The sequence below is a fragment of the Labeo rohita genome, chromosome 10 (assembly GCF_022985175.1).
Source record: "Labeo rohita strain BAU-BD-2019 chromosome 10, IGBB_LRoh.1.0, whole genome shotgun sequence".
Classification (NCBI taxonomy): Eukaryota; Metazoa; Chordata; class Actinopteri; order Cypriniformes; family Cyprinidae; genus Labeo; species Labeo rohita.
Window position 1 is genome coordinate 14,219,981 of NC_066878.1, and position 144,179 is coordinate 14,364,159.

General features: G+C 34.9%; 5 protein-coding genes across 6 annotated transcripts in view; 3 read left to right on the top strand and 2 right to left on the bottom strand.

The window, feature by feature from the left end:
• Nucleotides 1–3,353: 3,353 nt before the first annotated feature.
• sfrp1b (secreted frizzled-related protein 1b) lies at nucleotides 3,354–8,682 on the top strand. Its single transcript, XM_051120226.1, has 3 exons — nucleotides 3,354–4,062; nucleotides 4,744–4,824; nucleotides 7,875–8,682. Exons 1-3 carry the CDS (start codon nucleotides 3,555–3,557, stop codon nucleotides 8,195–8,197), a joined length of 912 nt encoding a protein of 303 aa, XP_050976183.1. The 5' UTR covers nucleotides 3,354–3,554; the 3' UTR covers nucleotides 8,198–8,682.
• Nucleotides 8,683–22,718: 14,036 nt separating this feature from the next.
• Nucleotides 22,719–68,864, top strand: LOC127172507 (zinc finger matrin-type protein 4). Its single transcript, XM_051121804.1, has 7 exons — nucleotides 22,719–22,876; nucleotides 27,572–27,673; nucleotides 38,812–38,901; nucleotides 44,542–44,698; nucleotides 54,802–55,026; nucleotides 61,208–61,304; nucleotides 67,677–68,864. The coding sequence occupies exons 1-7, from the start codon at nucleotides 22,745–22,747 to the stop codon at nucleotides 67,690–67,692; spliced, it is 819 nt and encodes a 272-aa protein (XP_050977761.1). The 5' UTR covers nucleotides 22,719–22,744; the 3' UTR covers nucleotides 67,693–68,864.
• A 9,737-nt stretch (nucleotides 68,865–78,601) lies between these two features.
• LOC127171642 (transcriptional and immune response regulator-like) lies at nucleotides 78,602–79,395 on the bottom strand. Its single transcript, XM_051120408.1, has one exon. It carries the CDS (start codon nucleotides 79,253–79,255, stop codon nucleotides 78,953–78,955), a length of 303 nt encoding a protein of 100 aa, XP_050976365.1. The 5' UTR covers nucleotides 79,256–79,395; the 3' UTR covers nucleotides 78,602–78,952.
• A 14,557-nt stretch (nucleotides 79,396–93,952) lies between these two features.
• Nucleotides 93,953–135,123, bottom strand: ppp3ccb (protein phosphatase 3, catalytic subunit, gamma isozyme, b). Of its 2 annotated transcripts, XM_051120667.1 has the most exons (14): nucleotides 134,726–135,122; nucleotides 125,685–125,882; nucleotides 124,580–124,704; nucleotides 113,733–113,844; nucleotides 111,290–111,435; nucleotides 109,062–109,201; nucleotides 108,834–108,911; nucleotides 108,632–108,726; nucleotides 107,886–108,011; nucleotides 107,343–107,426; nucleotides 104,917–104,995; nucleotides 102,774–102,871; nucleotides 98,990–99,016; nucleotides 93,953–96,174 (listed from the first exon to the last, which is right to left on the bottom strand). In XM_051120667.1, the coding sequence occupies exons 1-14, from the start codon at nucleotides 134,775–134,777 to the stop codon at nucleotides 95,999–96,001; spliced, it is 1,536 nt and encodes a 511-aa protein (XP_050976624.1). In that variant the 5' UTR covers nucleotides 134,778–135,122; the 3' UTR covers nucleotides 93,953–95,998. The 2 variants fall into 2 exon arrangements, with proteins under 2 accessions (XP_050976624.1, XP_050976625.1); XM_051120668.1 differs by lacking the exon at nucleotides 98,990–99,016 and having other exon boundaries at nucleotides 134,726–135,123.
• Nucleotides 135,124–141,512: 6,389 nt separating this feature from the next.
• The window catches only part of LOC127171644 (5-hydroxytryptamine receptor 7), a 12,056-nt gene continuing 9,389 nt past the window's right edge, over nucleotides 141,513–144,179 (top strand). Inside the window, exon 1 of the mRNA XM_051120410.1 lies at nucleotides 141,513–142,134. Coding sequence (XP_050976367.1) covers nucleotides 141,671–142,134 — 464 coding nt within the window. The 5' untranslated portion in view covers nucleotides 141,513–141,670. The remainder of the gene's footprint in view (nucleotides 142,135–144,179) is intronic.

Here is a 144,179-nt window from a genome sequence, read left to right on the forward strand (position 1 = left end):
TGGAAATTTTGACCTAAAATCAGCCATTATATTAAATCTGAGTGTCAAAAAAAAAAAAAAAAAAAAAAAAAAATGCTAATACAGAAGGTCAGTTTTTCTGACTTAACTAGGTGGACACTAACAGGGTGGACATTTTGACCTAAAATCAGCCATTACACTAAGTGGACAGGGTGGACATTTTGACCTAAAATCAGCCATTACACTAAGTCTGAGCAAAAAATGCTAATACAGAAGGTCAGGTTTTCAAAAATGCTAATACAGAAGGTCAGGTTTTCTGACCTAACAGGGTGGACCCTAACAGAGTGGACATTTTGACCTAAAATCAGCCATTACACTAAGGCCCAATCCCAATTCTGTTTTCTACCCCTTTGCCTACCCCTCGCCCCTTCCCCTTGCCCCTTGAAACGAAGTGGAAAGGGGAAGGGTTAAAAATTTTCCCCTAAGAAATGGGACACCACTACTACACTGTCATACGTCATCATATGTTGTCGCTAGCTCCTAACGTTACGTCAGAGGGCATGTCCCTATACAAAATATAAGTTACAAAAATGTTGTCATGTTGCAAAAAGTACAAATAGTGTAAGCACCGTTTATTTACATGTACACATATGGCCCTAAGCAAAACAAAACAATGCGTTACCACATGCGTGGTTAAAGCAAATTGCCTTGCCACTGGACTTTCATATTTGTTTCTAACATGCAGTCAAGTCACCGGGTATATGACATAAAAACATATTTTCTAATATCGTGCTAATCAGTGCTATCCGCTAGCAAACTTTAGCGATTTTTTTTTTGCAAACGTTTTTTTACAGAACATCACCGTAAATACAAACACAAGATTTAAGGTAATATAAATATAATGAAAATTTGTCATAAAAATCCTTATTAATGGCAAAAATTACTTACATTTATGGGTCTGCTTGCTCGAGTGAGCAGCCATGTTGGAAATTTCTCTTAGCCCTTCGTTTAAAGTGAGGTCCCGAAAAATCTTCGTTTGGAGGGCTATCTAGCCCTTCCCCTTCCCTTTAACCCTCCAACCAAAAGAGAATTGAAACAGGGGTAAGGGGTGGAATTGTCTGAGCAAAATTGTCTGGAATTGTCTGTGTTAGCATTTTTTGTCTGAGCAAAAAATGCTAACAAAGAAGGTCACATTTTGTGACTTAACAGGGTGGACATTAACAGAGTAGACATTTTGACCTAAAATATAGACATTATACCAAGGCTGAGCAAAAAACAAAAACAAAACAACTAATACAGAAGGTCAGGTTTTCTGACTTAACAGGGTGGACCCTAACAAAGTGGAAATTCTGACTTAAAATCAACCATTACACTAAGTCTGAGCAAAAATTGCTAACACAGAAGTTCAGATTTTCTGACTTAACAGGGTGGACACTAAGAGGGTGGAAATTTTAACCTAAAATCAGCCATTACACTAAGTCTATGCAAATGCTAACACAGAAGGTCAGGTTTCCTGACTTAACAGGGTGGACACTAACAGGGTGGACATTTTGACCTAAAACCAGCCAGTACACTAAGTTTGAGCAAAAAATGCTGATGCAGAAGGTCAGTTTTTCTGATTTAACAGTGTGGACACTAACAGAGTGGACATTTTGACCTAAAGTCAGCCATTACACTAAGTCTGAGCAAAAATGCGAACACAGAAGACCAGGTTTTCTGACTTAACAGGGTGGATGCAAACAAAGTGGACTTTTTGACGTAAAACCAGCCATTACACTAAGGCTGAACAAAAAAATACTAACACAGAAGGTCTGTCAAATAAAGAATTGATTTTTTTTTTTTAATGCAGAATTTCTATTTACTTTTTAACAAGGTAGACATGTTGAAGTTGACCACATTAGATTGGAAAGATAAAATAAGTAAAAACAGGCAAGTAACAAAACGGAGACTCTCACTCACCTTCCCCAGTTGTTTTCCCTCCAAGAAATTGATGTCAGCTGTATGATGTAATTTCCTTTTTCCATCTTTCATTTAAAGGGCCAGTAGTCAAATATAACAGGGTGGACAATATTTTGAGGGACAAGCTAAAAAACGTTATTTATTTATTTATTTGTTTGTTTGTTTGTAATGAATTTAATACTTGAAACCTATATATATACATTAGAGAAAACAAACTATTACTGATATAATACTGATACTGATAACACCAAACAAGGTGAAAAGAATATAAAATATATATATATATATATATATATATATTTTTTTTTTTTTTAAAAAGCACTCATAGTATTGTATTGTATTGTATTGTACAAGTATTGTATTCATCATCAAAATGGCAGATACAGGCCTGGACATAGAAAAAATTGTGATATTTGGTGGTTTAAAATGCTGTAAAATGTTTAGAATTATTAAAAAAAACAAAAAAACAAAACCTAAATATGCTTAAAGTTCAAAAGGTGTAATTTACATCAAAGACACTTTAAAATCGAGGTTGTTGAAAATTATCATGATCTTTATTTGGCACACAATGTGGCACCGAATCCCAGCAATGTTCATTGAAATGAACTGTTCTTCTGCAAAAGTTATATTTTGCTAATTTATAGGCTACTTAAATATAATCATAGTGCATATTAGTGCCAAATGTGTATCCTTTTTTACTAACTAATTGACAGATAGGACATATATTGTCAACTTAGATGGGTGAGTCTCAGGACACTAAAATAAATACATGCATTTTATTTTTCTTCTTTATTGTTATGAACAAAAATATTAAATATTATGAACAAATATATAAGATATAAAACAAAGATTTGGTTGATGTAACCGATCCAGAGATCTCAGCATTTTCATTTTAGACAGAACTATATTTTTATTAATTTTTTTATTACTTTATTTTAGTTAAACGGATTTACTCAGAATTTATAAAGAAACAGAAATGATTTCAATTAAGTCATAAAATAATTTCATAGTGTGTTTTGAGTGTGACGCTTTATTTATTTATGTATTTAGTTGCTTGTGAACCATTTTAACTTGTTCATTAAAAAGATCCGATTCAAAAGAATGATTCATTTGCGAAATGGGCATCACTACAAAGATTTTATTTTCTTTATATCTGATACTAGTATTAAGAGGGTGATCTATGCATTCATAGTTATAGTTTATTACCAATAATATATTGCATTAAAACGTAATTGTTGTAAAATTCAGTTTATTATTATTATTTTTTTAATCTAAACTTGATATTATCTAAAGATTCAGTCAATTAGTAGGCACAAGGGGTTAATGAATTATTGTAGCTCCCTTGCATAAAGAAGAAAGAGGAAAAAACATGACACGCACATTGAGCAATCTTCGCGTTATGCCAAGCCGGTTGCATTACTATTGGTTGTTTCACCTTTCAAGCGCGTTCATTTACTCTGGCGCTGAGCAACCGAACGGCAGCGCGCAACACTCTCATATCAGGACTGTGGAAAACGAGGACGTCAAAGAAACCTAGTTAGTGCAGTACTAATGCAAAGACATACTTTTGAAGCCTCAACAGTGCCACGCAGCTGGATATAGCAGTTATCGATACAGCATTTTTCCCCCTTCGTGCCATGAAGAACCTTCTCCCCAAGCTGTGGATCTTCATCGCTCCAGTTGTCTTCCTCTCTTCGCTCAGCGCTGCCGAGTATGAGTACATCACCTGGAAACCGGAGACTTGGGGGCCCAATTACGGCAAAACCCCACAGTGCATGGTAATTCCCGAGGACCTGAGGTTGTGTTTTGGCGTGGGCTACAAAGAGATGATGCTTCCCAATTTGCTGGACCATGAAACTATAGCGGAGGTGAAGCAGCAAGCAGGCAGCTGGGTTCCTCTGGTGCACAAAGCCTGTCACCCCGGCACGCAAGTGTTCCTCTGCTCGCTCTTCGCCCCCGTGTGCCTCGAAAGACCCATATATCCGTGCCGCTGGTTGTGCGAGGCTGTCCGGGACAGTTGTACCCCTATTATGCAGGCTTTTGGGTTTCCTTGGCCTGAAATGCTAAGGTGTGACAAGTTTCCCCTGAGCGACGTATGCATTGCTATGAACGCCACCAGCAGCGATGATACGGACAAATCCCCAGGTGTGTATTATAGCTGAGTGAAATCCCATTAGCTTATTTCTATTTTATCTTCATTTTTAGGTTGCACATGAATATAAATTGTGCGCATCTCTAGCTTATCTAAAATATAATATAGTTTTTATGTGGTTTCTTCAGTCTTCAGAAGTGTCCGTTTTCTATTTACTATATTTATTCTATTAAAGTAAAAACAAGTAAGTTGTCTGAAGTTTTGACTTGTAGCATATTATGGTTTGGTAAGGCTGATCGTTTCTTAAGACGATAAGTGTAAGTTTATGATGTTATAAACAAATAAACAAGGGTTACTGATATGTATTTACTTCTTATTTAACATTACAGTGTTAAAATAGATTTTTTTAAATGGTGTCAAAGTCATCTCACCATTGAATATGAAACTACATTTTTATTTTGAAAAAACAGAAAATTATTTTGGATTGTCAAATGGATGGAAAAGCTGCTGCTTGAGGAACATAAAAACTAAACACACATACAAATAAATACAGAATCAAAAATAATACATTGACGATGATTATGATGATGTTGATGAATATTATTATTGAATGTTCTAGGTTTTTGGTTTATTGAAACATTTACACTTAGATCAATCTTACAATTGCGTACATTTATTAAATACATATGGCAGAACATTTGGATTAAATCTTTTTTGTTGTTGTTTTTCTTTAGGTGCCTCTTCTGTCTGTCCGCCATGTGACAATGACATGAACACAGATGCAATTCTGGAACACATGTGCGCCAGTGAATTCGGTAATTTAATGCAATATTGTAGTTTTATATTTTTAAAAAAATCAGTTTAGACTGCATCTAAGCAGTTAGTTGGAATTTGGTCTACAAAATCAGTTGTAAGAGTCAATATTTTGAAATTTAGATTTATACATAGTTTTCCATTGATGTATGGTTAATATTTGGCTGACATCTAAAATCTGAGGGTGCAAAAAAATCTAAATATTGAGAAAATCACCTTTAAGGTTGTCCAAATTAAGTTCTTAGCAATGGATATTACTAATCAAGAATTAAGGTTTAATATATTTATGGTAGGAAATTTATAAAATATCTTTATTGAACATGATCTTTACTTAATATCCTAATGATTTTTGGCATAAAAGAAAAATCGATTTTGACCCATACAATGTATTTTCGGCTATTGCTACAAATATACCCATGCGACTTAAGACGTGGTCCAGGGTCACAGATATGTAGCCAAATTTAAGATAAGTAAAGAATTCATAAATGTATTCTCATTTATTAGATTTTCCAGTTTAGTTGCTAAATCAGATTAAAATTTATTGTGTTAGACTATTAAAAACACCACATTTTATTTGTACCGACATGCGGAAAATGCAAAACTGGCTGATTTTTTTCCTGATCATACTCTCAACATGCTGATTTTACGGTATAAAGTTGAAACAGGCTACAAAGTCAAACCCTACTGAGCTCTTACATACACTATAATGGAAATCTGTCTAAAACATATTGAAACACACCTCAGATGAAGGATTCTGGAATAGATCTTTTCTGAACATAAGCACAGAACAGCTAATCTTGTTCCAAACACTTTTCGGCATGCTGCTACTAACGCAAGTGATTTCAGAACACTTCATTTATTGGCCAGCCCTTAATGACTTCAAGAGCACAAAATCCGATCGTCTGATTCCCGTCATTGTGATTCCGCTCAGGCCCAGTTTTTTTGCCCACACATTTGTTTTCAATAATATCGTTGCCCGAAAAAAATATTTCTAGTATTGCTTTCCGGATTTGCACTCTTTAAATCTATTTCTCTCTTGAGACAGTAAGAATGGTGTAGTGCTGCTTAAACATAACAACATGTGTGACCACAGTACAGATAAACACTTGAGTATTGTGTATCCAGTATTGTTTACCACTCAATACGTCTTTTTTGTTGTTCCATTTCCATTGTTTTGTTTTTAAAAGCAACTCAGAGTGATCAGACATTATTATTAGATTTCAACCGCAAATGGAGATATTTGGATTTATAAAAAGCAGAGCTTTTTTTTTTTAGCATCTGAGATGTTGTCAAAGACAGGAAGCTTGCCGTTGGCAAGAATTTCATGGAACCTTTTATTTTTATGGCAAGCTATCAAGCACCAAACCAACAAAGGCTTTTTCTAGTCATTACAGCATGACTGTCTCAAGCTACACTACCAGTCAAACATTTTTGAACAGTAAGGTTTTTAATGTTTTTTTTTTTTAAAGTCTCTTCACCAAGCCTGCATTTATTTAATCCAAAAAACAGCAAAAACAGTAAAATTTTGAAATATTTTTACTATTTAAAATAACTCTTTTCTATCTGAATATATGTCACATAATCCTTCAAGAAACCTTTTATTATTATTAATATTATCAATATTTAAAACAGCTGAGTACATTGTTTTCAGGATTCTTTGATGAATAGAAAGATTCAAAAATCTGAAATAAAAAGCTTTTGTAGCGAGAATGCTGAGTGATCAAAAGACATTTATAATGTTACAAAGATTTCTGTTTCAGATTAATGGTGTTCTTCTGAACTTTCTATTCATCAAAGAAACCTGAAACAATTCTACTCAGCTGTTTTAAACATAATAATAATAATAAATGTCTTTTGAGGAGCAAATCAGAAACTTAGAATGATTTCTAAAGGATGTTGTGACTGGAGTAATCGAAATAACAGAAAAATATTACATTTTAAATTATATTCAAATAGAAGTTATTTTAAATTGTAAAAATAATTAAAAATTGTACTGCTTTTGCTGTAATTTGGATAAAAAAATCTTACTGTTCAAAAACTTTTGACTGGTAGTGGATGTTCTTCATTCAATCTTATTTATTAAAACAAATATTTTTTGATTAATAAAACATAAAACATAACCTGTAACCACATTTCTAGGTTACCTGCTTTTTTCTATAATGTGCAAAAATGCTTATAATTAAAATTATTTTTAACATCGAAGGCATAAATGCAGTACATGAATAACTTGGAAAGGATTTTAATGGAAAACCTGATGTAGTTTGTGTTTCTTGGCTTTCTTTTTGACCATTTTTCTTCTATTGCACTAGGCAAATACATCATATGATAGATGTTTTGTCAAAACGAAGCTCGTGGGAATAAGAAAATTGTGCAGCTCAGAGATTTTAAAGCCAGTGTTTTGAAAGGATACTGTAATGTGTTTGATTATGTATTGTAGTTGTTCTTTGTTGTTGGTAATGCTAAACATTGTTATCCACAATACACATGGGGAATAACCAATTTAAATAGCTTAAATTCTTTCATAATGCAATGCTTGAATAACCAGAGATTTATGGAGTGCCTCAGGGCTCGGTAATAGGACCCTTTCTGTTTTACCGTTACTAATAGAGTAAGTTTAGGAGAAACTGTGCAGTCTCTTTATTGATCTTGGTTGGATTTAGAATTTGATTCATACCCAAGAATCGTATCCTCACACACCCTGGATGATATTGCGATACAGCGCATTGCACCATCCAGCTTTGCACAATTAGCACAGAATAGCATCTGAAAGACATAAACTAGAATGAGTTCTTGGCTAAAATGTGACAACAGATGATGAAAAACAGCCAAGTGTTCAGCATTTCCATGGCAAAGAAATACAACAATGACCTTAAGCAAAAAATACTTCAAATATTTGCATTTTCCATCCGTACTTGAAGGATTTTTTTGTAAATGAAGGTTTTAACTTACATAAATGTTTTAGATGGTACATAACTCTTTTAGATATTGCAACGCAATGTAAACTTTCATGAACGTTAATGACTTCTCAAACCTTTTTTTTTTCTTCTTGTAGCAATCAAGACGAAGATTAAGGAGGTCAAAATAGAAAACTCGGATCGAAAAGTCATTCTGGCGAAAAAGAGGAAGGCGGTGAAGCAGGGAAGTCTGACAAAGCAGGATCTAAAGAAGCTTGTTCTTTACCTGAAAAACGGAGCAGGCTGTCCATGCCAACAACTGGAAAACTTACGGAGTAACTACTTAATCATGGGCCGCATTGTGGGGAAACAGTATATACTGATAGGCATTCATAAGTGGGACAGATCTAAAGAATTTAAGAAGGCCCTTAAACAACTTGAAAGCCACAAATGTCCAAATTTTGAATCAGTGTTCAAGTGATTTTTGATCAGGTGGTTACTAATCTTTGTGAACTTTCCATTATAGCATTATATTGCATTTTGCATTACAGAACAGTAGAGAAAGGAACCACAGATGCCACAATCCAATTGGTTCCAATAAATGTCTGAACTACATGCAAACAAGTGCCATTTAGTTCAATGTTCTTGAGTATTTCTAACCAATCCCAGTTATGTACATTCCATTATGCTAGAAAGTCAGATGAGCGAGTTCTGCTTTTGCAAACACTGCCTTTTGATATATCTTGTGTTTTCATGGTTAAATAATATGTTTATGTTTTATAATACTCATCACAGTTATCAGGTATTCAGTAAAATACACAATACATGCACCTTTTTTGACAGTTTGTTGTTGCATAGGATGCAAATCACAGTTAATCATGCCGTGGAAGGTGTCCTATAGCATGCCTGAGGACTTGCACAATGCACTGTAATCGTTCAACATTAAAACAGACAATATTTTTAATATATTTGACTGCACTCTTTATTACATGCTGTGTATTAGTGAGTGCTTTAAGTATAAAGACGAGTAGCAGTGGTGACCTGCCAAGAAGTCCAGTTATAACAATCACATGCTGTGAACTCACTGCGAAATAATCACTACGAATCAGATCAGATTAGAGAAATTTCAGGCTCTGCATGTGCCCTGTGTAAGCAAACAGCCAGACAAAGTGTTTGTCTTGTATAGACAGATCAGAGATGTTTGTTTTGGATTGAGAGACAGATTTGGACATATTTCTCTCCCAGCTTTCCTAATGAAAGGCTGTTTGAGTTTTCGCCCTCTCTTATTTTTTTTTCTCTTCGAGGAGAGGTAATAATATATTTTGTGTCAAAGCCAAAAGATTATTTGATAAATTATAATTTATAGTAAACGATCCCAGAGAGAGAAATAAATAAATAAATAGCAACTTTTTAGCACTTACTCCCAAATAATGACTTGAAAAGAAAAGAAAAAATGCAATTAAATTAATAATGAAATAAAAAATCAAGAGTTTTAGTCCATGGTTGATTAAAAATGTGTAGAAACAAAATTTACTAGTAAATTAAGTATAATTAATTATAAAGAAACAGCTAACATATCAAATTAAACTGAATTTTGAAGTATAAAAGTAAAACAGCATGTTATTTCTAACTTTTTACAGTATATTTGCTTTGATATCATGCTATTTAGATGCTAAATTAGAATTATGAGATAAAAGATTTACAGTAAAGTATGAGATACTAAGTCATAATAATTATAAAAAATCTACTTTTATCTCATAATTTGACTTCATCATTTTAAATTTTTGTCGTATTAGCTTAAACATAATTTCTAATTTTTATCAAAACTTCAACTGTCAAAATTTCAGTTTTTTATATTAACTCTTTATAATTATGACATTTCATCTCATAATTGTGACTTTGTCAATTTCAACTTTTTAATCTCATAATTATGACTTTTAAATGATTTTAACATTTTTAGCTCATAGTTATGATCTTTTGTCAAAACATGATTATTTTAACGATTATGAAAGCCCAGTTGCACCACATTTTAAAATGACTAAATTATATAAAAAATATAATAATGAGATACTACATCATAATTATGATGAAAATTCTACTTTTTAGTCTCATAACTGGACATAATTTAACATTTTTATGTCATAATTTTAATTTAAAAGATTTTTACGTTTTCATTTTATCTTAATTTCAGATGTCATAATTTCAGCTTTTTATTTTAAATCACAACTTTGAAAATCATTATGACATTTTATCTCATAATTGTGACACATTAAAAAAATAATGCTTTAGTAAATTATAATTATGTCATAATAAGCCATAATTATGATATAGAAATTATGAGATACTAAGTCATAATTATGAGATAAAAGGTTTAAAGTATGAGAAACTAATTAATTATAATAAAAATTCTTTTATCTCATATTTTGACTTGATTATAATTTTTTTTATGTTCTAATTTCATCTTCAAGATAATTTCTACTTTTTTATTTCATAATTTCAGTTTTTTATTTTAAATCTTGATTTTGAAAGTCATAATTATGACACTTTATCTCATAATTGTGACTTTGTCAATTTCAACTAATTATGACTGAGCATGTTGTATTTTTTTTTTTTTTTTATTTTAGTTATGATTTTTGTCATAATTATGATTTTAGAAATACTATTATTTTAAAATTAAGATTATGAAAGCATAGTTGCACCACATTAGAAAAAAATATAATAAATTATGCTTTAGTAAATCATAATTATGGCATAAAAATATAATTATGATATAAAAATAATGAGATACTAAGTCATAATTATGATAAAAAATTCTACTTTTATATCATATTTTGAATTTATTATTATAATTTTACATTTGTATGTTATAATTTTATCTTTAACATAATTTCTACTTTTTTATCTTGATTTCAACTGTCATAATTTCAGTTTTCAATTTTTTTTATTTTAAGTTTAAAAGTCATAATTATGACATTTTATCTCATAATTGTGACTTTGTCAATTTCAACTTTTTAATCTCATAATTATGACTTAATATGTCATATACATATATATTTTTTACTTTTTAGCTCATAGTTATGACTTTTTGTCATAATTATGATTTAAAAAATAGTATTTTTTAAAACGATTATGAAAGCCCAGTTACCACATTAAAAATGGCTTTGGTAAATCATAACTATGGCATAATTAGAACATAATTAGGTTATGAGACAGTAAGTCATAATTATGAGATAAAGTTTTTAAGTACGAGATACAAGTCACAATTATGATGAAGATCTAGATTATCTCATAATTATATATTTTTGTCATGATTTCAATTTCAGCATAATTTCTACTTTTTATCTCTGTCATAATTTCAGCTGTATATATTAAATCCTAATTTTAAAAGTCGAAATTATGACATTTTATCTTATAATTGTGACATTGTCCATTTCAACGTTTTAATCTTATAATCATGGCTTAATGTGTCATTTTTTTTTTTCTTTTTAGCTCATAGTTATGACTTTGTGTCATAATTATAATTTAAAAAACATGAAAGAACAGGTGCACCACATTAGAAAAAAATAATGCTTTAGTAAATCAGAATGATGACATAAAAAGCCATATTTAGGACAAATATGAGATACTAAGATACAAGGTTTAAAGTATGAGATACTAAGTCATAATTATGACAAAAAATGATACTTTTATCTAATAATTTGTACAGTATATGTGTTCCAAAACTTTGAAAAGTCTTTCTCTTTGTCAAAAACTGACCAAAATGTTGATGACTCATCCTGTACAGATTTTTGTCCAGTTAAAAACTCTTTTGAGTAAGAATGTCCCTGATGACTAGCATGTCTCCAACTAGCAAGTAGCAAATGTTGGTTAAAGGCTGTGACGCAACCCACGGTTATACAAACAAGCTTTGTGAAATACGTCACCTCAAGAAAAACAAACTGCAAGGATTTTGACTGAGGGCATTTTCCTAAGAAAACATCTGTGTTGTAATGTCCGCCAATCAGTAATCACCTTGATATGGTTTAAGTGCCCTTATTTATGGCTGATGAGCTGTGAAACAGTAAGATCTGTTATCGACTATCATGCTCCAGCAGGCCAGGTCTTCAAATTACCTGACTTTGCAGTAATGATGCATACTGCTCCCGAAAAGTATCAACATGCTCGCTTTCATCCATCTGATTTAGATGGAACAAATTTCAAACTGCATCTATTATCAGAGTCATGCAGAAGTCGAAGAGATTTAATGTCAGCACATCAGAACAGTTGAAAGATGTTGAGCAGATAGCTCCGCATAAGTTGCAGTGATGCCATTGTGTGTGAATGTGTGTGTCTCATATTGCCGTTGGCACTACACCTGTTTATATTCTCGGCATCATAAAGTGTGCAACAGCGATAACATCAGATTCAGATAGCGCTTGTGTTAACAATATGCCTTCGCGAATGAATCTGCCATGAAACCATTCTAGTCTGAACACACAGGTGCTGTTTTTAAAAAGCATAACGTGGCCACGTTTATGTGTGGAAAAACAAAGGGTGACCATTCACATTGTGCATTTCACAATGTATAATGATTTCAATCTTAAACTATAAAAACCATCATAAAACGATGATTATGAAAGCCAAGTTCTACCACATAAGAAAAACATAATGTTTTGGTGAATCATAATTATGGCATAAAGAGGCATAATTAAAAGCCAGGCTGACTGTGAACTGTAAACTGTGGAACAGCCTTTCAATCTCTATTAGTACAGTTGCAACAGAATCACTTTTTAAAGCGGTCATCGGATGCAAAGTTATCTTTCTCATGTTGTTTGAACATTAATGTGTATTGGCAGTGTATGTACAAATCTCCCCTATAATGATAAAAATCCATGCAGTTGTTTTTAATTAATCTGTAAAAATAATATCCCCTTTTTCAAATCAAGCCACTCGCAGATGCCTGTCGTTGTGGCGTCACACTCACAGAGGCCACTCCCACCATAGTTGATCGACATGAGCGTCTTACCTCAGACTCGCCTTAAATCAGCTGTAACAGTCCGACCTCCATTGTTTCAATGTCGGAGCAGGGATGTAAATTAGACAAGAATATCTCAGATTGAGGTGTTGTGGTGTTGTGTTGAGGTGTTGTGTTGCTGGGTGTAATAATGAACATAGTGGTCGTCATTTACTCCCGACATTTAAACCGCTGAAGATGCAGTGGATTACGTTTGTTTGTGAAGGGAATGCGCCTCCCAATCTACATAAATGTGTCTATGTTCGTGCAAATCATTCATGATCCAGCTTCACTTACAGCAGAAGTGAGTATAAGAGTTTTTTTTTATGAATCTCTGCAATCACCTTTCCTAATAACATGCTAGTTCGAAAGTTTCACGGCTAAATGCGCTAAATGCGGCTAAAGTAAACAATCTCTCAGAGCAGCAGAGAGAAGAGAGGGGTGGGGCGAGCACAGCTCATTTGCATTTAAAGGAACAATCCCCCAGAATGGTATGATTTTTGCAGAGCTCATTTTGGCAAGGTAAAAAGGGTGTTGTTTTACACAACCATTGAGAATTTTTAACCAAAGTATATTATAGACTTTTCATTAAGACCCTAAAGAACCATATCAACTTGTGGAAAATGGGCATCCAATGACTCCTTTAATATAACTGATGATACCCTTATACCACTTGGCACAGTTTCTCTGAAACCCTCCACCTTCCCCAGCTCCACATGTATAGATCTGCTACAGGTAATTTTTATGCTTTTGTGCAGCAGCAGTATGTCTTAAAGGGGTCATCGGATGCCCATTTTCCACAAGTTGACATGATTCTCTAGGGTCTTACTGAAAAGTTTATAATATACTTTGGTTAAAAATTCTCAACACTCTTTTTACCTTGCCAAAATCAGCTCTGCAAAAATCATCTCATTCTAAGGGGTTGTTCCTTTAAATGCAAATGAGCTCTACTCGCCCCGCCCCTCTCTTCTCTCTGTGGAGTGACGAGCCTGTTTACTTTAGCCACATTTAGCCGCTAAACTTCCTAACTACCACGTTATAAAGAAAGGCGATCGCAAAGATTCATAAAAAAAACCTTATACCACTTCTGCTGTAGGTGACGCTGGATCACGAATGATTTGCACGAACATAGATGGATATATGTAGATCGGGAGCTGCTTTCCCTTCACAAACAAACGTAATCTACTGCATCTTCAGCGGCTCAGATGTCGGGAGTAAATGACGACCACTATGTTCATTATTACGTCCAGCAACACAACACCTCAGTCGCTCAATCGAAGATATTCTTGTCTAACTTGCATCCCTGCTCCGGCATCGAAACAATGGAGGTTACTGGACTGTGACAGCTGGTCAATCAACTATCGTGGGAGTGGCCTCTGTCGGTGTGACGCCACACTGACAGGCATCTGAGAATGGCTCGATTTGAAAAAGGGGATATTATTTTTACAGATTAATTAAAAACCACTGCATGGATTTTTATCATTATAGTGTAGATGTGCACATACACTGCCAACACACATTAATGTTCAAACAACATGAAAAAGTGAACTTTGCATCTGATGACCCCTTTAAATACTCACAGCACCGTATCGCCATATGCTTTGGCAGTAGCAAGTTCCTGTATTTGCTTGCAGCAGCAGCAATAATCTACAACTACACTCATAAAAATAAAGGTGCTTCATGATGCCATAGAAGAACCTTTTTTAGTCTAAATGGTTCCATAAAGAACCTTTAACATCTGAAGAACCTTTTTGTTTCACAAAAGGTTCTTTGTGGCAAAAGAAGGTTCTTTAGATTATAAAAAGGTAAGAAAGAGATGGTTCTTTTGGAACTTTTGGCTGTATGGTTCTTTGTGGAACCAAACATGGTTCTTTTATGGCATCGCTTTGAAGAACCTTTTAAAGCACCTTTATTTTTAAGAGTGTACAGCAATAACCAACAGCAGCAGCAATTCAGCAGCAGCGTAGCAGATCTATTCTGCCAAGACCAAATACATTAACATTGTCATATCCATTACCATGCTAAACACATGTTCAGCACAGTGGTTAACCATTTTTGTTTTATTGTGCTTTATAAATAAAATGAACTGAAATGAACTGAATAATTAGAAAAATAATGAGATACAAAGTATCTTCTACTTTTTATCTCATAATTTGACTTTTTCATTTCGTCTTTTTGATCATTTTGAATCTTTTTTAACTTCAATATAACTTCTTTTTATCTTAATTTCAACTGTCATTATTTTAGCTGTTATTGTCATTATATTATCTTAATTGTAAAAGACATTATGACAGTTTACCTCATAATTGTGACTGTCAATTTTAACTTTTAATTAATACTTATAATGTCATATTTTTTTTAAAAAAAAAACTTTTTAGCTCAAAGGTACCATTTTTTGGTCATAATTATGATTTAAAAAATATTATTTTAAAATGATGAGCATTCAAAAACCCAGTTGCACCACATAAAAAATGCTTTAGTAAATCATAATTATGGCATGAAAAAGCCATTAATAGGATATAAAAATAATGAGATCATAATTGTGATAGTAATCATTATTATGAAATAAAAGGTTTAAAGTATGAGATACAAAGTCATAAATTACTTTATAAATATATAATCTCAATATCTCATAATTTGACTTCACATTGTAATCATTTTGTCATATTTCTACTTAAATTATTACTTAAATTAAATAATTATTTGGTCATAATTTTAACGTCAACATAACTTCTATTTTTCTACTTAATATCATAATTTCAACTTTTTATATTTAATCTTAATTTTGAAAGTCATAATTATGACATTTTATCTCATAATTGTGGTATTTCATCTGTCATAATTTCATTTTTTAATCTCACATCTTAATTTCAAAAGTCATAATTATTACATTTTAACTCATAATTGTGACTGTCAATTTAAACTTTTTAATCTCATAATTATGACTTTTTGTCATAATTATGATTAAAAAAATAATGCTTTAGTAAACCCTTATTATGGCATAAAAAGCCATAATGAGAATATAAAAAATAATGAAAAAATACATCATAATTATGAGACAAAAGGTATGAAGTATGAGATACTAAGTCAATATTATGATGAAAAATGTATCTCATAATTTGACTTCATCATAATTTAACATTTTTTTGTCATAATTTCAACATCAACATTTTACTTCCATTTATTTTAATTTTTGCAGTCATAATTTGAAAGTCATTTTATCTCATAATTGTGACTTTGTCAATCTCAAGTTTTAATCTCATAATTATTACTTATGTCATATTTTTAACTTTTTAGTGCATAGTTATGAACATTTAAAGTATGAGATACTAAGTCATAATTATGATAGAAAAACTGTAATTTTATGTCATAATTTGACTTCACTATAATTTTGAATTTTTGTCAGTTTCTAAATTGTACTATTTATTTCAGATGTCATAATTTCATTTTTTAATCTCACATCTTAATTTCAAAAGTCATAATTATGACATTTTATCTCATAATTGTGACTGTCAATTTCAACTTTTTAATCTCAAAATTATGACTTTGTCATATATTTAATTTCTTCAGCTCAGTTATGACTTACTGTAATAATTATGATTAAAAAACATGATTAATTTTCTTTTGAATCTTAGGAATAAAATTAACTACTACTATATATATTGTATAAATAATAATAATAATAATAATAAAAATGTAATGTCCAATCAAGCTCTTTATTCAAATTATTGCATTTTTTTTAGCAAATTATGCAAAAAAGGATTTAACACAAAAAAAAATGTTTCAAATGTAATTTCTGGCAGCATCATTTGCCTCACAAAATGCTTCTAACACAATACATTATTTGAAATGGGTTGGAAGTTTTCATGACTTTCAAAAAAATTATATGTATGCACTTTTAAACCCTCCATAATGTCATATCTCACAGATTTCGAAGTGCATTTTTGTGTGTTTTTCAAACTGAGGGACGAGTTGAAATTGTCTGTGGTAATTGCCAACATGCCACAGATGTTGTCCATAGAGCTTAACTTGTAGTGAACTCAGAGCATTCCTTTAAAACTGTTTAGTTACTTTTGAAGACCCCCCAACCTTTTGTTTTGACGTCCTTTCGGGGTGATTCAAGCCGAAATTAAAAGAATCTGCAGCGAACATGTTTCCAAAGGAAGCCATACATGGCAAATGGCGAAAGCCCCGAGTGCGTGTAACCCCCAGGAGAAGGCGAGCGATCCCAGCTCATGCAAAAGCGTAGTGATGGTTTATCCAGGTTAAGCAAATAGCTGTGTTTTGTGCTCTGGGATGACATTGACTGCCAGACTCTATGGGATGATCATTAGAAGCAGCTGTTGGCTTTGCTGCTGCATATTTCCCAGCTTTATTGAATGAAAAAGACTTGCTTTTTTGTCTCCAGCCTTGAGGGGAAGAAAGCCTATTAAAAGCCATAAATAATATGATGCTCTCACAGGATAGCATCTGAGGTAAGATGGGCTCTGTGGTAAACATCCTTCCACATGGGGTTTGGACTCAACTTCTCACACATGCCAAATGCCAATCCTGCCAGATGCGTAGACTCTGAATATGGTGCCGTCACTGTTCCCAGTTCCACGGTGAGGGTTCTGTCCGCCAGTCTTATTAGGAGTGAACAAGCTAGCATGTTAGCACGAAATTATCCCAACTGAGGTCTGCTTGCGCAATCCTTCTGATCTAGATAATGACTAAATAAATCTGACTTTGTTGGTTTGTTCAACATCTCACAGTTTTATCAAACAAATGGCCTTCTTGACTGTGGGTGGGTGGGTGGGTGGGAGTGAAGGAATGCTGTCTGGTAAAGTACTTCTCGAAAATTTGGGTCCAAGAAATGTCCTTTGTAATCGAAGTGAATGACACGAGAATGGTGTATTTAGACACATGCAAGAACATGATGTATCGATATCTGGTACCTTGAAGTGTTAGTTCACCCAAAAATAAAAATTCTGTCATTACTCAGCCCTCAAGTTGTTCTAAACCCGTTTGACCTACAGTACGTACTCTCTTCTAGGAAAAACAAAAGGAGAAGTGAGAGCAGAATGAGAACACTTTTCCATCAAGTGAAAGTGACCAGGAGATATCAAGCTTCAAAAAATTACTAAATCGCCCTAAAATGGTCCATATGACTTTGCTATAGTTCTCCAAAGTATCCTGAAGTCATTTAACATCTTTATGTGATGAACAAACCAAGTTTAGGCTGTAACATCAGTCTTAAAATCTTATTTGCATTTGTGTATATTCTAATACTGCTTAATTTTTTTTCAAAATAAACTTAGATTTAGCTACTCTATGAAAATACGATAATAGCTGATTGACCACCCCTTTAATTAATGTTTATTGCATCATTTTAGTGTCATGTGTGTTACCATGATGGAGTTTCATATTTGAGTGTATGACACTGTGCATCTTCAATATATTGCCATTTTCCACATTCATAACGTGGCTTTTTTCTTTACCACTTGTAATGTTAAAGAGATAGTTCAACCAAAAATGAAAATTCCGTCATTGATTACTCACCGTCATGTCGTTCCAAACCCATAAGACCTTCATTCATATGTGAAACACAAATTAAGACTTCTTTTAAGAAATCAGAGAGCTTTCTTATCTGCATAGACAGCAATGCAACTGTTCAAGGCCCAGAAAGGTAGTAAAGACATCCTTAAAATAGTCCATGTGACATCGGTGGTTCAACCGTAATGTTATGAAACTACAAAAAATAATTTTTGTGTGCAAAGAAAATGACTTTAAGCACCTTGTTTACAAGCCGAGGAATGCACATGTATGTGTCTTGATATTTTTGTGAACTCGCATCGAAAACTGACACAGAATAGAAGAAATTGTTGAATAAAGTTGTTATTTTAGTTTTTCTTTACGTTTAAAAAGTACTCTCATAGCTTCATAATATTACAGTTGAACCACTGATGTCACATGGACTATTTTAACTATGTCCTTACTACCTTTCTGGGCCTTGAACCTGTCAGGTGCGTTGCTGTCTATGCAGGGTCAAAAAGCTTTTGGATTTCATCAAAAATATTTTAATATGTGTCCCGAAGATGAACAAAGGTCTTAATGGGTTTGGAACGACATGATATAACGTTTTTGGATGAACTATCCTTGTAAGGTGGCTGTTAGCAGGATTGCCAGGTCTTTGCAAAAAAACCCCACCCAATTTGCTACTCAAAATGATCCCAGTCGTGTTTCGAGGGGCGTCCCCCAGTATAAAAATACATGTTTTTTTGGCAGGGCTCCCCTGGTAGAATACACATTCCAGGGGCTAAATATCACATTATTGGGGTTGCTTCAACCCGCAGCAACAGTGTTAAAGTAGCCCAATTCTGTGGGAAAACTGAGGACTTGGCAGTCGTTAGTATATTATAAAAGTAAAAACTGGTTTTAGTTTTGTATATTAACATTATTTCAGTTAATTATTATTTTTTTATTATTGTAAATTTAAGTTAAATCTGTAAAATCTGTATTTTTTTACGGTAAAATTCTAGCAACTACAGATTTTTTTTCTTTTCTCTTTTCATTTTGGAACTTATAGGAAAAATTCACTTCCAGAACAAAAATTTACAGATAATTTATTCACCCCCTTGTCATCCAAGATGTTCATGTCTTTCTTTCTTCAGTTGTAAAGAAATTATGTTTTTTGAGGAAAGCATTTCAGGATTTATCTCCATATAGTGGACTTCTATGGTGCCCCGAGTTTGAACTTCCAAAATGCAGTTTAAATGCAGCTTCAAAGGGCTCTAAACGATCCAGTGACCCAGTGTTTACAAAGTGAACGTGCAAAGAAGATCAAATACCTTTTACAAAAAAAAGGTAAAACAGCGATTTTGAAGTTGGAAAAGAAAATGAGATGGGAGTTGTCAACGTACCCTAACTGTCAAGAACCGGAATACACAAAGAGCTAGACAAGATGAGGGTTTGAGGTTAAAAAGTATATAAATTGTAATTTTTTTGGGATCGTTTAGAACCCTTTGAAGCTGCATTTTGGAAGTTCAAACTCGGGGGCACCATAGAAGTCCACTACATGGAGAGAAATCCTGAAATGGTTTCCTCAAAAAACATAATTTTATTACGACTGAAGAAAGAAAGACATGAACATCTTGGATGACAAGGGGGTGAGTAAATTATCTGTAAATTTTTGTTCTGGAAGTGAACTTCTCCTTTAATAGTCATGGTCACCATTCGCGTTCCTTACATGGAAAAGAGCAGCTTAAACATTTTGTAAAACATCTCCCTTATGCACGTTTGAAATAGAGTAAAGAATAACATTTGTGTGTGTGTGAACTGATCCATTAAGCAGGCCACTTGCCACTCTTTTTTGGCCCAAATTCAATGCTGAATCAGATGCGTTTAAATCAGGACAGCATGCAATTCAGTTTCAACATAACCAGGACAGATGATAACTGGCTTGGGTGTCGTGGATCATAGATTTGGCAGGGACGGGATTTGTAGACACACACTGGACTTGATTTGCTCTTGCAAGTCTTGAGATACAGACCTGACCCCTACTGTGAGGTGAGAGCAGATTTTGGCAGAAGAGTAGGATTTCATAAATCAGCTGATGGCCTCTTATACCTCTGGGATATAAACACATCTTTCTCCTATGTTTCGTTTATGACTTTGACAAATTGAAAATGGGCAAAGCTGTGGAGTTGTATTACATTTCGCCACTAACAAGAGAAGTAAATATTTTCAGTTGAATAATCTACTTCATCTATTATTGTATTTTTTTGTATTATTACATTTGGTTTGGAGACTCTGTTTGAGGAGAACTTTCTTCCAGGAATTTTTTTCTCTCTCAGTCTACCCATACTACAGTTTTGGCACTGCAAACTCCCTGATGATTGAGAGAAAAAATCCAGCTCTAAATCTCAAGCCCGTTCTTTCACCATGCGAAAAATATGTAAAATAAAAACTGTTTGTCCAAATTTATGACTGCTCTGTTTTTTTCTGTCATTCTATAAGCCGATATATTGGCTCAAGGGATAGTCAATCTCTTATTTCTATAATCGGGGCCTGACCTTTATACTGAGACAGTCAGTCACTGTGATGCCTGTAGAAAGTGGTATAAACATCTCAATGTCCAAAATGCATCATATGACCTCTGTCAGTGACATGTTTATATCCAATGAGAGGTATATGTAAAGTAAACAAATGATTTATGAAATACTCCAGAGCAGCATGCACTATCTCCATCCATGCAATTGCACTAAATGCCCAATAGAGAGCAGCACCTACTTTACCTGATGGGCATTCCTGTTATGCAGTACCTGTTGACTTGTGTTACTTTACACAAAGAATATTTTTATGAAAGAATTTACAATATGGAAATATGCTCTGGTCAGGCTTATGCACTTCAAGTTTACTATTAATAAAATCTGATTATTGTAACCTAAACAACATTCAAATAAAGAGATAAAATTTACCTGTCCATAGAAAAGTAAGTTAAATCCAATATATTTCACATGAAGATGTAATGAGTAGTAATAGACCCTCCCAGTTAATAGTAGTCAACAGCAATGGCCTACAACACAAAAGAAAAGAACATATGTCTGCCAGGTGATCTGTCTAATGAATCATTACTAAATAAAAACAGAAATTTAAAATGTCTGTATCCACCGTATTTTTCCACTAAGAGTGGGTGCAAGCATTTCTAAATTTTTTATGGGTCTGGCTTCCAGTCTCATCCATGTCCAGCTGTTTTTAGCAGAACAAAACAGCTCATTTTGCTGCTTCATATACCAAATTGGTGTGACTCACCGTATTATTTTAACGTTTTATCTTAATTATGAACACAGTTTCACATAACACAATTTCACAATTTACTGCACGTTCTTATTATTTCCCGATAGCGGCTAATCAACCAGAAATCTCGCCCATAGACTTACTTCCACCTTGAAGAATACTGAATACTGAAGTTGTGAATCTTTCGGGTTTTTTTTTCTTCTTTTTTAGTTTGTCTTCATCTTACCACATACACTTACATATAATGAACATTCTTGGATTCAATGGTCAAAATGATCAGTTATTGTCATGTTTTGAGCTGTACTAATTGCCCGGACCAGGAAAAACATTTGGACTACTATAGACTGCCAAAAGTTATATCAAATCAAGGAGAAGAGTGCTAAAAATTGAGGATCAAAGGGAAACTGAACTAGGATTCCGGGGCAAGAATACTGACAGCATTCGTGTTTGTTCTTATCATTTCCAGTCACGTAGGTGAAATATTAGGCTAACATCTTAATTAATACTACTCATACATATCTTTACCACCTATTAACTTTAGTTTGTCAAAATATTGTGTCCTTCTCTATATGATTTAGCAGCTTCCACGCATTTCTTTCGTGGTTTAGACAGCATAAATTAGCAGAACAATGTATTCAGTAGTACATACGGTGCAAGCCATGCTGTTGTTTACATCCGAGTATTGCCGATATGGACGAGCATCCGGGTAACTGACCAAATCGTGACATAAGTGCAAACCCTCTATTTAGTGTTAATTTATTTTTGACTACTAACTTGATATTAATGAGCAAAAATAATCTTTAATTACTTACAGTGTTGTGAAACGTTCACACGGGTCGCTTTCTTGCATTCAGAAGCTGCGTAACGAATTGTAACAGCGTACTCTCCAGTTTTTTAACGTTAAATCATTTGAATGGAAGGAAGGCTTGTATACATCTATAAACAAGAACGCGTGTTCCTAGAAATAAAAATGTTTTTCTATAAAAGTTTTAAGAACATTTTGTATCGCATACTTTTGGTACACATCACCAAAATGAGAAACATGCCAACACTTACCTCAAGAAAGAGTTGTCTTTCACAATCAAATTAAGCAGAAGAGTTTTTTATTAATTTTTAAATCACTTCACGTTTTCAAATCCTTAACAGCTCAAAGATTAGCTAAACGAGAATGAATTTTCGATTTTTGATTTTCACGTTGCTGAGGTGTGAGGGTAGCAGCCAATGAGCGCGGCGCGGGGCGGAGAGCAGCCGCTGAACATGGAGCTCACTGAGGACACTGATGCAGGCACATACAGCATCACTCACACACACTCTATGGACTGTACGATCAACAATCATCTGCCTGTTTGTCCCGAACACCTGCACCAGGGATACAGTTTGAAAATACAAGTAAGCTTTTGTTTTCACTTTTACGCGATTGTCGAGCGTTTCTCATTCATCATAATGTACGAAGTTAAACAGTGAAAGAGCAACTTCGTTTTCTTCTTTTTGAGTTTGAGTTTATTATTGTACTTTTAATACTATTATATATTAATTTCTAGTGTTCCTGTAATCTCATCCGAATGCCATCATAAAAGCTGAGCATTTGTGACTTTTTATAAACATATATAAAGGGATAGTTCACCTAAAAAATACAATTTTCTCAAAAATCATTTACTCACCCTAAGCCTGTACCAAACCTGTATGAGTTTCTTTCTTTCTGCTGTACATAAACCAAACAGTTGCTGATCTCCACTGATTTACATAGAATGAAAAATAATACTATTCACTATTTCAACAGTGGGGTCCAGAAACTGTTTAGTTAACCACATTATTCAAAAAACTTTCTTTTGTATTCATCAAAATTTTTAAAATCAGATATGGAAAACTGTGGGGTGAGTAAATAATGCCATCATTGACATTTTTGGGTCAAGAATTCAATAACTGATCTTAATGTAATGGATCTTAAGTGTAAAATTATTAAGCAAATATGGATACATAAATGTTTTGGGTATACAATATCATACTGCTGAGTGAGTTCATACATACATAAGACTTTCGCATGACCAAAAATTCTGAACAACAGAGGCATATATGCTGTTGAGACTTCTACAGACTGGAATATTTGGTTATGAAACAAGTGTTCATTCCACACACAGTACATAATCAGAATATGACCATATATATTTGTCTTCAACAGCTGTGTTATGGTGCTGGTAGTTTTGTAGACACATCAGCTGTGTATAGTCTTCTCCTCATCTCAGAAATGGTAGGTTTTGTAGGAATAAAGAGAAAACACCTGCTCTCCTGTGCCTCCTTTCACTGCTATATTTTTCTCCTCACTTCATTCTCCACTATAACATTCATTGAAATAATGGAAATTGCATTTTTTTTCTAACTTAGGGGAAATCAATATGTGGTTCTGGGGCTTACGCGAGGCAAGCAATCACTTTTCCACACATGAAAGAAGAGCGCTATGCTCATCTGCTCAGGCCTTTGTTAGCCTGAGCTTTTATTGACGTGATTAACTTTGACAGGAGAGACTCTGATAAGATCCATCTTTTCAGAAAACTATTTCTGCCCAATTCTTTCCTTCCAATTTCTTTCCTCTCTGATATTTTTATGTAGGATTAGAGCTATTTCAGGGTAATTTGTAAGAGATCTTTCATGTTGGATTTCAGATATTTGGATTTCTCCACTTCCTTTGGAGTTACAAGTGACATCTGATGGAAATCATATGCATTGAGCAAGTCATTCACAGCTTTAATTAAAGTCTCCAATACAGTGTCTGATCAATCATGATATAATTCCCATTTGGTTTCTCAAGCTGCACGTCTCAATTAAAGGTTGCATAAATTGGCAGGGGCAATTGCTATTCTGATCTCCATTTGACCCATTGATTATCATTTAGAGGGGCGTTTGGAGTGGCATTTACTTCAATTCAACCCATAATCCAGTTATTTACTTTTGAGGAGGCTCTATACAAATCTTTACCACAAAAGTGCAACGCAAAAGTGAGAATGCATTTGTTTGCTTTTAAGAGAGGATTTTGGATTATTGAGTTTAAAATCAGGATGCTGCAGGGTGTTATTTTATTTTTGGGGGGCATCAGAGGGTCACAGACATTCTGAAACATAATTTCAGCTTGCAAACAACTTGTCTGAAATAGTTATGGGAAATATAGATGGTTTGAATATACCTCAAGGGTGAGAAGAAAGGGTTTGAAAACAACCTTAATTTTTTTTTTTTTATATAAAACTCTTTTATCATTATTCAAATTTCAGTTGGCAATGTCCTTGAATTGCGAATGAGCCCTAAGCAGTTGTTTCCTCAGATCTGGTCCTCCGAAGTAAAATCTAGAGCACCATAATATCTCCCATGACAATCTCAAAATGGTTGCGAATGACTAAAGCTTCATCAAAGCAAGTGAAAACAGGACAATTATACTTATATTATATATTTTTAAAGAAAATATGCTGATTTGTGTGTGTTCGTACTTTTTCTTTAAAAATTATTATAAGTTCTGATTTAATTATGCTTGTTGAATTTGTTAAATCATCCTAAAAATGTAAATTTTGATCATTTACTCTTCCTCCAAACCCTACACTGTAAAAAATGCTGGGTTAAAAACAACCCAACTTGGGTTATTTGGCAACCCAGTGTTGGGAGATTTTGGACAAAACACATGATGGGTTATTTTAACCCAGCTGGTTGGGTTACATGTTTTTACCAAACATGCTGGGTTATTTTATTTAAGTCAACTATTATTTAAAAATGATTATATTGCTGGTTTAAAATGGTATGGAACTTAAAAAAGACACACAAAATTACTAGAAGCAACAGCAATAATCAAAACATAGATATTTATTATTAAACAAGAACACATGGACAAAATACAAGAAAAACTGAATTTATTTTGGTGAATACAGCATAGTTTACAATATTATATGCATTTAAACTCGTTTAACAAGCACTTCAGACAAAAAACTTAACATTTAAAAGTAGCATTTTAATTTTAGTGTATACAACCATTCTCTAATCGCTTTTTACAGAAATAGTGCTAATGACTGTGCCGGTGTGTCGCTGAAATCTGAGCCAGTGAAGGGCTGCTGTTCGCCGGGTTAACTGCGAACTTCAGACCGTGGCCTCGAGTTTCACTCGTAGCTGAAAGATACTGACTGACTCCAAAACCTGCCCATAAACAAACAGTACTGACATTAGAGAACATCAAATTAAGTTAAACTCAGTACTATAATGAATAAAATCTATTTATTTTATGCAAGGCAAAAGGCGTTTCCATCATGCGAGGTGACTGCTGCTGACGCAGCTGACTGACATCTTGTCCTTATGTTGCGTTGCATAAAAAATGCAATTTACAGCACAGTAAAGACGTTATAAATTAAATAAAATGTGTACAAATCTTTATTTAGCTGAAGACAGGCACCAAATCGGCGGCGCTGACAACGGCTCTCTCCTGTAGAGGACTCAAAAAGCCCACTCTCTGACTGTAACTCAGCAGCTGGGTTGTTTCGTCAGAGACGGGCTTAATCCAGCAATTGGGTAGAAAAAATAACCCAGCGTTAAAAATGACCCAGCAACTTTACACGTTACAGAAAAACTACCCAGCACCTGGGTAAAAATATAAAAAAACAACCCAATAAAATGACCCAACAGGCTGAAACCAGCATTTGGTTAAAAAAATAACCCAGCATTTTTTTAGAGTGTATGAACACAAAAGATATCCGAAACATATCCTTACAATGAAAATCAATTTCAAAACCATTGACTTTCATTGTATGTGCAAAATCTGTAAAAACATTCTTCAGAATCTTTTTTGGTGTTCCACAGAAGAATTAGGTTTTGTAAATGATGTGTGAATTTTAATTTTAAAAAGGAACATTTTCTGAAGTTGTACACACCCCTCAGGCCATCCAAGATGAGATGAGTTTCATCATCTGAACAGATTTGGAGAAATTCAGCGTTACATCACTTGCTCATCAATGAATATTCTGCAGCGAATGGGTATCGTCAGACTGAGAGTCCAAACAGCTGATAAAAACATCACAATAATCTACAAGTAATCAACACCACCCCAGTCCATCAGTTAACATCTTGTGAAGCAAAAAACTTTGAATTTGTAATAAACAAATCCATCATTAAGATGTTCAAAGCATTGTTTCTGGCTAAAATATGAGTACTCTATTCATCAGAGAAATATGCATGACATGTAAAAATAAAATGCCCTAATAAAGGCCTAATACATCTTGCAAACACACATTAATTGATGGACTGATGTGGATTATTGTGATGTTTTTATCAGTCGTTTGGACTCTCATTCTGACGACACCCATTCACTACAGAGGATCCATACTTGAGCAAGTGATCTAATGCTAAATTTCTCCAATTCTGTGCTGATGAAGAAACAAATTCACCTACATCTTGGATGACCTGAGGGTGAGTAAAATTTCAGGACATGTTCATTTTTGGGTGAACTATTCCTTTAAGATCCCTGTCAGGTGCTAGGAGCTTTCCAAATGAGCGTATGGCTCAAATGGATGACCTCACCTCCTTCTGTCATTAAAAATCTCTCTATGACCCACAGTCGTTTTGCAGTGTCTAGATGATTAAAGGTCACTATAAGGTTAACATCAGATGGTCCCAGATCAGCATTAAAAAGTATCCGCTGCTTTTCTCCTCCAGGCGCAGCAGCAAGTTGGTGCCTCTTTTGACACGGAGCGGTGCCAGATTTATCTCTCCTCTTGTCTGTCTCATTATACCCCCTCCTCTCCAACATCCCTCTCCTTTTGCCAAATCCAAATGTCACAGATTTCATCAGTTTGCGCAAAGAATGTCACTGTATGATAAACTCAAAATGTCACAGCGATGAAATCTTACATGATTGATGTTGCCGAGGTTATGACTCCACAAATACACTGCAAATGGTTTGATTAGCCAATCAAGCTGTGTTTGGATTATTTATACTATTGAAAAGTGTGAGTTGAGGATATTAGCTAAACCTCTCTAGTGTGAGGCATTGCTAATGAATGTGTGACCAATCATGTTATGTGCTTAAAAATGAGTAATTGTCATAATACTCCTCTTCAGATGAAATCTACAGAAGTGGATCCGGGGTTATTCACTGACAGCTACTGCAAAGTGTGCAGCGCTCAGCTTATCTCTGAGTCACAGAGAGTCGCCCACTATGAGGTGAGTAACGCGCACACACACGTTCACATAAAGCATAAACATTTGCTTATACACGTTAATTTGATCCGCTGTCAATAATGTTCTACGGTCTGCTGCGCACTTTCTTAAATGAGGGCAGATAAGTAGGTTAATTAGATTTTTGCTGCTAATATTCATATGCAATTAAAAAGGGGGATGAATTTCACCCACCATCAATCACGCTAAGTAAATAAATTTATTTCTGATAATATCAAGCTAGATATGTGAGTAGGTGGATACACAACCTACGTAGATATCCCACTATCTCACCCATAGGAAAGAAATCATCAGTGAGATCAGAAATGAAAATTATAGGGATAGTTCACCCAAAAATGAAAATTCTGTCATTAATTACTCACCTTCATTTTGTTCCAAACCCGTAAGACCTTCGTTCATCTTTGGAACACAAATGAAGATATTTTTGATGAAATCCAAGAGCTTTCTGACCCTGCATAGACAGCAACACAACTGACACATTCAAGACCCAGAAAGGTAGTAAGGACAACAATAAAATAGTCCATGTGACATCAGTGGTTCAACCGTAATGTTATGAAGCTACGAGAATACTTCTTGTATGCAAAGAAAACAAAAATAAAGACTTTATTTAACAGTTTCTTCTTTTACCTATTAGTCTTCGATGCGCGTTCACAAGAGTATCACAACGCATATGTGTGATGCTGCAGGCACAAGAAACCGATGTTCTGATCGGTTTCATAAACTTATGTTTGAAGCACAGATGTCACATGGGCTAATTTAGCAATGTCCTTACTACCTTTCTGGGCCTTGAAAGTGTCAGTTGTGTTGCTGTCTATGCAGGGTCAGAAAGCTCTCAAATATTATCAAAAATATTTTAATTTGTGTTCCCAAGATGAATGAAAGTTGACATGAGGGAGAGTAATTAATGACAGAATTTTCATTTTCAGAATTTTCAATTTACTCATCCCTATGTCATTCAAGACGCTCATGTCTTACTTTCTTTAGTTGGAAAGATATGAAGGTTTTTGAGGAAAAGATTCCAGGATTGTTCTTCATATAGTGGACTTCAATGGGAGCCAATGGGTTGAAGGTCCAAATTGCAGTTTCAATGCAGCTTCAAAGAGCTCTACACAAAAGTTGCCTAGGAAAATAAAGTTCTTATCTAGGGAAACGATCGGTCATTTCCTAAAAAAAATAAAAATAAAAAAATTATATACTTTTTAGCCACAAATGCTCGTCTTGCACTAGCTCTACTTCAAGCATTATGTAATCTCACTGGACATAGGGCCCTATGATTTCCACGATGTGGAAAACGTGGACGGAATCGCAGAATCCAGTCAAAAAAATGGAATGTACAGTTTAGCGCAGAATGTCATGGAATTTGTCAAAGTTTGGATTAATTAATCAAAAGTAGGTCACCACTTAAATCAAATCGCGATATGGACTAGTATTTGTAAATATTAAGCCGCAAAACAACTTCCAAACAACAATTTACAAATAATTTACTCACCCCCTTGTCATCCAAGATGTTCATGACTTTCTTTCTTCAGTCGTAAAGAAATTATGTTTTTTGAGGAAAACATTTCAGCATTTTTCTCCATATAATGGACTGATATGGTGCCCTGATTTTGAACTTCCAAAATGCAGTTTAAATGCAGCTTTAAACAATCCCAAATGTGGTTGTAAATGATCCCAGCCGAGAAAGAAGGGTCTAATCTAACGAAACGATTGGTTATTTTAATAAAAATAATACAATTTATATACTTTTAACGCCAAAAGCTCATCTTGTCTTACTCTGCCTGGACTGTTTTTGTTCTGATTCATGACAGTTAGTGTATGTCGAAAAGCTCCCATCTCATGTCCTCCCTCAACTCCGAAATCGTCCTATATCGCTGTTTTACCTTTTTTGTTAAGGGTGTTTGATCTTCTTTGCATGTTCACTTTGCAAAGACTGGGTCGGAACTTCTGCAGTGATGTAGGATGATTTTGAAATGATTTTTGAAGTTGAGGGAGAAAATACGATTGGAGTTATACCCTAACTGTCTTGAGTCGGAATACACAGAGAAGACCCTTCTTCCTCGGCTGCAACGTTATCGTTTACAACCACATTTGAGATTGTTTGAAGCTGCATGGAAACTGCATTTTGGAAGTTCAAAATTGGGGCACCAATCCATTATATGAAGAAAAATGCAGAAATGTTTTCCTCAAAAAACATAATTTCTTTACGACTGAAGAAAGACAGACATGAACATCTTGGATGACAAGGGGGTGAGTACATTATATGTGAATCTTTGTTTTGGAAGTGGACTTCTCCTTTAAATATGAATTCTGCATGTTTTTGTGTTAATGAATGGCGCAGATGGGCGGTTTTGTCTACTACTAGTACTGAAGCGTGCATGACACTTGCGGTGATATTAGCGTCTGCTGTCTCACTAAATGAGGACATAAATACAAGAACAACATCTCCAGAACTGCTCTGAGAGTCGCTTCATGAGCATTTTACTATTTCATTCAAGTAAAACTTACAGAAATTTAAAGGTATTCTCAGCAAACCGGCAAAATAAAAGTTTAACGTGAAGACATTGTGGCAGGAATACATTACAATTGTTCAGCAGAATGTATGTAATACTACTACTACTAAAATTATTAAAACCTTATTTATAAGTAATAATCATATATTTCTTCAATGTTTTAATTGCAATTAATAGTAAATCCCCTTTATTTGCCAAAAATAAAATTTGTTTAATTTTTATTAATTAGAAGATAAATTAAATTAATGTTTCATGCCTTCATTTTATAACCAGAAAAATGCAAATACACAATTTCTGAGAAAAATAAACATTTCACAAGGCTATTGTAAGAATAAATGAAACTTGTTTTACTGCATTCAAATAATTAGACATGCTAGAACACAGAATTTGGTAACAATAAAACATAAGGTGGGCAAAAGTAAAACATTTCATGTAATTTTTGTTAAAACTTTTAATAAACTGATGTTAAATTGTTGAGGTTTTGTGATTTTAATTAATTAGGCATGCTTTTTGATTAATAACATTTTATTTAACCATTAAAAAGGAGTCCAGAAAAATTAAAATGGAAAAAAACAGAATCAAGAGAAATTAAAACGGAATTTGGAAAAAAATAAAATGGAATTTGGGAAAAAATAAAACCGATTTCATAGGGCCCTAATGATGTAGGCGGAAGTACCGACCCAGTGTTTACAAAGCGAACGTGCAAAGAAAGTCAAACGCAACAAAAAAAAGAAAAACAAAGATGTCTGAAGATTTTGAAGTTGGAGGAGAAAATGAGAGTTTTTCACCCTATCCAGCCTTTTTGCACCGAAGTACACAAAGAAGTAAACGTGTGTGATTTTTCAACCTGATTACGCAATGTGTGAAGTTGTGGGCGCGCATCACAGAGCTAGTGCAAGATGCGCACTTGATGTTAAAAAGTATATCATTTTTACTTTTTTTACAAAACGACAGATCATTTTGCTAGATAAGACTCTTATTTCTCAGTTGGAATTGTGTAGAGCCCTTTTAAGCTGCACTGAAATTGCAATTTGGACCTTCAACTGGCTCAGCCCCATTGAAATTCACTATATGGAGAAAAATCCTGGAAAAATTTCTTTTCTACTGAAGAAAGAAAGACATGAACATCTTGGATGACATGAAGGTAAAGTAAATTATCAGGAAATTTCTTCATATTAATCATTCATATTAATATATTAGTTAATATAATAATATAATAGTTATTAATATTTTTGTGGAAACCATTATATATTTCTTTCATGATTCTTTAAAGAATAGAAAGGTCAAAAGAACAGCATTTATTTGAAATAAAAATATGAATTTCTTTCAAAAAATCGATACTGACCTCAACTTTTTTTTTAACAGTAGCATTAATACTGAGAATTTTATTTATACCGTGGTTATTATTTGCTTGGTTATGTCTGTCTTGGTTAAGCGCATTTATATTTGTTCTAAAACAACAGTCTCTTAGGAGCCCAAATAAACACATTTGAACCATCACAGATGCAAGTCACATGACTAATTTCGATTAATACACTAACGGTGCATGAGGGGGTACACAAATAACCCTCTTTGTGTAAGCATTTTAGTACATTTAAAAAAAAAGTAATTGCTTTTGTTTATTTGCATCAGTTAACGGTTCGCCGATGCATAAACCCCAGCGGGATACGCCATTAGCGGGGCACATATGGATCACTAGCAGCGCATTGTCAGCTTTGTCTTTTTAAAACTCTCAATTTTCGCAGCAGCTTGCTATAGGAGCCACATTGTTCCTGGCAATTTCCGAGCTGTTTTCGAAGGCAGGATCCAAGTCAGATAATCACATAGCATTGGATATCTGCGTTTGTGATTTGCCAGGCCAAGTTCAAAATCTCAGCAGTTCAAAAAGTCACTGCTTCTCAGAAACAACCAGCTGTTCTTCATTCGCTCTAAACGACCTGAGGAATTAGATGTGCTGGTCTTCATATTGCAGACCAATCATCCAGGGTTCCAGACCAGCTGAGGCTCCCTAATCATGATATCAGATATGATATGGCTGTTTGTCCAAAATAGGACTTTTTGGCTTGAATAGCCCAGTGGTTTTTGTCTGCTTTTTGCAGTTCGTTCTGATGCATCGACTAAGACAGTGGTTGATTCATATGACAGCTTCTTGCATCATATGTCATTATCTCAGCCACAAACGGAGATGTCTTAATTATTGCCTCTTAAATTTGCCTGTCGTTCTCCTTCTCCTGAGGGAACGGAGCCATGTGGTCGACACTTGCGCTGGCTAAGAACCAGCTGTTAGCTTGTTAACCCAATCTACAGTCTGGTCTCGTCTGCAATATCATGTCTCTCATGTTTAAATGATGAGGCTTTCAACATGAGAAGTTCAGATTTGATCTGACCTTCTTGTCGCTTGGCATGGCCATGCAGGATAGCTGTTGATACATGGATTGGATGCGTTCTTGACAGTGTTTCCAAATGAAAAATCATATTTAGAGATCTGTAGGTCACAATCGGGTTAAATATATTTCTCCAAACAAACAGTTTGGGATGATAACTTATCATTAACATGATTAACAGGAGGTGACATTTACAACAGGAGGTGTAATTTTCCATTTATTTTCTCTATAGACGTTTCGGTAAAGAGTTGGAAGCCTTGAACTGAACCAAACAGCTTCAAGATGAATCATTTAAACATCTGAATCAAAGAATTATTGCAAAGAAAGACAACAAGTTACAAAACCATATTGAGAAATTGCTTTTCTATCAACTCTCAGAAGGTTTTAGCATGAAAATGATTATGAAAATGTTATGTATTTGGTCTTGGTGGAATAGATCTGCTGCGCTGCTGAATTGCTGCTACTGTTATTGCTGTAGTTGTAAAGTACAGAAACTTGCTACTGCCAATGCATACACTGTAAAACAATCGAACAAAAAAAAAAAACAATTTGTTGAGTCAACTTAAAATAATTTGTTACCCTGCAGACTTAAAATTTTAAGTTCAGTCAACTCAAATGAGTTTAGTCAACTTGAAATGTTAAGTTGTACTAAGTGAAAACTTTTAAGTTGACAAAACAAACAAATTTGGTTTGTTAAACTTAAAAGCTGTGCTTGTTACCCAGCTGACTTAAAATTTTAAGTTGAATGAACTTGAATATCTAAGTTGTCACTCACAACATTTCAAGTTGACTAAACTTTTTTGAGTTGACTGAACTTAAAATTGTAAGGCAGCTGGGTAACAAATTATTTTAAGTTGACTCAACAAATTGTTTTTTACAGTGTACGCCAATACGGTGCTTTGTGTATTTAAGACATACTGCTTCTGTCGACGCCAACAGCCTTGTGGTTAGTGCGTTGATATGCTGCGCAACTGGCATAAAAAACATAAAAATATCTTTAAAAAAGACATACAGTACTGCTGCTGCACAAACAGCACATCTAATAACTCTAGCAGATCTATACAGGTGGAGCTGGGGAGGTGGAGGGTTTCAGAGGAACTTTGAAAGCGCACTGCGAACTGCTCCGGTGAATGCTAACCAGCCGTTTAAATGTCATTGGCTGTGTATGCAACATGAACCAATGAGCTTGTGCCAGCTTTGTGTTGAGGATCCATTAGCCTGCACCATGTAGAGTTTCATGACAGAACTTGGCATTAAGTTTTGCAAATGACGTTATTAAGTCCGAAATTATTTGAAAACATTTTCTCAGTTATTACTTATAAGTATAAAATGGCATATATTTGACATTAATTGCAGAGTGTTGCAAGTTTAACAGGAAAGAAAATGTTAAAAATATATTCTATACACTACCAGTCAAAAGTTTTAGAACTGTAAGATTTTTAATGTTTTTTTAAAGAAGTCTCTTCTGCTCACTAAGCCTGCGTTTATTTGATCCAAAATATAGCAAAAACAGTAACATTTTGAAATATTTTTACTTTTTAAAATAACAGCTTTCTATTTGAAAATATTTTAAAATGTAATTTATTCCTGTGATCAAAGATGAATTTTCAGCATCATTACTTCAGTCTTCAGTGTTATATGATCAACATTCTGATTTGCTGTCCAAGAAACATTTATTATTTATTTAATTTAAAACAGTTGAGTACATTTTTTCAGGATTCTTTTATGAATAGAAAAATACAAAGATCACCTTTTGTATCAGTATACACTATACAATTCAAAAGCTTGGGGAAAGTTTTTTGAGCAGCAAATCAGAATATTAGAATGATTTCTGAAGGATCATGTGACTGGAGTAATGTTGCTAAAAATTCAGCTATAAAATCACAGGAATAAATTGCATTTTAAAATATAATCAGTTAGAAAACTGTTATTTTAAATAGTAAAAATATTTCAAAATGTTACTATTTTTGCTGTACTTTGGATCAAATAAATGCAGGCTTGGTGAGCACAAGTGTCTTTAAAAAACATTAAAAATCTAACAGTTCAAAAACTTTGACTAGTAGGGTATAAGAATGTTTATTTGTGTATATGTGTATTATATTAATATATATTGTGTATATGTGTATTATATTATATTACATTATATTATATTATATAACTGTAACAGTAAAAATATCAAATATTTAGGAAAAAATATATTATTTATATTACGATTTTATTTATGTATAATGTAAAAAAAAGTAACAGTAAAATGTATCAACTATTTATGGAAAAAAAAAAATATATATATATATATTCAAGAAGGTGATATGCATATTTTTGGTAAAATACTGTTAAAATTATAACAATATGAAGCAGGAAAAAGTATGAATAACTTCTAGGGTATTGATTAAGACTTCAAATAGGTTGATATATTAACTTTATAGAATTTAATGGAATAAACAATTAGGTACTGTAAAATATGCAGTCACCAAAGTGTAAAATCTGTAACATCATCACTGTTTTTTTATCTTAAATGTACAATTTTACACTACATATTTTTAGGGTGTAAAGACGCTCAATTATGTTGTTAGTAATGGTTTTTGTGAGCGCACAGTCACTGCAGAGATTTGTTTTATCTTATTTCTTGTTAACAGCGACTTTTCTGATAGGTGGATCTTTCTTTATGCTTATAGTGTAGTGCAGTTTTTCAATTCAACACTTTCTACAAAAGCTGTAACAACAACATGTAAGGTCTGTATTGAAAGGTTTATATTTTTATTGCTAAAAATAATAAAAATGAACGTGAGTTGCATTTACAGAGCCCTACAGTTGTGCTCTGTAGCCATCAAATGCATCGTAAAGCGTACTGCAGTTTCCCCATTACAACCCGGTGACACATCTGCTTTTAGTTTTCTTCCTTTTTCCTCACAGAATTCAGAAAACAAAGCCCTGAGGTGCAAGCTTGTTATTGTCAGCTGGTTGGTGCTATAATGAGGATGGTAGAAGTTTGCTGGAGAGAGAGCGATGAGGCTGTGTGGTCATGCATTTAATGAGACCGATCTGTGTGCCACCACCCCGCTGTGAAGAGTCTAGCTTACTAGAAAGAACAAACTCAACGCCTATCTGGGGATGTTGTGGCGTCTTTATAAACTATGGGTAAATGCAGCCACAATTCAAGTGATTCAGTTGACCTGTTCAGGGTCAGATACTTTAAATTAGAGGCCTGATATTGCATCAGTGGGTTGAAATGATCAGACGAACAAGACGAGAGAGAACAGGTGAGGGATTGCACAGGGCTGACTGAACACAACTTGATGGGATCAAGAGTGTCCCGGGTCAATTAGCACCTCACTGCTCTATTTCAAAGCTCCTCGTAGAGGTGAAAATTTACTCTAGTGAATGAGAACACAGGTGCAGGTGGAATATCAATGGATCAGATTGGCCTGACACAAGGTCTGCTTGACTAAATACACACAGCTTTAGTAATAGTGTTTGCAAAGTGATTGGAACAGTTAGTTTGAGTTGTAAAAGGAGCAGTGTAGCCTTACTCTCCCTCATGTCGTCCCAAACCCAAATTTCTGTAGCAAACAAATGAAGAAGATATCTTGAAGAACATCTTGAAGAACTACTCATCCCATGAAGAACTGCAATGACATGTGACCCTGGACACAAAACTAGTCTTAAGTAGCATGGGTATATTTGTAGCAATAGCCAACAATACATTGTATGGGTCAAAATTATTGATTTTTCTTTTATGCCAAAAATCATTAGGATATTAAGGATCATGGTCCATGAAGATATTTTGTAAATTTCCTACTGTAACTATATTAAAACTTCATTTTTGATCAGTAAAATGCATTGCCAAGAACTTAATTTGGACAACTGTAAGGGCAATTTTCTCAATATTTTGATTTTTTTGCACCTCAGATTCCAAATTTTGAAACAGTTGTATCTCTGCCAGCAAACCATACATCAATGGAAAGCTTATTTAGCTTTCAAATGAAGTATAAATCTCAGTTTCAAAAAACTGACCCTTATGACTGGTTTTGTGGTCCAGGGTCAGATATAATTTCTCTTAAAATAAGCAAAATTATAGTAAAATAGAAAATGTTACTAAATTAGTCATTGATTGTAAGTGTAAAATACCATATAGAATAATATTTAATCATTTAATTCAAACATATACTGTTATAAACTTGATATTACAAGGTATAAGTTTATAAAGTTATAAAAATGAAAAGAAAATGTTTGGCAGAATGTTCATGCTGCTGTTTTCTAGGGCTGGGTTACAAATATTGATTTCTGGATTTTAATTGATTCTCATTTTTACAAGACGATATTAATTCAAAAATCCACAGAATCTATTAGCTTTTCAGTTAAAGGAGAAGTCCACTTCCAGAACAAAAATTTACAGATAATGTACTCACCCCCTTGTCATCCGAGATGTTCATGTCTTTCTTTCTTCAGTCGTAAAAAAGTGTTTTTTGAGGAAAACATTTCAGGATTTTGATATAGTGCCCCGAGTTTGAACTTCCAAAATGCAGTTTCAAACGATCCCAAATGCGGTTGTAAACCGGAAAGAAGAAAGAAGGGTCTTATCTAGTGAAGTGATCGGTTATTTTCATAAAAATAATACAATTTATATACTTTTTAATGAGTTTTTCGACATACCCTAACTGTCTTGAGCCAGAATACACAAATTTCAGGGAGAGAAAGGCAAGACGAGCATTTGAGATTAAAAAGTATTTAAATTGTATTTTTTAAATGAAAATAACAGATCGTTTTGCTAGATAAGACCCTTCTTCCTCGGCTGGGATTGTTGCATTTTGGAAGTTCATACTCAGGGCACCATAGCAGTCAACTATGTGGAGAAAAATCCTGAAATGTTTTCCTCAAAAAACACAATTTCTTTACGACTGAAGAAAGAAAGACATGAACATCTTGGATGATCAGGGGGTGAGTACATTATCTGTAAATTGTTGTTCTGGAAGTGGACTTCTCCTTTAATGTAGGGCTGGCCTCTACTAAAGATTTTTTTGGTCGACTAGTAGTCGTTCATTTTAAGCATTAGTCAACTATTAGTCGCACATTTGTTAATAAACCATATGAATCATAATAATGAGCCTTTAATTGCCTGCATAGCCTAAAAAGCGCTCAGGCGCACGCAAAAAAGCTTGCCACAGCACACCAGCAGATAATATAATAATGAATGTTTCAGGGAAAAACAACAAGGAGACTGCATTAACCGTTTAATAATCTATTGACAAACTAGCACTTTCTTTGTTGTCGCTTCAAGAGATGAAGTCGTCTCCGACTCGTCATCGCCACAGAAGCGTTACGCCTGTATGCACGTTTTCATGGTTCATTTGAAAGTAGACATTTCACTCAATAGATATATTTTTTCATGTCTGTAACTGTAAGGCAAGTATACATAGTTTCGAAGTTTCGCTCTCAAGTTCACAGAGACCTAGACGGCAGAAAGCGCATCCTGTTTGCGTTCATTATTTTACAAAAGCGCAACGTTTTGTTGTTATTGTGAGTGCACACACATAAACGTAGAGTCTTTACAGATTCGAAAGATGTGTTATTTTTATCTGTATGACCAAAAATGGAGTCTTTTAAGAGCAAGTGACCGCACCAGCGCCGCCGTCTGTCATGCAGTGAGCGTGCTACTCTTCAGCTTCCACACTCCTCACAGACACTTCAATAGTGCACATTTTTAGTCGACTATTAGGGGGCAGTCCTACTTTAATGTCTGATGATTCATCTTTCTGCCTTTTAGATTTCCAAAATCCTTTGTCTTCCAGGCATCATATTTTACATTTTACAGTGGCTTAAAGGGGGATATAACTCCACATCATTTTTATGCAGATTTACTGTTTTGGGGGCAGATATCTCTCTGGTGGTTGATAATGGATTGGAGGACCCTTGGTGAGAATTACTCTTCTGGTGCCTTTTCACTGTTCATATGCCTGGGCATTCATCTGCTGCACAACAATCAATATGGACCTTTATCCACCCACCAGAGCGATCATTCGGAGCCTAGACTGGGGCATATCAAGCTTTAAAAAATGAAAGCAGTGGCCTATAATCTTGTTCCTGTAGCTCTGATGAGAATTGTTCGGGGCCTGACATCGCTTAGTTTGATAATCAATGGCGAGTTGTTTTTCTGTCAACACTGGAATGAAATGGGCTGGTTGCGAAACCACCTCTCATATATTGTCCCGTCTCTCTTATTTTCTTGCAGAGTCGAAAGCATGCGAACAAGGTTCGTCTGTATTATATGTTACACCCAGTGGATGGTGGCTGTCCTGCAAAGAAGCTTCGAACAGACGATGTAAGTGAAGGTATACACATATTTCGCATTGATAGTGGTACATTACAGAAAAAATAGTAGCACCGATTCCAAGCCACTTTCCTTCTGAACAATTGAAGCTGGCAGTTTCATTACTCCTTCGAGGAGCCCAGATGTAGCTACCACAGGAAAACCGTTTTATGTCCACAATGTATTGATTGACATGGATGACCTGCTCGTCTAAGCTTATTACTTCTGCTCAGTCCCACATCTCTCACATTTCAGGCTGTCATTGGGATGTAGTGATGAAGCGGATCTTTTAAAAGTAGGAAGAATGACCCAATCCATTTTGTTACATCTTTCACATGACACGCTGTCACTTCAAGTCTAGAGGGTCACACAAGACTGGGTGTGAATGGATATAGTTAGAATATTTTTGCGAACTATGCCTGCAGTTTTGTTCTTAGGGGTCTGTTTCCTACCAAAGCAACTTACAAACAAAAAAAAAAAATATATATATATATAAAAATAATATAATATAATATAATATATTATAATAATTTAATATAATATAATATTGCATATTATTATAATATATAATGATGCAAATATTTAAAATTGGATTGATTTTTATATATTTTTTAACGTTATATATTGTTAAAATAAAAATAATCATATGAATATTTACATTTTCAAATGATTTATTTTTATACATGTTTTTATATTATATATATTGATAAGTAATAATACAATAAAATATGTAAATAATACAATACGATATAATATAATAATGCAAAAATTTAAATTTAAAATTTAAATAATTTTTATATATTTTTTATTTTATATATTGTTAAAATATATAATATAATATAATATAATATAATATAATATAATATAATATAATGGTGCAAATATTTAACAAGATTTATTTTTATACATATTTTTTTATAAATTATAATGTTTTATACATATTTTGTATATTATATATTATTGAAATATATAATATAATATAATAATGTAATAATGCAAATATTTAAAATGTAATTTTTTTAAATATATTTTTATATTATATATTGTTAAATATTAAATATATTATATTATATTATATTATATTATAATGGTGCAAATAGTTAACAAGATTTTTTAACATATTTTATATATATATATATATATATATATATATATATATATATATATATATAATAATTTTTAAACCATTTTTTATAGATTTTTATTTTATATATTGTTTAAAGATTTTATATAATATAATATAATATAATATAATATAATAATGGTGCAAATATTTAACAACATTTATCTTTATAGATATTTTTATAAATGATTTATTTTTATACATATTTTGTATATTATATATAAATGAAATATTTGCATTATTATATTATATTATATTATATTATATATTTAAAATGTAAAAAATGTATATACTTTTATATTATATATTGTGAAAATATAATATAAATATAAATATAATATAATATAATATAATATAATATAATAATGGCGTAAATATTTAAGAAGATTTATTTTTATGCATGTTTTTTTTTATAAATGATTTATTTGTATACATATTTTGTATATTATATATCAAAATATATAATATAATATAATATAATATGATATGATGATGCAAATTTTTACAATGAAATGAATTTTCATACATTTTTTGTATTATATATTTTAATATTTTTTATATTTAAAATATAAGTGATTTATTTTTGTATATATTATATTATATCTGTATTGTCAATTTATGGCTGAATATTTTTATATGATTGTCATACAATTAGTAATGATGGGAATGAATGGAGGAGCACCATTATCAAACCTCTTTTATAGTATTTGGACTGTTCATACAGTAAAAAGAGGACTTACAGGACAGTGGGATATATGCAAGAGACACAGTTGTCCTGGAGTTCAGAAAATTTTAGACCTGATCCACGAATTTAATAATTCAAGCATTTTGAGGGAATGTCAGAAGCTGTTCCACAGGGAACAAGGGGTGTTGTGGGGTGCAGATGGCAATACAGACTGTTGTTTTTTATTCAGTTAAATGTAATCGTTGCCTGCACCTGTGTTTTACCCTAGTTCTTTCCCCTCTTTCATGAAAGAAAAGTCCTGTGATGGCACTGTGTGGTTGTCTCAAGCCCAGCTGCAGACCTCTTGAAAACATTTGTGTTGACCTTTCCTTCTGAAATGAATTTAGGTTTCTAATGAGTGTTAGATAACACTTGACTTTTTAAATAAAAAAAAACAGACCAACCCCCACATAAAGCATCTGAAAACATTTGAGCCTCTGCTCCTCGTGTATTTATATGGTTTATCTCATAATATAAACTTGTGTCAGTTTAGGACGCCATGTTTGTTGTTTGTCGAGGCAGTCAGCAATATTAAAAATTCCCCTGAAATTAAAAGGGATGTCGTGATGTGTTGACTATTTCCAGCCAAAGTCAATGTCTAAATGGACGTTCACGGTTTAGCTGGATGTTGGTGAGGTCTTTCCCCTCGGGAGAGTAAATAAAGACATTATGGTGTGTCAGGAGAGGAATAACAAGAAGCAGAATGAGTGGACACAGATCGATGCCTGCGGCATTTCTCATGTGGAGAGAAGACAGACCTCAGTCCAAGCGCAAGGCTTCCAAAACAATTAAAGCTCAGAAAGTCAATTAAGATCTCATTATTTAATGCATAATCAAACATTTCATGCAAAAAAACAATAAAATGAAGACCTTTTGATTTCTTACCATAAAATGAGAGTGTTTGATGAGAGTGATCGATTGTATTATGATACTTTTGGGTATTTTTGGGGGGGTTATATTCCTGACTCATCTGTGAAGACAACTAACCTGCTCTAGCTCTGCATGTTTATTGAATGACATTGACCTTGCAATGCCACTTTCGTAGCACTCAGGATATTGACCATTGATTTATATATCGAACCGCAGAACTGATGTACCTGTAAAGAGTAAATGAAGCAATAGCACAGTGGTAATGCTGGAGAGTAGCTAATTGGACTTATCATGATATTATTAGCTTTTACAGTAACACGCAACTTTAATTAATAAATATTTACTTATTTCATTATAAATTATATGCATTTGCTTGTATTCTGGTGTTTTGTAGTGTATTTATGCCCAAAAATATTTTACATACTTTAAATATATATCAATATATTTAAATAAAATGACCAAAAATACACTGACCAAAATTATAAAAGCAACACTTTTGTTTTTGCCCCCATTTTTAAAGAGCTGAACTCAAAGACTTTTTCTATGTACACAAAAGCCTATTTCTCTCAAATATTGTTCACAAATCTGTCTAAATCTGTGTTAGTGAGCACTTCTCCTTTGCCGAGATCATCCATCCACCTCACAGGTGTGGCACATCAAGATGCTGATTAGATGCATGATTATTGCACAGGTGTGCCTTAGGCTGGCCACAATAAAAGGCCACTCTAAAATGTGCAAAAAATGTTTTATCACACAGCACCAATGCCACAGATGTCACAAGTTTTGAGGGAGCGTGTAATTGGCATGCTGACTGCAGAAATGTCCGCCAGATCTGTTGCTCTTGAATTGAATGTTAATTTCTCTACCATAAACCGTCTCCAAAGGCGTTTCAGAGAATTTGGCAGTACATCCAACCGGCCTCACAACCGCAGACCACGTTTAACCACACCAGCCCAGGACCTCCACATCCAGCATCTTCACCTCCAAGATCGTCTGAGACCAGCCACCCGGACAGCTGCTGCAACAATCGGTTTGCATAACCAAAGAATTTCTGCACAAACTGTCAGAAGTCGTCTCAGGGAAGCTCATCTGCATGCTCGTCGTCCTCATCGGGGTCTCGACCTGACTGCAGCTCGTCGACGTAACCGACTTGAGTGGTTGAGGTGTTCTCTTCATGGATGAATCCCGGTTTTCACTGTACAGGGCAGATGGCAGACAGCGTGTATGTGGGAGAGCGGTTTGCTGATGTCAACGTTGTGGATCGAGTGGCGAAGGTGGGGTTATGGGCAGGTGTATGTTATGGACAACGAACACGGGTGCATTTTATTGACGAGATCCTGAAGCCCATTGTTGTTCCATTCATCCGCGACCATCACCTCATGTTGCAGCATGATAATGCATGGCCCCATGTTGCAAGGATCTGTACACAATTCCTAGAAGCTAAAAACATCCCAGTTCTTGCATGGCCAGCACACTCACTGGACATGTCACCCATTGAGCATGTTTGGGATGCTCTGGATCGGCGTATACGACAGCGTGTTCCAGTTCCTGCCAATATCCAGCAACTTCGCACAGCCATTGAAGAGGAGTGGACCAACATTCCACAAGCCACAATCAACAACCTGATCATGCGAAGGAGATGTGTTGCACTGCGTGAGGCAAATGGTGGTCAAACCAGATACTGGTTTTCGGACCCCCCCCCCCCCAATATAGTAAAACTGCACATTCCAAAACTCCACAAGTGGCTTTTTATTGTGGACAACCTAAGGCACACCTGTGCAATAATCATGCATCTAATCAGCATCTTGATGTGCCACACCTGTGAGGTGGATGGATGATCTCGGCAAAGGAGAAGTGCTCACTAACACAGATTTAGACAGATTTGTGAACAATATTTGAGAGAAATAGGCCTTTTTCTGTACATAGAAAAAGTCTTAGATCTTTGAGTTCAGCTCATGAAAAACGGGGGCAAAAACAGAAGTGTTGCATTTATAATTTTGGTCAGTGTATATTACTAATATACATGTTGAAAAATATATATTTTTTAGTTTTAATTACTGATTTTCAGTCCAAATTTCTATTGTTTAAAATGTATATAAAAATACATTTAAAATAAAAATTAATTTTATTGCCTATTATTATGGCAAAAGATGTAATTTTAGCAAGAACATTTTAAAATGATGTTTTAACAACATAACATCTTGTTATTAAGAAACATTTTTATTTTAACAACATTGTTTATACGAGAAAATATGTCATTTTAAAGAGAAAAAGATGTCACTTTAACAACATTATATCTTGTTATTACAAGAAAAGATGTTGTTAACGACATAACATCTCTTTATTATGAGGAAAGATCATTTTAACAAGAAAATATGTCATTTTAATTCGCAAAAGATGATGTTTTAACGACAACATCTTTTTCTCTTTAAAATGACATTCTCATAATATACGAGAATGTAGTTTTAAAGAGAAAAAGATGTCTTTTAACAACAAAACATTTCATTATTACAAGAAAGGATGCCGTTTTAATGACATAACATCTTGTTATTATGAAAAAAATATTATTTTTCACAAGGACAAGGACTGCTATATATACACTGACAAGCTGAGCTAGTAACTAGTAGCTAGTTCGAAGTAACTTCCCCAACACTGCTCAGAGCCAATATCAGTCAATATGACAAATTCAGAGCGGTTACATCAGTGCAGGAAGTAGAATAGACGCTACACTGTTTTTAGAAGTTTGTAAATTACTTCTCCACAGCGCGACCCACATCTGCCAATTTGACGGCCAAATTTCATATCTTCCTCTTAAAGTTATAATAACACATTTGCTTCATAAATCATCCTGTTCTCCTGTATTATTAGCTGAAGGTGATAAATGGTCCTGTTAAAAAGGATATCAGAGTATGTGTCTGTCTCTGTGTCGTCCCAGGGCAGTGCAGAGGGAGACGTGGACAAGAACAAGTGCTGCACGCTGTGCAATATGTCGTTCACTTCGGCGGTGGTGGCCCAGTCACACTACCAGGGTAAGATCCACGCCAAGAGACTAAGGCTACTGCTGGGGGAGCCACCTGCCATCACATCTAAAGGTAGGAGGTGCTGGTCTAAAATCAGGTTCACACTCTCTAGATCACCATATTTAAAGGCTGTGCTGTTCCTGGATCAGTATTTATACTTAAATGAGTTTTACGTGTATATGACGTCCTAAGCAGCCAGTGGGGAAGTGACCTGTTCAATCATGGATGGACTCAGAATATGAGATAATGAGGCAATTATTCTTGAGAATGAGTTCATCGTTATTAATGCTCAAGTTATTATTTATTATTGATGTTTGATGAGGTATCATATGAGATATGATATGACTACTGCTCACAGTCAGAGTAAGGGCCTTCTTTAATATCTCTAAACCTACATTTTAAACAAACACTCACCAGACACTTTATTAGATACACCAGTTCAACGGCATGTTAATGCAAATATCTAATCAGCCAATCACATGGCAGCAAATCTGCATCTGCAGAAGTTCAAAATGACCATCAGAATGGGGAAGAAAAGTGATTTAAAGGGATAGTTCACCCATTAGTTACCCTCATGTCGTTTCAAAGCCATAAGATCATTGTTCATCTTCGGGACACACATTGATTTATTTTTGTTGTTTTTGTGTTGTTTGTGTTTTTTTTTAATGTTATTAATGAGATGACATCTTGTTTTTAGGAGAAACGATGTAGTTTTAAGTCTCTTAACAATGCAACATCTCGTTATTATGAGAAAATGTTTTGAAGAGAATGTCATTTTTACGACATCTCATAATTGCAAGAAAATGTCATTTTAACAAGAAAATATGCAGTTTTACAGAGAAAATGTTTTAAGCCGTTTTAACAACATAACATCTCGTTATTACGAGAAAATATGTTGTTTTAAAAAGAAAAAGATGTAATTTTTTACAACACATCTCGTTATTACGAGAAAAGATATAGTTTTAACAAGAAACTATGTAGTTTTACAGAGAAAAAGATGTCATTTTAATGACAACATCTCATTATTATGAGAAAATATGTCGTTTTAACGACATATCTCGTTATTACAAGAAAATATGTCATTTTAAGTTGTTTTTTACAACATAACATCTCATTCTGAGAAAATGTTGTTTCAGTGACATAACTTATTACGAGACCATCTGTTTTAAAGAGAAAAAGATGTCATTTTTTAGAACATAACATCTCATTATTATGAGAAAAGATGAAGTTTTAACGACATAACATATATTATATGTCGTTTTACAGAGAAAAAGATGTCATTTTAATTACATAAAATCTTGTTTTCATAAGAAAAGATGTTGTTTTAACGACATGACATCTAATAATGAGATGTTATGCTGTAAAAAATGCCATTTTTTTCTTTAAATATATTTTTTGTCACTGAAACGAGTTAAAACAACATTTTTTCTCGTAATAACAAGATGTCGTCATTAAAACAACAGCTTACGAGAAAAAATGTTGTTTTAACTCGTTTCAGTGACAAAAAATATATTTAAAGAAAAAAATGGCATTTTTTACAGCATAACATCTCGTTATTACGAGAAAGGATGTTTTAATGACATCTTATTATGAGAAAATATGTTGCTTTAAGTCATTTTAACAACTATTATTATGAAAAAATGTTGTTTTGAAGAGAATGTGATTTTTTACGACGTCTCGTTATTACGAGAAAAGATGTTTTAATGACATAACATCTAGTTATTATGAGAAAAGATGTTGTTTAAGTCATTTCAACGATATGGTTATTACGAGAAAATGTTGTTTTCAAGAGAAAAAGATGTCATTTTTTACAACATTATTATTATCGTTTTTATAAGAAAAGATATCGTTTTAATGACATTACATCTTATTATGAGAACATTTTTACGTCGTTTTAAAAACAGCATCTAGATGTTATGAGAAAAGATGTCGTTTTAAGTCGTTTTAACGACATATCTCGTTATTACGAGAAAATGTTTTAAAGAGAAAAATATGTCATTTTTTAGGACATAACATCTTGTTATTATGAGAAAAGATGAAGTTTTAACAACATAACATCTCATTACGAGAAAATGTCGTTTTACAGAGAAAAAGATGTCATTTTAATGACAAACTCTTGTTATTATGAGAAAAGATGTCGTTTTAATGACATGACATCTTGTTATTAGGAGAAAAGGTGTTGTTTTAAGTCGTTTCAACGACATCGTTATTACGAAAAAAATATTTTAAAGAAAAAAATGCATTTTTACAACATAACATCTTGTTATTACAAGAAAAGATGAAGTTTTAACGACATAACATCTCATTATTACTAGAAAATATGTTGTTTTACAGAGAAAAAGATCATTTTAATGACAAAATCTTGTTATTACAAGAAAAGATGTTGTTTTACAAAAAAATATTTTAAAGAAAAAAAAGCAATTTTTTATAGCATCTCGTCATTACGAGAAAAGATGTCATTTTAATGACATTACATCTCGTAATTATGAGAAAATATGTTGTTTTAAAGAGAAAAGGATTTTTTTATAATGCAACCTCGTTATTATGAGAAAAGCTGTTGTTTTAATGACGACATCTTGTTATTACGAGAAAATATGTTGCTTTAAGTCATTTTAACATATCTCGTTATTATGAGAAAATGTTGTTTTGAAGAGAATGTTATTTTTTACGACATACCGTTATTACGAGAAAAGATGTCCTTTTAATGACATAACATCGTTATTATGAGAAAAGATGTTGTTTTAAGTCATTTCAACGACAAATATAATTATTATGAGAAAATGATGTAATTTTTTACAACACAACCTCTCGTTTTTATAAGAAAAGATGTCATTTTAATGACATTACATCTTATTACGAGAAAATATGTAGTTTTAAGTTATTTTTTTAAAACAGCATCTAGATGTTATGAGAAAAGATGTTGTTTTAAGTCGTTTCAACGACATATCTTGTTATTATGAGAAAATGTTTTAAAGAGAAAAAGATGTCGTTTTAATGACGTTACCTTATTATTACAAGAAAATATGTCGTTTTAACAAGAAAATATGTAGTTCTGTCATAACAACTCTTGGAGGGATTGGCATGGTAAAGTACATGACAGTGTAAATGTATTTGGTCTTGGCCGAATAGATCTGCTACACTGCTGATGTGGCAGAGACAATACATCCACAACATGCTGCTGTGAGCATATAACATATATGAATAACCTCCGTAGCAGACATGAATCACCTCATAGCAGATCTATACAGGTGGAGCTGGGGAAGATGGAGGATTTCTGAAGCATGCTGCAAAACTGCTTACATCTAGCACTAGTCATATGTTTGAGCTCATTGGCTACTGATACAGGAGAGAACCGGTCAGCTGTGCCATGTGATGATGTCATTAGGTCAGATTGAGTTATACCTACACTGTAAAAAACAATTTGTTGAGTCAACTTAAAATAATTTGTAACCTGGCTGCCTTAAAATTTTAAGTTCAGTCAACTCAAAAAATGTTTATTCAACTTGAAATGACAACTTAGATATTTGAGTTGAATCAACTTAAAATTTGAAGGCAGCTGGGTTACTTACCCCTCTGTTAAGTTTAGCAAACACAAATATCTAAGTTGTTACTTAGTACAACTTAACATTTCAAGTTGAATAAACTTATTTTAGTTGACTGAACTTAAAATTTTAAGGCAGCAGGGTAACAAATTATTTTAAGCTGACTCAACAAATTGTGTTGTTTATTTTTTACAGAGTATCGGGATTGCGCCGTCTAGAGTTTCATGCCAGAACTCTGTATTTTTACAGAGAAAAGGATGTCATTTTAATGACATAACATCGTTATTATGACAAAGAAGTCGTTTTAACGACATGACATCTTATTACAAGAAAATATGTTGTTTTTTAACAACATATCTCGTTATTAGGAGAAAAGATGTCATTTTAAGTCATTTCAACAACTTGTTATTACGAGAAATATGTTGTTTTAAAGGGAAAAAGATGTAGTTTCATGACATAATATCTTGTTATTACGAGAAAATGTCACTTTAAGTTGTTTTAAAGGTGTTTTAAAGGGATAGTTCAACCAAAAATGAAAATTCTGTCTAGAATTACTCAACCTCATGTTGTTTCAAACCTGTAAGACCTTTGTTCATCTTCACAACACAAATTAAGATATTTTTGATGAAATCTGACAGCTTTCTTACCCTTCATAGACAGCAACGCAACTACCACATTCAAGGCCCAGAAAGGTAAATGTATGAAGCTACGAGATTACTTTTGTATGCAAAGAAAACAAAAATAATGACTTTATTCAACAATCCTTCATTTTATATATTCAGATGTGAGCGCATAGGCATATTAGAGGTTTCCATTCTCAAGACTGTCGCTTGTAGCGTGTTTATGATAAGACCAGGGCCTGTAGCAGGAACAACAAATCACTGACTCACTTAGTGTGCATAATTGCGCATGGCCAAGACACCTGAGGGTGCGAAATGACCCAATAAAGACAAAACAGAACGAGCACAGAAAACAATCCAGAATGACTGCACATATATGCTGAAACAGATCTAATAAGATAGAACTGCCTTTTTCAGCTTGTTAATCTGATTGACCAAAGACAGGTACTTTAAGTGGAGATATTGTGTTTTATCCATCACATGACACAACATTTTCTACAAAAAGCGAGTTTAGCCTGTTTTATCATCCACCAGGCGGCAATTGTATATCCAGTCGCTTAGAAAATACAACAACAAGCCGTATGATTTAATGTGCCTTAATGTCCACAGCACAAATGGAGCGGGACGAGTTACGCGCTGACTTTTTAAAGTGTTTGTCTAAATAGCAAGCATCACTAAGAAACGCCATTAAAACTATTAGTAACCATAATAGGGTTCAAGAAACTGTCCTTTTGTTGTTTGTTCAGCAGTCATAGTAGTAGCTCAGCATTATTCGGTTACAGTCGGATAGTCACTATGTGGCTGCTTCCGCCTTCAAAAAGTGGTTACGTGATGGTGATTTTTCATGTTAAGTGAACAGATGTTTCTAGTGAGACCTTATGTAGCTCTTGAATATTTATGATAATAATGATAAGGTGTAAAAGACCTAGACAAAATGGTCTGAGAGGCTGGAATACAGATGAGGATATAATTTGATTCAATTATCCTTGAGTGTCATTGATATTACCAAGCAATTGACCAAACCGCTGCACTGCGGATCTACACAATTACTGTAAAGCTAGTTTAAACAAGATAACACATGGATTTATGGATTTATGTTGATCTGTAGCATCCGCACCCCTTTCCACTAAACGAAGTTGGTAAGATTTTTTCATGTTTTTGAAAGAAGTCTCGCTCATCAAAATTTAATCGAAGTGTAGCGAAAACTGAAATATTGTGAAATAGTATTACAATTTTAAATAAGTGTTTTCTATGTGAATATATTTTAAAATATAATTTATTCCTGTGATGCAAAGCTGAATTTTCAACAGCATTACTTCAGTGCCACGTGATCCTTCAAATCATTTTAATATGCTGATTTGCTGCTCAAGAAACTTTATTAAAAATGTGTTATTGTTATCAATGTTGAAAACAAATTGATGAATAGAAATTTGTTTCTCTAACATTTGGTCAATTTAAAGCATCTTTACTGAATAAAAATGTAAGCCCATTTCTGCCACTGAATATAAAAAAATAAAAAAGGAAATTGCAACTTTTTATTTCACATTTCTGACTTTTTTTTCTCAGAATTGTGAGATATAAACTCCAAATTGCAAGTTATAAAATCATTTTTTTTCACAATTGCGACTTTAAATCTCGCAATTCTGACTTCTTCGACGCATTTCTGACTTTGTTTCTCACAAGTGCGAGTTTGTATCTCCCAATTCTGACTTTTTTCTTGCAAATGCAAGTTATGAAGTCAGAATAGTGCAATATAAACTTACAATTCTAACTTTTTTCTTGCAAATGCACGATTTTGACTTTTTTTCCGCAATTGTTAGTTTATATCTCTTAATTCTGACTTTTTCCACACAATTCAGACTTTTTTTCTCAGAATTGTGAGATATATACTCCAAATGGCAAGCTATAAAATCAGAATAGCAGGTTATAAACTCACAATTCTAACTTTTTTCTGCCAAATGCAAGTTTGTATTTTAATTTTGACTTCTTTCACTAATGTTAGCTTATATCTCTTAATTCTGACTTTTTTTCTCAGAATTGTGAGATATATACTCCCAATTGCAAGTTATAACATATAATAATATATATAATATAGTGCTGACTTTTTTTCTCACAAGTGCGAGTTTGTATCTCCCAATTCTGACTTTTTTTCTTTATATCTTGCAATTCCTACTTTTTACACGCATTTCTGACTTTTTTTCTCAGAATTGTTAGATATAAACTCCCAATTGGAAGTTATAAAATAGCAGGATATAAACTCACAATTCTGACTTTTTTTCTCGCAAGTTTGTATCTAAATTCTGACCTTTTTTGCAGTTCTGACTTCTTTCAAGCATTTCTGACTTTTTTCTCACAAGTCTCACAAGTTTGTATTTCCCAATTCTGACTTTTCTTCTTGCAATTGCAAGTTTATATCTTGCAATTACTTTATTCTACACAATTCTGACTTTTTTCTCAGAATTGTGAGATATGAACTCGCAATCAGAAGATATTAAGTCAGAATAGTGGGATATAAACTCACAATTCTGACTGACTTTCTCACAAATGTGAGTTTGTGTCTCCCAATACTGACTTTTTCTATGCAATTCTGACTTTTTTTTCTCAGAATTGTGAGATATAAACTCGCAATTGCAAGGTAATAAGTCAGAACAGCGGAATATAAACTTGCAATCCTGACTTTTTGTTTTGCAAGTTTGTATCCCAATTATGACTTTTTTATCTAGCAATTCACACTTTTTTTCCACGCAGTTCTGACTTTATTTTAATTCTGAGATATAAGTTTGCAATTGCAAGTTATTAAGTCAGAATAGTGGGATATAAACTCAAATTCAGACTTTTTTTTTTTTGCAAATGTGACTTTGTATTTCAATTCTGACTTTGTTTTGCAATGATAAGTTTATATCTCTCAATTCTGACTTTTTTCCAGTCATTTCAGACTTTTGTGAGATATTAGTGATGTGAGTTACATAGTCAGAATTTCAAAAAAGTCAGAAATATGAGTTTACATCATAATATCTCACAGTTCTGAGTTTTTTCTTGCAGTTGTGAGTTTATATGATGCTATTCTCAGAAAAAACTGTTAATGAAATTCGCAGTTACCTTCCATAAAAATATGACTTTATTAAAAAAAAAAAAAAAAATACTAACCTCAAACATTTGAACAGTACATCCAGAAAGCATTTTAGAAGAAATGATGAAATACCAAGAAGTTCAAAACTTCTCAATTCTCGATTTGTTACGCTGAAAACATAATTTGCAATGAAAACATTTGTATATTAAATTCTGAAAAAATGCAGAACATTTTTACTTGTGGTCTCAGACTCTGAGCCCACTGTATTTGTCACTGTAGTGTTTCATATCACACTCTGATTATGTGTTATAATGAAAACAACCTTCCATTCAAACACCTCCGGGAATTGGATGAAAATTGAGACAGAAGGAAGAAGGAAAAAAGGGAAAAGAATGCTTCACATTATCTAGTTATTTTGATACCTTCTATAAATACACTTGTAGAGCTGCCAGTGTCATCTACCCAGATATCCTCCACTTGAAAACCCACAGAAGAGCCAAGAGACGCCCCATTTGTGCCATTCACCGTTCCTATTTTATAAGTTATGACGTGGGATCGCTGTCAGTGTAGTCTCTTGTTTGTCATTTACTATAGCAGAGTATAATTAGATGAGTGAAAATGTCCCTTGTTCTCGCCTTTGTGATAAAAATTCACTTCTCAAAAACAGATAAGGAAAACACAAACTTATACCTGCTAGTGCGAGACAAATTACCTCTCGTCTGTTTATGAGGCATTCATCATATTAGTGTCATGAGATTCAGAATGCATCTTATTAAGCTGCAGCCACAGGGGACATCCCATGTTCCTAATTTGCGTTCTTTACCCATGAAATACTTCAAATTGACATGAGCCTGTGCCGTGTACTTTGACAGGTGAGACAGACTGCAAGCAAAATATGTCAAATGAATCACGTACACATGCCTTGGAAATTCTAATATGTGTTATTAATGCTGTCACACAGCTGCTGTTGTGGACTGGATATTGGTAAATATAATGAGAAATGGAAATGCCATTTTAACTTTAACTTGTGTTGGTATGTTGCACTATGAATATTTCTTCTGCATGTTTTCTTTTAAATTTTCTTCCTTTAAAAAGTAGAAAAATAATGGCCATAAAGGGAGGGCGAGATCATATGATGCATGTTGGATTCAAACCTGCATCTTCTTTAGGAATGCCAAACCTCAGTTTCTCAGAAGCATATGTTGCCAAAAAAGGAGTTTTCACATACAGTCATGGCCAAAAATATTGGCACACTTGCAATTCTGTCAGAAAATGCAACCCTTCTCTCAGGAAATTATTGCAGTTGCAAATGTTTTGGTACTCACATGTTTATTTTTTGTTTGTTTGCATTGGAACAACACAAAAAACAGACCAGAATAGTCAAATCTGATGCAATTCTACACAGATCCCCAAAAATGCACTGGACAAAATTATTGGCACGCTTAACTTCATATTTGGTAGCACCCCCTTTGCAAAAAATGACTGAAATCAATCACTTCCTGTAACCATGAATGAGTTTCTTACACCTCTCTACTGGAATTTTGGACCACTCTTCTTTTGCTCCAGGTCATTCAGATTTGAAGGATGCCTTCTCCCAACTGCTGTTTTGAGATCTCTCCACAGGTGTTCTGTGGGATTCAGATCTGGACTCATTGCTGGCCATTTCTGAACTTTCCAGCACTTTGTTTGTAACCATTTCTGAGTGCTTTTTAAAGTGTGTTTCAGGTCATTGTCCTGCTTAAAGACCCATGACCTCTGGTGGAGACGCAGCTTTCTGATACTGGCCACTACATTGCCCCCCCAAAATTATTTGGAAATCATCAGATTTCATGATACTGTTCACACAGTCAAGGCATCCGGTGCAAAAAGCAGCAGAGCAACCCCAAAACATCTTTGAACCTTCACCATGTTTGACTGTAGGGACTGTGTTCTTTTCTTTGAAGGCCTCATTTATTTTTCTGTAAACAGTGCCATGATGTCCTTTACCAAAAAGCTCTCCTTTTGTCTCATCTGTCCACAGTACGTTCTCCTAGAAGGATTGTGGTTTTGTCACATATGTTTTGGTACTCCAGTCTTGCTTTTTTATGCCATTGTGTCAGCAGTGGTGTCCTCCTGGGTCTCCTACCATAGTGTCCCTTTTTCATTCAGATGATGACGGATAGTGCGAGCTGACACTGTTGTACCCTGTGTCTGCAGATCAGCTTGAATTTGTTTGGAAGTTAATCAGGGTTCTTTATCCACCGTTCGAACAATCCTTTGTTGTAATTTTTCATTAATTTTGCTCTTCTGTCCACGTCCAGGGAGGTTAGCCACAGTGCCATAGGCTGTAAACCTCTTGATGATATTGCACACAGTGGACACAAAAACATTAAGATCTCTGGAGATGGACTTGTAGCCTTAAGATTGTCCATGTTTTTCCATAATTATTTCTCTCAAATCCACAGACAACTCTTTACACTTCTTTCTTTTCTCTATGCTCAGTGTGACACACAACATAAAGGTTGAGTCAACTTTTCTCCATTTTAACTGGTTGCAAGTGTGATTACTATATTGCCCACACCTGTTACTTGCCACAGGTGTGTCTAAATCCAAATTACAGGAGCATCACATGCTTGAAAAGCAATTATTTCTTACAATTTTGACAAGGTGCCAATAATTTTGTCCAGTCCATTTTTGAGTTCTGTATGAAATTTTATCAAGTTTGACTTTTCTTCCTTGTTTTTTGTTTTTGTGTTGTTGCAGTGCAAACAGAAACAATACGCATGTGAATACCAAACATTTGCAACTGGAACAATTTTCTGAGAGAAGTGTTGCGTTTTCTGACAGAATTGCAAGCGTGCTGATATTTTTTGCCATGACTGTAAATAGCTTTTACCTGTAGCCTGTTTGGTAATTTATGTACAGTACACTAAGTATACTAAGTCTGTTATGCCCTCTTTACAGAGGTGACAGCCAATTCCGAGCATATGGTGACTGAAGACACCCCAGGAAGTCCTTCCATACATGGCAGGCTCTCACACCGCTACTGCCAAATGTGTAAGGCCTGGTTCAACAACCCCGGCATGGCCAGACAGCACTACGACGGCAAGAAGCACAAAAAAAACGCAGCCCAGGCTCACCTTCTCACACAGCTGGGTAAAAGTCTGGAGGACGGAGATGATCTAAACGGTATGTTTTGAGAGGAACAGACAAAACATAGATTTATATTTACACTTACATTTATTCATTTGGCAGATGCTTTTATCCAAAGCAACTTGAAGTTGAGGAAAACAACAACCGATTCATTGCAATGGCAATAAACACAAGAAGGGCCTGTTATACAATTTTTTAGCCATCGTTCAAAACAATAAAAGTTAGGACAGGAAGATATTATGGAATAATAAGAACATAGAAAAAGTGAAAGAAATAGATTCTTTTTAGGAGGAGGCAGATGCTCATGGAAGAGATGAGTTTTCAGTTGTTTCTTGAAACTTGGATGGAGTTAAAAGTAATTCTGTCATCATTTACTCATGCTTATGTCGTTTCTAACACATACAGTGTTCACTTCCAGAATAAAAAATTCCTGGTCATTTACTCACCCTCATGTCATCCAAGATGTTCATGTCTTTCTTTCTTTAGTTGCAAAGATATTACATTTTTTGAGGATAACATTCCAGGATTTTTCTCCAGTGGACTTCAATGGTGGCTAATGGGTTGAAGGTCCACAGTGCAGTCTCAATGCTGCTTCAAATGGCTCTAAACGATCCCAGCTGAGGAGTAATGGTCTTATATAGAAAAAACAATGGGTCATTTTGTTAAAAAATAATAATATTTATAAACTTTGTAACCACAAATGCTCATCTTGCACTAGCTCTGCGATGCACATGCTTGTCTTCACACATTATGTAGTCAAGTTGGAAAGGTCACGGATTGTCACACACTTTGTCTGTGTACTTTGGGTTCAAAAAGGTAGGGTAGGGCAAAAATCTCCATCTCATTTTCTTCTCCAACTTCAAAATGGTCCAACATCGTTGTTTTTTGTAAAAGGGCGTTTAACTTTCTTTGCATGTTTGCTTTGTAACCGCTGGGTTGGTACTTCTGCTTACGTCATGCATGACTTTTGCAACTTGACAAAGTAATGCGTGAAGTTGAGCTAGTGCAAGACGAGCATTTGTGGTTAAAAAGTATATAAATTTAGATTGTTTTAAGAAAATGACTGATCGTTTTGTTAGATAAGACTTATTCCTCAGCTGGGATTGTGTGGAGCCCTTTAAAGATGCATTGAAACCTCAGTTTGGACCTTCAACCTGTTGACCGCCATTGAAGTCTACTATATGGACTATACTATATCTAGTCTACTATATGTTTTCCTCAAAAACTTTAATTTCTTTGCAACTAAAGAAAGAAAGACATGAACATCTTGAATGACATGGGGGTGAGTTATCAGGAAATGTGTTTATTCTAGAAGTGAAGGTTAAAAATAATGCAAAAATACCATAAAAGTATAAAAAAGTGACCCATTTGCACTATTTTCCAAGACTTCTGAAGGCAAAGCTTTGTGTGATGAACCAATCAAAATAAAGTAATAAAACATAATGCAAAGAAGTCATTATTTAAAAAAATCCAGACTTAGAGAAGATTTTTTTTTTTTTGAGTTGGATCACATAACCAGTATAAATGATTCTTTAACTGGCTAGGACAAGTTAATTACCGTAGGGCCCAAAGCCTTTAGGGGCGAAGGGCCTTATTGTTTTTCCTTAGGATTTTTCATCTTAATTATTATTACGGCCCAGCCCATAGGGGCGAAGGGCCCTACTGTTCTCCTTAAGGCTGCGACACTCCATGCCGACTTCAAAGAACTAACGGCAATGAAAGCTGACGGTGTTGTCGCCTCGCGACGGCAGCATCTGGACAAAAAGCTGTGCACAGACTACAAACGACTGCAAACTAACATGTGCGTTCTGCACCTGCATGAGAACATTTACATGTCTGTATCACCAGCATTTAATAGTATATATTCTTCATTCAAATAGAGAAACCAAAGCAAAGATATATGAGATAAACGCAGATAAACGAAACGTAAACAAAGCAGCGCCTACTTACTATTTTGAATATCAGTTATGTTTGTAACTTAATTCATTTAAGCAGCTCATGTTGTTATGATAATATTCGCATATTGGAATGCTTGGGTAAGATCACACTACGTTAGAACAGCCTTCTGTCTGTGCCACCTTCATTTACTTTTCTTCAAAGTTTTCTTCACTTTCCCTTTAATTCTCCGCCACTGACTCGTTCACGAAACTAGGGATCCACTCAGAGCTTTAGCCATTTTTGGCTAAAGGTTGCAAGCTTGTCTTCTATTGGCTTTGGTACAACTGGCCGCGGGCGGAAAATGCTAATATGGGCTAATAGGGCGGGGCCTAAGCAATATGACATCATACTGCTCAGAAAATCAAAACGGCTTGATAATTGAGACCGTTTAGGTTTTGGGGGGAATAAAAAAGGAGTTGTAACATTGTATGGTGGTTGTGTCCACACACTGCTAAGACACATTTTTATATCCAAACACCATGTAAAAGTAAATTTTGCATCCGATGTCCCCTTTAATTGTATTTCACGTACAAGAATGACTGTTTTGTGTCGAAAAGAAAGAAAGCTTAAAAAAGCTAACTTAAAAGAGCTTAAAAAGCAGAAGAATGAAGCTTTTGGAAAGACATGAGGGTGAGCAAATAATAACAGAATTTTTATTTTTTTTAACTGTTCTTTTAAAACAGCACATTTAATTGTAACAGTGTTTGTTTTCATCCATTTGTGGCAATGGCTCATGAATAACCCCACCGTAAATGCCACCGTTTAAGCACAGATATCATTTTACTATTGACCTTCCTGTTTTACAGGCCTCAGTAGAGGCATTTTAATGGTCTTAGAGTCTTTTCGCCAAGCATTTCATTAAAGTTTTGCATTATTCAGCAGCTCGTTAAAGAGCTTTCATTCGAGGCAGTTATCAATAGGTAATTAATGGTGCGACAAAGCGCAAGATCTTTGCTCACCAAACAAACCGACAACGGTGGAGGTTGCAGACAACAAAGCCACCTCGCTGGTGAGTTTTGACGCATGCAGGGACGAGAAACCACTTCGTGGGAGGTGTTTACCAGCTGCTGTTTGGACAAATGTTGAATTTAGATTCAGATTGAAAAGTGTCCCGTCCCTCACATCACGCTCGTGACTCACAAATATGACTCATTGCTGCAGTTTTCATTAAGGCTTCCTAGTACTTCTCTCGCCAGTAATAGTACAAGCACTCTCTAAACTGAGCACGCTCTATTTTTGTTGTATGCTTGTGAGATTATAATATACATTTTTTATGACTATGAGATGCTATTTCTGTTCATTAGCAATTGTCTGTTTGTGGTGCCAACAGCAGGGCACTGAATCAATGTTCACCAGTAATCGAATCCCATTTTAGAGCGTTTTCATCAGACTTCCCACCTCACAGGAAGCCAGAGACTGATTTTCCAGGCTTATAATTTACTGATCTGTCCTAGTTTGTGGCGGAGAGCAGATTTGGTGTAGGAAGACAGAGCTGTGGGAGGATACGACTTATCAGCGTGTTTCACGGCCCCTTCTGTTATGTGTTTTTAATCATTGAACGTGCACAATGGCACAGAAAAGCCGAGGCGCTGTGGTTGCAAAGATGAGGCCGACGTAATCTACGGCTTTGATTGAATATAGATCCGTGGTAAATGTTATTGATGAGGCTTCTAGATGAGCCTCCATTCATTATGTGGCCTGATTGACCAGATACTGGGATAACAGAGGATTCTCCTTGTTTAAATTGAGGAGGTGCTTGCTTTGTGGCATATGTAAGGGTCGTGTGTTGCGTATGTAAGGGTCATTTATTACAACCCATCTCCCTGTGGTAATCACATCACACATTAGATGGTTACACAAACAGACGTGCTCTTTGAATGTATGAGTCATTTGTGGACATAAGCTTATGTTTATGTGTGAAGGAGGCATATATATTTGGTTTCGTGCATAATCTGTTTACTGGAGCAGGGACAACTGCGTTTCAGGACGTTATATATGAATGACACGAAAACTAGTCCAAGTCATATCTTACTCTTAAAATCTGTTTATATCTAATTCTAATTATATATATATATATATATATATATATTGCACAAAGAAAATCATAAAGAAAATTACTTCTGCATTATTTCTTTGATAATTATGCATGTTTTCTTATTAATACCAAATGTCTCAGTAGTATGTGCACATTTAAGGATCATTTCAAACTAAATAAAAGGGGAAAAAAGAGAGAAAAATTAATAGCAATTTACTAAACAAATGTCCAACTGATTAGGGTTTTTTTTTTTTTTGGCTAAATGGTGATTCTCATTGCTATGTACGCATTTTAAGGATCATTTTAGAGAAAAAAGGGAGCTCAGTGGTGATTCTCATTGTTATGTACACATTTATAAGGATCGGTTTTGACAAAACAAGAAAGAAAAAAAAGAGTAAATTGTATATTAATAGAATTCAAATATGTCCAATTGATTAGGTTTTTTTTTTTGGCTAAATGGTGATTCTCATTGCTATGTACGGAATAAAAATAGTAAATAAGGAATAAAAAAAGTAAAATATATAATAATATAATAAAAAAATCCAATTAATTTGCTTTTTTTGGTAATTCTTCAGTTCAAAAATTTAATTAAATTGTATTAATTTAAAAATGTCCAATTGATTAGCTTTTTTTTTTTTTTGGTAATTCATCAGCTGAATGGTGATTCTCATTGCTATGTACGCATTTTAAGGATAATTTTAGACCAAAAAAAAAAAAAAAAAGAGTAAAACCTTTATTAATATAATAAAAAAAAATGTCCAATTGATTTGCTTGTTTGGTAATTCTTCAGCTCATAAATTCAATAAAATTATTTTAATTGAATTAAAAAATGTCCAATTGACCAATTGATTGGCTTTTTTTGTAATTCTTCAGCTCAAAAATTCAGTTAAATTATATTAATTTAAATAAAAAAAATGTCCAATTGATTAGTTTTTTGTTTTTTTTTTAGGTAAATTTTCAGCTCAAAAATTCAATTAAATTATTTTAATTCAAAAAATGTCCAATTGATTAGCTTTTTTGGGGTCATTTTTCAGCTCAAATATTCAATTAAATTATTTTTAAAAAATGTCCAATTGATTAGCTTTTTTGGGGTCATTTTTCAGCTCAAAAATTCAATTAAATTATTTTAATTTAAAAAATGTCCAATTGATTAGCTTTTTTGGGGTCATTTTTCACCTCAAAAATTCAATTAAATTATTTTTAAAAAATCTCCAATTGATTAGCTTTTTTTTGGTAATTCTTCAGCTCAGTGTTAATTCTCATTATGTACACATTTTACGGATCATTTAAGACAAAATTAAAAAAAAGGAAAAACAAAGAGTAAAATTTATATTAATATAATAAAAAAATTTCAGTTGATTAGCTTTTTTTGTTCATTCTTCAGCTCAAAAATGTAATTAAATTATATTAATTTAATTAAAAATGTCCAATTGATTATCTTTTTTGTGATTCTTTGGCTCAATGGTGATTGTCACTGCTATGCACACATTTTATAAATCATTTTAGACAATCAATAAATAAATAAATAAATAAATAAAAATAAAAGTAAAAATGCATATTATATATTATATTTATTTCTATTTTTGGTAATTCTTCAAGTCAGTGGTGATTCCCACTGCTATGTACTCATTTTAAAGATAATTTTAGACAAAAAAATTATATAAAATGTATGTATATGTAATTCTCTGTAGTGGTGATCTAATTACCGCAATATATTATGTAAAGATATTATGAATATATATATATATATATATATATATATACACACACACAAACATACATATATGTTGTATCTGTAAGGCAGCACTACAAAATACTGAATATTTGTAAGTATACATATATATGTATATTATGTAAATAGAAATAATAAACAAAATATTCAGACAGCTCTAACATTTTTTTTTGCCTGTAAATTGACCCTTTTTTCTTTAAGCACAGTCAAATTTAATGAAAAATTACTTTTTTGACATGTTCACCAATTCATGATTATGTTATTTATTTACTTATCTTGAGAAAGAACAGCAGTGCGCTGTGTTCAGGCTATATGCTAATATATCCATGTAATTCATATACATTGAAGAGATGTTCAGATGCTCAGGGTTTTAACTGTCTGTAGGTGTTTGTCTAAACAGGGCATTATATCTACCCTCAGATAAGATTTGAGGGCATTTACTGTTAGAATATATCAAGCAGCTTACTTAGTTTAAGTCTAATAGATGTGTTTACATTTATGTATGCTCATAGGCCTGAAGCGGAGTCACACATGTGAGGTCTGCAGTGTTACGCTCAACTCCGTGGCACAATACCACGCACATCTGCAGGGCTCCAAACACCAGAACAAGTGAGTATCATCCACTGCATCTAATTCCAATCCAAAAAATACTAAATCAAATATAAACCTGCAGTGAATCACATAATGATAATGTGGGAGAGAGTACATCTCTACCGAAATTACTCATAATACTCAATAAGACAGTTCAGAAAGGGTTACGGAACGAAACTGCAAAAGCAGCACTCATAACAGCAAGCACGAGGTGTTAACTTGCATTCATGCGAGTTAATGGAGTGTTGTATATGCAATCAATATCTGCTCCGAATCAATATTCCGCCTGACTGGACCATGTCCTCACGGTACCGTACGGGCCACAGTTTCCATGCGGAGGCTGCAGCGGAGCAGCCAAGGTCACAGCGTAGCGTGTTGGGCTGCATGGAATGTTAATTAAGTAGAGATGAAGGAGAAAGAACGTGACAAGCATGATGGGAACCGCCAGGCGTGTCCAAGCTGTCACAGAGTGGCGTGCAGTGGCTTTATTCCACCCTCTCATCATGAGACGTGTTCATATGCATGCACAAGAAGAGGCTGCATTGAACGCACACAAGGACGACCCTCAACGCACAGGACCCTGAGGCTCACACGTGATGTTTTAAAAAAATAGTTCACCCAAAAATGACAATTTGCTGAAAATTTACTCACCCACAGCTCATCCAAGATGTAGATGAGTTTGTTTCTTCGTCAGACCAGATTTGGAGAAATTTAGCATTACTGTACATCAGTGCAGTTGCAGTGAATGGGTGCCGTCAGAATGAGAGTCCAGACAGCTGATAAAAACATAATAATAATCCACAAGTAATCCAAACATCAGTTAACATCTTGTCAAGCGAAAAGCTGCATGTTAATAAGAAACAAGGAGTCAATAAGTTATAATTAGTTTTAATTTTTAATCTAGTTAATTACTCTAATTAATCGCAAAAATAAATTTGACTGAAAATACCCACAAAAGATTATTTAAAGCTGTTTTTGTGTTAAATGAGAAAGTACCAAGTTGACATTACAAATTGTAGCTTTAGAAAGACTAAAATATTTTGTTTGATTCAACATTAAAAATGTATTAGACATAAACATTTAGGCAACAACAGCCTAATGTAAACTATGGAACATAAAAGAAGATAATTTGAGAAACATCTCAGTATTTATGTTCATGCAATGAAAGTCATTGGTAACTAAACAGCTTTCGATCAGTCTTCATAATACTTTCTTTTATGTTCCACAAAAGAAAGGTTTGCAACGATATGAGGCTGAGTAAATGATGACAGAATTTACATTTTTGTGTGAACTATCCTATTTTTTATTATTATTTTAATGAAATTATACTCTGAGTAAGAAACTAAAAATGGCATCAGGTGGAAGTAAATGTCTTTATGAGTCATTCATTCATTCGAACGGCTGATTCATTCAGGAGTGATGTAAACGACTCACTTTATGAATGGGCCTTTGAGTCATTGGTTCACATGATTCATTCAAAACGCGGATTTATTCAGAAACTAAACACTGCTGTGTTGCTCAGAGATGCATAACAATTCTGCTATGACATTAAAAGGTAATATGTTTAATAACATAATATTGTGTTTAAAATACCTGTATAACACAATACCAACTTCTTATTTACTGAAATGTTGTATAAATTCAAATTTGAACGTGTGATATTCGAGACAAAATCAGCACTGTATTATATTTTGTGCTGCTCTCGCTGCTGGCGTGATATCATGTGATATAAATATGAGACAAAAACAGCCTACGGGGCATTTTTGCACCAATATCTTGAATTTTAGGGCATAACTGCATTAATGGAGTTGCTGCCCTGCGTTATATTTGTCAACAGTCAACTGTATTAAATGTAAGAAGATGTACAGGTCTGGGCGCGGGGCCAGTGCATTAACTGTGTTAAAATATTTTAATCATGTTAATTTTTATAACTAATTAAAGGGGTCATCGGATGCAAACTTCACCTTTACATATTGTTTGAACATTAATGTGTGTTGGCAGTGTATGTACAAATCTACCCTATAATGATAAAAATCCATGAGGTGGTTTTTAATTAATCTGTAAAAATAATCATTTACTCCCGACATCTGAGCCGCTGAAGATGCAGTGGATTACGTTTATTTGTGAAGGGAATGTGCCTCCTGATCTACATAAATACGTCTATGTTTGCGCAAATCATTCATGATCCAGCTTTACCAGGTTTTTTTATGAATCTCTGCAATCACCTTTCCTAATAAGGTGCTAGTTAGCAAGTTTCGTGGCTAAATGCGCTAAATGCGGCTAAAGTAAACAATCTCTCAGAGCAGCAGAGAGTAGAGAGGGGCGGGGCGAGCAGAGCTCATTTGCATTTAAAGGAACAATCCCTCAGAATGGGATGATTTTTGCAGAGCTGATTTTGACATGGTAAAAAGGGTGTTGTTTTACACAACCAGAATTTTTAACCAAAGTATGTTATAGATTTTTCATGAAGACCCTAAAGAATCATATCAACTTGTGGAAAATGGGCATCCGATGACCCCTTTGAGTAAGTTAACGTGTTAAACTGACAGCCCTAATAATAATGCTTCCTCCAGTGAAAAAGTCCATCTCCTGTTGTCTTCTCACTTCAAAATCCACCGATATTATTTGTTTAGAACTGTTTTGGCTTGTAAATGCTGTTTGACCTGTGCATATTTCTCTCCTGATGCAGGAAAGATTACTTTTTCACTGGCAGAAACAACATTATAGGTAAAGGACTTTGGATTTGTATTTGTATTTGTTTCTTATAAACACAAAACTTTTTTTTCTTCACAAGAAGTTTATTTGATAGACTGGAGTCATGTGGATTAGTTGTGATTTTATTAGCTGTTTGGACTCTCATGACGGCGCCCATTCACTGCAGAGGATGCACTGGTAATGTCCACACACGGATATTTCTTCCTAACCTTATTTAGGATACTCACATGCCAAACTGAACAAATATGCCCAATTCAAGCTTCATAAAATTACGGCTGAACCACTGATGTCACATGGACTATTTTAATGTTGTCCTTACTATCTTTCTGGGCCTTGAATGAGTCAGTTGCGTTGCTGTCTATGCAGGGTCAGAAAGCTCTCAGATTTTATTCAGAATATCTTAATTTGTGTTCTGAAGATGAACAAAGGTCGAAGGTTGAAACGACATGAGGGTTAGTCATTAATGACAGAATGTTGACTCTTGGGTCAAGTCAAGTCAAGTCAAGTCAACATTTATTTCTAAAGCACATTTAAAGGCAACAGTGTTGCACCAAAGTGCTGTACAACAAAATATAGATTTGACAACAAAAAAAAAGGAAAACAAATTGGGTGAACTATCCCTTTAAGTTATCATTATCTCTTACACTTATGTGAGTAGTGCCAGAAAAGCAAGCACTTAGACTGCTTTCATGACATGAAACGAGAGCTTTTACATACGTTCAGTAAGCCTGTTTAGTCATGGTTGCTTAGACGCTCCCTTTGAACTCCTCACCTACGCGATTGTTGCCAGACAGAGCTGGGGATTTGGTCATCAGCCACCTACATTTCATGCTTTTTGTTTTGTTCCAGTTTGTTCATCTTTGAGTCCCCCACGGCATTAACCTGAAAAACACACTGAAACTAATCATTTGACAGAGTGCAAAGAGTCACAAATCTGTCTGGATGTCCAGTGTTCGAATCTCTGGGACTCGGCTCAATTGAGCGTTTGCTGCCAGTTTTGTGCCGAACACCGGAATTGGAAAGTCAATGGTGGATCAATAAGAGAGCGATGAGTGTCATTGTCGGAGTTCTGTTCAGGTCACTCATCACACACACTTCCACTCAGTGGTAATGAAATTACTAATGAAAATGATCAATGACAAAGTGTTTTTTTGACCTGCGGAAATGAAAAAGCGCATAAAGCATTAAAAAAAAAAACATAAAAAGATGTTAACAATGTACAAAGAATGTTTCTAAGAAAAAAATCCAACCTGATCTCATTAGAAAATGCAGGTGTTAACCATTGCTTCTAGCCAAAATATGAGTCCATAATCTATAAGAACACTTCCTCTAATGAAAAAGTCCATCTCCTGTTGTCTTCTCATATCAAAATACACATCCTTTGTCTCACCCAGTGTGGGCAGCTGCAAGCTGTTGGTTTAATTTGGGAATTATTTTTTTTTGGATAGTAGAAATTGTAAATGGCCGGTACCTTAAAGGAGAAGTCCACTTCCAAAATAAAGATTCACATATAATGTACTCACCCCCTTGTCATCCAAGGGGTTCATTTCTTTCTTTCTTTAGTCGTAATGAAATTATGTATTTTGAGGAAAACATTTCAGGATTGTATCCATATAATGGACTGATATGGTTGTCCGATTTTGAACTTCCAAAAGGCAGTTTAAATGCGGCTTTAAACGACAAGTCAGGTGAAAAGAGTAAGACAAGACAAGACAAGCATTTGGTATTAAAAAGTATATAAATTTTATTATTTTTATAAAAATTACCAATCGTTACGCTAGATAAGTCCCTTCTTTCTCAGCTGGGATCATTTACAACCGCATTTGGGATCGTTTGAAGCCGCATTTAAATTTTTTTTCTTTACGACTGAAGAAAGAAAGACATGAACATCTTGGATGACAAGGGGGTGAGTACATTATTTGTAAATTGTTGTTCTGGAAGTGGACTTTCCTTTAAAAATTTAGTAGCCAAATTGGCTGGAGAATGAAAAAGCTACATTTAAACCCTGATTACTTACTAGTCAGATTGTGTCATTGTAAATGTGGTCAATCCATAACAATGCATTAAAACATTTAAACTGAATAATTAAGTGTAAGGTTTCACAATATAATATTGCAACAGAGTACTGACTGTATTTGATCCAATGATACATATTTAATTTGGTACTTTCTTGTACACTATTTGGCGTTTTTGTTTGCCAAAATTGGGTGCCATTTTATGGAAGCCTGTTTCCGCCACTGAATAAAAAATTAAAAAGGTTATTGCAACTTTTTATCTCACAATTCTGACTTTTTTTCTCAGAATCGCATGATACAAACTCGCAGTTGCAAGTCATAAAGTCAGAATTGCGAGATATAAACTCAAAATTGAGACTTTTTTTTTCTCTGAACTGCAAGATATAAACCCACAATTCTGACTTTTTTCTCATAATTGTGATACAAACTTGCAGTTGCAAGTCATAAAGTCAGAATTGCGAGATACAAATGAAAAATTCTGACTTGATTTCTCAGAATTGCAAGATATAAACTCACAATTCTGACTTTTTTCTCAGAATTTCATTATATAAACTCTCAATTCTGACATTTTTCAGAATTGCATGATGTAAACTCAAAATTCTGACTTTTTTTTCAGAACTGCGAGATATAACCTCAAAATTCTGACTTTGTTTTCAGAATTGCGAGATATAAACTCAAAATTCTGACATTTTTCTCTGAATTGCGAGATAAATTCAGAATTCTGACTTTTGTTCAGAATTTTGAGATATAAACAAAAAATTCTGACATTATTTCTCAGAATTGCGAGATATAAACCCACAATTCTGATATTTTTCTCATTATTGTCGGATATAAACTCAAAATTCTGACTTTTTTTCTCGTAATTGTGAGATATAAACACAATTCTGACTTGTTTTCAGAATTGCGTGATATAACCTCACAGTTCTGACTTTTTTCTCATATTTGCGTGATATAAACTTAAAATGCTGACTTTTGTTCAGAATTGCGAGATATAAACTAAAAATTCTGACATTTTTTCCTCAAAACTGCAAGATATAAACTAAAAATTCGGACTTTTTTTATATACTACGAGATTATACTACGAGATATAAATTCACTTTTTTTTCAGAATTGCACTATATACTCTTTTTTTTTTTTTTTTTTTTTCTTTTTTCTGAAAATTGCATGATATAAACTCACAATTCTGACTTTTTTTTCCCTCAGAATTGTGATATAAACTCAAAATTCTGACTTCTGTTCTTAAAATTGCATGATATAAACTTAATTGCAATAAAATAAAGTGAGAATTGTGTGATATAAACTCAAAATTCTGACTTTTGTTCTCAAAATTGCATGATATAAACTCACAATTGTGAGAAATTATAATGAGATAATTTATCTTGGAATTTTGACTTTATAACTTACAAACACAAGTTTATAATTGCAATTCGGAGAAAAAAAAGTCACCATTGTGAGATAAAAAGCCGCAATTACCTTTTTTATTCAGTGGCGGAAATTGGCTTCCATACATAGCCAGAGAAAAAAGGGACTAAAAGTAATGAATATAACACTGACTACACTTAAATGCTATTTTAATAATAACACAAAAGTGTGGTTAACTTTTTCACTTTTCACTTTAGTAATGTCATGACATAAATCTCTGTTTTTCTTTCTCTCTCAGCTTGAAGAACAAATAAAGTTTGATGGCGCTCCTCTATTTCATCTCTACTCCTGAAACTATTTGCGGATCTGTCTGTGGAAATCAAGGCTGCCTTTGAGACACCACATGACAGCGATATCAGTTCATAGTCCCTTGATCCATTGTGTTATGACAGCCATATGGACACTACCAGTGCAGAGACCTGGATCATGATAGTGGATAATGGACCAGTGCATTTTGCTAAATTTGTATATAAAAAGAAAACAAAAAAAGGATCACATCTTGAACACTTTATGTATATATTTAAGGCATGTCAAATGGACACAATTATGGCTTTCTTATTTAAATGTGGTGTGATTAAAAAAATATGTTGATTGTAATTGTATTCATATTTTAATTTAAATGCATTTATGTGTTTTAGAGTGAAAATGTCATTCAAATGTTGTAGTTCTCAGTCTACTATTGCATTTTCTTGATTTATTTTGTCTGAAGGAACTGAAAATGAGACTTTGTCAACATTTAAAAGCTGAATTTAATCAGCATACTAGCAAAACTAATGGACTGAAGTACAATGATTGTTTTAAATCCATCTTTTTTTGAAATATTCATTACTTCAACACTTTCAAGAGACTTGTGTCATTCTAAATGTTCAGCAAACACTTTTCAAACATCAGCTGCTGTATGAATAGATAGAAAACGAACTGTTTACTATCTTGTGCAATGACTGTAGAAGAAAGAAACCCAAGAGATTACTATAAGAGAGCATTACTGAGATGAAAAAGTTAATAGTCTGTTATCATGCTGTACTTTGCTGAGATGGGGTCATTTTAGTGCTTTTCACAAAGGACTGAATGCTGATTTCCATTTGTGCACCATTCCATTAAAAAAAAGGCAAAATAAGCAAATTATCCGCAAACGATAATGACTTTTATCAAATGAAGCTAAGATATTAGTATTGTTTATTACTGAAATATTGTTTTGACTCTTACAAATGACATCCTAGAGAATAAAACAATTCTGACACCAATACGATTAGTAGTTGTTTTTTTGTGTTACAGTATCATGAAGCTTGAAATGCTATCAAAATGAATTCTCGACTTGCAGTGTTACGATGCTAATTCACACTTATTTTGCAAGTGCCACTGTTGTTTTTGTACTGGAATGAGAAGCAAACAAAAAACAAAGCTATCCTAATAAATCACGTCTGTGTCTCCCAAAGGCCTTTTTCTTACAGTGTTTTTCATTCTGCTGGAATGATGTGCGTGGTAAGAAGACCCATAGGGGTTTAAAGATAAAAGGAACGTCATAAGACAGTCTTTAAAACTGAAAAGTATTGCAAGTGATTCCCAACAGACAGTAGCTGGATCTCTGAAGGGCCCGGAGGGGTTTCTTTTGTACTACAGATGTGATGACTGTTCCCTGATGTACTGAAAAAGTTGCTCCAAATCTCCATTTTTTTAGGTTTCGTCATGCTATGAGAAAGTCATACAGTTTCTGAAATAGTAAAGGAGACACTGGATGCCCTATTCCACAAGTTGGTATGATTATTTAGGGTTTTCATGAAATGTCCGCAACATACTTTGGTTACAATTCCTCATTGGTCATGTAAAAAGCAGCTCTGTTCACTGCAATCTGTTTTAGCGCATGTCTGTTATCTAAATGATAATGAGCTACCACTCACTCCGCCCCTCTCTTCCGTTTTATGCTAATACAGGACAGTCTGTCAGCGGTCATGGGCGGAGCCTGGAGCAGTATGTCATAGTGCTCAGAAAAAAAAATGGCTTGATAATTGAGACTGTTTGGGATTTTTAATCACTCTAGGATGGTTGTGTCCACACACTGCTAAGACACATTTATAGTTATTAAATTTAGTGAATTTTGCATCCGGTGTCTCCTATTAAGGTAGCGTAATATTTAAATGCTACTTTAGTTAAAACAACCCGGTTTAAACACTGCAGTTTAGTTAAGTTGTTCTGTTGCAAATATATATAGTGCAACTGCAGCTGTGAGTTTGTATTTCTGTGGGTTCAGCTCATTATGCATCTCTGCACTATCATGATTGATTATTCAGATTTATGCAAATAACACAGCAAGGGTCAGTGATAATGTATTCAGCACATTTACCTTTAAAAAATAGCATATTGATGAGAAAATGTCACTCGGATTTTCATAAAATATATGTAATCTCTATTAACTAATAAAGTAATTTGCTCTGGCAGTGATGTAAATTGTTCATTCAGTATGGTGCGTAAGTGAATTTCATGGAAATAAAAACTGAAAAAAGGTAATTGCGATTTTTTAATCTCACAATTCTGACTTTTTTCTCAAAGTTGTGAGATATAAATTCACAATTGCAAGTTATAAAATCAGAATAGTGCGATATAAACTCACAATTATGACTTTTTCTCACAAATATGAGTTTGTATCTCTTTGTAGGCTATCTTGCAATTCTAAGAAAAAAAGTTTAGATTTATATGAAAAGATTTTTAAAAAATCACAATTACCTTTTTTTCATTTTTTATTTTTAGCGGCAGAAACAAGCTTAAATGTGAATTGCATGATATAAACTCACAATACTGACTTTATTAAGTCAGATTTTTGAGATATAAACTCACAATTGCGTAATATAAACTCAAAATTCTGACTTATAAAGTTATAAAAATTTCTGAGTTATAAAGTCAGAATTGCAATAACACGCTATTGAGTGAGATATAAACTTGCAATTCTGAGCCTATCTGTATTTTTCCCCCTTCAAAATTGGACTTTATAACTCACAATTGTGAGTTCTTATCTCACAGTTGAGAAAAAGTAAGAACTGCAAGAAAAAAGTCAGGATTCTGAGATATAAACTCGCATTTTTGAAAAAAGTTTATCTAGCAATTCTGACTTTATTTCTCTCAATTATAAGTTTATGTCATGCAGTTCTAACTTGATAACTCGCAATCGAGAGTTTATATCTTAGGTCAGAGAAAAAAGTCTGAATTGTGAGTTTGTATATCAAGCAATTCTGAGAAAAAAAAGTCTGAATTGTGAGATATATAGTGACTTTTTATGTTACAATTCAGACTTATATATATATATATATTTTTTTTTTTTTTCTTCTTTTTTTTTTTTTTTTTTTTTTAATCAAGTGGCGGAAACAGGTTTCCAGAGGGTTTCCACACAAATGCATTTTTTAAAAAAAAAAAAAAAAAAAAAAAAACAAAACATATATATATATATATATATATATATATTACAATAAAATTATAATTTATATTAAATTATATATATATTTTTTGGTTTTGCCCATATATAGATGGGGCAGAACCCCATCCCAATTTTTTTATATTTTATCAATAAGAACATGCTCTTTCAAAAAAACAAGTTTTATGTTCACACCTAGTGTCATTCATGGGAAATGTTGCTCTGAAAATTGGTGTAAATGAGTTTTTTTCAATTTTTGGACCTTAATATCTCAACATCCATAAGACTCTATTGTCTGATGTCAAAGGATGTGAAAGACATGGTACATATCAGACCATTTACCAAGTTTGATGCTTATACATTGAAAATTGAGGTTTCTATGGACATCTGAAAACCCTTAAAGTAATAGTTTCAAAGAAAAGTAGAGGGCCAGCATTCAGGTGTAAATTCAGTAACAATGCTGTGAGTTGTAATTCATGCAGTTCTGGACTAAGACTCTTAGCCCAGAAAATTTCATGGACCTGGCACAAATAGTTCTGGAGATATTTTAGTCTGAACATGGTCACTCAGACAGTGATGCCAAAAACGGGGTGAAAAACAAACTTTTTTTTACAGATTTTTTGTAAAAAAAAGTATGCACAGTAGAGATCTGAAATTTTGTATATGATCTATTGGGCATATTACCCATCACATAGATTTTTTTCAGACAAATCTGAGGGGGTCAGGTGGGGACCATTTGATGATTCCAGCTGGAATGACCCTATATCTACCTCAGGGGTGCTCAACCCTGGTCCTGGAGATCGACTTTCCTGCACAGTTCAGCTCCAACCCTTACCAAACACACCTGAACCAGCTAATTAGGATCTGAAAGAGCACTTGATAATTACAGACAGGTGTATTTGATTGGGGTTGGAACTAAACTCTGCTGGAAGGTCGATCTCCAGGAACAGGGTTGGGCACCCTTGATCTACCTGATAAAACCGGACGATTCGTGTTGTGTGATTCTGCCTCTTTCAGTGTGACCACTGCAAATTGCACTGGTAAAAACGGGCCGCTAAATAGACCGTGATAGTCATCAAGTATCATTTGTTAACAAGATCCGCTTGTTAACTTGTTTGTTTTTACTCATTCGCAGAGAATCCCAGTGTTCTTTGAGGGTAAAATTCTTCCATATGTTGGCAGGCATAAGCTGGAGCGTTTCATCGGTTTGAGGGCTGTGGTTACTTTGTGTTCATTGGCTTCGAGTCAATTGAAAAGCTCAACTCACAGAGGACTGGACTGAAACAATTTGCTCATTAGGACTGACGGACAGGCGGACGGATAAATCAATTGATTTTTCTGCATAGTTTAAAGGATAGTTCACACAAAATGACCCGTAAGTTGTTGCAAATTTATATCGTTTTCTTTCTTCTGTGCAACATAAAAGTATTCATTCTCAGTGGTTTTTCAATCCATACAACTTAAGTCAATGTATTTTCTTTTGTATTCTGTAATCGACAATATTTTTTAACAACTATATCTAGTAATAAGGTTTTCTCACTGAAAACAGTGGAGGAAAAAAACTCCAATAGAGTCTGCAAATCCTTTACTGTCCAGAAGGTGGAAGCATATGCATAATTTTGAGCTTGATATAGTCAACCCTGCTGGAAGAATCAATTTTATGTCCTAATCATTACTGACTACCAAACTAATCCATTACAAATGAGTCTAATCAAACCAAATATACTAAAATGCTTCAAGATGACCGAACATCGTCAAACCTCAACTGCATTCGACTAAAAGAAAATACTGGAAGGCAACTGGAATGCTTTTTTCACTGACTAAAACCAAGATGTTTAATGTGGATTTGATTTATTTTCTGACTTTAAAACACTGTTTTTCTTCTGTTTTGTCTCTAGGAATGATTTCATATTGCATTTATTGTGATTTTGACCTTTTTTGAAATGTGCTGCCACAAGTATGCATGGCTTTAAATGATCAAAAATACTGAAGGACAATTATAATAGGCAAAAACACATATGACACCGAATAACCTCAGGAGGACAGCACTCCAGCTACCGGTTAAATGAGCTTGCATGAAATATCTTGAGACTGCACTTTAATCAGCAGAATGCATGACACAGTTTTCACTGTTTATCACGGCCTGACCTACTGTGACCTATAGAGATCCACGCTTAGAGTAAACACCAGGGAGGGACACTTTTACCACAAGACGCCTGGTTTAAGAAGCTTTAATTCTACTGCCATGTAAAAAGAACTGCTAATTACACAGTTTGAAAAAGATAAATAGGTTGTGTATTTTTTTAAAGAATATCAGGTAATGCCAAAAAGCTTGCTAAACAGTCATCATGAATTGGCTAAATATATATTTTTTTTCCATAAAGCAGAACTCCAGTCAGACAGGACCATGAATAATATTCCTGCAAAGTCTATCTTTGAGACATTTTTCCATCTGCATTATTCATCTTCATGCAGTCCTGATTTGGTCAGTTGTGAGGTTATCGTTTAATAAGAATCTGTCAGTCTAATAAAACTGCAATTAACCATGACAAATAGTTACTTTGAATCTGATAGTTCAGGGAGCTGTGGGGGGCTTGATTCACTGGAAGGGTCACTGCTCAGGGTGACTCACACTGACATGCAGTACTGCCCACAGACTGATAAAAAGATGAAGTATGACACAACTCTTAGTTGGACTTTAAGTTCCCTTTTCTCATCAATCCACAACTGGTTTAATCTGGAATCCGTGGGTATCCGTGGCATTGTTTCGAGCATGAAACAAGGAGACAAATACCCAGCAAAACAACAATATAATAATAATAATAATAATAATAACAACAACAACAACAACAACAAATATTACAATGTAATTTACTTAAGAAATCATTATTAAACGTGTAGGCCTATATATAACATATATACATTTTAATGCGATAATATTGTTAGGTAATAAACAAGATTGTTAATAAAAGAATAATAAATGTTATTACATTATTAAATATATTATACGTAATTTATTTAATAAATTATATATGTACTTTAAAAATATTTTTTAAATCCATTTTATATGTATATAACATATAATAGTAATAATAATAATACATTTTATTATACTATTGAATATATTATATGTTTATAACAATAATAACTGATGTTGCTACTATTATTAAATATTTGTAATTTATTTAATAAATGATTATTAAATATAAACATATTAAATGCATACATTTATGTACAATGATACTGTTTTCTATAAACAAGTTTAATTATAAATAATAATAATAATAATAATAATAATAATAATAAACAGATGGTGTTACTATATGTTAATATTTGTATTTAATAAATATTTTTTAACTATAAACATATTAAATATACAGATTTGAGAATATACACTACCAGTCAGAAGTTTTTTAACAGTAAGATTTTAAATGTTCTTCTGCTCCCCAAGCCTGCATTTTATTTGATCCAAAGTACAGCAAAACAGTAAAACTGTTAGATATTTTTACTATTTAAAATGACTGTTTTTTATTTGAATATATTTCAAAATGTAATTTGAAATGTAGGTGAAATTTTAGCATCATTACTCCAGTCGCATTTTTTCAGGTTTCTTTAATGAATAGAAATCAAACTATTTTAATGCATCCTGGCTAAATAAAAAAAAAAAAAAAAAATACAAATATGAACCCCCCACCACAACCACCACTAAATAATTAAAATAATAAAATAAAATAATACAAAAATACTGACTCCAAAATGGTATAGTGTATAATGTTCTAAAAGCTTTTTATTTCAGATAAATGCAGATCTTTGGAAAAATCCTGAAAATAATAATAATAATAATAATAACAATAATGTCAGGGTTTGTAACCTGTTTTGGTGTATTTCTGCCCCTGTTTCTGTTCGTATATATCCTTATATGGTTATATTCCTGTTCTTGTTTAGTCTGATTCTGTGCACCTGTGTTCTCACTCATTAGCATGTGTATTTAAGTTCCTGTGTGTGTGTGTTTTTCCCTTGTCGGGTCTACCAGTTATGTGCGTGTGTTTGTTCCTGTGCCTATTGTGGATTTACCCCTGTGTTCCATGGATTGAAGACTGTTTACATTTATTCATGCCTCCTGTGTACTGCATTAACAGCATACTGTGACTAATAATAATAATAATAATATTTTTTCTTGAACAGCAAATCAGCATACTAGAATGATTTCTGAAGGATCATGTGACACTGAAGACTGGAGTAATGATGCTGAAAATGTAGCTTTGTTCACAGGAAAAAATTACATTTATGAAATATAATTAAATAGAAAGCAATTATTTTTAAATGCTAAAAATATTTCACAATATTACAGCTTTTTCTGTATTTTGGATCAAATAAATGCAGGTTCGATGAGCAGAAGTGAATTCTTTAAAAAAAAAAAAACATTAGAAACCTTACTGTTCAAAAACTTTTGACCGGTAGTGTGCATATATCTGCAATGTCTACTTTCAGCTTTCTTAGCTTCAAAACACTTTAATGTGGTTAGGTCTGTAAAAAAACTATGTAATTTGAGAGTATTTTGAGTTAAATGACTAAATGAGTGTAGACAGATGGATTAGATTCAAGGTACTGTGATCCTATGTTTGACTATAAATGAGCTGCCATTGTAGTAATAATACCTCTAGAAACAGAAAATCTGAGCTTTTAACTTTATTATAGTGTCAGTCCAACAGTAAACAATAGTTCTGGTTCTTAAACTTACTTTTGGTAAAACTGTTTTGCTTTTGTGTCATAAAATAAAGCATGTGAAAAGGGCAACACTACTAACAATCTTCTTGAAACTAGGCTAAAACTGGTAATATAAGTCATTTGATATTTATTTCTTTGTGAAAACTGCTTCATACAGTATTTCTGACCTATATTGACATCAAGACCTTTGAGAGCATGTAAAAACTGGATTAAACTAGAAATAACCGACTGTTGCTGATGGATAACAGCAATGGGTGGCATAGACTGTCAACATCAGAAAACACTCTTATCTCAGAGGACAGACATGATTAGCTCCATGACATCTGCTGGGACTTTGCTGATTTAGTGTGAATGATTGGCTGAAAAGATTTCCCACATCAAACAGTTTACTCACCATACTCACCATAAAACAATACTAGCTGTCAGACCTACAAGAATATTGTTAATATTTAAACTGCTTTTAAGCCTTTTAGTCAGTGGTTCAGAATCATACTTTCTGTTGTCTACAGTGTATAAAGTTTTGAAAAGTATATTTTAATGGTGGTTTAAAGAAAATTGTATGTGTTATTATAACTGAGTGCAAATATCCAACTTGTCTTATTGTCTAATTTACAAGCTACTTGAAAAATATCTATTACAAGGAGGTATAAAGGAAAATGATTCCCTCTCTGGAATATATTTACTATGTTTACACTAAAGGTTCAGACTACATGATTTAAGACCGATTTTGGCACGATGTGCTTGACTTAGGAATTCGTAAACGACATTCTGGAAGCAAGATTCAATCGTTTCATCTCGTGTACTGTGTCATAACGAACGACAACCGATGCAAGGTCTGCGACGCTTCACTACGTCGCCACAGAAAGACTAGCATGTTTAATTGTTTTCCGTCCATGACGACTTCCGTCATACAGTATATGCTTTCAAACCAGCCGAAACTAAAGGTACCGGTCCTGCTAGGTGGAATGTTAAAATGAAGGAAATGTTCGTGGAGCTACTCTTATGAAATTTCCTCGAGGGACTACAGCGACAAAGTAAAAAAAAAAAAAAAAAAAAAAGGGTAAATAAACACTATTTTACTTCAGTTATCTTTGACAGTTCCTCTTCACGCAATCCGGATGTCCACTGTCCTGGTTTCTCTTTTTTGGGCTTTTCTGACGACAAGGCAAAACACGTTTGTTAGCCATTGCTTGTTTACGCTCATGGCAGATTTCTAGTCCCGCAGAATCGATGAACAGCACGCATGTCGTTAAAGTCCCCATGAAATCAAAATGTAATTTTTTGGCTTTTAGTATGAATATGTTATCCTTAAGGTTATCTATAAGCTAGTGTTTCAAAACAATGACCAAATTCGCATTTACAAGATACAAGCATTCGAAACTTACAGTCCGCCACTTCCGCCAATATAAATCAATGATTTTGATGACATCAGCCTGCACTTCAGCGTCTCACCAAACTCTATGTCCAATCAAATGCTCGATAGAATCCGAAGCGTCCCGCCCCCTACACTACAAATGTGACCCTGGACCACAAAACCAGTCATGTCAATTTTTCGAAACGGAGCTTTATATATCATCTGAAAGCTGAATAAATAAGCTTTCCATCCATGTATGGTTTGTTAGGATAGGACAATATTTGGCCGAGATACATCTATTTCAGTATATGAAATCTGAGGGTGCAAAAAAATCTAAATATTGAGAAAATCGCCTTTAAAGTTTTCCAAATTAAGTTCTTTGCAATGCATATTACTAATCAAAAATGTATTATTCTAATTAAAAATTTACTAAATATCTTCATGGAACATGATCTTTACTTAATTTCCTAATGATTTTTGGCATAAAAGAAAAATCTATAATTTTGACCCATACAATGTATTTTTGACTATTGCTACAAATATACCCCAGCGACTCAAGACTGGTTTTGTGGTCCAGGGTCACAAATGGACAGTCACTTGTTTACAGAATTAGTCATTTTCTGTACAGTAAATGGCACATAGTGCATATGGGGGATAGGGAATGATTATATGCTTTTCATTGGTGCAAAAGAAGTATGGTTTCATGCTGTTTCTCATGAACCACCACAGCACACACACAGCCTCTTCCGGTCCAGAGACACGATTGCACAGAACGATCATATTGGCGATGACCACAAAATGTATCTGACCCATTTGGATTCTACACAGAATGCTATTTATAGCGATATGGATGAGATTGTGGCTGTCATACGCTGTCATACAGCTTTAGTGAGCTCGAGCTCAATCTGTGATATATATAAAATGCCCACGAAATTTTGCAGAGAAATGGTAAATGTGAGCGCACCTTAAATCATAAAATCTTAAATTATAAATTACTTAATTTAGATTAAAATATATCCACCTTTTTTCAAGTAGAAGTGAGCGGCATTTGTAAATTTTATGGGTCTGGCTTCCGATCTCATCTGTGTCCAGCTATTTTAGCTGTACAAAACAGCTTGTTTTGCTGATATTGCAAATTGGTGCATCTTGCCAGATTATTTTAATGTATTATCTTAATTATGAACACATTGGTTTGTAGTGCAAACAGTTTTACCTTTTACTGCAAGTTGTTATTCTTCTCGTTTTTTCCCGATAGCAGCTAAGAACCGGGAGTCTCACCCATAAGCTTACTTCTGCGTTGAAGAATATGCTATTTATGAACACATTTAAAAATTAAGTAACAGTCTTCATCCTAAAGATATAATTAATATGATTTTTTTTTTTCTAATAAGCAAATGTCTATATTTAATTCTAATTTGAAGTTGGTACATGAACAACACCATTAAAAAACAAACATTTGAAGCATGTGCCTATACAAAATATGGCTGTTTAGTCAACTTCTAATATAACAGATGGAAATGAAAACTATTTAGAAACCACCCTGCAGACATTCATTCATTAAATGCTAGTTTTGGCAATATTTATAATGTAAATATTTTACACATTTGTTTATCTGACAGTGTTGACACATGAGTGACTGGCATTGAAAACACATTTTAAGAAAGAAGAATCATAATAATGAGATGATCAAAACAGCTTTATTCAAAATATATTTTTTTCAAGCATACTGTAACATGACAGCACAGCTGATACAGAACTACTTAATAAGCAAATTTCACCCGTGGCATCAGTCCATATTTCAAACGTTCTCCATGTGGTGTCAATGCGCAAGTGTCTTCAAGCTCTTTTCTTGCGCTGGATCAGTTTAGTCTTCTCTCTCTCTGTATTTTCTCAGCAAACCAGCATGATTCCGAAAGGACACCATCACGAGTTCAGCACAAAGCCTTGAGGAACACCAGCCTCCAGCATACGTGATCACGGTTTCTCTTTCTGTGCGCATATCGGCACGGTTTCCCAACGAAAACTTCCCTCAACGAAACTTTAGTGTCTGGCGCGTCAGTCCGGTAATAAAAATACATTTGTCCTTCTTGTCCTGCTGAAGAGCCATGAGCGCTTTGGAGATGCCCTCAGGATCCTGGTGCAGTGCGATGATGCTCCTGGCTCTCTCCACCGCCTTCAAGTCTCCTGCTTTCTCGAAGAGTTTCACCAGGACGTCCTGGTTGATGTTTTCGAAGATATTCGGCGACGCTTTCTTGCGGTGCGCCGTGTCGAATTTAAAGCCGCTCACGGCGGGACTGACGCGACGAGAGTCTGAAGACGCGTATAAAGACATAGTAGTGGAAACAGAGCGTTTTCAGGATGTACTTCGTTTGATAGCAGCGGCTGTGCTCTCAGTGACTCCGGCATTGGAGATAACAGCCGGTTTTATAGGGGACGGCCGAGAGCGAGAATTCCCTTGCGATATGATGTCATACAGACGGTTACAGTAAACGCCCAACTTTAACCGCTGCTCTCAGCAGGACGAGCTGAGGGAAACGGCACTGACGCAAAGATGAACTCACCGAAGATTTCATTAATAAGTAACTGGCTCACTAAAGACAACCTCAAACAATGAAATCTTTCGGTTCAGTTTAGTTCAACTTTGTTTAACAGACTTTCTACAGTCAGTTGCCTTATAGTAGCCTACTGCTCCATGATAAAAAATAATGTAGGCTGTTTCCGCTCTGGGAAGTTTTATATTATGTTTATTTAACCCTTTAACTGTCACCCCCCCATTTTTTAAAATAGGCTTGAAAGTGCACTATCCGAACTTAATTTGTTGTAATTCATGAACACTTAGGTTGGTCTCTTTTTAAAGAAGACAGTCAGCAGATTATACCAGATGTGGAATTTTTTCAAAAAAAAAAAAAAAAAAATATATATATATATATATATATAGAAGTTATAGAAGTTTAAATTTACTAAAAAGAAATTGCACTGTACCATTTCTGTTATATTTTATACAAAATACATATTTTACATAACAGGTTTTACCCTAAATTTGATATCAAATTGAAGCCTTATGTCTAAAGTTCTGTTCCAAATTTGAAGTTGATATTAAAAAAAATCGAGGTTCCTGTAAAAGTTTGTTTAGGGCGTTATACAAACTCTATAGAATTTTTTTAAAATGCATTTTTCTGTCACAAAGGTCTAAATTTTTCAGTCAATTTTACTTCTATCACAAAATGACCTTTCCAATTACGTTTTTTGTCAAGATCATAAAAAGTTTAGATTCTAAAAGACCATAATGCATTTTGTGATTTGACACTTGACACCGCTGCTAAGGGGGAGGAGACCGCCAAAAGATTTTACAGTATCATTTCCATGGTAACACAATGTCTGATTTCAAAATGGCTTTCAAAGGATGATTCTTGGGCTTCTAAGCTTTCAAACGATATATGATTTGTGATGATTACTAAAATATTTGATAGAGAAAAAGGATAATGAAAAAAAGAGCCAAGCGTCCCGCAGGTGGGACGGTGACAGTTAAAGGGTTAATTTGCAAGAGTTTGTAGTAATATTACTGTATATTACTATATTATATTATTAGAAAGTAACATAGGCATCCTAATAAATCTATAATTTATTTTTTAATATAGGCTAACAATAATAAAAAAATTTCCCACACAGGCCTATATATATATAAAATGTATTACTGTTATATTAAAAAAATTATAGATTTATTAGGAGGCCTATGTTACTTGTTCATGTGATCCAGTAAAACAGTACAATTTCGAAATATCTTCACAATTTAAAATAACTGTTTTCTATTTGAATATATATTTAAATATATATATATATATTCCTGTGATTTTAAAGTTGAATTTTTAGCATCATTACTACATTCTTATGATCCTTCAGAAATCATTCTAATATGCTGATTTGCTGCTAAAAAACATTTATAATTATTATTACATTAAAAACAGCTGAGCAGGATTTTTTCAGGTTTCTGTGATAAATAGAAAGTTCAGAAGAACAGCATTTATCTGAAATAGAAATCTTTTGTAACATTATAAAATGTCTTTATCGTCACGTTCAATCAATTTAAAGCAGTGGTTCTCAACCAGTTCTCGAGGCCCACTGCTCTGCACATTTTGTATGTTTCTGAATCTGACACACTCAGTTCAGTTCATGGAGATTTCTACTAACGAGCTGATGATCTGAATCAGGTGCGTTAAATGAGTGAGACATACAAAATGTGCAGAGCTGTGGGCCCCGAGGACTGGAGTTGAAAACCACTGACTTAAAGCATCCTTGCTTAATAAAAGTATTAATTTCTATAATCCAATTATTCTATTTCTCCACTAATGCCTGATGAGTTTGAAGAACACCTGACAAGAGATCAGAGACCACTCCTTCATACAGATTCTCTCCAGAACCTTCAGATTCCCAGATCCATGTTGGTGATTCTTCTCTTCAGTTCATTCCACTCATTTTCTATAGGATTCAGGTCATTGCAGAAGCTTTATTTTGTGCAGAGTGGGTTGATTTTGATGTTTGTTTCAGATCATTGTCCTGATGGAAGATTCAACACAGCCCATTATAAGATTTCTAACAGAGACAGACAGTCAGGTTTAGATATTTTATCTGTTGGGATTTAATACAATCCATGATTCCATGTATCTGAACAAGATGTCCAGGACCTCCGGCAGAAAATAGGCCCACAACATTAAAGATCCAGCAGTATACAGTATTTAACCGTGGGCATGGGGTACTTTTTATCCCATCTGGTGGGTTTGCTGCCAAAAAACTCTTTTGTTAGTTTCATCTGACCATAGAAGCCAGTCCTGTTTGAAGTTCCGTTTAAAAAGCCAGAAAACAACTGGAAACACTGCTGTGTTTGAATGGAGATGTGCAGCGGCTCAGTTGTTACTTGTTTCAGACTACTTCTGATGACGAAATAGAGCAAAATCAGGCAATAGTGTTTAGTCAGACAATGTTAATCACTTAATATTAACTTTTAATATTTTTTTAGGCTTTCTGATCTCTGCAATTCTCTAGCTGTGATCCTTGGAGAGTCTTTGGCCATTTAAACTCTCCTCCTCACAGTGCAATAAGATGATACAGACACACATCCTCTTGCTTGTAGATGTGTAATATCTTTAGTTGTTTGGAAATTCTTAATTACTTCCCTCATGGTGGAAACGGGATTTTCAAAGCTTTAGCAATTGTCTTAATTTGTGAAGCTCAGCAATTATGTTCTGCACATCATAACTATGTATTCTTTGATTTTACTTCTTGTGATGGATGATTAAAGGAAATTAGTCCTTGTGTTCCTCATATTTATAAACCTGTGTAACAGGAAGTATTGGCAGGACAATTTCATTGTCAACACCCTGGTGTGCTAAAAAAAGAAAAAAGTAAAGTAAATATGAACAGGAATATACTTCAGAGATATTTTACTCAAAAGAATTTCTAGGGGTGCCAATAATTTTGGAGAAAAACGTTTAATTCATAATGAGATTTTTACACTGTAAAAAACAATTTGTTGAGTCAACTTAAAATAACTTGTAACCTGGCTGCCTTAAAATTTTAAGTTCAGTCAACTCAAAAAAAGTTTATTCAACTTGAAATGTTAAATTATACTAAGTGACAACTTTAAGTTAAAGATATTTAAGTTGAATCAACTTAAAATTTTAAGGCAGCTGGGTTACTTACCCATCTGTTAAGTTTAGCAAACACAAATATCTAAGTTGTTACTTAGTACAACTTAACATTTCAAGTTGACTAAACTTATTTTAGTTGACTGAACTTAAAATTGTAAGGCGGCAGGGTAACAAATTATTTTAAGATGACTCAACAAATTGTGTTTTTTAATTTTTACAGTGTACTTTCTATTGTTTTTCTTTAATGAAAGATTAGAATTTTTTGAACAAAAGATCAAAAAGATAAAAATTCAAATTTATTTTCACAGCCACCTTTGCTCATTTGTCAAGGGTGCCAATATTATTGGAGGGCACAACTGTTAGAGTATAAATTGTAAAGGCGTGTTTTTATAATCATCATTATTATACATCATTATCACCATTATTATAGGTAATGGAATATACTGTAGGCAAGTTCTTGCTTTACAAAAGTTGTAAATTAATTTCTCTAGTGTATTTTGTCATACTGTCTGTTTTATCGATGATGAGGGGGACACACAGGGTGAGACCACTAAATTGCTTATATGACCACTAAATGTTTTATGTCACCTGGGAAGTACCTGCATGAAAACTTCAGGAAAACAACCAGTGTTATTTAAAATTTCAGCAATAACATTAAATATTTCAGCACTTGTCTTGCTCCTCAAGTGTACATTACGTAGTCAGCAAGCTGTTTGATTGGCGGACTCCTAAAGATCTCATCAGTGATGCCCATTTAGGAATGAGGAACAACAATGCTACTGTCATTTTATGAGATAACGTGTAGAAATAAGCTCTGATTGTTCTTTCCGCATGACGGTATACATGCAAGCATTTAATCACTTTATTTAAATGCTATGCAGGAAGTTTAAATTGCCTTTCTGAAAATGAAATTAAAAGATTATTTCCTTATAGGTTGGTATAAGGAAATCCTTATGATTTCCTATTGTTTACTACATTAATAACAAGTGATTCATTGCATGAGATTTTTCCAGTTATGAATTACACACAGCTTATTCCTTCTTTTTTGCCAGTGTAATCAAATTTGTAATCAGAGTTTATATTTAGTTCCCACAAGCTATTTCTGTTATATGATGGGAAAGGTCTACTACAAATATGTATTTCACTGGTAAATGTGGCCGTTTACACTGAAACAAAACATTTCTGAATAAAACAGCGCACGTGAAGCTATTTTTGTTGAAGTTATGTAGAGACATCATCGGGGAGAAAAGCTGGGAACATTGCCTGCACACATGGCCTACTAAGGTCCTTCATGGTAAAGCGCTTATTGGGTATCAGTAACATTCGGCACTGGAAAACTGTGAGAACCCTCCCAACGATTTATATTGCAAATGAATTTAAGTTGCACTGCTCACTCAATAGAAGGAAGGATCACGTCACATTGACTTCCCATTCGCACATACAGTACTGGCTGTATTGTTACTTAGAAGTGTTACATTGAATACAGTCCCAATTATTCACTGCTTTTAATGTCGCCGACAGCCATTAACAGGAGGGCAGTGTTATGAAGTCTTGACAACAGTAACTAACAGTGACGCTTCTGTCCCAACCAAATGTCTATTTCCTTAACATGCCCTTCCTCTACAGTCATCCATGAAAAAGAAGTCTTGGAAAAAAGACCAGTTCCACAGTAATGCCACGCAACCAATTCCACAGTAAAATCACTGGCTAATGTATTCTCATTATTCTAATCTTTTAGACTATTCTTAGCTTTTTGTTTACTTTATGTCTCAGGCCCGTAGCCAGCCTAGCGGAAGGGGGGGTTCTTTTTTTCCAAAAAGTGGACCTTTTTCAGTTCCCACTCATTTTGTATTTAACTCTGAGGTTTAAATACTTCATTTTGTTGACTACTCATGCACCAATTTGTGCTGTATTATCATGTGTGCTGGTATTTTAATAAGAATGATTTTTTGATTCACCAAAAATATTTACTACAATGTTGTCAAACTGCTTACCAAGATATCGCCTTGTTCAGTAAATATACACAAATACCTAAAGCAATAAGTAATTTAATTAAATGATCATTCATTTAATTAAATTAGTTATTGCATTTTTAATGCAATAAAATCACAGATTCTTTGTACTGACACATATCCAAATGGTGGGTGGATGTGTGTCCCTTTGGGGGGGTCTGGGGGCATGCCCCCCCAGGAGAAAATTTTACACATTTTAAAGTGAAATTCATTAATTTGGTGCACTTTAAGAACTCAAAAGTAAGAGCTCCAACCCATGTTCATTGTACAAATTGAACAACCAAAAAAGTTGATGACAGTCTGAAAAATCGGTTCTAGAACTGCCCCTGGTCAGAATATACTGTGTTCTTCCTTGATCCATGCTACATCCTTCCACTGAGTTTTCTGAGCCCCCATTCTGGGCCCCTTTCAACCTCTGAGCCCTATGCAGTCTTTCCTCCTTTCCAAAATACAAATATCAAGAAAGGAATTTTATGCAGAAAAAAAAATAAAATTATATATATATATATATTTTTTTTTTAAAGACCTGCAGAAATAGAATTAATATGGAAAAAGCTGTCTAGTAATATGTTAAACTGATATCCTGATTTACAGCTCAGATAATGTTCATTATTAAAAACAGTGACATCTGTTAAAATTGTAACAACCTTATTTTTTAAAAAAAACTTTATTATGGACAGGACAGATCAGAAAGGACAGGAAGTGATATGGGCGGCGGGAAAGGTCCCCGAGTCGGGACTCGAACACGGGAAGCCCGGAGCACGCTGCCCACAAGGCCATCGGCGCCGACAACCACCTTATTTTTGTATGATGAAATTATTAATGAACTGTGAACTGTGATCCGAGCGGACAAACGGTCCGTGTGGCTCGCTTCAAATGGCTACCACATTTAATCCATAACGCTATTTTTGTCTTTCCGTCCCCAAATTTAAGACCTCTTGAAATTATAATTAAGACTTTTCTTATACTTATTAAGGTATTTAATACTTTTTATGGCTTTAAAAGTGCGTTGTTATTTAAAAGAACACTTGTTTAAAAAAAAAAAAACGTACATAAATTCCGGACCTTTGACTGGATGGGGTGGGTCGTTCGAACCACCCGAACCCCCACTGGCTACGGGCCTGTGTCTGCCCCACTTGGCTCCTGTTTAAACACAACATGGTCTGACTCAAGGTAAATAAATATGAACTTCCGCAGGGAACAGTGCTCTCTTGTGGCTGAAAGACAGTCACGTTTACTTATAGGCTAATTAAAGTTGATAACCACAGTTTCTGTCTGTGAACTGAACTGAAGCATCAAAGCAGTCAGTCATACACTGATTTTGAAAGTTAAACAATGTGGGAATTATTCAGTGACCTTCACTTTTTAAATGGAATTCCAGCTTGGTTTAAACGTCAATTACCCACCTTATGTTTTCCCGTAAGCGTGGGCACAGCCATTGTAAATGTAATGGGCCTGGCTTCCGGTGTCATTAACTTCCAGCTATTTTTTGCTGTACAAAACGGCTTATTTTGCCGCTTGATATTGTGTCTTAACATACTATTTTAATATATTACCTTAAAGGATTAGTTCACTTTCAGAACAAAAATGTATAGATAATGTACTCACCCCCTTGTCATCCAAGATGTTCATGTCTTTCTTTCTTCTGTCTTAAAGTCTAAATTATGTTTTTTTTTTTGAGGAAAACTTTTCAGGATTTCTCTCCCTTGTAATGGCCCCCAAATTTGAGCTTCCAAAATGCAGTTTAAATGCAGCTTCAAAGGACTCTAAAAATGATCCTAATAAGGATCTTATCTAGCGAAACGGTTGGTTATTTTCTTAAAGAAATGACAATTTATATACTTTTTAAAAACAAACGCTTGTCTTGTCTAACTCTGAGTGAACTCTTTTTCCCGGTCATGACAGTTAGGGTAAAAATCACCCTACATAGCTGTTTTGACCTTTTTTTGTAAAGGGTGTTTGATCTTCTTTGCATGTTCACTTTGTAAACACTGGGTTGGTGATGTAGGATGATTTTGAAATGATTTTTGACGTTTGAAGAAGAAAATTATATGAAATGAGAGTTTTTAGATGTACCCTAACTTTCATGTCCAGAGATAGACCAGACAAGCGTTTGAGGTTAAAAAGTATATAAATTGAAAATGTTTTTAGAAAATAACATTGTTTCGCTAGATAGGACCATTTTTCCTCAGTTGGGATCGTTTAGAGCCCTTTGAAGCTGCATTTAAACTGCATTTTGGAAGTTCAAATTTGGGTACATTATCTGTAAATTTTTGTTCTGGAAGTGAACTAATCCTTTAATTATGAACACACTTTGTAGTGCAGTTTTACCTTTACTGTATTTGCCTACAGCGGCTAATAAACCGAAAGTCTCGCACATTCACAGAAAACGGCTTACTTCCGCGTTGAATAATAAGGTGGATATTAAATATTTAAAACACACACACACGTTTGTTTTTGTGAATTGTGGGGACTTTCCATAGACGTCTATAGATTTTATACTGACCAGACGATATAGTATATTCCCTAACCCTAAACCTAGCCCTCACAGAAAACATGTTTGCATCTTTACACTTTCAGATAAACATCATTTACTTTTTTTAATCATTTTTTAACATTGTGGGGACCACAGGCCGGTCCCCACAATGTCAAAAATTTCAGGTTTTACCATCTTTGTGGGGACATTTGGTCCCCACAATGTAGCAAAAACAAGTACACACACACACACACACACACAAGTAGATGTGTGTAAGGAGACATGTTACAATACTTACTCACCAAATCCATGATTTAGGCTAGTAGTCTTGATGGGGGAAAACTGTAAACTAACGTAACACTTGTTAGTGAACTACTTTTTATAGATTTGATGAGCGATAAGAACATTTTTGGTTTACACTGTAGGAAGAACACATTACGATTCTCCCTCAGACCTGCACTCACTTGATAAGAAGATCCTGCTATGCATCCAGAAGTAAGCAATGATGCTTGTGACCTGTTTTTTTAGGATTATGTTGCAAGCACCGCACTAGCCAAGGCGGTTTCAACCCACAAGTAAAGCCGCGTGTAGCATGACGAGTTCCCACAGCGCTCCTGTTCCCCGGTTACCGCGTCACGGCGCCCCGCCGCGCGCTCTGGCTAGCTATGAAACGACAACGCTCAACCGTGGAAAAACGTCAGTCGTACGATATGAGAGAGTAAATGACGACAGAATTTCCACCCAGAGCTGTAAAGTAAAGTAAAACAGGAACAACGCAAACTTTACGTATATGCTTAAGTTTGCGAAGTGATTTATTTATGTAGTACCGTGTGTTCCTGACGTACTGCAGGGAGATGTGAGTCACTCCATGCCGTTTGGTTTGGCTACTGCACGTCAGTTCTCCAGCTAATGCAGACGTAGTACATGTAAGTACACGGCACGCGTACAAATGCTGACTGAAATCTCATGATGTTGCCATTAAACACAAAATACGTCCACAATGAATGCGATTTCGCAGCGTTTCTGCACTGAATGTGGACAGATAATCTATCACTGGAAACTAGTACACAAGTACTCATGAATAAATATGTTCTTGTCAGATTTAGCCTTCAGTCGAATCAATTCGACACTAGCGAACAACAGTTTCCTTAACAATAGATCCTTATGACCTGAATGCAAGAGGAACTGTTTTGTATGCCTTTAAGATATAGCTGTGTGATTTGATTTAATTGTACAGTTAAATATGATGCCAAGTAGCTGCTACTAACATTTAAATAGACTTTTAACTAGTTAAAGTCCCACTAAGCCAAGGTAAACAAACTCTAAACCATATGGTTCAGGCAGCTGTTTCCTCATCTATGGAAATACTGATTCTCAGTTCTAACTTTTGGATGCAACTCATTCGTGTATGGTTAAAGAGACCACGTTTGTGCAATCGGCAGTTTTAAAATATCCAAAAATCCGACAGCAGGTGGAGCTGTTTACACGTTATTCTTTTATGCACATGTGAAATGTTCAATTCAGGCTTATATGTTTGAAGTAAATCATACCTTACAATCTGCACACAAAAGGATGATCCGATTCTGAAACGTTTTTGAAGAACCTCCAACAGCTGCAGCCTGTTACAAATTTGTTCAATACAGTAAAATGAAAATGGCAGGGACTATTATTTTGCAGAGGGATGGAACGCAATAATACACTTTTATTGTAAACACTTTCTTTAAAAAGAAAAAGCAAAAATCAAGGCGAACGGAATCATGTAACTATTGTTCTGCATGCTGTGCTTAAACACTCTTTAGCAGTCACAATACAGCACAGCCTTGTGTTCAAAAGCACAAGCTGCACTTATAAAAATCAAAGCTTTAAAATTTGACCCTTTTATAGGGTACACAAGTAAACGGCCATACTGGCGGATGAGATTTCTGAAGGATTCCCAAGGCCTAGAGAACGGCCTTGACAAAGACAGTCCAAGATAAAGAGAAATAAATGACAAAGAACAGCCAAAAGTAGCTGAGCCAGTATGTGTGGGTGGTCAATAATGCTCTGCAAAGCGTTTACGCCAAAATGGGCAGTTGCAGGATTCCAACTGTTTGGCTACAGCTAATAAGCACACACTTTGATATGCATATCATCAAGTAAATAAAAGCCGAGCTGCTGACCAAAAGTAATGTGCGCAGAATCTAATATACAATCAAAAATGAAATATATTTATGTATGACAAGAGTTTGAGGTCTGTAAATGAACTTTGCATCCTTGCTTTCATTCAGCAAGGATGCAATAAATTGCTCAAAAATATTATTTCAAATGCTGTTCTTTTGGACTATCTATTAGTCAGTTAGCACAAAAATACTAAGCAGCACATCTGTTTTCAACATTGAGTTTCTTGAGCAGCAAATCAGCATATTAGAATGATTTCTAAAGGATCATGTGACACTAACGACTAGTGTAATGATGCTGAAAATTCAGTTTTGCCTTCAAGAATAAATTACATTTTAAAATATGTTTAAATAGAAAACAGTTATTTAAATCTGTAATATTTTTACAATATTACTGCATTCAATTAAATGGTGCCTGAGCATGATTGACTTTTTCCCCCCAAGGTTTTTAACTTGTAAAATTAATCCTCCTGCAATTATACACTCTCAGAATGCATATTAATTATATAGTATATCAATTTAATGCCATTCAATATAATATCAGCCTATTAAGGTTTATTACTTCAGCTACAGCGTAGAGTGAATGTAGTATTGCTTAAAGAAGCCAGTTTTTATTAATATCTCTCCAACACTCATATACATGTGGAAGGTCTTCTCTCACTTCCTGAAATGTGTTTCTTGTATTCAGCTCTTAATAGCTCACCACTGAATGTGGGTTGAACTCTTTCACTCATCTTCCTGTACATTGGGGGGAAGTGACGAGTGCAGTATTGAAAGCTACCACACTTCATGACCGCGTCCTTCACATTATCAAAAGAGAGGGAGAAAAAAAGTTTTCATTTACTGAAGAAAACGTGAGCAGTTCTCGCCTCCACGAGAGAAAATAATGGACAGACATGAATAGGGGAGATTTTTTTTAAAAGCATCCGCTGCCATCAGATTACAAAAGCATTATTACAGGTACAGATAAATGATCCCTCAGATTAAATACTCACCATGATGACTGTATTTCATCTATTGGATTAGATAATCTCATTTCTCATTGAGCATAATGGATGAGACTGGCTTACATTAAATAAGCCAGTTTGCAGATCGTACAGTAGCAATGTGCTTTCAGGAGATTATAAAAATGAGCTTGTGAAGCAAATCACAGCAATCCTGAGAGCAACGAGCCTGAATAACCGCTTCGATCCACCTACGTACCTAGTGAAAGCGATGTTAACTGCACTGTAAAGCCACTAATGTGACCCTGCAACACCTCACTGTTCAAAAAGAGGGCGCTCTTCACTCGCTTGAGTTTCACTGCTGACTTAACACTCGAATTCAAAAGCATTTAAGAGAAACCTGTGGGATGGACGAGTTAGATCACTCGCAGTCACTCGGCTGCTTTTGTAAGGAAGCACAATAGGTAAACGTTGTGGCTTCGTATTTTAATACTGTTACGACATCAGCATCATCATTATGCGCTATCAATGTTGATCTCCTTCTCCTGAGGCTATGCAAATGATGAAAGAGAAATGACCTAGTTAACTGATTTTTTTACACTAGTAACTGTTCAAATGAAGGCTAAAAATATCCGAGAACAAAATCTGCGGTGTACATGATTGACCATGCTGTCACATTTAAAAATTCTTTGCTTTTATGCAATTAACAGCAAATATATTGCGCGGTTGCCACATGAAATGAAGCGAAAACAGGATTTTGCTCAGTTTGAACGATGGTTAAGACTAATTTATATCAATGTCTTACCTTACTGAGATATAAACTCACAGTTGCCGGTTATAAAGTCCAATTTTGAGGGGGAAAAATACTAATAGATAGCTATGTTCTATGAATTGCGACTTAAATCGCAACTGCATTTTATGCAGTCAATATTTGCGTGATATAACCTCACAATTCTGAGGAAAAAGTCAGAATTGTGAGTTCATATCTTGCAATTCTAACCATTTCTCAGAATTGCTTGACACAAACGGGCAATTTTGACTTTTTCCCTTAAAGTCACGTAATATAAACTCAAAATTGCGGGTTATAAACTCCAGTTTTAAAGGGGGAAAAAAGGCAGATAGCTATGTTCTCTGCATCGTGATTTAACTCGCAATTCTGAGAGAAAAAGTTAGGAATTGTGAGCTCATATCTTGTTTTTTTTCCCTCAGAATTGCTTGATATAAACTCGCAATTGTGCGTTAAAAAGTAAGAATTACGAGAAAAACCCACAATTCTGACTTTTTTCTCAGAATTGCGTGATACAAACTCACAGTTGCCGGTTATAAAGTCCAATTTTGAGGGGGAAAAATACTGATAGTTATGTTATATGAATTGCGACTTAAATCGCTACTGCATTTTATGAAGTCAATATTTGCGTGATATAACCTCACAATTCTGAGGAAAAAGTCAGAATTGTGAGTTCATATCTTGCAATTCTGACTGTATTTCTCAGAATTGCTTGACACGAACGGGCAATTTTGACTTTTTCCCTTAAAATCACGTAATATAAACTCAAAATTGCGGGTTATAAACTCCAGTTTTAAAGGGGGAAAAAGGCAGATAGCTATGTTCTCTGAATCGTGATTTAACTCGCAATTATGAGAGAAAAAGTCAGGAATTGTGAGCTCATATCTTGTTTTTTTCCTCAGAATTGCTTGATATAAACTCGCAATTGTGCGTTATAAAGTAAGAATTAAATGAATTTAAAAAAAAAAAACAATTTTGACTTTTTTCTCAGAATTGCGTGATATAAACTGGCAATTGTGATAAAAGTCAGAATTGTGAGCTCATATCTCACAATTCTGACTTGATTTCTCAGAATTGTGAGTTTATTTCTTAGAATTGCTTGATACAAATTCATAATTCTTTTTTTTTTTTCGTCAGAACTGTGTGACATAAACTCGCATTTGCTAATTATAAAGTCAGAATTCCGAGACTTTATTTATTCAGAGGTGGAAATTGGTTGTTTATACCAAAGAACCTTTTAGTAAACAACTGCTACAAGAATCTTTTTTTGTGAGAAGAACATTTTGATAATCCTATCAACCTTTTCAACCACACTCTTGAAAATAAAGGTTCGTTATTGGCATTGATGGCACCATGAAGACCCTTTAACATCCAAGCAACCTTTCCAGCCATTCCACAAATGGTTCTTCAGTGGAAAAAGGTTCTTCAGCTTATTAAAATGTTCTTCACACTAGTTCTTTTAGAAACTATTCACTTAAGTAGTTCACTGGGAAACCAACAAAGGTCTTCCATTTCAATTTTATCGCTATGAAAACTCTTTTGGAATCTTAGTGTAGAAGTCCTTACGAAAGTTCCAAGCTCTTCCTGGAACCACAGATACCAAAAAAAGAACCTTCATTTAGAAGTATATCTTAATTTTCAATCAAATTCATGATTCATACATTGTATTATACTCCAGAGATAGTGGAAGTACCTGGAAAACTTGTTTCTGATAGGAATGCTGCATCAACCAATTGATCATCCAGTCAAACAACCCAACATTAATTCAGCAATTCAATAAAAAGTACTTCATGGGTTCTAAAACACAATTAAATTGCACATTATCATTTTTAATTGCCTAAACCCTTGCAATGAAAAGAGCTTATTATCTTTAACATACTAATTAAACACTGTATAATAGCAGTCATAACTGGGTTAGAAGTAATACCTAGCTGTCCAGTTACTAAACCTATTTTTAAAGTGAAGCGAGTGGTTTGTTTTCCCACAGGACTTTCAATGCATGTTCCACGTGATGTGCTGACAGCTCATAAGAGACTGACATTTATCCTTTTAGCATTTCTGGGAATTTTTCAGGTTGGTTGGGAAAGAGCAGACTTTAGAATCGCACTGAATAGGCGCTTGTGAAATATTCAGTTATTTTGAGTGCGTGCTTCAGTTCAAGGCCCTTCGATAAAACAGAAGTGTGATTTTATTTTGTATTCAGCTACATCCTTCATACAAGTATGTGTGAAGCTGAAAAAAAATAGACTAAAATGCCATTCAACAAGACCTTCGCGCTTGAAAACTGAGCTTTTCAGATGACAACCTCATGTTATCGACAACACGAACACACTGCATTTAATAAATAAATGCATAGATGCTAAGGGAAATTTTAAAATGTAAATTTAAGTTTTTCATCTAATATTCATATTGTATTTTGAATAGTTTTACGGTCTTAGCACGGTCTTACTGTGCATTCTTTGTCTCAAATATCATTCAATCTCTGCCTCGCTCGGCATGTGTGTGTGGGCCGTGTTCAGACAGGTAACAATACACTAGCTGTCCTTCAAGCACAGAATGTTCAAAATGCAAACATCGTAATCATAGGAAACCTTGACGAGCACAGACATGGATAAAAGAGAGAAAATGACAAAGCCGCTCTCTCTCTCAAAAAAAAAAGTCTGCCATCAATCAGCCGCTCAAACGGTAAAACGAATGCAATACACTGGGTGAAGAATCTGAAAACAGACAAATAAAGAAAGAAACAACACCAGTTTTTTCCCCAACATTTTTTATATTTTACTTTAGTTTTTTTCTTTCTTAATGGAGAATGTCAAACATTTTTTTGTAGATTCTGCAAGATATGTTTGGAATTTGTAACAGAAGCCCTCCTAAAACGGGGTCAGTGGTCCGAACGCCCCAATTCCTCTCCGATATCAAACAAAACCCACCCTCCCACCTGAAACCCCCGACTCTCGCACACCAGACATCCCCTTTTAAATTAAACATGAAGGAAACTAAACAAAACAATAGTTTGCAGAGGCTCATTACATAAAGACTTGAAAAGACAAACACTTAAAAAGAGGACACGAAAAGGTGGTCATCGAATTTTGGTACCTGTTTAAGGTCGCAAGCCTCTCCCAGGCATTTTATAATCGCAAAGAGTAAAGCGTTAACTTAACCGAGGCATTTTTTTTCTACACGACTACATCGCCGATTGAGCATTCGCCTCTTCTCAAGCAAACAAAGAGGCTACGATCATATACAATCAGCAGTTGTTTTTTAATGATAAAGCCATATATTACATTAAAACACTGATTTTTTTTTTTTCTTTGGATGAGAGTTACTTTTAAATACAGTAATGATTACATGCAGGTTTATCCTCACCGAGTCGCCATGAAAAGTATTGCGCAAGACATACGGACCCTGAACCGCTTGCGGCGTTAAATAAACGGAAAATACTCTTGCTATAGTTATTAGCATGGCACATGACCTCAAATTTGTAACGCACAGGAAGTTTGAGTCTTTGCGCAGCGAAATCTCCAGTCGCCGGATTACGCAACAGTATAGAAAAAAGGAAAAAAAAAAAGTTTGAAAAGACAATTTGGTAAACAGTTCTTGCAAATCCTGTCCTTAATTCTCAAAACACACAGTACATTAAAAGCAATCAAAATAACGTCGCTTTGCTTTAGTCAAAAGCAAAGATGAGGCTTCAGTCAATCGCATGCGTGGAAAATGGTCCACTCTAGAGAAATACAGGCGTTTAGTAGAGCGCACAGCTCGGCTATAGAAATACTAGCGCTGAAGATACGAGTTTGCGAATGCAAACTATTATTAGACAAAATGAAAAGCAATTAAATGGGATTTTAAAGTTTAAAATGGCAATAGAAAAAAAAAAATCAGTTTAACTAATTTCACATGCGTTACTTGAGCCGAGATGAGATGCAAGATGTAAGGCATATACGCTCATTTTTTGAGATGTTTAACGTCCACCTCATCACATTTAACGCACATTGGATTCGTTCGACTGCAAAAAAAAGTCGGCATAAAATCATGGCAGTTAAATCGTGCCTTTGTATAAGCGAAACGCCGAAAGGTCTAAAAGTGTACGGAATACGGCAGAGGCCGATAAAAGCGCGAGTGACAAAATGGAGGGAGAAAGTAAACAAAAACATGCAGACACAAATGCTCCTCCAACCATCTTGAGAAAGCTTCGGGATGTTTTTTTTGCTTTTTTCGTCTTTTGATTACAAATCGGTGTAGTTTGAGTTATGAACAGGAAAAAGAAAAAGTAAACATCACATTTGGTTGAGGGAACACTTGAAAATGTACATGTACATATAAATGTGTCAACACTTGTTAATAATGCACTCATCTTAGCTATAATTGGCATTATGAAGGTATTTTTCCACATATTGTTTCAATACCAAAAATAGTTTTTTTGTTTTGCGTCAACAATTATCATACTTGCTTTGGGTATTATTCACAATAAGCATTCTATATAATCATGTTGGGCCGAGAATTATTTTGCCAAGCGCACAAACAACAATAAAGAATTCTGCTGAGCAAGTCTTGGTTGTTTAAAAAAAAAAAAAAAAAAAAAAAGAAGAAGAAGAAGAAGTCGTCAGAAATAAATCTAATTTATAAACGTAAATTTACAAAATGGATTGTTTTTTTTTGTTTTGTTATTTTTTTTTGTTTTTCAACTACTGAATCTAAGATGACCTTACACCACCCCAATGCTATGTCTATATATATATTCTGTATTTTTTATATACACGTAATATTCATCATATACGTATTCATTCATCTCAGTTTTCCCCACCATTACAGATCTTAAATTTCTTATCATCTATATCAATAAATAAATAAGAACCATGGTTTGTTTTTCACTACGCCCTCTTCATGGTATTGTGCGATTCTCCCCGAAATGGTCCTGGAGAGTTTTGCATGTAGGGGGCATCACCGCTACCAAAAAGAGAGAGAATGAGAGGAAAACAGAGGAAGAGACAGAGAAAAAAAAATGAGACAGAGAAAGGAAAGGATGAGGGAGAGCGCTAGGTAGCCGCTGGGTTACTACGCCTGTGCGTTGGTGCCGTTCTTGTCGGGGGAATTGGCTGCGTTGATGGAGTTGGCAGTGCCGTCTGGCTGCATGCTGTCCTTGCGCGGAGGCATTCGCTCGTTTATCCGGTCCAGTCCGCGTGCTTCCTCGAAGCTTTGGATCTTGTGTTGAGGGTTGAAGCCTTGGATGGCTGGAAGCATGAAAGCGCGGCGTTAGTTAACGCTAATGGTTATGAAGTATCATACAGCAATCACAAAGTTAAGCGATGTTTCCATCACCATTTTTATGCGCATTTTAAAGTGTCGCATCAGAAATAGGGCTGCGACGATAGTGATTAATCGCATGTAGAATAAGTTTGTTTACGTAATATATGTGCATGTACTGTGTATGTTAATTATGTGTGTTTTGCAGGCATTTCTTATAATGCGTAATGAACACTACCTCTATCGTTTATAATACATTATGTATTTTAAGTTTTATTCAGTAAAAAAGTTGCTTTTGATCTGCATTTGAACTGATTATTAGTGCCTCATTGCTATTATGTATATATATATTTTAAGTCACTTTAAGAGCTATTGTTCAGTCTGTTAAGTCTATTTTTATTACTACAAAAAAAATTATATTATCCAATAACTCGATTAATCGTCAACAATCGACAGATTACTTGATTACCAAAATAATCATTATTGACAGCCCTAGAATTCTATATATTTTATATATAAATATAACATTTTCTTAAATATATACATGCATGTGTGTTTATATATAAATAATACATATGCACAGTACACACACATATTATGTAAACCAACTTAATTTGCATGTGATTAATCGTGATTAATTGTTTGACAGTCCTACTGTGAACATTCGCTTCAGTGTTTTCTAACTTTATTTTTGATTATTTTAGGTTCAGGTGTGTGTAAGGAATTTTAAGCCAGTAGAGTACGGCTGTTTCTAAAACATGCAGTGCCATCTGCTGTTCAAAACGAAACTCAAAATTGATTCGAGAGATGCATTCGGAAAATCTCTGAATTGATGCAGAATCATTTCTCGATTCACAATGCCTTGTTTAAAGAAAGCTGTCACTAACAGTTATTTTAGTAATAGAGTAATTGGTTGATTAATCACCAGAATAATCGAGTAATCAGATATTTATAATTTTTTTCTGTAGTAAAAAAAATAGACCTAAACAAACAATAGCCTTTAAAATTATTTAAAACATAATAGCAATGAGGCAATAATAAGGAGTTCAAATAAAGTATTAAAAGCAAGTAACCATATAGTTTTATTGAACAAAACCTTTATTTATTATACGTATTATAAATAATAAAGCTAAATGTACATTGTGCATTATAACAAATGCCTGCAGAGGGCGCCAACGGCCTGGCGATTGTTTTTACACTTTATAGAGCGATCTAATCATTGTTTAATATTGACCAGAGCTGTCAAGAGCTCTCAACGGCTCTGATATTGATTAAACAATTTTATTCAAAAATCCACTTAATCTTTAATATTCGGCCATTTACGACAGAAATGCTACAGTAAGTGTGTAAACTCAGAGCGAGGGTTTAAACTTCTATTATGAAATCACGATGCACAGTTAGCATATTGAGAAAGATAATGTGTTTGCATAGGTTTATAAATTATTGACCTTACAAATCTGATGAAACTGCGATGAACGTTATAAACATTGAGATGGTATAACCAGAGGAATTTATTATATATAAAAATTTATTTTCAATGGTTTCTCCTGCATTTCTTAGTGATATTTAGTGGTAGTTCATCAGGAAGTGGCGATTTTGTTCTTCTTGACTCGCTGGATGGAAACGGTGCTCGAAAATGTTTTATGCGATATTCCAATTTTGCGCACAAGTTAAATTCGCAACTTTGGATGGAAACTCAGCTATTGATATCTAAATAACAAAGCACAAAAGTTGAAGCTTAATAAAAAAAGCAGCAATTAATTTTCTAAAATCAAGCAGCCCTACATCCCAATATTAACTTATTAGATATGAACTTTTCCCATCACTAAAAGTAGCATGACTACAGAGGACTCTTCTTCCCCATAGAGCACCCAAAAAAAGCTAGATGAACTGAAGCTAAATATACCAGTCAGCCAATCAACCAGCTCCAATAAGGAAATGAGAAGTTGAGGATGTACAGTAAAGCTTTGACTAGTTTAGATAACATTAACCAGAAGTGCTGATCTACCCACGTCAAGCCTGACATTAAAGAGAAAGACAGACCTAGATCTGAGTTTATTTGTGTGCTTTTTGGTCAGGAAGTGAAACTGATAAAAACAAAGATTCAGTCTCATGCTGTGGTCTGCTCACACCCCAGCCTCTGGCTTCCCCCCTTAAACAGCTGTGCGCTCGTGTTCACGACTGTGAGACTTTCTGAAAAAGTCCTTTCTCAACAGCCAAATCTACCAGTTTATCAAGTGTTACAAGGCATAGTTCACCTAAAATATGAAATGTGTCATCCTTGTGTCGTTTCAAACTCGTACGGCTTACTTTCTTATGTGGAACACCGTTGTTTTTTTCGAAGAACTGTTTTTGTGCATACAATGGAAGTCAGTGGAGTCTAAAACTTTATTAAAACCCTTTTTTAAGAGTTAAAAATTAATTTTGGTGCTCCGCAGAGGGTCAGTAATTTACAAACATTATTTGGTCAACTATCTTTTTAAAATCTCATTTAGTTTCTTAACACAAGTTCCTTATTATATTGAGTCACAGCAAAGTGTTTTGCAAAAGTTGTTGCAGGTTGAATTTTTATCCGTTTAGTGGTGCAGAAATCACACTGAACAAAGGAAAAATATCTCAACGTGCAAATCAAACAAAACAGTTAGCTTTAAAAACGTAACAAGCATACATACAAATAAATAAATAGACATCGGCGACTACAAAGGGACGAAATGCACACGAAGGACAGACAGTTAATCCAAGAGGGGGGGGGAGGGTAACAGACAGACAACACTGAGAAGTTTTCACAGATGTCTTGCATACCTCGTGCTTCCTCTGCTTCTATGGTGGCTGTGTAAGCATGAGTAGTAGTGCCATGCCCAAAAACGAACGGGGAAAGAAAGTGAGTCAAGTTATCAATGCAATCACAAGTCCATTCAAACCCCCTCCCCGTTTCCCATTCATTCATCTTCCCCTCCCAACACCACAGCCCGAATGCTTCACATGCCACACAGGAAGAAACCTGAGAGGTTAGTTTAGTTGCTTCATCCAGAACATAAACAGATTTCAAGACTCGTTTTTTTCTGGTCAGGTTTGTTTTTGAGAAGCCGTGCTTTTGAATCTGAGACATGAGGCCTTCTGAACTACTCTTGACATGGACCTAGGCTATTTTTAAAGCTGAAGGTATACAATAGCCAAACAAGGAGAGGCTTTCGCCGTAAAAAAAACGCCACGCAATGTACTGTGTATGCGTGATGACAGTTTATTTGTGGTCTTCACAGGAAGATGAGAGGCAAGACGGCTTTGAGCGATGTGTTGTTTTATTTCTATTTTCAGCTACTGAAGAATCCTTTTATTTACATCCCCTCCCCCAGTGCAACACCAACACATTACAATCATAAGACCACTTCGTAATTCATTGTGCCTTGACATGACTATAGATGCAACTTGAAAACCTTAAAGGGATAGTTCACCCAAAAATGAAAATTACCCCATGCTTTACTCACCCTCAAGCCATTCCAGGTGTATCTGCCTTTCTTCTTTCAGATGAATACAACCCAAGTTATATACAAAAACATTCTTCTCCAAGCTTTATAATGGCAGTAAATGGGTGTTGAGATTTTGAAGTCCAATAAAGCGCATCCATCCATCATAAAAAGTACTCCAGATACTGTAAATTAAATTCCAGGACTTTCAAGGACTTTTCAAGTCTTACTTTTTTGATTTTCAAGGACTTCAAGCAAAGATCTCACTTATCAAACAATGTCTTCTTTCAAATAAAAAAAGAGAAATAGTAAAAGTAAAAATATACTAACAAAAATGGCAGTAATAAAATGAAGGACATGAAGTATTACTAGTAAAATTTTACAAAGTATACTCCACTTTTACTATAGTAAAACAATGGTTAATTTTCTCATGGTATGTGTGTATACTTTAATTCTTTTTTCTTTGTTTTGTTTTTATAACTGTACTGCCTTAGAGGTTTGATGTTTTCTACTGTTTAAGAAAAAAAAACAAACAAAAGGAAAAAGATTGACGAAATCGCTCCAAAATCCTGATATGAAACAAATGATTCACAAACTCGCTCTGAAGTTCCGATTTAAATAAAAAGATTTGCAAACCATAATTTCAAATCAGGACTCAAAGCGCGGATTGTGAATCTTTTGACTTCAATCGGGACCATCACGCATTGAGAATCTTTTGATTTGAATCATTCAAGTCGTGAAATGATTCACAAACCTGTTCTGATCTAAATAAATCAAATGATTCACGATCTGACTGGAGTGCTTCGAAACAGTGAATCATTTTGCGATGCAATGGTTTAACTGATTCAGAGTTTCGAAAAGCTCTGTTTCACCCAACACTAAGTGCTTTTTAAAATTATTACAAGCGACGTTGATGGTTTAAGACCCTCTCTGAAGTTCTCAAATTAAAGGTTTGCGATCCATACTCTAAAGTCCCGTTCTGAATAATCATTCGCGGACCATCATTTCAGAAGAGGACTAGAAGCACGGATTGCAAATTATTTGACTTAGACTGGAATGTTGTGTGTATTGCGAACAATTTGATTTAGATCGGGACTTCACTATCATGAATCATTTGATTTGAATCATTCAATTTGCTAAATGATTCACAAACCTTTTTCGATATAAATCAAATGATTCACGAGTGCTCTGAAGTCCTGATCTGATTCAAAGGATTTGTGATACGCAAAGTTCCAATCTATATCAAATGATATGTGATACACGATTTGAAGTCCCGATCCAAGTGAAATGATTTGCGAACCCATTCTGAAGTTGCGTTTTCAAAAGCTCCTTTTCACCAATCACTACGTGCTTTTTAAAATCATTTCGACATCACTTGTAATTCGAAAATAAATGTCTCTTTTAATTTAATCAGTTTTTTGCTAGCGAATCACTTGAAATGAATGATCAAAGTCATGATCGGTTCCAGAGTAAATGACTCTCTCAATTGACTCGGTTCAGCTATTCCTCTTTTTGCATCTTTAGCCATGTTTACACGTCATTGTCAGTACTACTACTGGCATAGCTTGCTGGTTTAATGACACCAATTAAAACAAGTGAAAAAGATGTTTTTTGAATTGTGTACATTTAGCATGAGAAGATATGTGCTTATTAAAAAAAAAAAAAAAAAAAAAAAAAACATTTTTCCATAGATACATTGTCTTTCAATAATTTAAGCACTTTTCAAGTACGTCTTCAGGAATATTGCCATTTTCACTGGTTTTCCAAGCTTTAAATTTCAAGAAGTCAAATTCAAGTACTTCAAGCACATTAAGCCCTGTTCTCGCAAGACTAGTATATCCTTACGTCCTATGTCATCCGCTGGAACACCACTTTCTCGTGAATGCGAGTATTACAGTTTATAAAAGTTATAAATATGGCCATTTTTCTTACACAAATGCCTCAATTCACTTGAGAAGGCCTTTATTAACCTCCTAGAGCCATGTGGAGTACTTTTTATGATGGATGGATGCACTTTATTGGGCCTCAAAGTCTCAACACCCATTCACTGCCTTTATAAAGCTTGGAAGGGCCAGGATATTTTTAAATACTACTCTGATTGTATTCATCTGAAAGAAGAAAATATATATACGCCTAGGATGGCTTGAGGGTGAGTAAATCATGGGGTAGTATTCATTTTTGGGTGAACTATCCCTTTAAGTCTGGACACTGAAAAATAATAGCACAATTTTGAGGTGTCTTTCGACACAATTATTGTGTTACAGACATCAAAGTTAAGGTGCAGTCACATTTACTGTTGCTTTTCGCAGGTAATTTTTAAATGGGAATCCACAAGATCAGAAATTTCATGGGAGAATGGCAAAAAAAAAGTTGCCCAAGCAGATTTCGCCAACAGAAAGTGACTTCTGGGCAGAACACGGGCCTTTTTTGCTGAAATTTATATGCTAAGTGTCGGCACCTTTAAGGTTAGAGGTCTGTTTAAATCCTGAACCCCTATTATGTGTAGTATGTTATATATTATACAACATTCTGAAACACACCAAATTTAAAAGCACCTACTTTCATCAAAAACAAACCTGACCATGTTAATGTGGTTGTTAGTAGGAGGGCAGCAGGCTGATGAGTTTTTACAGTGAAGGCAGGGAGAGGAAGCATGGCACACCGACAGGCGCTGACTAAATTGGGTCATATTGCGTCATGCTCATAAGCTCACAGGAGCCCCTCTCACTGTGAAAGCATCACCCGGCAGCAGATACTTGGCACTTGCAACGATCTCAGCAGCGCTTGGAAGTTTTTCAGGTCCCTGTCGGGACAGAAAATCTGAAGCGTGTTGATTGAAAGCCTCTTCATGACCAAACCCTGGTAAAAATCTCCCCCCTCTTTAAACGATATTGCTTTCGATCAAGTCGATGATGGGTGTGCTGCACCGTGAGAGAGGCAAAGCTGCCGGACGAGGCGGTGACAGAAACAGAGTGAGAGAGAGAGAGAGAGAGAAAGAGGGAGGTAAAGACAGAAAGATTGAGAAAGAAAGAGTGTAACAATAGCAGGGGGTCGTGGAGAGCAGGTATCGGCCTCCACACCACCGCAGAGACGGCTCAATGATGCCCGGGAGCGAGACTTACCGCTCTGTAGGGTCTGTCTGCCTCCTGACAGCACACCCAGAGGCAACGTCCCAGTGGGGGTCAAGCCCTTTAACTGCAACACGCTCTCGTTCTCCTCTCTGAAAATACACCCACACACGGTTAATACAAAATCAGCTTGTACATTTATTGAGCGAGTACATTTCGTACTCATGATGGTTTCATGTGGATTTGAAAATTATAGCATTGTCAAAAAAAAAAAAAAAAAAAAAAAAAAAAGGCAGACAGTGCCTCCTCCAAAAAAAATTGGACGTGAAAAACAATTCATAGTGTAAAATTAAAGCAAATGTTTTAAAAACAAACAAACAAAAAAAAGATATTAAAGTGTATAAAACCACTTTTTCTTAAAGGAGAAGTCCACTTCCAGAACAACAATTCACAAATAATTTACTCACCCCCTTGTCATCCAAGATGTTCATGTCTTTCTGTCTTGAGTCGCCAAGAATTTATGGTTTTTAAGGAAAACATTTCAGGATTTTTCTCCATATAATGGACTACATTGGTGCCCCGATTTTGAACTTCCAAAATGTAGTTTAAATGCAGCTTCAAAGGGCTCTAAATGATCCCAGACGAAGAAAAAGGGTCTTATCTAGCGAAACGATCTGTCATTTTTTTCGGGAAAAAAAAAAATTTGTACACTTTTTGAAACACAAAAGCTTGTGTAGCACAGGCTCTGGGATGCACGTTCACGACACTACATACTACTGAACCACGTTGAAAGGTCACGCAGACCCCCCCAGTTATTTAGTTCATTTTAGCAAAATCAGCATCATGTGACAGCCCTATAAGATGAATGAACGACTCGAAAAACCCGAGGACTCGAAACAGGTGAACTAATTCCAGTACAGAACCTAATAGGATGTTGTGCATGCGTGACTGAACGAATCACTCCCCGAGATGATTGAAGATTCATTCAAAATGAATGAATTGTTCAAGAAGTAATTTGTAGCTTCATGGACACGCATCCCAGAGCCTGTGCTACACAAGCTTTTGTGCTTAAAAAGTATACTAATTTTTATTTAAAAAAAAAAAAAACAAACAAACAAAAAAAAAAAAAATTACATTGTTTCGCTAGATAAGACCCTTGTTCCTCGGCTGGGATCGTTTAGAGCCCTTTGAAGATGCATTTAAACTACATTTTGGAAGTTACAAATCGGGGCACCAATGAAGTCCATTATATGGAGAAAAATCCTGAAATGTTTTCCTCAAAAACCATAATTTCTTTACAACTGAAGACAAAAGACATGAACATCTTGGATGACAAGGGGGTGAGTAAATTATTTGTAAATTTTTTTTTTTGGAAGTGGACTTCTCCTTTAAGAACCGCCAACAGGTAAAGTTACAGTTCCTGTGATTTCAAAGCTGAATTTTTAGCATCATTACTCCAGTCACATGATCCTTCAGAAATCATTCAAATATGATGATTTGCTGCTCAAAAAAAAAAAAAAAAAAATTAAATAAAAATAAAATAAAAAACATTTATTATTAGTATCATGTTGAATTCAGCCAAGCAGAATTTTTTCAGGTTTCTTTGCTGAATAGAAAGTTCAGAAGAACAGCATTTATCTGAAATAGAAATCTTTTGTAATATTATACATGCCTTTATCATTACTTGATCAATTTAAAGCATCCATGCTAAATAAAAGTATTAATATCTATAATCCTTTCTCCTTAATCCCTTCTATATCCTTTCTAAAGGATCATGTGACACTATGAAGTGGAGTAATTATGCTGAAAATTCCGCTTTGACCACAGAAATAAATAACATTTTCAAAATATATTCAAATAGAAAACAGTTATCTTAAATAGTAAACATATTTCAAAACTTCACTGATTTTGCTGTACTTTGGATTAAATAAATGCAGGCTTGGTGAGCAGAAAAGACTTCTTAAAAAAAAAAAAAAAAACATTAAAAATACTGTTCAAAAACTTTTGACTGGTAGTGTATAAACCTCTTTCTTATTGTCTTCTGATACTACTTGCATCAAATACCATAGCTCATGCTTTTAAAGAATAGGTTTACATCTCTGTGCAGAACAAAGTGTGTGTGTGTGTGTGTGTGTGTGTGTGTGTAAAATCCTTGGCCATGAGGGATTTGTACGTGTACGTAAGTGTGTATATTCACCTAAGAACAGAGAAAACTCTGGCCATCTTGCCAATGGCACGAATCTTATTTCGGATCACCTCCTTGCGGACTGCCGGGGGCGCCACCTGCCACAAACATGCACAAATGGGGAGAGACAGAGAAAAAGAAAAACAGTGAGGGAATGTTAGGGTCTAGTTTTATTAATGGTTGTTGATTCAACTTGAAACCTTGTACATTTTATGAACCACTTTTATCAAGAACAAAAGATAATCAACATCATTACCTGCACACTAGTCCTATCTGATGGCAAGAGTCATACGTACTCCAGATCAAACGAGCCATTACATCCTGAACTCCCATAAGGAATAAATAAACCCCATTTCAAAACTCAAAGGCTCACAGACACACAGAGGAAGTGTGTCAGGCCAAGTTAAAATTATGCACCATTCAAAAAAAAGAAGGACAAATCAAATGGGCATCAAGAACAGTAAATGGGACACTGTATTCCTTCATGACAGCTCCTCAGATGTGGGGTGGGGGCATTCAGAACGGGTTCATCTGGTTTCATTACAGCAGAAGAGGCAGCACTGTACTTCTCAGCTCTTGCGTTAAAAGCAGTAATTCATTTTAAATGACTGAAGTGACTGAATGGAGACAAAGGTTGTCTCAGCTTAGGTAAGCCACTAACAGCAATGCATGTTTGGCTAGAACGTTAGCAATATAAAAGATTATCAATATTAACAAAAAGAACATGCTTTGAAGGCAATCGTGAAGTACAAAACAAGCACCGTTTATGCACTTCCTTTCTCTGCAGTGTTATACATCTATAAAACAGGTGAAACAATAGAGCAGGAAGCCCATTTAAACCCACACAATTAATGCTGAGTTCGAATTTAAACCAACTCATACAAGAATATAGTGTCCTAAATAGAAATATATGGGTTATGCGCTGAGGACTAATACATACTAATCAGAGAACTATTATTTGATGAGAAAAAGGGCATGCTGGTATATATTTAACAGCTGAAATCCATATTGAGGTGGCAGAAGAAAAAGTGATGAGGTTAACATAGCACACTTTTTATTTTACATTAAGTGAAGCGGTTTAAACGATCTGTAATTCAAGGAGTTACTTACAATTTATGCTTGTGAAATCACTACAATTTAAACTTTTGTTATTTAGAAATTAGTGCTGTCAAAATTAGCGTAACGCAGCCTATTAATTTTTCCAGTTTAACAGCGTTAAAAAAAATATTTAACATAGTTAATGCACGGGCGAGGCTAGGGTTAGCCACTTCACTCACAACTGCTGCTTCCGTTTCTTTTTTCTTTGACAAGAATTGCGTTTTAGTCGCAAAAGGTCCACATCAAATGGGAAACGTTTCAGACACGCACTCCAACTTCACTTCAGCGAATGAAACTGTGTGTCAGATCCGTGTCACGTTCAGCAGCGGTAGCTCTTAAAGTAACTTTTGTAGCTTTAAAGGGGTCATCGGATGCCCATTTTCCACAAGTTGATATGATTGAACTCTGCAAAAATCATTCCATTCTGAGGGATTGTTCCTTTAAATGCAAATGAGCTGTGCTCACCCCACCCCTCTTTTCTCTCTGCTGCTCTGAGAGATTGTTTACTTTAGCCACATTTAGCGCGTTTAGCCGCGAAACCTGCTAACTAGCACGTTATTAGGAAAGGTGATTGCAGAGATTTATAAAAAAAAAAACCTTATACTCACTTTTGCTGTAGGTGAAGCTGGATCACGAATGATTTGTGCGAACATAGACATATATATGTAGATCGGGAGTCGCATTCCCTTCACAAACAAATGTAATCCACTGCATCTTCAGTGGCTCAGATGTTGGGAGTAAATGACGACCACTATGTTCATTATTACATCCAGCAACACAACACCTCAATCGCTCAATCGGAGATATTGTCTAATTTACATCCCTGCTCCGGCATCGAAACAATGGAGGTCGGACTGTTACAGCTGATCTGAGGTAAGACGCTCATGTCAATCAACTATCGTGGGAGCGGCCTCTGTCGGTGTGACGCCACACTGACAGACATCTAAGAACGGCTTGATTTGAAAAAGAGGATATTATTTTTACAGATTAATTAAATACCACTGCATGGATTTTTATCATTATAGGGTAGATTTGTACATACGCTGCCAACACACATTAATGTTCAAACAACATGTAAAAGTGAACTTTGCATCCGATGACCCCTTTAAGGATTCTATTTAATTTAGTTTTTTGGTATTTAGTGTTTGATAACTTTATTCAATGTATTTTTCCCACCAGAATGCAATTTTTAAAGGGGGACCCCCTTGAAATGTGACTGGACTAGTTTGAAGTAGCAACTGGGTGTGGTTTGTTGTAAAAACCTGGCAGCCCTGCCACAGACACAGACCCATCCATCCATTAAGGAAGCTCAGGAAATTCAGAAAAACATCTTTTCATGTTCTTACCTTCACATGTGTCATCGCCCTCTGACATGAGCTCATCATCTGAGCAGATGTTTAACACATTGACCAGCATCTCTGTTACTGAAAGCACACGAGAAGACCAACTTTAACATACACTTTCATAAAACCATTCTACTTCTACTATTAATTACATGCTTAGGCTATAAAACTATATAAATCACATGCTTCATAGTGTTCAACATAATGTATATGGTCATTATGTACAGATATGCATTTGCTTAGTCCATCTAGACAAGCAAGAAATAATTGATGGCCGTTGAATTATTACGATATAATGCACACCCAAAGTGGCAATGAATTATATTGTGATGGTTTCCCTGACGTTCGTCAGCCAATCAGATTGAAGCATTCAACATCCCCATAGTATAATCTGTCTTAATGTTTCGCTGAGGATCAATAAACTCTGATGCACAGTAAAACTCATTTCTAAAACCACATCCCAGCGTTTTGCAAATGCACTTCTAATGAGTGTCAAAATTGATTAAAGAAAAGATTGCGCCATTCCCATTTTCTCTTTACCTTTCTCTCCGACGAAGGGCAGTGACCACGTGAACACGTCCATGAAGTTGGGCAGCCAGTATGGGTGAGGAGAGCAATTGAACTGCCGGATGTTCATGACGTTGTTCTCATATTTCAACACAGCAGCTTGAGAGGTAAAAGAAGAAAAAGTGTCAGAAAGCCTGCTTTGATTTTGAAAGACTTTAAAGGAGAAATCCACTTCCAGAACAAAGATTTACAGGTGATGTATTCACCCCCTTGTCATCCAAGATGTTCATGTCTTTCTTTCTTCAGTCGTAAAGAAATTATGTTTTTTGAGATAACATTTCAGCATTTTTCTCCATATAATGGACTGCTATGGTGCCCAAGTTTGAACTTCCGAAATGCAGTTTAAATGGGGCTTCAAACGATCCCAAATATGGCTTCGCTAGATAAGATCCTCGGCTGGGATCGTTTACAAATGCATTTGGGATTGTTTGAAGCTGCATTTAATCTGCATTTTGGAAGATCAAACTCGCGCACCATCGCAGTCCATTATATGGAGAAAAATGCTGAAATGTTTTCCTCAAAAACAATTTCTTTACGATTGAAGAAAGACATGAACATCTTGGATGACAAGGGGTGAGTACATTATCTGTGAATTTTCGTTCTGCTCTTCTCCTTTAAATTTGTTGAATCTGAAGGGAAAAAAAGTGCTATGCACATCCTGTTACATTTGCCGAAACTGCATAATGGCACTGGCTCAAAACTGCCTTGAGAGCTCTTACCTTTATTGTTATACACATCTAAGTAGTTTGGTGCAGAGAAGATTGTGATTAAAGAGGGGAAGCCTGTCGTCTGACTTTTTCTGTACATTCGATACCTAACGGGGTCAATGAAATGTCAAAGAAATTGTCAGTAAGAGCCGTTTCCATTTAGTTCATAGCAGTTCATAGTCTGTTTTAAAAGTGTGGTTTGCACTGTACTTACCCTGCATCTTGGGCTTCATGTGCTCTTATAACTGACAACAAGTTATTATTCATCAGAAAGTCACATACTGCAGGGTAACTGTTAGAGACGGAGAGAGAGGTGTAATTAGCGATTCCAGCAGTCCGTCAGTCAAAGCGGCATGACTAACATTGAGAGGTGCTGTGAACGGGGACTGAGTGGGCAGCTATCAAACAAATGCGTGTGTGGGCAGACTGTCAGCTGGAGTACCTGTAGAAATAGGAACATCCTCTCACACTGTTGTGACAAAAGTGCTCTGAGCTCTTTTCGCTGCCGTAGTCCTCGCCGGGGTCAGACCACAGCAGGTCGCACATCGGTCCGAAAGCTGGAGGCTCTTTAAACCTGTCTAACTGCAGCACAAGAGTGCAAAACAAACCATCAGAACTCAAAAACCCCCCCAGGATTTCTGTTCTCCAGCACCATCTTATCCATCATCACTGCAACAAAACAAATTCAATCTGTTCGCGTTTGCTTTTTACAAATCAGTGACAGATTTGCAATGATCATTAAGTGATTACTGAAAGCAAGCCACCATCTTATCAAAGCATGTTTAAATAATGAAGTAACTAAAAACAGTCATTTTATGGTTTAAAAACAAATAGACCAAAACTAAATGTGTACTTTCTAAAAGACATGTTATTATTATTATTATTAATAATGATTACCAATAATATCCCAAAATAACGACATTTTTAATTTATACACAAATGTAGATAATTTATATTTTTATTACTATTATTAAAACAAAACAATAAAACACAAATAGGAGTCAGGATGGATGACTTGTTTTAAACCTTCTAAAATTAAGGTTTAGCATGGTTATTATGCTAAATATTACATGTAATAAAAATTACAGAAAAAGTAGTAGAGTATATAGTAGCACAATAATAATAATAAAAATAATAATAATAATAATAATAATAATAAAGTAAATAAACAAATTATAATTAAAAAGAAAATGGATGACTTAAAACAAGGCTACCATTCTGACCATCTATTTTGTTGTAATTATATAATAATAATGATGCAACAATAGTATTGCTGTTTATATAAACCATTATATAAATAATTTATTATCATAATAAACTGAAGTGATTGAATAATTAAGAAATATGAATTATTATTAATTAAATAGCAATAACAACAATAATAAAAACAAGACACTTTTGAAATACATTCATATTTTTATTACTACATTTAAAATTGTTCCTTTATTATTATTATCATTAATAATAATACATTTTTGCGGTTTATATAAGTTATAATTATATAAATAATTTATTATTACAATAAACTGAAGTGTTTAAATATTTAGGAAATATTAATTATTATTAATTAAATAGCCATAACAACAATAAACCCAAGACCGTTTTTAAATACATTCATATTCCTATTACTACATTTAAATCTGAATTATTAATTAAATAGGATTAAAAACAATAAAAATATTAATATTAATATTAATATTAATATTAATATGTTAAAATATATTTATATTCTTTTTTATTACAATTTAAAAAGTTACTTATAATTAATAATAATAATAAAATAGGTGTTTAAATATTTAGGAAATACGAATTATTAATTAAATAGCAATAAACAGCAATACAAATAACAATAAGACTTTATATATATTTTTATATATGTTTATCATTATATTTAAAATACTTTATTATTATTAATAAAAAAAACTGTTTTGCTGTTTTTGTAAATCATCATATTTACATAATATTATTATAATAAAATGAAGCGTTTAAATATTTAGGAAATATTAATTATTATTAATTAAATAGCAATAAAAACAATTATACAACTTTATATACAGATTTTTAATCACTACATTTAAAATTGTTACTTTATTATTATTATTAATACATTGTTGTTATTGCCGTTTATACAAATCATCATATTTACATAAACCATTTATTATTATAATAAACTGAAGTGTTTAAATATTTAGGAAATATGAATTAAATAGCAATAACTCCAAGAATAAAAATAATAAGGCGTTTCATATATTTGTATTTTTATTATTACATTTAAAATAGTTTATTATTATGATTTTTATATAACAACAACAACAACAGGAATGGGTCAGGATAGTTGCTTGTTGTCTAACAACTGATCATTTTTAATGGTGAGGCAGACTAGTGTTTAGATTTTATATCAGTCTTGAATATTCTTAGTAGCAGTGATTCAAACAGAGATCAGTTTAAAGATGCAGCCTCTCAGGGAGGTTTTCAGCATGCTGACATCTTGCTGTGACAACTCCATGTAAAAAGTAGCATGTCTAAATTCATCCCCTGTAAAGAATCATCACAACAGCGAAACAAGCATCGCCTTCGTAACAAATTCACCACCTTGTAACACCATGAGTGTCACGCACACACAAAGCAACGACAGAGGACTCAGACAGCAGTGCCCCACATCTTACTTACTTTCCGAATGTCGTCGAGGCAGGTGATCTCAGGGGACAGGCCTCCATGAACGCACAGGAACTGCTGGTTGAGCAGAGCGGCCAGGGGAAGGCAGTCGAAGGCCTCCATGCAGGCATCGTACACGCGCTCCGAGTACTTAATCTTGCCTGCGATGAGAGAACCACAATAAAAACACCCATGTATCTCCAAACAGGCGCAAGCGGAGTGAATGAGCTTTTCAAGCCAAGCCTGTCACAGTGTCTGTTTGACATATCGCAGTAATGCTGGGTGGGTGAGGGCAGACCGGGGCTTGCCAACTTTCCAAGGCTGGGGGAATAGATGGAGGAGGAGGAGGATGTTGCATGCCTTGTTAGGTGATGTTGCAGCAGACGCGCGTGCTAATTGGGATGAACTGAGGAAACCAGCGCGGCGGGAGGCTGATTAAAGGAGGCTGAGGCCAGAGACAGGTTACACGTGGAACAAGGGCCGCATACCGCCGTTAAATCCTGACATTTTAGAATGGGCCAGCCGTGCAGCGTATTGTAAACAGCAGCACTGACAGATGAGAAACAGGCTGCCTCGTGATGAGCAAAGAACAACACCGCTACGAGCCAGCAAGTGGTGAAGTAGCACATCATTATCAAAGGCTCTTTGATTAGCTGGGCGGATAATCAGCCAGCCACTATCTAGGCTGAATGGACGCATTAACAGCCAAGATTCTGCTAATCCAAATAGGAATGCCATTGGCCACTGGGTGCTTCCTGATTGGCTAAATTAGGGAGTTTTCATTGGAGAGCTTTTGGTGCAGAACCTCAGATTCATTTGACCTCAGAGTTTGGTTTGTTTTGCTGACATTAATTCAAAGCCAAGGTTTTGTTAGTTAGTAGGACTGCAAATAAAGATTAGTTTGATAAATGACCGAACTGTAGATTAAAAAAAGCCAGACCTTATACATATACACATATACATATATATATACACATATATATATATATATATATATATATATATATATATATATATATATATATATATACACACATATATATATATATATATAATTATATATATATATATATATATATATATATATATATATATATATATATTTATTTATTTAGATTTAGGACTATATCTTCTGATTTATATTTAGATATTCAGATTTGTATCTATATATTCAGAGTTGCAACTATATTTTCTGAATTACATTTATATATTCAGATTTACTCCTATACATTCACAATGTACATTTATATATTCTGATTTTCTGAAATACTTCAGAAATAATATTGTATATAGGTGTGTGTGTGTGTATATATATATATATATATACACACACACACACACATATACATATATATATATATATATATATATATACACACACACATACATATATATATAATGTGTGTATATATATATATATATATATATATATATATATATATATATATATATATATATATATATATATATATATATATATATATATATATATACACACACACACATATACATATATATACATACACATGTATTACTTAATATAAAAAAACAAATTAATTTAGATTTAATTAGAATTTGCACAAATTCTATGTATATATACATAGATATATAGTAGTAAACATACACAGATGAATTTAGAATGAATTTAAAATTTATACAAATTAAAAAACTCCCAATGTTCAATTTTAACATTTAGATTTATAAGGATTTTGAATTTTAATTTATATGAAAAAATTGTAAATCTTGCCCCATGTTCTCCTCTATAAATTGTATAAATTATTGTTAATTATGATTATATTAATTATAAATTATAATTAAATTACTATTATTTGTATTGTATTGGCTATGCATATATTACGAATATTTGCCCAAAATATCAGTTTTTCAATGATTAAATAATAATAATAATAATAATAATAATAATAATAATAATAATAATAATAATAATAGTAGTAGTATTATTTTTAAAATGTAACATTGTAAAAATGAGGGCTGAAAAAAACTGCATAGCGACAGCTGAACGCACATAGCTATATTGGCCAAAATATTTAAAAACACCTAAGTTGACAAGGGATTTATAAAACTGCATGAATGATGGGTGATGCTTCTGTGTGGGTCTGCTGATCATCAGCTGCTGGTGGAAAGCAGGCAGCCGGTCGATGTGAGGGTTTCAGTTAGCTGTCAGCGTTTGTCATGACTGGGCTGATGTAAATCTAAGTGGGGAGTGAAGAGCCCTGACGAGCACTGAGGGACGTGATTGAGCTCTGTGCCTGCGGCCCGTCATCCAATACTCCCATGACACCATCTCTCTCGGGATGCCACGATGGTAATGGGGAAAAAATTGCCATGACAGACTTGAATGATAGGATGTGGCAAAATCTCATTTCATTCTCTCGATAACGTTTACACACACACACACACACACACGCTCTCTGAGTTTCTAAAGAGCTGAGCTTACATTCTTGTTTAAAGGTGAAGTACTCCGTGAGATGCCGACACTCGTGGTTGCCTCTGAGGAGGAAGAGGGTGGTCGGGTGGTTGATCTTCAGGGCCCACAGATAGAGCACACACTGCAGATGCAAACAGACAAAGCGTGTCACTATAATACACGACACAAAATAGCAATACTATCAAATATCGCTATTCTGTTTCTCACAATTACACTGAAACTTCAGGTTTTTTGTGTGTGTATGCCCAAATAATAAAAATCCAGGTCACTGAAATGTTGAAACCAATTGTTCCCTCAGTGTGGTCAGAGTTGTTTCTGAACCACTAAACTAGACATCCTGCAGACTAGGTCTGTCTTGTGCATTTGGTGACATTTGTAACATGCATCGCAATACATTTCACATTTATAAGGTAGTTGCAGTTAACCAGTCCTAAGCATCTGATATCTAGAGACTGAAATCCAAGTAGAAATGGAAAAAATATGTTCAGTCAAACCTAAACACAAAACTGCTACACAATCATTAGCGTTCTGATTCAGCTCAAACTAATATGCTGGAAGGCCACGACACAGCAGGTTCAGTATTTAAGAGGATTATACCTCCATTACTCCTGATATTTTATTAAAGGAATAGATCACTGAAAAATGAAAATCATTGTATCATAACAGCATATACAGTATGCAAATTTTCTTTGTGCATGGAATACTTCATTGGCTGACTTCATTTGCCATTCTATGGCTGGTATAAAAGAGCACACTGTTTGAAATATGGAAAGAGGACAAGTCAGTCCAATTGCCTTCAGTCATATGACTCATTTAATAGGACCAAGGGTTTAGACATTTTTACACAGAACTGGACTGGATGCAAGTGTTTTTGTATACATTTTAAATGATTATTAGTTTGTGTCTATTTCCAAGATGACGACAGGAACAATATGAATTGTTTTCTGTGATGTTTTGTTAATTTACACAAGTAAATTAACATTTAATGAATTATAAAACACATGCTAAAAATACTTTGTGTGTGTTGGTTAAATAACAGTTAGGAAAAAAAAATCCTTGCATTTATGGTCAGCACATTTTTAAAAAAAAATTAAAATTACACTGTTCAAAAATGAGAGTTTTCAGTATTGATAAAGGTAAGAAAAAAATATTAGAATGATTTCTGAACAATCGTGTGGCACTTAAGACTGTAGTAATGATGCTGAAAATTCAGCTTTGCATCACAGGAATAAATTACATTTTACAATATTATATATATATATATATATATATATATATATATATATATATATATATATATATAAAAATAGCTGACTTCCGTTAGTTGACAAGAAGAGGCTTGGTCGACCAAAATTGTATTAGTTGCTTAGCTGCAAAAAAAAAAAATAAATAAATAAATAAATAAAAATAAATAATCCACAGGAAGTGAAGTCATGCAGTCCGTGACAGACAGATCATTAATGGCTGGTCTATGTGGTAATAAAATACATTGGGCACGACATCCAAATGCTCGCCTATCATTTATAGACCTTAAATATGGCTTATCATCTGAAATATGAAGTAGCAGCAACTTTACATGGCAGCTCAATCTAATGTCAACCTAGGAAAATTTGCACTATTCAAGTATCTCTGCGGAGTGTGGAAGATGAATAGTAGGAAGCTTACTGCATGACAGATGGAGGCACCGGTGCGGTCATTTGCTCTTAAAACACCCTGTCATTTTTGGTCATACAGATAAGAGTAATACATCTGTAAAGACTCTCTGTTTATTTGTGTGCACTCAGAATAACAACAAAACATTGTGCTTATGTAAAATAATGAAAGCAAACAGGTTGCGCTTTCTGCCGTCTCGGTCTTTATGGGAAAAAAAAAACTAAACTGTGTATACTTGCCTTACAGACATTAAAATTATCACTAGAGAGTGAAATGTCTACTTTCAAATGAACCAATTCAAACTGAAAATGGAAGAATATTCTCAGATTATGTAATCCATATGAAACATGCATACAGGTACATACACTACTGCGAAGATGATGAGTCAGCGTCGCCGACTTCATCTCTTAAGACGAAAACAAAGAAAGCACTAATTTATCAATACATTTTTAAAATGTTAATGCAGTCTTCTTACGGTTTTTCTCTGACACATTCACAATCATTACTTCTGCGGGTGTGCTGTGGCAAGCTTTATGTGTCCGCTTGAGCGTGGTGAGCTTAAGAGCATTCTCTCAAAAAATATTACACCAATCTCACCAACCTCAAACTTTTTGGACAGTAGTGGACCTTTTTAGTAACTGTATACAGTATGTTTCCTTAAGCAGCAAGATTAAACAACAAGCAAAAACAACCTTAGTCTACCAGTAGCAGATAAGGACTTACTGAAGCTTACGTATAACCCAAACATGCTGAAGCACTATCACATCCGACAGAGAACACTGTGCCGTGTTAAGCAAGACTGATTTTAATCTTTTCACATTCATTTCTGATATCATCTCTCAACCCCAAGCTCTGAAACGGTGTAACTAAACTACCTACATTTATCATTAATGTTTGCTTCAAACCTTAACCTGTCAGTCACTCTGAATGCTCCATTAGCTCATCTCCACTATTCCATTAAACACCCACAAGGCCTCACGGTTCACACATGGTTAGATTAACCATAGAACACTGCTGCGTAACAGTGAACAGGATTTCAGTATTAATCTGCAGAATACACAATTCTTTCTGCATCTTCTCAGATCCTCCGCATTTAAGTAGCAGTTAACTTTAAAGGGATAGTTCACCCCAAAAATGACAATTACCCCATGATTTACTCACCCTCAAGCCGAATTCAGACAAATACAATCAGAGTTACATTAAAAAACATCCTGGCTCTTCCAAGCTTTATAATGGCAGTGAATGGGTGTTGAGATTTTGAAATCCAAAAAAAGTGCATCCATCCATCATAAAAAGTACTCCACACAGCTCTGGAGGGTTACTAAAGGCCTTCTGAAGTGAATCGATGGGTTTGTGTAAGAAAAATATCCATATGTAAAACTTTGTTAACCGTAACCTCTTGTACAATCGTACACTTTTGTACACGTATTGATAAGAAAGTGGCGTAGGATGTAGGTGTAGTGTAAGCTCCAGTGAGAATACGCTAGTCTTGCGACATCCAAGTTTTGCTTACAACGAAGGAAAACCAGTCTCCTCTTAGCTTATATCGAAATCCTCCGACATTTTTCTTTACAAATCCTTGTTTTGTATGTCTAATTTGTGACTGGTGTTTTGTTTTGCTCTCTTAGCTTACGCCTACGTCCTACATCATCCGCTGCAACACCACTGTCTCATGAATGAGTGTACGACAGTTAGCGAAAGCTACAAATTACAGTTTATAAAGTTTTAAATATGGATATTTTTCTTACACAAACGCATCGATTCACTTCAGAAGGTCTTTATTAACCCCTGGAGCTGTGTGGAGCACTTTTTATGATGGATGGATGCACTTTTTTGGGCTTCAAAATCTCAACACCCATTCACTGCCATTATAAAGCATGGAAAGGCCAGAACATTTTTTAATGTAACTCTGATTGTATTTGTCTGGAAGAAGAAACTCACATACACTTAGGATGGCTTAACCTAAGTGTTAATAAACCATGGGGTAATTTTCATTTTTGGGTGAACTACGCCTTTAAAGAGGCCCAGCAGCAGTGTCTGTTTCATCAAGCCCTACACTGAAAGAAATACTGAAAACGAAGCGTTCTTCACACAGCTCTGGGTGTCAGGGTGGGGCAAAGTCTGGTGGCGTAACCTACGAAAGCGTTTGATGACTGCAGCGTCCCAGTCAGAGGGCATTAGCAGGTGGTGTGGCGGATGACTGAAGTTCAGTCCTTTGTGGTCTGTGATGTCCAGGGAGGGAGTAGGAACTCAGCGTGGCCTTTGTTGTGAAACACACACGCTTTCTTTCTATGCATCTCAGGTGGCCGGTAGCCCTGGACCCTCAGCTGTGTTTGATGGTATTGAGCAGCGGTGTGTCCGCTCTCTTACGCTGCTTCTTTTAACCATGACATTTCTCCCGTCCCTGAACTTTGCAACCAAAGCGCGGTGCAGAGGTGGAAGCTTTTTGAGGACTCGTGCTTGCTGCCCCATTCAGAGTGACATCAGACATCAAGGCCAACGATATAAAAGACGCCAGCTGATAAACCGGACCAGAAGTTTTCTTTTTCAATTTGCACGCAACTTCGTTGTTGAGAAGCGCGTTCTCTCGCCTGCGGGATGGCGGGATCAATACTCCTTTAATGCCATCTGCTTCATCATTGTGGCTGCTTTACAACGATGATACAGTGTTACAGGCAGAGGTGACATGCTGATTGCATCATCACAATGCATGCTGGTACAACAGAGGCTGTTTGAATTGCACTGCCACATGGCATCCTCTGAGGGCCAAGTATTATTAGATGTGAACGTCTCAAGTGCCTACAATGAGCAAGATTTGTTCATTCGGCAAGGATGTGTTCAAAAGGCCTTGAAGTTTCAAAACAGTCTGTATAGCAATGATAAAGAGGTTTAAGAAACAAAACTACACCATTTTTTCTTTCTTTCTTTTTTTTTTTTTAAGAATGTTAACAGTTTTGGCTTTATTGACAACTTTTGTGGCATGTTAGTGATGCACCATTTTTGACAAACATTTTTTTTTTTGATACTTTGTGTCTACTTTTTGCTACATTTTTGGGGTAACACTTCACAAGGTGTTATTGTTCAAATTAGTTAATGTATTAACCAACATGAAGAAGTAATGAACAACACATTTATTACACTATTTATTAATCTTTGTTCATGTTAGTTAAAAATACAGTTGTTCATTGTTTGTTCATGTTAGCTCACAGTGTATTAGCTAATATTAACAAACAAGCTTTTATTTTAATAATGTATTAGTAAATGTCGACATTAAAATTAAAGGAGAACTCCACTTCCAGAACAACAATTCACAAATAATTTCCTCACCCCCTTGTCGTCCACGATGTTCATGTCTTTCTTTCTTCAGTTGTAAAGAAATTATGTTTTTTGAGGAAAGCATTTCAGCATTTTTCCCCATATAATGGACTGATATGGTGCCCCAAGTTTAAACAAACGATCCCAAATGCGGTTGTATACAATCCCAGCCGAGAAAGATGGGCATGCTTATCTAGCATAACGATCGGTTATTTTAATAAAAATATTAAATATGGTTCATGACAGTTGTCGAAAAACAGCGTATGTCGAAAAACTCCCATCTCATGTTCTCCCTCAAGTCCTGCACAGTATATGACTGCTGTGAGCTGATACAATGAGCCGTAATATCCAACGTTAGCTTACATAACCAATTAAACTTCATCTTTACATTCTTAGCTTTAATGCAGATTTTAGATATTAGCCGTCAATCACTCATATTGCGCTCAGTTGGAACTCGGAAGCAGCGGGTTTTGCTCCAAACATTTTCTTTTAATCAATCTCCGTTCCGGATTTGCACTGCATTGCAATTAGGGTTGTGCGATATAAACACTTTTGATTGTGGACGATTAAAAGATCCCTATGATCTGCTATTATTGAAAAAATAAAGTAAGCCTATCGTGCTACAGCGCGCATTCTATCAGTTGCAGTTCTGGCGCCTCCGTCTCACGCGACATACATTCACACCAAATGTTTACTCGGCCGCAGAATTCCACTCACTAAACACTGCACTTTTTTGCCATCACACAAGTACATTATTTGCATGTGCTTTAAACCTTGCCACTTAAACATTTCATTTGCGTGCTGTTCTGACATGCGCTTACATTTGAAGCATGCGCACTCAAAAAATAAATAAAAAGCCTGTCAAACAGCGCCTGATTACTAAAGTCATCTTTCATGTAGTTTGACCCAGGTTTTTTTATGTAGCATAATTTCACAAAGCTAGTCTGTCAGACCATTCTGTTTTTGCTTCAGATACTGAAATTATAATCTAATTATATACTGCAGTATCTTTGTGTGGATTAAGTTTAAAAAGGGAGTGGTTGCCTCTAATTTAAATGGCAACAGAGACTTTGACCTGTAATAGAGAAAATAAATATCTTGTTCATGTACTCATTTTCATTCTTTCTTGTCCCTTTCTTAAGGCAATAATTTATTATCAAAATCGCCCATTTGTTTGTAAAGCATCGGAAATCAGAATCGGCCATGAAGAATCAAGATCAGTGCACTACTAAAAAGAAGTGTGTGGTAAAGAATCCAGAATCAGGTTCGTCAGGTAACGCGATTAATCATCAGGATGTTGCTGGCCGTTCCTCAATTAGCAGTTGTGGTGCTCCTGAATATTCATTGGGTGCTCCTAACTTTTTGAACTTGGGAGCACCAGTGCTACCAAGTAAAAAAGTTAATTTCGAAATTTCGAGCCCTGAGTATTTTTCATTCTTAGTTTCATGAGTTAACTAATGAGTTAAGTAGAAAGTATTTAATGTTAACGCCTTAATATAAAGTGTTGCTATTTTTGGTTACTGTGAAGTGCATCCACACTGCTGACATGTCTACCTGTTGTAACTCGTCCACATTGTGCAAGAAACAGATGCCGACACAGTCACAGCACACCAACTAAGAATTGTCAATTAAACATCAAATTCAAATTTGTAAATTATTATTATTTATTTAGATTAGCTAAATTTTTGGTTAGCAAAATTTAAGTGCATCACTATGGCATTCTGTTGATAATTACAGAATATGAGGTTTTGTCTACTAAATAAGTTACTACACACTACAACACTCATAATGGAAGTCTATAGGGCAAGACATCCTGAACAGCAGTGATTTTGAATAGAAATATTACCAAACGTTAGAATTAGACACTTTGACAATATGCCAATGATAACAGTCAGGAGAAAAGAACGATCCAACAGCATGTTGGTGCACGTGATTAACCGTTCACGTGTGACGATCTCATATCGCTAGGTGCCATTCACACAGAGTGTGCTATTGTGCTGGTAAAGATGCGATGCAGGCAGTGGAATAGGATAAACATGCAAGAAGATGGGAGTGAACTTCTTTTAATTGGAGCACTGCTTTTTTATAATGCCTTTTCGTGCATCAGATGCTGCAACAGACATGAGTGCAACAGTCAAATGTGTCCATGCTTACACAGAAAAAACTATTTAGAACATTTATAGTTAATAATAGTCTATTGGTGTTATACCTTCAGTCATTTTGAATTTAAATTACCTTGACTTGAGATTTTTTTTGTTTTTTAAAGCATTTTCCTTGTTTTATTTCTTAACATACAATATGTATAAGACAAGTTTGTGCAAGATGTAGTTCATGCATCTTTTCTGCAAAGATATTTAACAAGTGATTTGTTTAACATTTACATCATGTTGACAACTTCATAGACTTCTATTGTGCATGCATTATTGTGCATGCATTTTTTTGTGAACGAAGGAGCAAGCTGAAATTATTTTCTATAGTAATGGATACTGCTAATCTTAGGCATATTCACCGACAAAAGAAAACTGTGTCATTAATTACTATCATTTCAAATCTTCAGAACACAAATTAAGATATTTTTGATGAAATCCGAGAGCTTTGTAACCCTGCATAGACAGCAATGCAACAGACATGTTCAAGGCCCAGAAACATAGCAAGGACATTAAGAAAACAAAAAAGACTACGATATTCAACAATTTCTTCTCTTCACAAGAGTATGACAACACATGCTATGTAGGAGCCAGCGTTCTTACATAGAACCCAGACGCGTTGAATAAATTGCTGAATAAAGTCGTTATTATTGTTTTCCTTGCGCACAAAAAGTATTCTCGTAGCTTCGTAAAATTACAGTTGAACCACTGATGTCAGACGGACTATTTTAACAATGTCCTGACTACCTTTCTGGGCCTTGAATGTGGTAGCTGCGTTGCTGTCTTTGCATGTTCAGAAAGCTCTCAGATTTCATCAAAAATATCTTAATTTGTGTTCTGAAACTGAACAAAGGTTTAACGGGTTTGGAACGACATTACAGTGAGCAATTAATGACAGAATTTTCATTTCTGAGTGAACTATCCTAATTATGTATTGAACCTATAGACCAATTCAGTGTTTGCAAACAGTGATGACGTTTTTTGTTGGCAGAGCTTATCTGGTTGCAGAAAATGGCGGTTTTCAAGTAGCAGTTTATGGAGCCATGGAATAAAAGAATAAAAAAAAGGTAAATTTGAGTTTATTTTTTAAAAATTCGGACTTTATTCTCACAATTCCGAGATTAAATTTCACAATTCTGATAAGAAAAAACAACTCGTCATTCTCTCCTTTCCCCTTGGCTCTGGCATTTTTTCTCCCTGAAAATTGACAAACTCACTATTGTTGAGTTAAATCACTAGAAAAAGTTATAAAGTGAGAACTAGCAGATATAAACTTGCATTTGTGAGAAAAAAGTAAGAATTGTGAGATAAAATAAATAAATGTTATTTAAAATATTCATTTATATACATTTAGACATTTAGCAGACGCTTTTATCCAAAACGACGTTGAGATGAGATGCGTCAGGCCATATGTCAGTAAAAATGAATCTTCCTGTCCTGTTAGCCGTTATACTGTGCTCGTAGCCCACGCTCTTCAAGTGCAGGCACGAATTTGCCGGTGGGCGCTGTATTAGGCTATATTAAAGTGCTGTAACATATTCAAACCCAAATGAGACTACGAGTATGCATTGTTGTAGTTATGTCATCAGTTAAGTCATGAAGTTAAAAAAAAAAAAAAAAAAAAAAAAAAGTTAATTTAATTTAATTTTTTTTTTTAATCGATTGACACCACTAGTGTAAATACTATGTCATGCTGTAACGGTAGGGCAAAAACAATGCGTCCCCTACGAACAACACGTGAATATTATGCAAACATATTGTTTAAATCAAATGAATTCTCTAACCCTCAAAGAGTCAAATCTGAATGCTTTTAACCACTTTTTTTTTTCGTATCACTTTCGTCTCATTTGGATATTTAGAGGCTCTGTAGTGAACATGATTACATCGTCACATTTTAATCACATTGATTTGTCGGAAGAAACTGATGCATTTTGTTCCTCTGAGCCAAACAGGAACAATTGTTGGCGCTTAGTCCCACCCCGTGCCCAGATTGGTTCAAACTGTCATCTATTCAACCAGTAAATAGGTTTTGGACTTTTGAACCACAAATTTCATGTTTCTTTGGAAATTTAAACAAACTCAAAGTAAAAGTAAAATGCGTTGTGCGTGCATGAAAACAAACACAAAATAAAACATTACCATGATAGCACTCTCTGAAAAAGCACGGATGAAACAGCGATACATATCAGATAAAGGACTGGATTTTATGTTTTAACGTGGCTATGCGCTGTCCCAGTAAAACGCATAATACACACTGTGGATCGATCCATTTGGCTGTTTTATTACATAAATTATTATTATATAGTTTATAAAGATCATTTGCACAATTTTTTTGTTGTGGTTGTGTTTTCTCTCATTTTGTGTGTAGTTTGTGAATCATTTGCACTGTTTGTATATTTGTTGCACAAGACCATTTGCCTGCACTGTTCGCGTTTGTTTTTGGTACTCGGATTGAAAATTATATTTCTCTGAAAAAAAACGTTTTTGTTTGATTTTCACTGTGCTTTGTTATTACGTAACACTTATGTTACACAGTTTGCTTTGCATCCTGAAAATTTCTGAACACACCTATATTGCCAGTAAACTAAATAGACCTGTTTATCATGTGTTATATGTACACCGCCCTCCAAAACACCCCTGACAAAGTGTGGCTTTGGATGATATCAGCATAAATCCTTTTTGCTTTTTTTTGGTGCAAACACATTAAATAAACTTGACATTATCATTGAAGACCAGCAATAATAATTTTCATTTTGATCACATAATAATGACAATATATACATGTCAAAGTCAGACACGCCCCTTTGCCAGCTGTGATGCTTGGTTAGAGGTTTAAACTTGGCCCAGGTTTTTAAAAGATTTTTGGGTCAGGACACCTTAATAGCTTCAACAACTGATTGCCAATTAAGTTTAGAACACAATGAATTTAGGCCCAGATTATGCAGAGCTGTAATAGCTGCTAATGGTGGATATTCTGATGAATCGAAAATTTACGTTTTTTCTATGTATAAACTGTTTACGTAATAAAATATGTTTTTGTATGTTTTGTGTTGTCCCTTATCAGTGCAAAATTATCACAAATTAAAAAGGATTCATGCCAATATTGTCCAAAACCCCACTTTTCTAGGACGTTTTTATTTGGAAGTGTAAAACAACCAAATACAACTTTTTAAAGAAAAATAAAAAAAAGTTTGGATTTGTTTGAGTACACGTTAAAAAAATTGTTGCTTGCGATTTTCTTAAACTTTGGGAAATTCATTCATTCTTAGAGAAGACAAAAGGAAAATTGGGACTTTAAATTACGATGACATATAGCACTTGATGTTGACTGGTAGAAAAGGTCTGAAAAAGCAAAGACAAGATGAAAGAAAATGTTCTAGGTCTTTAAGCGTTAAAAGTAGAGTAATCATAGCAATTTTCATCTATAGTCTGTCCGTTTAAACGTCTGCATTTAACTTCAAATGTTGTCTTTGACAACAGTATTCTCTAAAAATGATTTGAATTCTAATTCTGGCATCAATACACTTTTTTTTCTCTTATTCCATGGAATTTACCCATTTCACTCCACTTGTTACCAGTGTTTTTCTGCCACCACTATGCATGCACGGCTGCAAATGACATAACCGTGACATCTACATTGGTCTATGCCATTTCATTATTTATGCTTATTTAGAAATTACAGTAACGTAGATGTTTACCACTTAACCCTACTTTACATAACTTGCAAACATATACACTTACCTCAATACTGAAATAGCCTCGATCCACATAGTCTCCCAAAAATAGATAGCGTGTATTGTGCGGGGAACCCCCCACCTCGAAGAGCTTCATCAGGTCAAAAAACTGCCCGTGGACATCTCCGCACACTGAAGACAGAGACAAAACACATTAAGACCAACACTTAAAGCGGAAACAAAAAAACAGATTAATATTTCAGATATTTTTTATAATATCAGACGCCGTGTACACGCAAGGAGGTCAAAGAGCATAAATCTAAAGATTTGAGCAACGGAGGGTGCACAAATATTAAAACCGCTAAATGGAAGTGCGCACATACTTGGCCCACTCAAAACTGCTGAGTGAAACATATCAATAGTGGTCGCCACAAACAGGATGTGGCCAAACCAACCTCATTTCCGCTTAAACCTCCACAAGGTAAAACGTTGTAGGCACAAATACCATCGCAATTATTTATGCCGCAATTTATTCAGTTTTCTCTCGCAAGCCAATTATCATGCACATAGTGCGCGTGTTATGAAAAACATGAGAGAGTGCAAAGGGGGGTTGAGGGGGGGGATGTGGAGAGACGTGCCCATTTATATCCACACACCTGTTTGTGTGTTTGCTCGAGTGTATGGCGAGTGCTGGGGGTTTTCCTGTGGCCTCCACTGGGGAATTAAAGTGTGGGGGTGTGTGAGAGAGAGAGAGTGTCTAGGATGCAACTGTTTCTCTGACCTTTACAGAGCAACCACATTAGGGGTTGCTGTGGAAGACTAGCTCCGTATGAAAATAATCATGCTCTTCTCGCTGGCTTGAGGATTACGTCGGGGTCAAGCCTAAATCTAAAAGATTAAGTATGATAGCAGAGATGCCCGATCAAGTATCCGCAAAACCTTGAGGGGACTTTTATTGGTTTTAGATAACGTTCTCCATAGCGCTGTAAACTAACTCTCATTTTTGAGAAAGCTTGTGGGCGAGCACCGTCGCCAGTGGGCATCGTGTTTTGTCTGTGATTGTACGCCATTCGACGTAGCAAAGAGCCTTTGAGAACCACATCCTGGATGTGAATCACGACAGGTTCGTAGCGTCGCCCGCACAGTGAGTCATCAAGCACGCAACAGCCTACCTGTGATAGGGGCCTCCACTTCAAGCATGCATTTCTCATGGCGGAGGATGTTGGCGCCGTCGTTGATGATGCGTAGGGCCACGTCTTCCTCCAGGCGGCCCTCTTTCACCAGGTGGCTCTTCAAAAGCTCCACCTTGGGCTTGCCGTCCTCGTACAGCTCTTTCATGGTGAGCCGCGTCGTGGGAGGGTACGGCACTGCTGTGGAAAGAGAAAGAAAGAGTGACTTTTTTAGTCTTGTTAGTCACAGGGAAACCCTGCTGGCAAACATTTCACACATTAGAGAAATAATACGTACGCACAAGACGACATTATACATGTTTCTGACTGTACAAAATGGATTACAGCTTGGTGCCAGAGCAATTCAGACCCCGTATTGATTTGGAACTACCCGATAGAGCATCGCAACAAGCGGCTAAATTTAAAGCAGCGTGTTTACAGTCACGACCGTGCAGTCGATAACAGTGTGGTGAAGCCTCAGAGTCTATCACAGCATCTGTTGACCTAAGTGTCTCCAAGTTAAGGAAGCGCAGCTTCTCCACAATTTCAAAGCCAGATGGTGTGTGATAAACTGCAGAACCAAAAGCAGAAAAATTTGATACGGTGTTACTCCAAATAAAAATATCTCAGCTTAAGAGTTGCCACTCTCAGGCTTCCATCAAAAGTAACTCAAAGCTTGTTTGTCAAACTAGCTTTTTACATTTTCAGAAGCTGAAACCAGCCTAGTTGTTTGAGATTTTAAGATTAGCTGTTGAAAAAAAAAAAATGCAGTTTTTAACATTCCTAGTGCTTGCTTGTGCAAAACTTATGTAATTTAAATGTAACTGTAATGTTACAGTTACCGGGGAAAATGTGTAATTAAAGAGCAGGTCATGTGGTATTTTAGTAGTGTCCTAATATTGTGCTGGAGTCCTCTACACCATGTTTAAATGCAACTAAGGTCAAAAAACACTGTAATTTTCTCAGAATAAACATTTAGTATTAGAATCATTTTTCAATGATTTCGAAACGATTAGTTCGAAGCAGTTCTAAGCTTAAGGTCATTTAACCCCCTCCCTTCCATAGGCCTACTCTGCTCTGATTGGTCAGCTGGCCAAGTCTTATGTGATTGGTCTTTCAGTTTACGATGTCGGAAACTAATCACCCAATACCATAATTAATTTTTTGTTACCTAGCGATGTATATCAGTAACAGGCAAAAGACTCGAACTGTTTTACTTTCTGTTTGGGTTTATGTATATGCACTATTTTAAGATTAGCTATTTTTTTCCCACCTCAGAACCTCAAAACGATCTCAAAGTAAAAAAAGGTTCTAATGTCTGATTCTGTGGTGGTTGTGCTTTGAAATTAAATCTTAATCTTAAAAGATTAAGTATTTCAAAAGTCTGACAGTAATCAGAGTTAAGGTTAACCCAGCCTGGTTTAAAAGTTTGAAAATGATTAACAGTAGCAATGTAATGATATAAAAATCTCACAATACGATAATATAAGGATATGCAGTTCACGATGAAATATTTATTGCAATATTTTTTAAAAGAGACAAATGAAGAATTGAATGATAAATGAATTAACATTTTGTACATTTTAAAGTTAAATTCTTCTATCTAATTAACTTCGAGAGTTCAAAATTAAGAACTCCAACCCATGTTCTTAAGAAAACTTGAGTCAGAAAAAACAAAGTGAACTGTACCTGAACTTTAAAGGGGACTCAGTCCTCTTTTTAGTTGTGATATACTGTCTCAGTCTAATTACATTCACACTGGTGTTTTGGAGGCCAAACAATTTAGAAAATACTACTACTACTACTACTACTACTACTACACTGTAAAAAAAAAAAAAACAATGTGTTGAGTCAACTTAAAATAATTTGTTACCTCACTGCTTTAAATTTTTAAGTTCAGTCAACTCCAAAAAAGTTTAGCCAACTTGAAATGTTAAGTTATACTAAGTGACAACTTAGATATTTGAGTTGATTCAACTTAAAATTTTAAGGCATCTGGGTTACTTACCCAGCTATTAAGTTTAACAAACACAAATATCTAAGCTGTTTCTTAGTACAACTTAACATTTTAAGTTGGCTAAACTTATTTGAGTTGACTGAACTTAAAATTTTAAGGCAGTACGGTAAGAAATTATTTTAAGCTGACTCAACAAATTGTGTTTTTTGTTTTTTACAGTGTACTACTACTACTACTACTACTTTATATTATTGTGATTCATATGACAGTAATGGCCATATATTGTAAAACAACTGCACTGTAAAATATTTTGTATTTTATATAGGTATATTATTTTTGCTTTACACTACAACAGGAAAATTACAATACTTATTTCCTAATTTCTATACTTGCTATTTTGAATTTGGACTGCAGTAACATTACCTATTTAAACCACTACCTGTCAGAAATCCATATGGCACTTTTAAGTTTTTATTTTGACAAACGGCAGCAGAGGTTTTATTTTGAAAGAAAACTCCAGCTTTAGTGAAAACGTGTCTCACTACAAATCTAGTGAAATGCTGTAATCATCTGCAGTGAAAAAGCATAACTGGTGGCCGTTGCATTCCCAAACGCGCGCTAAACTCACAGCACATGCAATAAATGAGTTCACTACATTCATTGTGAACGAGCCGTTCTGAAGCGCAGAAAACATCGGATCACAAGCTGATCGCCTGAACGACGTGCGCGCTTCACTTTGAAACGCACAGCGAAAACAGACTTGATGAAGGGATTAAGCCATATTGTGCTTTTAGTTTTAGTTTGTTTGACAGATAATGTGTTAAAGTGTAATGGCCCAAAACACAACATTAAAGACCTTTCATGTTAGAATATTTTAAAAACACACATTTTTGTATGACCATGATTATATCGAGACAGTTTTGCTATTGCGATACCACAACATTTATAATGTCATTACATCCCTAATTAACAGTTAAAAACATTCATTAGAAATTTAAAAAAGTAATCTAATGTAATCAGTTACATTAATAAAGTAACTCACATACTTACACTACTTATTACATTTTTAAATACCATAACTTGTAATCTGCAACCTATTACATTTCCAAAGTATCCTTCCTAACACTGGTGGTTGTCATGGCACACTATGCAGTTGCTAAAAAGAGCCCACTCCCAAGTCTCTCTTTAGGCCCTTTTTTGTAGGTCAGAGTACTTTTTCTCATTCTATTGCCCACCAGCTGAAAATCATACAATAAACCAGACAATTTAAAGTTATATATCTCATCCAAGCACAAACAGTGCAGAATGAGTGTGCTATTCTTTAATATTAACATTATGTCAGTGCAAAACCGAACCTTAACCTCAGTACACGGTGATAGATACTATTACTATTTTCAGGATTTGATTAGTTCATGACTTTCTGAACTTTTATTAACAGGTGGCTGCGGCCGGTTTACTTTAACGTCTTTTCCTGAATACAGGCAAATTAAATTGATGTGTGAAACCTCATGGCTGCATGACGACATGTTATTACTCAATTCGCGATGACACCTGGCAACATACAGTCCACAGTTACGAGGTTGCCTGAAAAACGCACTGCCGTGCTGACTGCCAGAAACTAAAAATGAAACATATGCATGGTAATAACGGTTACGGTTACTGGTCAGAATTTGGGACTCTCCCGTAAAGCTATGTGGGTTATCAGAACACACATACGGCCACAGCTGGTCCCGTCCCTTCCCCCAACCAACACGCACAGGCCTTGTTAAGACGACACCAAGCCCTTGCCATCATGGAGAAGACAGCTTAAATAAACCCTGGACAACCTGGGGGCTGGGATTTTACATTCAGACACCATGTGCATGGGTGAGTGCCGAGGCGGGCAGCGTGCAAAGAAATGCCTGCTAGAAGCGCTCTGCAACCCCCCGAGCTATTTTCAGTGGCAGTAATTCCACAACATTTAAACTAGTTTAAGAGGAGTTGGGAAGTTACGTCCTCAAGTCGGGGTGGGGTAGAAGGCCAGCTGTTGGCATCGATATGGAATCCTCCCCGCCAGGGTCACAGGCCAGGTTGGCACGGCTCGCTCTCCAGAAGAATGTGGGCCTGGCCGACGGCCACGGCTTTCAGCGCTGGGACCACAGGCATGATAGACCACAATAAAGCTTTGAGTTTAGATGACTAGGAACCTTCCAAGGACTCCAATGGTGGAGCAAAAAATCAATTCGGGTTTACAAAATCAAGCGCTTTTTGATGATCTTGGAGGCTGTTCAGGCAGAAACCGTCAGAGGGTGTTGTTCTCGTTGCATGCCAGTAAGAGGAAGAGAAAGACGGCGAATCTTTCATGCCTGACAGAATAAAGGAAGAACACCTGCTCATTTGCCTGTTTTAACTAAAGCAGTAACAGGGCTATTATCTGGCTGGAGGGTTGAGTTCGCCCTTCTGCCTGCGATGGCAGCGAAAATGTGTAACCTCTCAGTGTGGCACATTTGCATGTGAAAATGAAGCCCTCAGGACAGGAGGGGGATTTTACTATCAAAGTACCAAATATATGTATTTACCCAGCAGTGAGGCGACTGTACAACACTCTTTGACAGTGATGATGTCAAAACCCAGGCCTAGTTAAAAGGAGGTCGGTTTTCGAGAATCAAAAATATAAATAAATAAAACATCCAGTGCTTTAGCACTAGCTGTCCAACCATTAAAAGTCTAAATGCCTTCAAAAATACATTTGAGACTAAACTGATTTGGTTTTTGTCATCTTAAAGGTCCACTGAAGTGCTTTGAAACACAGAGTTATTGAGTTGACATAATTTTAACTAAAACAGGACGACAGGGCGGGACATATCAAGCAGTCCCAGTTCATTTTTAATCACCCGTAGAGTTTGGTAAAGCCAAAGCATATGCCAGCCACAATCTTATCCATATCGCTATAAAATACAGAATTTGTGTAGAATTCAAATGGGTCCGATGTTTTATGGTCTGCGCCGACTCACGCATATGATCCACTCGGACCAGAGCAGACTGCTCTGCGTGACACAGTGTAGGGCTGGAACAATTCCTCGATTCTATTAGAGTATTCGATTTTAATCATCGATTGCATTTTGCCTGTGTCGAGTAGTCAGCAAAACTTGAGCGTCTCAAACTCCATCTCTGCATGTTGCTGTGAGTTTGGGTTTATTATAACATTCATCTGGGAATGCAACATGCACTATTTGATTTGTAAGGTAAATCATTTATAAAACTAAGCAAATGCAGGAGAATACTCCATTAGCTTTCTAATATGCTAACTCAACGTGATTTCAAAATAAAAGTTTAAACCCTCACTCTGAGTTTAGACGTTTTGATGTCCACATATTCAAGAAATTACAGTGACTGTAGAATTTCTAGCATAAAGAAACGGCCCAATATTAAAGATTAAGTGGACATTTTAAATATATGTTGTTGAGTCAATATTAAACACGGATTAGATTGTGCAGTAAAGTGTAAAAACAATTGTCAGGCCGCTGGTGTCCTCTGCAGTCAGTTGTTATAATGCGTAATGCACAATAGCTCTGTTGTTCATAATACATTATGTATTTGAACAGTTTTGTTCAATAAAATCAAATGGCTACTTGTTTTTGATACTTTATTTAAACTAATTATTATTGCCTCATTGCTATTATGTGCATATTTTAAGTCATTTTAAAGGCTATTGTTCACTTAGGTCTATTTTTATTACTACAAAAAAAACTAATTATAACTATCCGATTACTCGATTAATCGACAGAATACTTGATGACCAAGATAATCGTTAGTGACAGCTGTAACACAGTGCAAAACCAGATTTCTTTTGTTCTAATGCAAAGCATATTTACACTGTCTGGATCATTTCTTATCCCCTATATAGTGTACTACATGCCATTCACGTACAGAAAATACAAATTCTGTGAACAAGTGACCAATTTCAGCCGCAGCTCCAGCGTCTATTTATAGCATAGAGGGCGGGATGCCTCGGATTCTACAGAGCATTTGATTGGACAGAAAGTTTGATGAGAAGCTGAAATTCAGGGTGATGTCCTCAAAATCCTAGATCCACATTAGTGGAAGTTAGATACTGCACGTTTTGAATGCTTATATATTGTAAATGCAAATTTGATCATTGTTTTGGAGCACACTAGCTTATAGATAACCTCAAGGCTAACACATTCATACTAAAAGCCAAATTCATGAGGACTTTAAAATAAAAGTTTAACCAAAACTTAACATTTCCTCCAATGTGGTTGTTTTGGACCCCATTGACTTTAATTGTATGGACAAAAATAGTTGCGAAACTTTCAAAATATCTTTTTTATCTGCAGAGGTTGGTGGGTAAACGCTAGTTTTTTTTTAGGTGGACTATCCCTTTAAGAGACTTCTGGACCAGACCGCATGTATATTAATAAGGAAGCTAGAAAAGGCGTAACTTCCTGTGTTTGGCCTGATCTGTGGTTTTATCACACTAACTGTTTTTTTTTTGTTTTTTTTTAGGGGCTGATATTAGAGAACATTTTAGGTAAGAAAACACAGACTTTGAGGTTCTCAGAAAGGATGGCGAAAGCCATCTTGGGCGGTACAAGCAAACCTAGAGAGAAAAGCCATGGCGAAAGGGTGAGAGACGGGGCCTGAGGTCCGTTAATCATGCATGAGGACAGAATAATTACACAAGCAGGGTGACGCTGACCCTGACAGCTCTAGTTTCTATCTGTAAATAAGCCAAAAGGTCAAAACATCAAATTCACCAGCAGCCTGACAGGGGTTCAAAACTTTATAGTGTCAGTTGCATAAAGCGCTCACTTCCAAACGACGTGCATTAGATGGTGATATGATTTCAGGGTGGGCAGGGTGTTAATATTCACCACCCCGCCCCCAAAAAATGCCAACCTAGCTCAGAACATGCAAACCTTTCACGCTTTTAGCTGACCCGTGTATAAATGCACAACACAACAACCGGTCTGCCGTTTGCAGCAGGGGAAAGTGCGAAAAGAGTTGCGTGGAAACGTCTAGCAACTAATCAAAGCTTTTAAAGGCACTTAACCTCATCTTTCCCCCGCCTCCGTCACATTGTTCCAAGCTGATGAGTGCGGAGTAGAAAAGTGCCGCCGCGATCCTTGATTCCCCACGCTCCGTGCTTTAACTGTGGGAGGACTCATCAAGACGCGGCCTTGGCGAGAACCTCAACTCCCACTCAGCACTTCAATCATGCTGGAGTTCATTCTCGCAGAGAAGCACAAGCTTTAGTCACTTTACCTTGCAAACACAATGTTTTCTGGACAAAACGACAGCCTGACGAGTTCTTATTTTTAGTTTTTAACGCCGAATCCATCTTTCATCAGCCAGAAAATATGCTACTGGTGCACGACACTGATTGGTCACTGGGTAGTAGCGCTTTCAAGGTGCTAACAATCTACAATTAACACTTGCATCAGACAATATTCCCTCTCCGCTGTCCTGTTTCTTTGTGTAATTGCCTCATGTGTGATGAAGTTGGCATCACTGATTCTGCTATCGTATAAAGCGCTTTACACATACATAACTCTCCAGTTCAAACCTTTCCCAACGCAGACGTCTGTCCATTGCAGCTTACAAAACATATCCCACAAAAACATTTTTCAGACAGCCTGTGATTACGCATATACGTGTGGCGTAAAATCCAGGTGTTGGAGTGCTTAAACTGAAAGGAGGCATTCAGCGAAACCTGGAACCAATTTGGAGCTGAAATGCTCCTGTTTCTGCAAAAAAAGAAGAACAGGGATTCGAGACAGAAAGAGAGTCGGCTCTTTTTAATGAGGCGGCTTCTTTTTTTTTTTCGTCTGTAGCGATTTAGATCGCTGAATGGTCTGACTTGGGAATGGAAATGCAAGTCATTACGGACCCAGAACTTGACTACACTAAAGAGCCTAGTGCTATCAGCTCATTACAGAGACTGTCTAATTGAGCCCGATCAGCCAAAACACAGCGAGCTGACAGTAGCACATAAGGGACTGAGAGGAAAGAACACACTATGTATGTCAACGGACACACTAGTTTTAATCAAAAACAAGTCCGGTGCTTCAATACCCACGAAGCCGCAGACCTAATGATCCAATTAGTTGCAGTACTTCACTGTGTCTCACCTCTTTGACATAAGAAACTCCCACAAGCCCTTGATAGGGAGTTGATGCTTAAATGCATCACCTAACCAAGGGTCAATCCTTTTTTTGTGTCTAACATAGGATTATAAGCACAAGGTTAATTGGGATCGCACGGATAACTTCAATTAGTTTAGCTCTACTGAAGCTGGAGTGACAGAGTTCTCGCCGACGTTACCTAAATCCTGAAGTACAAAAGGAAACAAAAGGATAAAAGCAAATGTATTACAGTAATATGAATTAACGTGAATCAATGTTGTGCACTAATGATGAATGTAAGAGTATGGACTTTTAGAAAAGCACTTGTATTAAGCATTAAACTAAATCTGAAACACACACGAACACAAATGCACGCATTTTATGTTCAAAAATAACTGTGATATTGTCTTTTGTATATATTAACTGTAACCTAAGCCTATCAAAATTTACATTTACGTCTATCTGGTTACATATAGTCCCACAGTAACATGTTTTTCTATAGCAATGCAGGAAAAACATCTGCAATGCAAAGTCAAATGCTTCTTTTTCGTACTTGTCACAGCTCTGGTTGTTTCAATTTCATGAATCCCAAGGGTTTTGCATATTCAGACCACTCTGAGTATCATGCACTCCCACTAATATCCCTATAATGGTGTAATTCTCTAATAAGAGATTTGCTTCTGCGTAATGTTTGCACACTAGAGCTTAAAACTTCATTGATCTCGTTTAATTCATGCCAATTCATCCCATGGAGTCTGAGCCAACCTGTCAAATTAACCATCAACGTGTGTCATTAGACTTTTTAAGTTATCCAAAAGTCAGTCAACACAACAGATGTCTTGACTTGCTTATATTTATATTACACATAAACTGAATGTCACCCATCAGCTACCAGAGCGGGTTAGCTAACACACAACCGTTCGAACTGAATAAAACCGTACGGTTTCGCCTAGAAAACGTACCTTTGACGAGCCGTTCGGTGGTGGATTGTTTATTCTGCTCCTTCCCCGACATCCTGCAGTGTCTCTCGGTGGAATAATTGTAATTCCTCCTTGTAGCTGAACCCAGCTAGTCGCGTTAGCCCGCTAGCTCGGCTAAGCTACTGACGTTTCAGTTCGCGAGGAAAAAAAGTCCTGACCGCTCCGCTGTAAGAGCGGGGAAACGGAGTCAGAGCGCTCGTCCGGGTCGGCTTGTTGATATCTACGCCCAAACGGTGGGGGAAAGGGGAAGGGGGAGCCCACTGGAACGGCAGAGTTTTATTTTCTGCCGTGTCTGTCCTTCGGGTTTGCTCACACAGGCGACCCAGCTGCTGTCAATTTCTCTAAGGGAGTAGCGATGTCCGACTCGTAAACGAATCGTTCGCTTGAGTCGAATCTTTTCAGGGAATCGTTTGAACCTGTTCGTAAATGCTGTCTGAACGGTTGACGAGCGGGACTCGGTTCTCGAGTCAACAATTCACCGACTCACTGAACTGAGAACGTTTTTGGACGTGTTCTGTTTATAATGAGGCAAGAACTGATAACTGAGTTGCTTTAAATAATTTAACAATAATAATATTTAAACAATTCCTGATTAAATTACGTGGAAATATGTTTGTTGCTTAACTGTAAGACACGTTAATCCATCCACCCTTTTTTTTTTTTAAATCTTAGTGATCTGCAATGTGTACCTACAAATTGCTCAATTTTAAAGCATGTCATATGCCACGCAGGTGACGCAATTACGTAATGACGTAAAAGAATCACCATGAACTGGTTCTTTACCATAAACTGTTCAAAAGAACCGAGTCCAAAAAATGACTCAGACTTCATCTCTATGAAGGAGGGGTGGCGGAGGGAGAGTGAGCGGCGCGCCACAATAAAAAAGGCTTTGTGCGAGATGTTGCCAGTTTTTGTCAGGCGACCACAGTGGCTTGTATATTATAAACACGTATTCTGGTTCGTTTGTATTTAAACGCTCAAATTTTGTGTCTTAATGCTTTGTCTTTCTTCTTTCTTGCTTGATCCGCGGAGTCGCCCTGACTCCCTTCTTGCGGATTAAACTCTAATCCATAGTGCAAACGGATTTCCTACAACATGGCGGCTTGTGCTCGGCACATATTTGTGGGTAGTGTAGTTTTTAACGCACATGTAACGCTATGTGAAGTCAGTCATATGCCTTTCTATACAATTATCCACTAGGATAATGATCTTGAACGTGAATATGTTGTTATATATCCAGACAGTACATTAACAGAAAAACACAATGAGGAGGAGGTTAGAATTATGAACAGGAGAGTATTAATAAACAGTAATCCAGCATTGTCACCCAGTGGTCAGATAGAGAAACGTCTGATTGTCTCATTGTTAGATTGACTCGAACGATGATAAAACTGATTTTAAAAAAAGTGTTTTTATTCACACAGAAAAGCATGTATAAGTGGATCCAGACTTACTTCTACCACATAATTAGCCTACCTCAATATGGGAAAAAATATTCTAGGCCTAAATATTCTTTAGGCTTTAGGTCAGACCTTTTGTTTTCTTCTATAAAACTGAATCAGAGAAACAGTGAATAATTTTGTTGATTTAACAGACACAGTAGCCAGGAGGGTACAAATATGGCAAAGTACAGTTAAAATATCCATTTATAATAAAAAGAGCTTATCTAACAGTAGAATACATTTAAACGGGTAAATAGCACACATACATGTGTAAGATGTCTATTAAAGATTACTTAATCTGGAAAGCATCTGCTGTATACAAACATCTGATAGACGTCAGTTTTACATATATTCTAAATTATAAACCTCTTTAATTTACATTTACATCTGCAAGATATGGTTGCTCATATGCAATATGTCTATTTGACATCTGATAGGAAACGTCCTATAGACATACTGCATATGAGCAACCACATCTTGCAGATGTAAATGTAGACGTCAAATAGACATCTCCGTGATGCACGTGTGCTATCAGGGATGTATGTACATCTTGTCTGTTAAAGGTCACTTGATCTGGAAAGAATCTGCTGTGTACAAACATCTGACAGACATCTTTAAGATGTCAGTTTTACATACATTCTAAATCATAAACCTCTTTAAGACATCTAATGAACGTCTATTTGACATCTAATAGGAAATGTCCTATAGACGTATTGCAGATTAGCAAACATATTTAAAAAAGCGTCTTGCAGATGTAAATGCAGACGTCAGATAGATCTGTGATGTATGTGTGCTATCAGGGTTGTACTGTATGAAGTGGTGACAATCTAGCAAACTGTTTGTATATTCCCAAATAGTGCACATACGTCTGCAAGATGTCTGTTAAAGATCGATTGATCTGGAAAGCATCTGTTGTGTACAAACAGACGTCTTTAAGATTTTTTTTTACATACATTCCAATTAATAAACATTTTTAATATATCTAATAAAGGTCTATTTGACTTGCAGATGAGCAAACACTAAAAATACATCTTGCAGATGTAAATGCAGACGTCAGATTGATGTCTCCGTGATGCACGTGTGCTATCAGGAATGTACGTACATCTTGTCTGTTAAAGGTCACTTGATCTGGAAAGAATCTGCTGTGTACAAACATCTGACAGACGTCTTTAAGATGTCAGTTTTACATACATTCTAAATCATAAACCTCTTTAAGACATCTAATGAACGTCTATTTGACATCTAATAGGAAACGTCCTATAGACGTATTGCAGATTAGCAAACATATTTAAAAAAGCGTCTTGCAGATGTAAATGCAGACGTCAAATAGATCTGTGATGTATGTGTGCTATCAGGGTTGTACTGTATGAAGTGGTGACAATCTAGCAAACTGTATATTCCCAAATAACACACATACGTCTGCAAGATGTCTGTTAAAGATCGGTTGATCTGGAAAGCATCTGCTGTATACAAACATCTGATAGACATTTTTAAGATATAATATAAGTTTTACATATATTCTAAATCATAAACCTCTTTAATACATCTAATAAATGTCTATTTGACATCTGATAGGAATCGTCCTAAAGACATATTGCATATGAGCAAACACTCTTAAAAAAATACATCTTGCAGATGTAAATGTAGACGTCAAATAGACGTCTCCATGATGCACGTGTGTTATCAGAGATGTAGGTACATCTTGTCTGTTAAAGGTCACTTGATCTGGAAAGAATCTGCTGTGTACAAACATCTGACAGACGTCTTTAAGATGTCAGTTTTACATACATTCTAAATCATAAACCTCTTTAAGACATCTAATGAACGTCTATTTGACATCTAATAGGAAACGTCCTATAGATGTATTGCAGATTAGCAAACATATTTAAAAAAGCGTCTTGCAGATGTAAATGCAGACGTCAAATAGATCTGTGATGTATGTGTGCTATCAGGGTTGTACTGTATGAAGTGGTGACAATCTAGCAAACTGTATATTCCCAAATAACACACATACGTCTGCAAGATGTCTGTTAAAGATCGGTTGATCTGGAAAGCATCTGCTGTATACAAACATCTGATAGACGTTTTTAAGATATAATATAAGTTTTACATATATTCTAAATCATAAACCTCTTTAATACATCTAATAAATGTCTATTTGACATCTGATAGGAATCGTCCTAAAGACATATTGCATATGAGCAAACACTCTTAAAAAAATACATCTTGCAGATGTAAATGTAGACGTCAAATAGACGTCTCCATGATGCACGTGTGTTATCAGAGATGTAGGTACATCTTGTCTGTTAAAGGTCACTTGATCTGGAAAGAATCTGCTGTGCACAAACATCTGACAGACGTCTTTAAGATGTCAGTTTTACATACATTCTAAATCATAAACCTCTTTAAGACATCTAATGAACGTCTATTTGACATCTAAAAGGAAACGTCCTATAGACGTATTGCAGATTAGCAAACATATTTAAAAAAGCGTCTTGCAGATGTAAATGCAGACGTCAAATAGATCTGTGATGTATGTGTGCTATCAGGGTTGTACTGTATGAAGTGGTGACAATCTAGCAAACTGTATATTCCCAAATAACACACATACGTCTGCAAGATGTCTGTTAAAGATCGGTTGATCTGGAAAGCATCTGCTGTATACAAACATCTGATAGACGTTTTTAAGATATAATATAAGTTTTACATATATTCTAAATCATAAACCTCTTTAATACATCTAATAAATGTCTATTTGACATCTGATAGGAATCGTCCTAAAGACATATTGCATATGAGCAAACACTCTTGAAAAAATACATTTTGCAGATGTAAATGTATACGTCAAATAGACGTCTCCGTGATGCACGTGTGCTATCAGGGATGTATGTACATCTTGTCTGTTAAAGGTCACTTGATCTGGAAAGAATCTGCTATGTACAAACATCTGACAGACGTCTTTAAGATTTCAGTTTTACATATATTCTAAATCATAAACCTCTTTAAGACATCTAATGAACGTCTATTTGACATCTAATAGGAAATGTCCTATAGACGTATTGCAGATTAGCAAACATATTTAAAAAGCGTCTTGCAGATGTAAATGCAGACGTCAAATAGATCTGTGATGTATGTGTGCTATCAGGGTTGTACTGTATGAAGTGGTGACAATCTAGCAAACTGTTTGTATATTCCCAAATAGCGCACATACATCTGCAAGATGTCTGTTAAAGATCGGTTGATCTGGAAAGCATCTGTTGTGTACAAACAGACGTCTTTAAGATTTTTTTTTTTACATACATTCCAATTAATAAACATTTTTAATATATCTAATAAAGGTCTATTTGACTTGCAGATGAGCAAACACTAAAAATACATCTTGCAGATGTAAATGCAGACGTCAGATGGATGTCTCCGTGATGTACGTGTGCTATCAGGGTTTTCTATTGTAGGTATAGCTACTTTCCATACTCTATGAAAAGTTTTAGAAGCCAAGATTCATCAGCAGAGGGCGACATTCTACTGCACAGAGAATGAGCTATGGTTTTATGCATAAACATTAAAATATGAGCAAAATCAGTGTTTGTTTACAAAATACGTATCTCAAATGCAGTGGCGGCTACTGGTCTGTCAAATAGGGGAAGCTCATTTTCGGCCTACATCGTAAAATTGTCTATTTATTTATTCACAAGAATGTGCCTTATTGTCATAAGTAAGTCACAATGCAAACAATCGTAAAAAAAAAGCTTTAGTTTTATTATGCAAAATATGATGTATTTTTTCTTTTAGTCAGATGCTACTATATAGTATAAATATTTTGCAATTTAAATAAGGTTATTATGGAGATTTATTTATTTATTTATTTCTAAAGTATTTTAATAGAAATATAAGGTTTCATTATGTTATGTTAAAATTTTTCAAGATTACTATATATATATATATATATATATATATATATATATTAATTTATAGTCATCCTCCATGTTAATATTTAATGTAGTAATCTATATATATATATTGATTACTACATTAAATATTAACATGAATGAATGAATGAACGATCTAAAAAAAATATTAAACTCTGTAAAAGTGAAACAAGGAATGTGGTGTATAATTGTGTGAAATGTATGATGAAAATCAAGCAATTTCGCCAAGCAAATATAAAGAAATAGGTTGCAGCAGTTTTTATTTCGACTGAACTTGAGAAATCCACGATGGGACTGAGCGCGAATAGCTTCAGCGATTCCTTATAGTACAAAATCGCTGTCAGTCAAAAGGAGATGCAATCTTTCGACAGACCCTCCAATCATCATGCAGAAGCTCGGAGTCCAGGCCAGCCCACTCCTCATTTGCTCCTCATTCACCCCCAGAGACGCTGAGCGTCCGTGGGCGGGACATAATCGCAGCGTTTATCCAATGACCGTCTAGTTTCAAAGCACTGAAAAAAAACGTTCAAAGCAGCCGCATTGAAGTCAATGGACGCTGGGCTTCAACGGGGAAATGCACTGTGACGCTACGGGAATGTATGAGAAGAAAATCAAGTCAGCCGACCTGCTATATCTAACTGATTCTGAACGAACTCGTCTTTGAGATGAACGTTTTCTAACGCATTTTTAGTCAATAAAATGTTAATACAATAGTACATAATTTGACCATTAATTTTGTGACATTATAGGGGAAGCTGAGCTTCCCTTGCAGTCTTAAAGAAATCGCCACTGCTCAAATGTGATGCTGGAACATAAATTATAGCGACTGTTATTTTGAATTTTATATACAACACATTGCAGACCACTGTATGTGAAAAGTGTAAGTGCTCTATTACTCTAAGAATTGAGGACTGTAATTGAATTGGTCATTACTGAATGAACTAAAATTCTGCCTAAATTTTGCCCTGAATCATTATTATTTTTATTTTAATACCATTTAAAATAAGATAATAGCTTTAATAGCCAGATAAAATAGAAAATATAAATAGCTATGGTAAAATCATTCCGCTCGAAAACAAAATCCCTGACCTGACAGAACGTTGCTATGCAACACAAAAACTAGTTGTGCGGTGATATCAGTGTTGTTAAAACATGATTCAAACGCTGTATTGACCAATCAGAAAGTAGAACCGGAATATTCGTTTAGAACGTTGCTTAAAGTCGTCATAAAGTAACTAAATTGACCTAAAACTATACATTCTGTTTAAGTGCCTATTTTAATTTCAAAACAGCCCATTTTTAGCGTCTACTAGGGTTCATTAGCAGGTTCTCACAGAGCTGCTCTCAAAACTACTTATAGCGCCTATTTTCTTTCTCCCCCTGAGCGGAACGAGGCTGAGAGAGAGTTCAGTGTGTTTCTCGTCTCTTCGTTGACTTCGTGAGCGGGTTTTCATGTATTTGGTCGTTGCCGGACTCAGAGAGGTCGTAGGCACCATGACGTTGACTGTCCACTTAAGGCGCGCCGAAGGTTTATTCGCGCTTAAAATATCGATACAGTGATGTTCACGACACATGGCGCTGAACTGGTTTGGGCTTCCAGCGAGACCGAAATCGCTTTTCTCAATGGGACAACAGAGTTTTCCCCCACCGTAATAACCACAGCGGAGCCCACAAGTAATGAGTCGTGTGGAGAGCATCAGACTCTGGACTTGGACCTGACTAAGACTGTGATCATTGGGGTGATGCTCAGCACCATCACTGCGGTCACTGTAATGGGCAACACTTTGGTGGTGATTGCGGTGTGTGCCGTGAAGAAACTCAGACAGCCGTCAAACTATCTGCTAGTATCTCTGGCCATCGCTGATCTGTCGGTGGCAGTAGCCGTGATGCCCTTTGTCATAGTGACTGACCTAACAGGAGGCGTCTGGCTGTTTGGAGAGGTTTTCTGCAACATCTTTATTGGGATGGATGTCATGTGCTGTACAGCATCAATAATGACACTGTGTGTGATCAGTGTGGATAGGTAAGTTCATATTAAGACTTAAAGATTCTTTAAGACTTTGATTCTTTTAAGAGAAAGTGGGGTTCAAAAGGCTAGTGATTGTCCTTTGTGTTTTCTGCAATTTTAGATAAATATTTTGTTGACACATGTTATTGTCAAATTATATATTACACACCTTTATTATATATATATATATATATATATATATATATATATGTATCTATATCTATCTATCTATCTGTCCATCTACCTATATCTATATATATATATATATATATGTGTGTGTATAGATAGATAGATAGATATAATGCTGGTTGTAGCCATAAATAAAAAAATGTATCGATATTTGCACATTTTTACTTTAAAAAAAAAAAAAAAAAAATTCAGTATGATTTATAAGCCTTTTGAATTGGGACACACTAAAATGTCGTCATAATTCACATTATCCTTGTAATACCTATGTCATATCCATGTCATTATACAAATTTGTGTCCTGATATGTCACCAAAACATGCACACACACACACACACACACACACACACACATACACACACACATACTTATAATATATAAGATGGTTTGAAATTAATATTTATGGTTTGAGAATAATACATTTTTATATATAAAGTGCTGGTTGTAGTCAGAAATAATATTTATGATTTTGAAAATAATAAATAATATATACAAATGCATAAATTTTGTGTGTGTATATATATATATATATAAAACCTGCATTTTATATATACAAGTAATTTAATTGTATGTATATATATATATATATATATATGGATTGAAAATAATATTTATGAATTCTAGAATATAATTATATAATAAATAATATGTATATAAACTTAAAAAAAACAGCCTCAAGCTGACATTCATTAAAGAAAATAAAAGATAAACAATAATAAACAAACAAACAAACAAAAATTCAGATAAGTAATTATAATAAAAAATACCTAAAAATCTACTTTACCTAACCCTGGCCTTTATCTAAAAGCGACTCCAAAATAATATCTATCGATTTTTTTTTCAACACACATATCTAGAATATAATTATATAATAAATAATATGTATATAAACTTAAAAAAAAACAGCCTCAAGCTGACATTCATTAAAGAAAATAAAAGATAAACAATAATAAACAAACAAACAAACAAAAATTCAGATAAGTAATTATAATAAAAAATACCTAAAAATCTACTTTACCTAAACCTGGCTTTTTTTCTAAAAGCTACTCCAAAATAATATCTATCGATTTTTTTTTTAACACACATATCTAGAGAAAATAAGCATTTAATTGTATTTTTGACTCCACAGTTCACACCTTATAAAATATCAACAACTATTTACCGAAAAATTCCTTTGTAACTGAACCTACATGAGCTTCTAATCTGTTAAGGATTGCATATGTTTAGTCAAATTTTTTAATTAAGAAAAAACAACACAACAACACTAGAGTAAGCTTAAATAAATAAACTGAGCATTAAAAATGCTTCCATGTCATTTGAGGCTGGTTGAACTAGACTTTGAAGCTGCGTCCTGGTGTGTGTGCAATTTTGATGGTGCTCTTTGATAAAGTTCTGAGCTGGAACCCCAGGAGGTGAGTACTGCATGCTGAAACACCCCGCTTGGCCGTGGTAATTCGATTAAATAGTTAGGCGCTTTCACAAGTCTCAGTGATGAGCGCTGGCCCGACAACAACATGTATCCCCTGGCTTAAACCTAGGAATGTTTCTGCCATACATAGGACAGCACAAGCTGTAAATTTAGATGCATTTATTTGGAAAAATCTTGTCCTGATGTCCTCGTCTTTGTCCTTTATTTATTTATTTATTTGTAGGATATTAGCTGTTTTTTCAAACACTCTTCCTAACTGTCATGATCGAAACAGTATTATCCAGTGGCCTTTGAAAATATTTCGCGCCTACACTTTTAAAAATAAAGGTGCCTCACAATGCCAAAGAAGAACCTTTTTTGTGTAAATGGTTCCATAAAGAACCTTTAACATCGGAAGGTTCTCCAGATTATAAAAAGGTAAGAAAGAGATGGTTCTTTAAAGAA

Excerpts from the sequence above, each read along its gene's own strand:
- sfrp1b (XM_051120226.1), top strand. The coding sequence starts at position 3,555 with ATGAAGAACCTTCTCCCCAAGCTGTGGATCTTCATCGCTCCAGTTGTC. Across the intron at positions 4,063-4,743 it reads TGATACGGACAAATCCCCAG|GTGCCTCTTCTGTCTGTCCG; the intron begins GTGTGTATTATA and ends GTTTTTCTTTAG. Across the intron at positions 4,825-7,874 it reads CATGTGCGCCAGTGAATTCG|CAATCAAGACGAAGATTAAG; the intron begins GTAATTTAATGC and ends TTCTTCTTGTAG.
- LOC127171642 (XM_051120408.1), bottom strand. The coding sequence starts at position 79,255 with ATGTCTTTATACGCGTCTTCAGACTCTCGTCGCGTCAGTCCCGCCGTG.
- ppp3ccb (XM_051120667.1), bottom strand. The coding sequence starts at position 134,777 with ATGTCGGGGAAGGAGCAGAATAAACAATCCACCACCGAACGGCTCGTC. Across the intron at positions 109,202-111,289 it reads GCCTCGACGACATTCGGAAA|TTAGACAGGTTTAAAGAGCC; the intron begins GTAAGTAAGATG and ends CTTGTGCTGCAG. Across the intron at positions 99,017-102,773 it reads CAGACAGACCCTACAGAGCG|CCACCATAGAAGCAGAGGAA; the intron begins GTAAGTCTCGCT and ends ATGCTTACACAG.
- LOC127172507 (XM_051121804.1), top strand. The coding sequence starts at position 22,745 with ATGGAGCTCACTGAGGACACTGATGCAGGCACATACAGCATCACTCAC. Across the intron at positions 22,877-27,571 it reads GATACAGTTTGAAAATACAA|ATGAAATCTACAGAAGTGGA; the intron begins GTAAGCTTTTGT and ends ACTCCTCTTCAG. Across the intron at positions 55,027-61,207 it reads GGACGGAGATGATCTAAACG|GCCTGAAGCGGAGTCACACA; the intron begins GTATGTTTTGAG and ends GTATGCTCATAG.